Source organism: Tauraco erythrolophus, chromosome 28, assembly GCF_009769465.1.
Source record: "Tauraco erythrolophus isolate bTauEry1 chromosome 28, bTauEry1.pri, whole genome shotgun sequence".
Classification (NCBI taxonomy): domain Eukaryota; kingdom Metazoa; phylum Chordata; class Aves; order Musophagiformes; family Musophagidae; genus Tauraco; species Tauraco erythrolophus.
In genome coordinates this window covers 1,891,296-1,997,970 of record NC_141492.1, presented here as the reverse complement: position 1 = coordinate 1,997,970, position 106,675 = coordinate 1,891,296, and the positions used below count along the sequence as shown (strand labels likewise).

The 106,675-nt window shown below is 57.4% G+C and overlaps 5 protein-coding genes across 5 annotated transcripts in view; 1 reads left to right on the top strand and 4 right to left on the bottom strand.

The window, feature by feature from the left end:
* NFIC (nuclear factor I C) overlaps nt 1-567 on the bottom strand; it is a 59,058-nt gene extending 58,491 nt beyond the window's left edge. The window contains exon 1 of the mRNA XM_086627501.1: nt 483-567. Coding sequence (XP_086483627.1) covers nt 483-567 — 85 coding nt within the window. The remainder of the gene's footprint in view (nt 1-482) is intronic.
* A 3,516-nt stretch (nt 568-4,083) lies between these two features.
* Nucleotides 4,084-38,711, top strand: UNC13A (unc-13 homolog A). The gene is made up of 46 exons (XM_086627499.1): nt 4,084-4,105; nt 9,439-9,468; nt 9,859-9,958; nt 10,164-10,281; nt 10,490-10,613; nt 10,789-10,862; nt 10,952-11,006; nt 11,824-11,859; nt 12,318-12,528; nt 14,567-14,951; nt 15,108-15,175; nt 16,761-16,854; nt 17,832-17,881; nt 18,741-18,819; nt 20,250-20,255; nt 20,554-20,625; nt 20,908-21,127; nt 21,362-21,589; nt 21,858-21,999; nt 22,366-22,535; nt 23,000-23,115; nt 23,221-23,384; nt 23,603-23,753; nt 25,560-25,628; nt 25,766-25,855; nt 26,007-26,141; nt 26,418-26,551; nt 26,755-26,840; nt 27,074-27,200; nt 27,289-27,385; nt 27,523-27,666; nt 28,193-28,276; nt 28,576-28,653; nt 28,841-28,929; nt 29,054-29,206; nt 29,313-29,436; nt 30,965-30,970; nt 32,530-32,568; nt 33,530-33,559; nt 34,801-34,857; nt 35,040-35,120; nt 35,232-35,379; nt 36,367-36,423; nt 37,842-37,934; nt 38,005-38,164; nt 38,423-38,711. Exons 1-46 carry the CDS (start codon nt 4,084-4,086, stop codon nt 38,709-38,711), a joined length of 5,085 nt encoding a protein of 1,694 aa, XP_086483625.1.
* Nucleotides 38,712-45,855: 7,144 nt separating this feature from the next.
* On the bottom strand, nt 45,856-61,289 carry LOC104375386 (unconventional myosin-Vb). The gene is made up of 37 exons (XM_086627498.1): nt 61,263-61,289; nt 58,613-58,723; nt 58,012-58,174; nt 57,788-57,932; nt 57,510-57,666; nt 57,167-57,307; nt 56,852-56,933; nt 56,527-56,634; nt 56,175-56,287; nt 55,796-56,061; nt 55,517-55,598; nt 55,109-55,249; nt 54,905-55,027; nt 54,617-54,700; nt 53,931-54,080; nt 53,682-53,779; nt 53,447-53,533; nt 53,253-53,364; nt 52,289-52,500; nt 51,960-52,116; nt 51,629-51,868; nt 50,698-50,907; nt 50,454-50,547; nt 50,196-50,341; nt 49,872-49,985; nt 49,467-49,694; nt 49,289-49,386; nt 48,929-49,115; nt 48,638-48,719; nt 48,269-48,424; nt 47,970-48,121; nt 47,589-47,678; nt 47,240-47,390; nt 46,531-46,801; nt 46,275-46,449; nt 46,112-46,192; nt 45,856-46,014 (listed from the first exon to the last, which is right to left on the bottom strand). Exons 1-37 carry the CDS (start codon nt 61,287-61,289, stop codon nt 45,856-45,858), a joined length of 5,193 nt encoding a protein of 1,730 aa, XP_086483624.1.
* Nucleotides 61,290-65,597: 4,308 nt separating this feature from the next.
* On the bottom strand, nt 65,598-76,432 carry MEX3D (mex-3 RNA binding family member D). Its single transcript, XM_086627809.1, has 2 exons — nt 75,907-76,432; nt 65,598-66,865 (listed from the first exon to the last, which is right to left on the bottom strand). The coding sequence occupies exons 1-2, from the start codon at nt 76,430-76,432 to the stop codon at nt 65,598-65,600; spliced, it is 1,794 nt and encodes a 597-aa protein (XP_086483935.1).
* Nucleotides 76,433-85,107: 8,675 nt separating this feature from the next.
* MBD3 (methyl-CpG binding domain protein 3) lies at nt 85,108-103,299 on the bottom strand. The gene is made up of 8 exons (XM_086627641.1): nt 103,274-103,299; nt 98,958-99,014; nt 96,603-96,762; nt 94,760-94,897; nt 91,223-91,313; nt 90,249-90,426; nt 88,497-88,691; nt 85,108-86,751 (listed from the first exon to the last, which is right to left on the bottom strand). The coding sequence occupies exons 1-7, from the start codon at nt 103,285-103,287 to the stop codon at nt 88,502-88,504; spliced, it is 828 nt and encodes a 275-aa protein (XP_086483767.1). The 5' UTR covers nt 103,288-103,299; the 3' UTR covers nt 85,108-86,751; nt 88,497-88,501.
* Between the last annotated feature and the right edge of the window lie 3,376 nt (nt 103,300-106,675).

Sequence of the window (106,675 nt, the reverse complement as noted above, 5' to 3'; positions counted from 1 at the left end):
CAGCCCCTGCCACCAACCGGGGCGGGTGCTGGGTGATGGAGAGACAGCCAGGTCCTCTGCCGAGCACCGAACCAAGGACAGGGGCTGGCAGAGGTTGGGTGCGGCTCACCCACCAGCAGGGACCTTCATGGACAAGTAGGGAGATGCTGCTCCTGCCGGCAGCGAGGTTTTCTCCAAAAAACATTCCCGGGAGCGAAGCATCCGGGGTGAGCCGAGGTGAGGCCAACCCTGGCTGGGACCAAGAGTGGCAGGAAGAACTGGGAGCCAAACCCTCGATGCAGGGAAACCACCCAAACAAAGAAGCCTCAGCCAGCAGGTTGCTCCCCAACCCTCCTCTAACCCTCCTCCTCCTCGGTCCCAGCCAGGGCTGTGCCAGAACCCCCCCCGGCCTTGGCCCAAAGTCCACTTTTGCCCCGTGATTGGCCTCCCTGCCCCGAAACCACGCGGCTGAGACCCGACCCCCCCGACCCGGCCGTCCCCACTCACCATCCACCACGTGTTCGCCCTCACGTCGTAGCACAGCTGCCACTTCACCGAGCCCTCGGCCGCCGGCGCCGCCGCCTCCATCACCGCTCGGCTACTCCAGGAGGTACCCGGTGCGATGCCCGCCTCGCCGTGCCATCGCACACCCTTTTTTCCCCGCAAAAAAACCCACTCAGAGCAGCCCCCAAGGCTGGAAGGCACTTGGGGAAGAGCGGCTGGATGGAGGCGAGGAGGGATCCGTGTCCGGAAGTTTTCTCGGCTGCCCCCGGGAGAGGCGGGTCGGCTGCTCTCAGTTGGGCTCGTGGGTGGGCACTGCACAGCAGAGGCTGTGCCAGCAGCCGGGCGCATCTGCAGGACATCGGCGGGATGGAAGGACCCCAGGGGTGGGAAGGGGTGTCCGAGGCTCCGGGGGTTGCTTTGGCTTTGTCCTTCCCAGGGAAGGAGCTGCTGTAGGTATCACCTCCAACCCCCAAGCTCCTGGGTGGGGCACCCCAAAATGCGTCAGGTGCACAGACATGTCCCCGCGTGGCTGATGGGCTCCCATGCCACCGCTTCCACTGCTGCCCGTCTGTGTCCTCACAGCACGTGTGCCCAGTACCCATCAGCCCCCAGTAACTGCAATTTGACTCGGGGTTTGGGGGGTAGGGGGCTGACTGCTGGTTACGGCTTCGTTATCCTCAGTCACAGCCTTCCTGGCACTGCCCACCGGGACAAAGCCCAGCTCCTGCCGGGTGCCCTGCCTTCCCCCTTGCCCCCTGCCTGCCCTCCTGCCTGCAGCCTGATGGTTTGCCAACCCCACCAGAGTGCCCAGCCAATGCTCTGGCCAAGCCCAGCTCCTCCAGGCTCCTCTCCACAGCTCAACCAGGAGAGGCACCAGCTTCCCGGGGCACCCCTGGAGCCTGGTGACCCGTTGGTGATGCTGGCAGCAGGCGGGTGAGACCCAGGGGTTTACTGGGAGGATCAAGGAGATTTGGGTTTTTTGGCTTTGAAGGTCCAAGAGTCACAGGAGAAGGAGGTTTTATGCTGAGCTGAGGATTTGATGACTTTTTAGACTAGAGGGGTTTTGGGGATGGGGTCTGCCAGTGCCGGGCACAGTCCGGGCACCGCTGTGGGCACAGCGCCAAATGGTTTGGGGATGGGGGAAATGGCTGTGTGGGGAGGGAAATGGTGTGAGAGGCAGGTTGCAGGAATTCAGCTCCTGGAAATAACTAATTTCAAGGCCTGGAGATTACTTTCTGATTTTTTTTTTTTTTTTCTGAATACAATTTTTTATCCTTATTTTCAATCAAAAGCCAGGCTTTTTCTGGGAAACAACTCAGGAGCTTTTCATTAATGTTTCCCCTTCCGATGAGACCCGTTTTCATCCAAACGAGGGCTTGGGGCAGAAAATAAACCCAAAGATGAGCCATGGGAGCAGCTCAGCTTTGGGTGCCAGGGCTGGGAGGGAGATGCTTTGGGACGAGGGTGCTGGAGGGTGGCACCGGGCAGCAGCGGGTGGAGGTCGAGGCAGATGAACTGCACCAAATGAGGAGAATCTTGCTGTTTAATTGCTGTTTTGCTTGAAAAGGATGGTTTTGAAGCGGTGTGTGCCTGGGACAGCCCCTGCACGCCTGTAAGCGTGTGCTGGCACAAGCGTGCACGTGTGTTTACTCACATTTGTGCAGCGTGGCACGCGTGTGTGTTGGTACGTGCAGGCGTTGCGCTGGCTGTGAGTGGAGGAGAGGGTTCTCTTGCCCCAGGGCTGCAGCGCTGGCAGAAGCAGGGAGGTGATGCCACAAGACAGCACCCGAAAATACATCAGGGGCTGGAGAAGTCTTGCTGGAGTAGGGAAGGTCCTGGCATGGCCCTGGCTATGGGGAAGGGCCCTGGCAGGGGCTCTGGGAGGGACCCTGCACCTCGTGCTGGGCACTGCAGCCCTGCCAGGGTGGTGGTCATGGGGGTGGGCACCGTGGGAAATGGAATGCTGCCATGGCTGAGAGGGTACGGTGCAGCCAGCCCGGTTCAGCAGAGCTGGTCCATCCATGGGCATCGCCCTGACTTTGTGGGCCTTCGGAAGGGCTTTTCAGGTGCCAAGAGGAGGCAGAAGGGGGATGAGCCCCCCCCAGAGGGGGCAGGGGGAAGTAGCTGCACAGCTGGCTGCCATGCCAGGTGTTAGCACCCACCTGGCATGGGCCACCTCTGCCGTCCCTAGGGCAGAGCTGCCGGGAAGCAGGGAGCCAGGGGAGCTGATGGGGAAGGGGATGGGGCTGAGGCTGAGCCAGCTGCTCCAGCTGGGGGTGCTGGGGCAGGACCGCCTCGCCATCCCCGCACTGCCCACGGCGATTCTGTCTCCTCTGCCTTATCATGGATCCGTTGGTGTGAAGCCTGGCTCTCCGTGCCTCAGTTTCCCTGGCAGGCAGGGTTCTGCCTGTCTCTGCAGCTCCCTGCATGACCCCCTGGGGCATTACCCCATAGCCCCTGCCCGTGCCTGGGGCCTCATACAAGATCAGACCAGGCCACTAAGGTCCCATAAGGCCCTGCACATATTCCCTTGCTGCCCTGTGCCTCAGTTTCCCTTGATGTGTTTTTGCCCCACAGTATCCCTGACCCCACCTTCTGTTGGTCCCTGCAAGACCTGATGATGCTACAGGAAAGCTGGAGAGGGGCTTTGGACAAGGGCATGTAGTGACAGGACATGGGGCAATGGCTTTAAACTGAAAGAGGGGAGATTTCGATGGGATCTAAGGAAGAAATTCTTCCCTCTGAGGGTGCTGAGGCACTGGAGCAGGTTGCCCAGAGAAGTTGTGGCTGCCCCATGCCTGGCAGTGTTCAAGGCCAGGTTGGATGAGGCTTTGGGCAACCTGGTGTGGTGGAAGGTGTCCCTGCCCGTGGCAGGGGGTTGGACCTAGATGACCTTTGAGGTCCCTTCCAACCCAAACTGGCACATCGCCATCTCCTGCCCCCTGGGGTTTGAGCCCCCTCCATGCCTGCCCCGGCATGGGGTAACCACTACACCCCGAAATTATCCCCCCGTTCTAGGGGTGCACAGACAGCACAACCTCCACCCCTCGAGCTGTACAAGCCACACAACGCCCCCTCCCCGGGGGCAAAAAGGCCACGACAGACCCCCGCAAGGGCTGCACAAGCCAGACAGACGCCCCAGGACAGATTCCCCCCACCTCGGAGCGATGTAGGTGGGGGGAATCCCCATATTGAGGCAGAACCGCCCCCTCCCCTTACCCCGGGCAATGCGAATGTGACAGACCCCCCCGGGACACTACGGACACCATCCCCTCGGGGGGTCCCTACGTCCAGGACCACCCCCCCCCCCCCTTTAGAGCTGCACAGAGCGGGGGTTTCACAGAACAGCGGTTGCACAGAACCTCCCCCCATCCCACCCCCCCCCAAACCGACCCTGGGTGCGGTGGAGATGGGGGGGGGGGCGCGGCTCCTTTAAGGCGGGGGCGGCGGGGCTGACGTCAGGAGCTGTCCCCGGTGCTGAAACAAGATGGCCGCCCTCTAGTCAACCGGGGCGGCGGCCGGTAGCGGCGGCGGCGGCGGCGAGAACCGCCCCCCCCCCCTTCCCCCGCCGTACCCCCCCCCCCCTCCGCCACCGGGATCATGTCGCTGCTCTGCGTCGGAGGTACCGGGAAAGGGGGGGGGGGGGCGGGGGGGTCAACCCCGAGTTTCCCGTTGCACGTCGGGGGAGGGGCTCGCTGCCCCCGGTACCGGGGGCAGCGAGCCCCTCCCCCGCCGTGCAACGGGAAGCCCCGGGGGGGGGGGGGGGGGGGGTCGTGGGAACGGTTCCATTCACAAAAAAAAAAAAAAAGCGGCGCCTGGATTTATGAATGAACCGGCGGGGGCGCGCGCGCGGCGCCGGAGACGGGAATGATATGGGGGGGGGCGGGGGGGGGATGTGGGCGCACCCCGCCCGGCCCAGAGTGTGTGTCGTCCCCCCCCCCCCCCCAAGTACCCCCCTCCCCGCGCCCACCCCTGGCGTCTCTCCCCACGCACCCCCACCCTGCAGACACGGCCCCCCCGCCTTCCCAAACACCCCCCACCCTAAACATCCTCCATACGACCCCCCCAACGCCCCTCGATCCCCACCCCAACCCCCCCTCAAGCACCTCCACATTCCCATCCCCCCCCCACCAAACCCCATCGCCCCCAAATCCCCCTGTCTTCCCCCACCCCCCCCGCAAACCCCTAAATACCCCCCCAAATTACACCCCCAGCCCCAAACACCCCCCTCCCCTCAGCCCCCTATGCCCCTGCAGGCACTGCCCCACCTCGGGCATGGTGATGCGGGGGAGAGGGGTCAGGGCAGGAGCGTGGGGATCTGTTGCTGAGGGGGGTGGGCTCGGTTATGGATGCTGGTCACCCCATACTGGGATGAACTGGGGGGAGCACGCAGGTGGGGGCTCCCTGCACCCCAACACGCTGAGACCTGCCCAACTTGGTGAGAAATCTTGGGGGGGGGGTATCCCTTTCCCCCCCCTTCCCAGGCTCTGCAGCACCCTGATGGGGAGGGGGTGGCACCTGGGGGTCCTGGAGGTGGCAGCTGGGGGCGAGGTGGGGCACAGGGTAGGTGGGATTTCCCCACTGGTGTCCCCTCCCTGGGGGAAAGCGGTAGGAAAATGGGGGCTCCCCTAGTAGGGGGGGCTCTGTCCCCTCCGGCTCCCCCGCTGTGTCCTTGTCCCGTGGGGGCTGTCACAGCCCCCCCTCCCCTGGCGGGGCCACAACACGGGGACCCGGAGCCACCCCAAAGCCAGCGCCTCTGTGTGGCCCCCGGCCAGCCCCGCATTTGGGGTCCCCCCCTCTGGCAGGGGGAGGGCTGTGTCTTTGGTCCCATTTAAGGGACTGTCACACATCGTGACACCCCCAGTGACACCCCCAGAGACACTCACAGTGACACCCCCAGGGACACCCCCAGAGATACCCCCAGTGACACCTGCGGTGACACCCCCGGTGACACCCCCAGGGACACCCACAGTGACATCCGTGGTGACACCCCCAGAGACATCCCCAGTGACACCCACAGGGACACCCGCAGGGACACTCCCAGTGACACCCACGGTGACACCCCCAGAGACACCCCCAGAGACACCTGCGGTGACACCCCCAGTGACACCCCCAGGGACACCCACAGTGACATCCGTGGTGACACCCCCAGAGACATCCCCAGTGACACCCACAGGGACACCTGCAGGGACACTCCCAGTGACACCCACGGTGACACCCCCAGAGACACCCCCAGAGACACCTGCGGTGACACCCCCAGTGACACCCCCAGGGACACCCACAGTGACATCCGTGGTGACACCCCCAGAGACATCCCCAGTGACACCCACAGGGACACCCGCAGGGACACTCCCAGTGACACCCACGGTGACACCCCCAGAGACACCTGCGGTGACACCCCCAGTGACACCCCCAGGTACACCCACAGTGACATCCGTGGTGACACTCCCGGAGACACCCCCAGAGACATCCCCAGTGACACCCACAGGGACACCTGCAGGGACATTCCCAGTGACACCCACGGTGACACCCCCAGAGACACCCCCAGTGACACCCCAGTGGCACCGCGGTGAAGCTGGGGGTGGATGGTGAGGAGCAGCTCCCCGTCACCGCTCACTGGGGGCAGCTATTTTTGTCACCATATTTTTAGAGTCCCAGGGGTGCGGGTGCCACCCCAGAGCCCCCCCCCAACCCCTCCCAGGGGGCCGGGGCCACACGCAGCCACCAAGGGCATCGTGCCAGGGGGTTGTGCCTGGGCGACGGGCACTGAAGTGGCCCCGGAGGTGTGGGGCGAGCGAGGACAGGGGGGTGTGGGTGGGGGGGCGTGTCTGAAGTGGTGCGAGGCAGACGGACAGATGGACGGGCGGGTGGACGGGCATCCGGAGAGACAGATGGAGAGACGGACGGACAGATGGGTGGAGGGGTGGGGAGGGGTGAGCAGGTAGACAGAGGGGTGGGGGGATGGACAGACAGATGGGTGGGTGAACAGAGAGAGAGGATGGATGGACGGATGTGTGGTCAGATGGATGGATGGACGGATGTGTGGTCAGATGGATGGAAGGACGGATGGATGGAAGGATGGATGGACAGATGGAGGGAGGGGCGGATAGAGAGACGGTTGAGTGGATGGATGATCAAAGGACGGACGGAGAGATGGGTGGATGGACAGACAGGTGAACGGATGGATGGACAGAGGGATGAGTGGGTGGAGAAACAGGTAAATGGATGGACAGACAGAGGGACGGACGGAAGGATGGGTGGATGGACAGAGCGATGGACAGATGGGTGGAGGGGTGGGGAGGGGTGAGCAGGTAGACAGAGGGGTGGGGAGATGGACAGACAAACGGGTGGGTGGACAGAGGGAGAGGATGGATGGACGGATGGGTGGTCAGATGGGTGGAAGGACAGATGGATGGATGGAAGGACAGATGGACAGATGGAGGAAGGGGACAGATGGAGAGACAGGTGAGTGCATGGACGGACAGAGAGATGGGTGGGTGGACAGATGGGTGAATGAATGGACAGAGAGAGGGATGCACGGATGGAAGGATGGCTGGATGGACAGAGGGATGGACAGACACACAGACGTGTCGCGGGATGCCTACGGCCCAGCGTGGTTTGTACGCTATTGCCAGCCCGATCCCCGCCAGCTGCCTCCTGCCTCAGTTTCCTCAACTGACCAACACCCCCCACCCAAGAGGGGGCTGAGTCCCCCAGCCTGGGAAGCACCTTGGGTCTTGGGGTACCCCACTTCCACGCGGGTTCCGCTGTCCCCAGCTCCTTGTCAGGGGGCTCAGGCTGAATTTAGCCCGAGGGTGGCACCCTGGGACCCACCACCCCTGTGCCAATCCAGGGTGGCACAGCCTGCCAGAGGCCGTCAGCCACAGATGGTGGCAGCAGGACTTCTCCCTGGCAGTAGATGACAGCCAGGAGAGCCACGTGTTCCCCAGATAATTATTTGTTCCTGTCAGCTCGGGTATTTTTGGAGCTTTTCCTTCCTCTGCTCTCCCGTTTCGGAGGCAGCGGCTGGTGGAGAGCGGTCGGCCTCGGCAGGTGTGGCTGGGTCCAGGGCACGCTCCTGTGCCAGGGGTCCCTGTGCAGCTCCGAGCGGGCGACGTGGGCAGGTCTGGGTACCTAATACTGTACTATAATATAATAATAAATATTAAATAACGCATTATAGAAAATAATAGAATCCTAGGATGGTTGGGGTTGGAAGGGACCTTCAAGACCATCTCGTTCCAACCCCCCTGCCATGGGCAGGGGCACCTCCCACTACACCAGGTTGCTCCAAGCCTCATCCAACCTGGCCTTGAACACTGCCAGGGACGGGGCAGCCGGTATATCAAAAATCTGGAATATGATACAATAACGCACAGTGATCCCGGCCGGCCCCGCGCTCCCAGCCCGGCGACGTTAGGGGGGTCTTTGGGATCGCAGAGCCTCATCCCTGGCCTTAAACCAACCCCCCCACTCATGAAACCCGCCCCTCCCATCCCTAAGTGAAGCTGCAGCTTCCGGAGTCCTGTGATTCCCCAGGAACACGGCCGCCAGTGACGTGGCTGGCGACCTTCCTCCGGGCAAAGTTGCTGCCAAGAGCTGCCCGCCGCATGACCCTCTTGGTGGGTCGAGCCGAAGGATCCCCGGTTATTTTCTGAGCGGTTCCCCGAGGCTAAGCCGGCGATCCTGCCCTGCCTCAGTTTCCCCAGTGGTACCCCGGGGCCAGGCAAGGGCTGCTCGTGTGCTGTGTTGCCTCCTCGGGGCACGTGGAGCCGGTGGCAGCCCCCGCGGCCCCTCCGGTGCTGGCGGCGGGCGATAAGAGGGCGGGCGAGTGGCACGTCTCTGAAATCAAATCACCTTCTCTATCACCAGGGCTATTTTCATCCCTCCTCGGTCACGTTGGTTCCTCCACCCGCTGGCACCCGCGTCATTTAACTGTTCTCCGGGTGCTGTGTCATTCCCTCCCCGCCTGCTCCCCCCCATCCTCCTGTGAGCCCCGAGGACCCCTCTTGCCCCCACCACCCCCTGGCATTGGCAGCATTGATACCCGCCTCTCTGCCCACCTGCCCGTTTGTGGGCAAAACATGGGGATCAAATCCCCCTGTACCTCCCGCTCGTGACACCAGTGTAAAGCTGGAGTGGGGGAGGGAGGATCAGCCAGAATTGGGGATGTTCTGAGCAGGATTTGGCCCAGACGCACCCCACCCTGCAAGCGCCCACCCAGTTGCAAGGGGTCCCCAATGGGCAGGATGGAAACCAGCCCCTTGGTGCCCCCCTGGCACGGGGACAGGGCTGGGGTGCAGTGGGGGGGAGTTTGGGAGTTGGGGGAGCGTCTCCACCAGCGCTGGGGCTGCCGTGGAGTACGGGAGGGTTACAGCACCCCCCCCGCCCCCATCCCAGGTTTCCTGTAGGAAATGGGGGTCAGCGGTTTGGGGGGGGAGGCAAGAGCCTTAATCCTGGCGCTGCTGGGCTGGTGCCTCGGGGCAAGGGCTGGTGCCAGGGGAAGGTGCCCCCAAATCCCCCCTTTTCCCCCCGGGATGTGGATGGTAACGTCATGTGTTTCCCCGAATGGACCCGAATTCAGATGCGGGGGGGTGGGGAGGGTTAAATCCCCCCTCGGCTGATGAAGGCTCCTCATTCAGGGCTGCAATGAGATGTTTCAAATTATCACAAAGTGGTAGGTTTTTTCTGGGAGGGGGTTTGCTCCCTCCAGTGCCCACCTCCAGCTCATGCCCGAACTCCCTCCCTCATGCCTGGCATTGGCGACTCCTGATTTACACCAGCCAGAGGGATCCCACCACCTTCCCCCACCTTGCAGCCGCCGGAGGGGGGGTGTGGGGTGGTGGTGGCCAGGCCTGGGGTCCTCCCACCCCCTTGGCACCCTGCTGGGGGTCCCCAGCCCCCCCGCACGGGGCTCTCAGGCTCAATCTCTTCCCTCCCTCTCTGTCCCCACAGTTAAAAAGGCCAAGTTCGACGGGCCCCAAGGTAAGTGCCTCCCCTTCTAGTTGCTCGCCCACCTGGGGAGGGGCTCAATGAGGGGCTTAGCTCTTGGGCTGGTTGGAGGTGGCAGGATCTGAGGAAGAGCTAGAGGGTGGCAAGGGGACCCCAGATCAGCCTCAGCTCTGGAGGCATCGTTTGGCAGGTGCGGGGGAAGCACCCACTGAGAGTGGGGTGCCCTGGGCAGGGTGGTGGGCTCGTAGCCCAGCCACCCCTGGCAGCTGTAGGGTCCGTCCTGCCTGGCCAGCTGGGGTGCTGAGGGGGACCCCATGGGAGGGTGGCCTTGTGGGGTGTCCAGGGGGTAGGGGTATGGCTGGGGGTGGGGGTGGGGGGACACAGGCCACTGGAGGCCACTTCACCCTCCGCTTGCTCCCCCAGAGAAGTTTAACACCTACGTGACACTGAAGGTGCAGAATGTCAAGAGCACGACCATCGCTGTGCGGGGCAACCTGCCCTCCTGGGAGCAGGACTTCATGTTGTGAGTGTCCCCAAAGTCCCCCACCCCTGGTACTGCCCCCCCTAGCCCCCATGGGGGGGGGTCCCCCCACTGCCAGTGCTCCCCCTGACCCCAGCCCTGGGGGGTTCACCTGAGCCCTGGGGACGCGGGCACGGGGGGAAGCTGGGGTGGTCCCAGGGGGGCTGCTGGGGAGGGGATTGACCTAATGCCTCTGCCCCCTCCCCAGTGAGATCAACCGGCTTGACCTGGGCCTGACCGTGGAGGTGTGGAACAAGGGGCTCATCTGGGACACCATGGTGGGGACGGTGTGGATCCCCCTCCGGACCATCCGTCAGTCCAATGAGGTAGGGAGCCAGGCACGGACACATCCCCCCAGGACCCTAAGGGATGTGTAGCCACCTCCCCGGCTGTCCTTCAAGCGGTGCAGAGCCTTCCCCATCCCTGCTTGGAGAGGACCCTGCTTGAGGCCGGACCCTGCGTGCGTGGGGTTGTGGGGCTGAGGAAGAGGGGGGGTCCCTGGCAGCCATCCTCACCCCCATTTCCACCTCACAGGAGGGGCCGGGGGAATGGCTCACGCTTGACTCCCAGGTCATCATGACTGACAACGAGATTTCGGGCACCAAGGACCCCACTTTCCACCGTATCCTCCTTGACACCCGCTTCGAGCTGCCGCTGGGTGGGTACTGTCCCTGGGCACCACAGGTCCGGGGTGCATCATCCTTCCTTGCCCCCAGCCCCAGGGATGGGGCTTGGGGCTGGGGGTCTGATCCTATAGCCCCAAAAGCTGGGGGGATGTTTTGGGGTGGGGTGGGGGAGTGTCTGTGCATTAATCAGGATCTTTGGCCTTGCAGATATCCCCGAGGAGGAGGCCAGGTATTGGGCCAAGAAGCTGGAGCAGCTCAATGCCATGCGGGACCAGGATGATGTAAGCGCAGAGGCAGGGCTGGGGCGAGGGCTGGGCAGGGAGCAGCGGTGCTGCCAGTGGGCAGCCCTCACCCCCCTGCCTCTCCCCAGTTTGCCTTCCAGGAGGAGCAGGAAAAGCCTCTGCCAGTCCACAGCTCCCAGTGCTGTAAGTGCTGCCCTGTCCCTGCCCCACTCTGGGACCCCCGCACTGCCCTGGCCCCGCAGCTCTCCGCAGCGGGGATGTGTGGGTGCAGGGTCCGTGTCTGCCTTGGGGCGCTGAACCCCGACCTGAGTGGGGCTCAGCCTCATCCCACACCCTGTCCCCATCCTCCCTCCTGTGTCTGCTGGTGTTTCTTTGCTGTCTCCCTGCCCCACAGCGTGGGGGCCCTCCCATGGGGCTGAGCCACAGGGGAGAGGGGCTTGGGGGGCACGGCAATGGGGCTGGTGAGGATGGTCCCCCCAGGAAGCCTGGGTGGGGGAAGTGAGGCTGGTGAGAGGGCTGCTCAGTGGGGGCACTGGCAGAGGGATCTGGGGGGTTTGGAGTGGCAGGTCGGTTTGTCTCAACCTATGCCTCAGTTTCCCCTTCTGTAATGACGCCAGGGCCATGCACACAGTCCTGAGCACAGCTCAGTGCCTCTCTGCCCTGTTGCCTGTGCCGTTTGGTGCCACTGTGCCTAGCCGTAACTGTCCCCAGCCGGGGTCGGTGCCACCGTGCCCAGCCCCAGGCACTGTCCCCACTACACTTCAGTGCCACCGTGCCCATCCCGCCTCGGTACTGCATGGCCCTGCCTGGGTCCCTGTCCCCAGCATGGCTCAGTGCCAATGTGCCCCATCCTGGGTGCTGTCCTCAACCCATTCTGGGGCACTGTCCCCAGCCCAGCTCAGGGCCACCGTGCCTGGGAGATGCTGGTTCCTCCTGCTGCTGCCCTGGAGCTGCCTCTATCCTTATTGTTTCTGCCTCTTTTTTTTTTTTTTTTTTGTAGGCAACTGGAATTATTTTGGCTGGGGAGAACAGCAGAGTAAGTATACTGTCCCCTCCTCCCATCCCAGCGATCTCCAGCGCGTTCCCCTTTGCCGTGCCAGAGCCCAGCCTGGGGCTCAGGGGACCTGGAGCTGGGGTCCAGGCTGTGGCTCTGTGCTGGGTGAGGACAGAGGCACCGAGCGCCCTGTCCTGGGCAGGGCTGTCCCCACGGGCCGGTGGGGTGGGACGTCAGTGGGGCAGAAGGAGGGTCCGCGCACCCTGTCCCTTCTGTATGTCCCATTTCCCCACTCTGCCCTCCTCTCATCCCCCAAAACTTCCCTCCGCAGAGGGGAACGCGTGCAGCACGCCCTCACCCCTCCCCGGCTCCATCCCCCCAGCACAGTCCCACAGTGGTGGGGACACGCTGGTGGCAGTAGCGGGGCAGATTTGGGGCATCCCTGGCCTCACAACAGCCACGGGGCCATGCCCCGTCCCACTCACCGTGGCCCCTTGCAGATGATGACCCTGACAGCACGGTGGATGACCGGGACAGCGATTACCGCAGCGAGACCAGCAACAGCATCCCTCCGCCGTACTACACCACCTCCCAGCCCAACGCCTCCGTCCACCAGTACCCCATGCGGCACCAGCAGCAGAGCTCCCGCGACTCCTACACCGACTCCATGCAGAGCTACGAGATGGATTACTCAGACCAGCGGCCCCTCAGGTAGCGTCAGCGCTGCCAGTTCCCCCCTGCCGGGACCTGCTCTCTCAATCCCCCCCACAAAGGTGGCAGAAGCCAGTAGGTCCCTGGGGTGATGCCAGGGATGCTGCTGCCAGGGTGGTGGGTGATGGAGGGAAGGATGCTGAGTCGAGGAAGAGGGGATGGTGCCGGCCCCAAGCCTTTCCTTCTTACTGGAAAGTTTTCCAGCTTTTTTGGGTCACTGCCCTCCTCTGTCCTCCCTGGGGGCTTCAGGACCCCCAAGCCCCAGCTGTCCTCACTGGGAGCCGAGCTAGTGGGGTGTCGCCTGGCTGGGGACGCAGACATGGCCGTAGGCAGAGCCGCAGGTGGGGCCGCCTGCCCGGCGCTTCAGCCCCACGCTCACAGCACGGCTCGGTTCCTTGCCAGCATCCGGCCCGAGGTGCCAGCCCCGTCCCCCCAGGACACGGAGGTGTCCCTGCCGGCATCCCCGCGGTGGCAGGGGATGCCGGGGCATGGCGGGTGGCGGCGGGCGCGGCACCCCCGAAACCTCGCTGACCATCTTCCTCTCCTCCCCGGCAGACGCTATGGTAGCGTCGACTCTGCCGCAAACGGACGCGGCGACGCCGAGTCCGCTTCCGAGTCGAGCAGGCGGACCAGCCGCCAGCCTTCCCTTGAGAGCAGGCGGTCCCTAGACCTATCGGATAGGTGGGTCGCTACCTCCTCGCGTGCTGTGTGCGGTCGCAGAGTGCTGTGGTCGGTCCTTGCAGCCGCGGTGAGGCCAACACCAGTCTCGGCAAGGGCGGCCTCGTGCCGCTGCTGGGTGCCCCCCTTCTCCCCGTCCCGGACCGCCTCGCGGAGGAGCAGCGTTGGGGTGCTCCAGGGGGTCTCTTGGCCCTGTGATGTCCCTTCTTGCTGCCGCACTCCAGTTCCTGGGGGTGATGCACCAGCATCCTGGTCCCGCTCGCTGGCATGGCGACCCATCATGCCAGCAGGTGTGGGGAGCTGGGGTCCGGGCGACTCAAATGCCACCCTGCGTTTCTGGGCACCTCCCAGGGAGAACCTGGCCAGGCAAAAACCTGGCACGGTGATTCGGGACCCTCGCGATGTGCTGAGGGCGCTTCTCCCCCCACTCTGGGCAGAATGAGGCCGGGGGGTGAGGAGTTCCCAGGTGTGAGCAGCGTCTTCTGCACCCCTGTGCCCCGAGACCCCCTTCCCAAGGTACCTGGATGATGCCAGTACCCCCTCCCTGCTGGGTCCAGCCTGGGCACCCCCCAGCACCCTCCTCCCTGCGCTGTTCCCTGGCTCCCCCCAGCCCGGCCCAGCCCAGCCCGTCCCCTTGGCCCCTTTCCCCCCCTGCCCACCCCTGAGCCCTGGCTGCTGGTGCTGGAGACGTGGTGTCGGCCTCTTCCTAAGGCATGTCCCTGTCCTGTCTGCATGTTTGCTTCTGTGAGCCTCTTCCCACGGAGCCCCGCAGCCGCCCCGTCCCTGGCAGCCTCCTGGGATGCACGGAGTCCCTCTGCCCCGTGGGCAGCTGCCGGAGGGAGATGCTGGAAGGGCCAGGGGCCGGTGGGGCAGATGGAGCAGTGGGAAGGGGTCTGGCCTGGCAGGAGGAATCGGGTAGGAATGATGTGATTAAAGGGAGCGATGGGGTTGAAGGGGTGTCCTTGGAGAGGGGATGCCTGGGAGGTGCTCAGGGAGCGCTGGGATGCCAGGGTAGGGGTTGGGTGACAGATGTGTGGGTTGGGGGAAGGACAGGGCTGTGCTCTGCCCCCCACCCTGGCAGGGGTGAGCCGAGGGGACAGACACCATCCCCGTGTCCCCAGGCCCAGGCAGGAAGGTCAGACCCTTGAGATGACCCCAGCCTGGGAGGCCAGTCCCAGCCCGTGGAGTCTCCCGGGTCGGTGCCTTCGACTCCCGGGACGAGGAGCCCGGCGCTCGCCGGGGACTGTGCCACGGGGGAAGCCACACGTCCTCCTGCCCCCGGCGCGGGGACCCCGGGGCTCTGCGGGGCTGCGGCACGGCCCCACTGGAGCCCCGTCCTTGTCTCCCCCCGGCCCCGCAGCCCCACGGGGAGCAGCCGCTACGCCTCGTCGGCCGAGCTGAGCCAGGGCAGCTCCCAGCTGAGCGAGGACTTCGAGAACGAGAGCCTGCGGGACTCGGAGCTGGACGAACGGGACGGCGACTCCTACCACTCCTGCCACAGCTCCGTCAGCTACCGCAAAGACTCGCCCCGCTGGGAAGAGGAGGAGGACGATGACCTCTATCTGGAGGAGGAGGAGGAAGAAGAGGAGGAAGAATTCAATGAGGACTACAGCGAGAATGAGGAAGGCTATGCTAAGGAGGAGGAGGAGGGCGAGGAGGAGGAGCTGCGGGAGCAGGGCACCTACGAACCCCCCGAGCACGATGCCTACCCCCCCCACACAGAAGCCCCCTGGGCAGCAGCACCAGCAGGTCCCACAGCAGCAGCAACAACCCCAACTGGTCCCACCGCTGAAGCCACAGCAGCAGGAGAGGAAGGAGGAGAGGAAGGAGGAGAGGAAGGAGGAGAGGAAGGAGGAGGACGCCTCTGCCCCCAGGAAACCCCAGAGGCTCCCCAGGCCCAGCGGGGAGTGGAAGAAGCCCCCCTGCCCGAGGCAGCCCCTGAGCCCGAGCCCCCGAAACCGGCTGAGAGGTAGGAGGGAAATGTGGGGCTGTGGCATCCTTGGCATGGCACTGTGCCCAGTGACACCCAGGGTGCTCTGGAGGCAGCCCAGGGCTGGGACTGGTGCTGCTGGTGCCAAGGGGCAGCACCAGGGACGTTTTGCGGTGTCCGGAGCTTTTCCAGGTGCCTGAAGCATTGAGGTGGGGGAAGCCCATCTCGTGCCATCCCGGCGAGGGTCAGCATCCTTGGGCACGCTGCCCTGGCCCAGCCACCAGTGCCGTGCTGAGCAGGGGCACAGCTCAAGGTGTTTGAGATGCTGCCAGGGCTACCAAGGGTGCAGGTTTATAATGTGGGACAAAGCTGGGAGTGGGGGCAGTGGGGGCAGTGGGGGCTTGGGGCTGCAATTTGTCTCCTCTGGGTCAAGCTATTGGCTCCCTGGATGCAGAGGGTTCCTGGAGCTCAGCGTGGTCAGAGGAGGAAATTTCCTTCACAGGAGACAATCCTCTCCCTAGGCCCCTGGCAAAAGCTCGTCTGTGGCCTCCTGTGCTGCACAGATGAATTACATGGTGGCCAGGTCCCTGGTACAGCGTGTGAATAATGCCTTTAATTATCCAAAATGTCCCTTTGCCCATGGTTCGGTGAATGCCAACCGCTCCGTGCAGAGGGGAAGCACGATGGGCTTTTTTTGGTCTTTTGTTTAGTTCAAATGATAGAACAGAGCTGGGGAATCTCTGATTTAAAGAATATTTAATGAGCTTTTTACTAAAAAATACCTATTTAGGCCCAAGGGCTGTGGTGTCCTGGTGAAGGTGGCCTTAGTTCGTGTCTGCCCGCCGTGCCTGTTCTCCGGGCTGGGGGCTTGGCACGTCCTGTGCTGGGCACCGGGGCCCATGGATTAGTGCTGGGGACCCCCAGTTAATGCTGAGGGCCCTGAATTGGCACCGAGGACCGTAGATAAGCACAGACAAGGCTCCCCTGGGCACATCTGGGCAGATTTGTCTCCCAAGCTCCCCATGGCCTCATCCCAGCCTGGTTCTGGGCACCCACCTCCCATGTCATGTCCCACCACGCTCCCCAGGAGGCTGGGATGTTTGGAGGATTTATTTTCTTTTCCTCCATGTCTCAATTTTGCAAGAGAGGAGAAAAAAACCCCACACAACAACCAGCATGTCCAGGCTGGCAAGTCCCCCTGTGCTCAGAACTCTTCATCCCAGGAGACCCCAGTGTGGTGGGAAGCGGCCAGAGGACATCCTGCTGGGGAGATGAGGGCTGAAGGATGTTTAATCCACCTGTTTGTGTCACCAGCAGTCCCTGACCCTTTGCTCCTGCAGGGACCCCTCCGTGTTCCTTGGGTGCCCAGGGCAGAGTCTCCCAAGGGAGGGGAAACTCCTGGCTTCTCCCTGTTGCTCTGGCTGACCATGCTGCCCTTTGCAGCAGGACTTGCCACCTTTTTTAGTCCTTCCTGGTATAAGAGGGGGGGTTTGCCATGGCCATGCTGGCTCGAGGCCCATCAGGATCCCTAAATTGCAGCCTCAGTCCGGTCTGGGGTGTGGGCCTGGTTCCTCCCCCCCCAGCACCTTGCTGGGAGGTGAGCGAGGGGTGCGTGTGCTTGCAGGGAGCAGGCGGAGACGGAGGTGCAGGACCCCAAAGCACGAGCCAAAGCCAACTGGCTGAGAGCCTTCAACAAGGTCTGCATGCAGCTGCAGGAGGTGAGCAACCGGGCACCGGCCGCGGGCTGGGCTAGGGGCACAGCCCTTTCCTGAGCCCTGGCATCTTCCGAACACTTCCACTCCACGATCCCATGGGCATCCCACACCCTGGGGACCCGGGGAGCCTCAACAGCAGTGGCCCCACAACCCCATTCGTGCCCAGTGGGACGCCCCTGCGGGGCAGGGAGTGCTGAGGACCTTCCCCCAGCGTGTGCTGCATGCGGTGTGCTGGTGTGAGCCCCCCCCTCCTCTCCCCTGTATTGAGTTGTCAATTTTTTGTTCTGTTTTTAGACTCCATCCTCCATCTTTTCTTTTTGTTTTGGCTCTGGATTCGCCCCCGGGGGCTTCGATCCCCCTCCCCACCGCTTCTCTTTTCAGTTGTCCACCACCATGGCCCTTGTGCCCGCGTCTCCCCTTCCTGCAGGGAAGGGGTGTAGCCTGTTTGCAGGTAAGCATGTCCGAGAGGAATGCCCCAGCCATGTGTGTGCCTTCCGTGTGTGCAGGGATTGCCCCACCAGGGAGGTGTCATTGGCTCTTTCCTCCCTTCTCTCCCAAATAACCCCCTCCCTGCGAGGGAGGTGGCACGGCGGGACGGTCCCTGCACACACCCCATCCCCAGTGTGCTCCACCTTTTCCCCACACTCCTCTCCTACCCGCTGCGGCTCCCTGTGGAGCCTTTCCAAAGATGCTTCTCCAGTCCCCCAAAACCCTGTGCCCCCACTGCTTTGCCAACCCGAGCCCCTCTGCCAACGCTGCCCACCCCTCGCCCGCCTCAGCCTCTTGATATTTTATTCCCAGTGCAAAGCTCTTTGCTGGAAAGAGCCCCGTCGGTTTAGGAACACGCTTTTCTCTGCCCGCCCCGTAACCTCCTGACATCCTTCCCCAGTGCTGCGGGCGCTGGAGGGGCACCGGGCTGGGGAGGGGTGCCACGTGTGCCAGGGGCTCAGCGCCGTGACGGCTGCCCCGTGTCTTTGCAGGCCCGCGGGGAAGGCGATGGAGAAGCTAAATCCCTGTGGTTCAAAGGCGGGTGAGTACGTGGGGCCGCTGGTGCTTTCCACCCCCCCGGGGTCACGTTTCTCGTTAGGACGCGATTAATGAGCTCGTTTTGGGGGGGCTGGCGCGGGGAGGCGTTGGGCCACATTTTGGAGCTGAATGCTGCTCGCTCGGGGCTTTCGGAGGAGCCAGCAGAGATGCCACCGCTCCGCGTGCCCGCCAGCCGCTGCCAAGGGGAGAGCGAGGAGGTGAGTGGGGCTGGGATGGGGCCGAGCTGGCACGGCGGCTCCCTGGCAACGCCCCTTCTCTCCTGGTATCCGGGGCTTGAGTGGTGCCCTGGGGAATTGGGAACCTCTTCCCTGGCTGGACTGTGGGTCTCGCAGGCGGCTCTGCCACTGCCCCGGGCAGAACCCAGCAGGTTTCCTTGAGAACCTACTGGATCTCACTGGGGCTTTCTTGCGGACAGAGGTGGCGGCTGCAAAGCGGCATTTCTGCCTGCGCTGCGCTGCCTCAGTTTCCCTTGCAGCAGAACAGCTCGGGGCTCACCTTTGGTGTCCCAGAGGGAACCCCCAGCTCTCCCACTCCATGCTGCAAAGCCAAAGCTGAGCCAAACTGGTTATTTTTTTTTTTTCCCTGCGTTTCACTGAAGCAAAACACCTTCACGTAGGGAAAAATGCCAGTTTGCTGCTCAGATCCCCTTCCCCTCCAGTTTGCAGGCTGGTGATCCCTGCCCTGGCGGGCGCAGAGATGGAGATGGGTTCCCACGGGTGGGTCCCAGGGGTCTCTCTGCAGTCCTGTCCACCAAGTCCCAAGTGAACACGGAGCAATAGCTGGGGAAGGGCCCTTTCGTGCCTCAGTTTCCCTTTCCCCGCTGACTCTCCTCTCTCTTGCAGGCCTGGTGGTGGGCTGATCATTATAGACAGCATGCCGGACATACGCAAGCGAAAACCCATCCCCCTAGTTAGCGATTTGGTGAGGTTCCTCTTAACCACCTTGCTCCACGCAGCTGCCGGCTTCGCTCCCGCTGTGCCCCGCTGGACTCCGCCGCCTGCCCGCCCCGGCCAGTGCTTGCCGGGCACCTGTGCCCTGCTCCCCAGCTGCCTCTAACATAGCTTGTGTTTTCTGTTTTTCTTTTCTCTGGCCTGGCTTGGCCGTCCCTGGCACCAGGGGGGCGGCTGTAAGGTTTCTGCGCTGCATTAACAGCATGCCCGACATTAAGCCCGGACGCAAATCTCTCCCTCTAGTCAGCGATCTGGTGAGCGTGGTCCGAGGGGTTAAAGATAAGAGCACCCTTGGTTGCTGCCCACCAACTCTCCAGCCCTCCAGGGGGGCAGGAGTGTCCCAGGCTGGTTGGGGGGGGGGTCTCCCAGCCCTGGCCCCCGCAGTGGGGAGTGTAAGGATGGCACAGCTGGGCTCTCCCCACCCGAGGCTGCTTCTCTTTAACGGAGCTCCAGGGTCCTGTCCCTACACCAAGCATCAGCCCAAGGCTGCCACTGGTTCCTGGCTGTTTTCCCAGTGCTGCAGCCCCGGTGCCATCCTGCCCCACCTGCCCCTGGCTCACCACAGCTCAGGCGCTGGGCAGACGGACCCCTGGACCAAAAGAGGGCTAGCGGTGGCTTTTCTGCGCCGCGCGGACCCCGTGCTCCTGTCCCCACCGTTGTCATGCTGCGCTGCCGCAGCCCAACCCCATCCTGGTGTCCCATCCTGGCGTCCCATCTTGCGTGCCATCCTGTGGTCTCATCCTGAGGTCTCATCCTGGGGTCCCATCCTGAGGTCCCAGCCTGGGATCCCATCCTGTGGTGTCATCCTGAGGTCCCATCCTGGGGTCCCAGCCTGAGGTCCCAGCCTGAGGTCCCATCCTGGGTCCCATCTGGCCAGATCACTCTGCCATCACCCACCTGGTGATAAGAGACAGCAATTTTGGAAAGCAGACACCCTTCGTGCCCAGAATACGTGCCCTTCACCTCCTCCCCCCTTGCTGCCTCCACTTGGTGCCCTCCCCAGGGTGCCTCCATCCTGGCCCCCACCTCCCTGCCCTCTCCCACCCCAGTGCCCCCCAGCCCCCGCCCGCTCGGGGCAGCCGCTGATGCTTCTGCACTGTGCTGTGTCGGTGTCAGGGGTTTGGGGTGGTGGGTTGTGGGTTGTGATGGGGTGGGCAGAGTGCAGGGGTCGAGGTTGGTGGGGGTCTGCTGCCTTTCCCTGCTGTCATTTGGCAGGCTGCAGCCAGTGCTGTGGCATGGAGTGGGAAACCACCTGGGGACTGGCCTGGCGATGGGTGCGGGGTTGGTGTTGCCCCGATTCCTGCTCGTTCTGGCAGGGAAGGGGCCAGGACTTGCTCTGCTGTGGGGTGGTTTGCACTAACAGCCTTTTATTCCCTCCTCACCGGCCCTGGCTGCCTGCAGGCGATGGTAAGTGCCCCCCACCCCGCTCTCCCCAGGGTCTCAGACCCGCCTCAAGACGCTCTGCCCCGTTGGGGCTGAACTGGTAATGCTGTGAGTTGCTGAACTGGTTCCAGTCCCGCTGCTCTTTGGGGTGCTGGATTCATGGGGAGCTGATGTCCCCGCTGCCAGCCCGCGCAGCTGGCACCCACCCCTCTCTGGGGTAGGGGCCTGTCCTGGGTGTTTTACGGCCACTGGGACCCCAAAGGTGTGCGGGAGGGCCACCCAGTGCCCTGCTGGATCTGCCAACTGCGTTTCTTCCCCACAGTCACTGGTCCAGTCCAGGAAAGCGGGAATCACATCGGCGCTGGCCTCAAGCACCTTGAACAACGAGGAGCTGGTAGGTGCTGGGGCGCGGGGTGGTCACGGGGGGATGACTGAGCCCCGGCAGGCCGGGCCAGCAACGCAGATACGGGATCTACATCCCACCAGTATCCCCCTCCGGCAACGCCAAAGCTGCTGAGATGCTCACGGCTGCACCCAGGGACAGTGGTGGTTGTCCTCTGCCCTGCTCGGCTGCCCCCAGCAGTGACGTTGCACATGGCCTGGCACCAGCGGACGGGGACACGCTGCCACGCGGTGCCTGAGCTTCTCTCCCCCTCTCTCTTCTGCCCCTGCACAGAAAAACCATGTTTACAAGAAGACCCTGCAAGCCTTAGTTTATCCCATCTCCTGCACGACGCCCCACAACTTCGAGGTGTGGACGGCCACCACCCCCACCTACTGCTACGAGTGCGAGGGGCTGCTGTGGGGCATCGCCCGGCAGGGCATGCGCTGCGCCGAGTGCGGCGTCAAGTGCCACGAGAAGTGCCAGGACTTGCTCAATGCCGACTGCCTGCAGAGTAAGGAGCTGCTGCCCGCAGCCGTGTCCCTTCTCGCTTTGGAAAGGGAAGAGGGAGCAGCCCGGACTCTTGTCTTGGGCACGGGGAAAGTGGTGAGCTGGGCAGATCTGTCCTGGGCAGGGTGTGGGCTCCTCCAGGGTTTGATTTGCTCGTGCCCGCTGGGCTTGGGGTGCTCTTGGCAACCTTTGGGTGCTGCCTGCTTGCTCCATCTCACCCCTGGCTGTCCTCTCCCAGGGGCGGCGGAGAAGAGCTCCAAGCACGGAGCGGAGGACCGGACCCAGAACATCATCATGGTGCTCAAGGACCGCATGAAGATCCGGGAGCGCAACAAGCCGGAGATATTCGAGCTGATCCAGGAGGTGTTTGGGGTCACCAAGACCACGCACACGCAGCAGATGAAGGCAGTGAAGCAGAGCGTCCTGGATGGCACTTCCAAGTGGTCAGCCAAGATCAGCATAACGGGTAGGCACTGGTTGGGACTGGCACCACGTGCCATGGGGGACCACCTGCCTGTCCCCACGCACAAGGATGCTGAGGGCTCCAGCCTGTCTCCTGCCCCTCATCCTGCAAAGCAGCTTCAGCTGCTGGGGGACACCGGTGCCCGTTTCGGGGCTCTCGGTGTGGCCGTGGCACTAACTCCTCTCTCCATCTGTTTTCTCTGCTGCATGTGCCATGCGTGTGCCTTGTGTGGACGGGTGTGCGTGCTGTCCCGTGCCGTGCCGTGCCGCAGTCGTTTGTGCCCAGGGCCTGCAAGCGAAGGACAAGACGGGTTCCAGTGACCCGTACGTCACCGTCCAGGTTGGAAAGACAAAAAAAAGGACTAAAACCATCTACGGCAATCTCAATCCGGTCTGGGAGGAGAATTTCCATTTGTAAGTTCACGTGGCCCCTCCATCCCTATTCCTGACTGCTTGTGGTCATGCTGGGCTGTGCTGGTTCCCAGGCAGCTGGCCTCATCCTGCCCCAGTTGAGGGTGGAAGGGGACTGCTGGGGTCACTGGGTGTGCTGGTTTTGTGCCACGGAAGGTTTGGCTTCTGGCAGTGAGGGCTGATCCGGGCTGTTGGGGCTGCCTGGGCACCGCGCGGAGCCCTGCCAAGCCCGCTGCAGAGGGTTGGTGCCCCCACATCTGCCGGCTGCCCCAGTTCCTGCCTGGTGCTTGTTTAGGGAAATGGAGGCTGGGGGGAGGCTGGAAAGATTTCCCTGCTCATCCTGGGGCTTGTCCCCTCTCGCCTCCCCAGTGAGTGCCATAACTCCTCCGACCGCATCAAAGTCCGTGTCTGGGACGAAGACGATGACATCAAGTCTCGCGTCAAGCAGCGCTTCAAGAGGGAGTCTGATGACTTCCTGGGCCAGACGATCATCGAGGTCCGGACCCTGAGCGGAGAGATGGACGTCTGGTACAACCTCGGTAACTGGCTGCCCTGGCACAGCCTGCTCGGGCCGGGACCCCCGGCCCCGCTCTTCCGGGTGGACGTGCTGCCAGCCCTGGTGTGAAGGCTGTTTCAGTGTTTTAGTACAGGGTCTGCTGTTAGAAACAATATTGAAAGCCGTTGGCATCAACTGTTTTTCCAGGGTCATTCACAAAACCCTCTGCTTAGGAGGTCTGGAGCACTCTCTGCAGAGGGGAAACTGAGGCACGAAGAGGCCACATCTCTGTAGTGCATGGAGATACGGCCACGTCCCTCTCTGCAATGCCCTGGCTGCATTGTACCCTGGCCTGGCTGCACTTGGCACCAGGCGCCCCCCCTGTCCCCAGCCCCGAGAGCCCCCCCCTACCCGTGCCAAAGCCATCTGCCCCTCTTTGGGGCCAGGAGCGAGCAGAGTTGCTCTGGGGAAGCCTCGTACCTCATCCCCTTCCCTGTCCCCCCGCAGACAAGAGGACAGACAAGTCAGCCGTGTCGGGAGCCATCCGGCTGCACATCAGCGTGGAAATCAAGGGCGAGGAGAAGGTGGCTCCGTACCACGTGCAGTACACCTGCCTGCACGAGGTGAGCAGCCCGGGCAGGCGTGGGCAGCACGGCCCCCACCCCACCGCTGGCCGCCGTGCCACCCTCAGCCCCGGGAACCTGACGGGACTCCTTTGTACCCCCCAGAACCTCTTCCACTTCGTGACGGATTTGCAAAACAACGGGGTGGTGAAGATCCCCGACGCCAAGGGGGACGACGCCTGGAAGGTCTACTTTGACGAGACGGCGCAGGAGATCGTGGACGAGTTCGCCATGCGCTATGGCGTGGAGTCCATCTACCAGGCCATGACGTGAGTCCCTCACCCTCCGGCTGGCTCCGAAGGGCTGCGCTGGGTGGGGTCACCGTTGGCATCTTCCTCCCTTCTTGCTGGTGGCACCTGCCTCCCCGCCAAGGGTGCAGAGCTGCTCACCCCGCACCCGGGCATCCTCCCTCCCCATCTCTGGGTGCACCCCGAACCCCATGCCCCTTCCTATGGGCAGCACCCTCACTTTCCACCTCCCTCCACAGGCATTTTGCCTGCCTTTCCTCCAAATACATGTGCCCGGGGGTGCCAGCAGTGATGAGCACCCTGCTCGCCAACATCAACGCCTACTACGCCCACACCACCGCGTCCACCAACGTCTCAGCCTCCGACCGCTTTGCCGCTTCCAATTTCGGGGTAAGTCCGATGGTGCGTAAACACTCCTTCCTTCTTCTCTCTCTTCTCGTGGGAGGGGGCGGGGGGCTCGGGGGACAAAAAGGGCCGTGCAAAAAAGCCCCGTCCAAACTGCAGCCGGGCAGCGGGGGGGTCAGCCCCTGCTTGCCCCCAAAATTCATCCCGCTCCCGTTTTTCAGGAAGGAAAAGAGCCACCGCCTTCCTGGGAGAAGGTCTAAATTTGCTCCCCAAATTATTATGGTAAAACTGCAACCGGCGTCCGAGCGGACGGGAAGGGGGGGAACCCTCGGTGGCCAAAATCACGAGCAGGTGGCACGGAGCCATCCCTGCAGCTCACCGGGAGTTTTGCACGGCCCTGCGTGCTTTGGGTGCACCCCGGCACCGCTGCAGGCTCGCCCGGCTGTTCCAGCACCGTGGGTGCCCGCTGGGCACCTCGTTCGCGGGGAATGGGATGAGTTTGTGCCGGGGCCGGGTGCACCCTCGGGGGGCTGAGCTCTCACCCTGGCTCCCCCCTTGCCATCCCAGAGGCAGCGAGGTGTTTGCTCTGGATGTGCCCAGGGCTGAGCCAGGATCAGTGCCCAGCCCTGGGGTGGGTAAAGTGCTGGGTAGCCAGGGATGCAGCCGGGGCTGCCTCACCCACCGCTTCCTGTTGCAGGGGGTAGCTAGAGCCAAGCGAGCTGTGCCCCTGGCTCGCGCAGGAGGAGGAAACCGTATGGAAAAATAGAAAAAAAGAAGAAAAAGTGCCTTTTCTCTAACGTGGAGGGTTTTAAAAACTTGTTTCTTTCTCTTTTTTTAGAGAGCCTAAGGTTGGGTCCTAAAAGTGCCCGGCCGTGCCGCTTTAACCCCGAGTACCCGTCGTGGGCAGTTTTACCGCGCTGCAGCCGGTTCGGTGGCGGGGACACGCGGGCACGGCGCGGGGGTCTGGCTTCGCCAGCTCCAGCGGGCGAAGGTTTGCGGGTGCCAGTGCAGGCTGTGGGCTTGGCTGAGCCGCGGCCAGGCGGGCGCGAGACTCGCTGCCTTGTCCCGTCCCCCCTCCTCTTCCTCTCCCAGGACTCGGGGCGCTGCTCCGGGCTCTCCGGAGCCCTGCGGTGAAGCCCACTGGGTTGCCCAAAGCCCCGCTGCCACAGGGGTGCAAAGCCCCACGCCTCCCGAGAAGGTTTTGGGGCAAGTTGGGTGCTTTGCCCTCAGCTCCGACACCCGAACCACAGCCCAACGTGGGATTTGTGTCCTCCTGCCCCGCTCTCCCTGGCCAGTTAAAGCCGCTCAGCCCCACTGGAGACTGTTGACCCCGAGCAGTCGCCTGCCCACATCCCTCCGTGCAGCCCGAGCGAGGAGCCCGTCGAGGTGCCCGGCTCCCTGGGACCACCCTGACCTCATCTCCAAGTAGCTCAGCCCCAAAGACAGGCAGCTGCTGCAGGAGCCCAGCTGCTCTTTCCTTGCCCTTTTTTTTTCTGGAGCTCTTGGAAAGCTTCAGTCCAGGGGCTGCGTGGCCCAGGGCCATGATCCTGCCCACCCTTACCCTGCTCCTGCCCCCAGCCCGGGCTCAGGGGTGTTCATGGCTGCCAGGGTGTCCCGGCCGCCAGCGAGGACACACTCTTCTCCGTTGGGCATTCTGTGCCTGCCTGCAGGGCTCTGGTGAAGGAAGGATGGAAGAAAGGACAGCAGGACAGCAGGAAGGAGAGGGATGAGCCAGGGGTGGCGTGGGCCGGGCTGGGAGCAGAGAGAGCCAGGAGCAGTGGCGAGGGTGGGGGAGGATGGTCCCTGCCTCAGTTTCCCCCGTTTACCTGCCTCTGGGGCATTTCTCCACAGAAGGAGCGGTTCGTCAAACTCCTCGATCAGCTGCACAACTCGCTGCGGATCGACCTCTCCATGTACCGGGTAAGGTGCCTGCCGTGCCTCAGTTTCCCCACCTGTCCATTACGGTCTGAAACAACAGGCGGCTGTTTTCTCCCCTACTCTCCACTCGGCCCGTGAGAGTTTGGTGGGAACTCCGCTCTTTTCTCCCACTTTGGCAGAACAACTTCCCTGCCAGCAGTCCCGAACGGCTGCAGGATCTCAAGTCCACAGTGGACCTGCTGACCAGCATCACCTTCTTCCGGATGAAGGTATTCCTGACGCCTCTCCTGCCATATGCTGCTGACCCCGCCTCCCTCACTGGCCCCGATTCTTTGCACGTTTGAGGCGGTGTTGCCCCTGCGGTAGCTCGGGGGGGGCTGTGGGGCTGCCCCCACCGCTGCTCCCTCCTCGTCCCCCCAGGTCCAGGAGCTGCAGAGCCCACCCCGCGCCAGCCAGGTGGTGAAGGACTGCGTGAAGGCGTGCCTCAACTCCACCTACGAGTACATCTTCAACAACTGTCACGAGCTGTACAGTCGCGAGTACCAGACAGACCCGGTGCGCGGGGGGAACTGGGATGCACTGGGGTGCTGGGGGGGACCTCGCTGCCCGCTCTGACCTTTCCCATCCCTTGCCCTTCTCCTGGCTCCCTCTCCGGAGAGCGTGGAATGAGCCCCGAGCCTTGGCCAGGGATTGAGCCCTATTGAGTCCGGGGCCAGACAACGCAGGGGGGTGTGTGGGGGGTCTCCAGGGTGTTCCCAGAACCCTACTCCGTGCAGTTGAGCCCTGCAGGTGGAGTGACCGGAGCCTCCGCTGTGTTCCCCGTCACTCCAGACTAAGAAAGGTGAGGTGCCCCCCGAGGAGCAGGGCCCCAGCATCAAAAACCTGGACTTCTGGTCCAAGCTCATCACCCTGATAGTCTCCATTATCGAGGAGGACAAGAACTCCTACACGCCCTGCCTGAACCAGTGAGTAGGTGCTGGGAAAGGGGACCCTGTGGGGACTGTCCATGCGGCAGCAAGGGTGGCTTTAGTCCTTTGGATAGTTGGTTGTAACGTCTGTTTTACAGATGGGGAAACTGAGGCAGGTGGGAGGTGTCGGAGGGACGCATCTCAAAGTGGAGGGCTGGTGCACCTCGTGTCCGCGCTTTTCCCCCCTCTCCCCACCCCAGGTTCCCCCAGGAGCTGAACGTGGGGAAGATCAGCGCCGAGGTGATGTGGAACCTCTTTGCTCAGGACATGAAGTACGCGATGGAGGGTGAGTCCCCCCGCGCTGCCCTCAGCCAGGGGGGTAAGGTGCCCTCTGCTCCCACCTCACCTCTTCTCTGGACAAAACCCCATTTCACCCCCTGCTCAGCGCGGTGCCTACCTTAAATCCCACCCAAGAAGTGCTTCCATCCTCACCCCGTTACCCTGGCATTACTCGGGGCAGCTGCCCCCTAAGTGTGGGGCACGAAGCAACCCCCCCGTGCACTCGCCTTCCCCGTGCAGAGCACGACAAGCACCGCCTGTGCAAAAGCGCCGACTACATGAACCTGCACTTCAAGGTGAAGTGGTTGTACAACGAGTACGTCACCGAGCTGCCCTCCTTCAAGAGCCGCGTGCCCGAGTACCCGGCGTGAGTGCGGCCCTCGGGGGCGCTGGGGATGGCGCTGCTGGGGTGCCAGGGGCTGCCTGGCCTCACTGGGGATGGGCTTCTCTTCCAGCTGGTTCGAGCCCTTCGTTATCCAGTGGCTGGATGAGAACGAAGAGGTGTCGCGGGATTTCCTGCACGGGGCGCTGGAGCGGGATAAGAAGGATGGGGTATGAACGGCACCGTGGGCACAGGAGCCGCAGGCGGGGGTGGGCGAGGGGCTTGTCCCTCCACGCCCAGTGTGTGCCCACTGGGGCCAAAATCTCCCCCCGCCGCCTCCTGCCGACGCTGCCTCTCGCTCCCCCAGTTCCAGCAGACGTCGGAGCACGCGCTCTTCTCCTGCTCCGTGGTGGACGTCTTCTCCCAGCTCAACCAGAGCTTTGAGATCATCAAGAAGCTCGAGTGCCCCGACCCCCAGATCGTCGGGCACTACATGCGAAGGTTTGCCAAGGTGGGCAGCTGCGGGGGCCGCTGGGCCAGCGGCACCCCTGGGACCCGGTCCCAGCCCTGGGCTGGGGCTCCAGGGCTCTCTGCCACCTCCCAGCCAGCTGCGGGCAGCGGCGTAGGGCACGGACTGTGCCACCTCTAGCAGCGATGCTGGAGCAAACATGCCACCGACGGACCCGGTGGCTGTCCCAACTTTGCTAGCACAGGAGATTTGCTATTTAATGAGTTAATTTGTTAATTAATCTAGAATGAGTAAATGCCACTGGCGCCCTGTTGTGAGAGGGAGTTGCATGGGGGTTTGATGGCTGATGCCTCCACAGCTGTGCTGGTGATGGAGTCCAGATGTGCTGTGGCTGTGCCCCTGGCACGTACGTGGGGCTGGAGTGTCCAGGGGTCCCAGGGAGTGTCCAGGGTCCCAGAGAGTGTCCAGGCATTGGGTTGTTTTACTGCTGTGGGACTCATGGTTTCCTTCTCTCCCTCTCTCCTCTTCGCTGCTGTCTGGGTGGGTCCCATCCCTTGTTTGGCTGCAGACCATCAGCAACGTGTTACTCCAGTATGCTGAGATCATCTCCAAGGATTTTGCCTCGTACTGTTCCAAGGAGAAAGAGAAAGTGGTGACGTATCTCCCTTCTGCTTGTCACCTTCCCGGTGGTGCCCGGCAGGACTGTCCTTACATGGGGACCCCGGCCATCACCAGCTCCAGAGCTGGTCCCTGTGACTCAGGTCCTGTCTGATGGCAGTCCCTGAGATGCTGCCAGGTGGGCCTCTGTGCCACCCCTGCTCCAGTGACCACCAGTCTGCCAGTGTGGAGTGGGCCCCTGTGGGGAACCAAAAACCACGGACGTGCCGTGGGTGATGGGCTCCAGTCATGTTTGTTGGTGCTGACCTCTCTCTCTCCATCCCACCCCTCCAGCCCTGCATCCTGATGAACAACATCCAGCAGCTCCGTGTCCAGCTCGAGAAGATGTTTGAAGCCATGGGTGGGAAGGAGGTGCGTATCGGAGGTCTCCAGGAGGGAGAATGGGATCACGTTGTCCCACCCTCTGGCACCCTTCTCTCCCACCACGTCAGACCATGGATGGGCTTCACCCTGCCCAGGGCTGTGTTTGGGGTGCAGAGACCCTCCCAGGGCTGGGCCCAGGGACCCTGACAGCTTCTCCAACCTGTCCCTCCTCCAGCTGGACACAGAAGCCAGTGACATCCTCAAGGAACTGCAGGTGAAACTCAACAACGTCCTGGATGAGCTGAGCCGGGTCTTTGCCACCAGGTACACCTGGGCGAGAAGGTGCAGGCAGTGGGCCAAGGAGAGGTCTGGGGGCTCTGCTCGGCCAAGTGGGTCCTGGGCATGGCCGGGAGGGGATGCTGAGCCGCCTGGGTGTCACGGTCCCCAGTTTCCAGCCACACATTGAGGAGTGTGTGAAGCAGATGGGCGACATCCTGAGCCAGGTGAAGGGCACCGGCAACGTCCCTGCCAGCACCTGCAGCAGCGTTGCGCAGGATGCTGACAATGTCCTGCAGCCCATCATGGACCTCCTGGACAGCAAGTGAGTGTGGGGAGCAACAGGGACCTCCAGCCTCCCCAGTGCCCCTGGCAAGGGGTGGCATGAGGGGTGCCATGCCAGGACCTTCAGCCCCGTCCCCTCTCTGCAGCCTGACACTCTTTGCCAAGATCTGCGAGAAGACGGTGCTGAAGCGGGTGCTGAAGGAGCTCTGGAAGCTGGTGATGAACACGATGGAAAAGACCATCGTCCTGCCCCCGCTCACTGACCAGACGGTGAGTGACGGGGAGGAGGAGGAGGAGGACCAGGGACGAGGGACCCTGGAGCTGAGACACAGGTGGCTGATGTGGGCCGGTGTGGGACATGCTGGCCAGGTGCCCTCGCTGGCTGCTGAGGACTTTGGTGACCTCCCCAAAATTGCCCTTAGCTAGTGGCCAGGGAAGGTACAGAGGAGAGAAAGCCTTGAGCCACGTGCCCGGTGCAGCCCGGCTTTGCCAAAGGACCTTCCTGCCATCTCCATCATAGCACCAGGAGGGGACACTGGTCCTTTCCTCTCCATCCTTCCCTCCGAGCTGGGGCAGCGTCCCATGCCAGGCTCATCAGCACCGGCTGTGGGCACAGTCCCCGTGCTGGGGAGTGAACTGGGAGGCTCTGGGAGCCACCACGTGTTGGCCGTGCAGTGGAGCTGGGGTTGCCCAGGGGGAGCAGGGACCGGCTGCGTGGGGGTGGCAGTGATACGGGGATGGGGGGCACTGAACAACTCCTTGCCCAGGCTGAGCGGGCTCCAGGGGAGCCGAGCAAAGTGCAGGGAACGGTCCCTCCTCGGAGAGAGGTCAGCTACTGGCTTCCAGGCTCCATCGCATCGCTGCGTGTCTGCCCACCCTGTCCGAAGCATCCCAGGACAGCTGTTCCCTGGGAGTCAGGCAGGGAAGGGTGGCACCGAGGGCTCTGAGCTGGCCACGCATCTGTCCCTGTCATTGGCACTGCCACAAAGCTGGGCTCTGGCTCTTACTTAGGATGCCCGGAGCTGCCGGGCGCTGCAGCGCCTTTCGGGGGCTGCGTGGCTTCTCCTGCTGCGTCTTGTAAGGGACAGACAGCGCGTTGGTGGCCCGTCAGCCCTCGACGGTGCCACCTCACAGCCCAGCGCCTGGCTCAGGTCAGCCCCGCATCACTCCTGGCCGGGCTCGCACACCAAGGTGCCAAATGTAGTGGGAACGCCGGTGCCACTGGGTCCCAGCCACCATCCCAGTCCCCATCCCTGTCCCTTCCCGGCCACGTGTGGCTATGCCATGTTCTGGTGGCAGCGAGCCCTGTGCTGAGGGCAGAGGAGGTGGCGTGGACATGTGGGTCTGGTGGGGGATTTTCCGCAGGGGCAGCAGCCCTTGGAGGGGGCTGTGCTGGGATGGGTCCCTACACCAGGGGACAGCCCACCCCGGGTGCCTCTGGGCAGGTTGGCAGCACGGGGCGATGTGTCAGAGCTGAATGTCGAGTGGGCTCTGCCAGGTCCCTGGGGCTGCGCCCCCCTGGGCAGAGCCCCCTCCCACAGTGACGAAGGGCTGGGCAGGTTGGGATGGGACCACTTCGGGGCCGTGGAGACCTGCAGTGGTGGTGGCAGGGCATGGGTGCCCATCAGATGGGTGGACACCCTCGGCTGTGCCGTCCCTCCAGGCTGGTGGGACTGGGAGGGCAGCCAGGACTGGTACCCCGTGGTGGGGCAGCTGGGGCTGGGGAGGATGGAGGAGGGGGCTGACACTCACGTCACGGTTGTTCTCTCCAACTGCTCCGCTCGCCTCTCAATGGCAGATGATTGTAAGTACGGCAGCTCCCTGTCTGTCTGTCTGTCCGCTGTGTGTCGGTCCTGGCCTCGCCGGGTCCTGTCTCGTGTGGCTGCCCGCGCCCTGCCCACACCCTCCTCTGGTTCCCGACTCAGTCCACCTCTGTGGTCCCCATCCCCGTGCTGCCCGCTTGGCACTGGCTCCTGGTGGACACTTGCCTGTGGCCCCAGCTGGGTTCAGGGGGTTGGAAAGGTCCCGGACGGATTCGTGGTGCTTGGATGCGGGTCGGGGGGGCGAGGGTCAGCGCTGAGGTGGGAGGGGGCTGGTGATGGGGCAGTGCCACGGAATCGGGGACGGCCAAACCCGGGCTGGTCCGTGTTCTTGCTCCATGCTGGAGACACGAGCAGGGGGAGCGGTGTGTGATGGGCACTCAGGGCTGCTCTTCCCGACCCCTCGTGCCTCAGTTTCCTCTTGAGGCTCTGGCTGGGGTGTGACGGGGTGGTGGGTGGGGTGGAGGGGGGCTGAGGGCCGAGACTTTTCCTGCCTGCGGAGAGATCTTGCTGGGACACGACGGTGCCTGGCCCGGCTGCTCAGCAGTGAGGCAGGTCACTGGCACGAGTTGGGAGAACTTATCCTGGGTTGGGATACGGCCCCAGGAGCCCGGACTCCTGGGTTCCCTCCTGGGCATCGCTGCTGGGTCCTGGCACGGCTTTGACTGAGTAGTTTTCCTTTCTTCTGCTCAGTCTGTGGCCATGGGCTCATGCCCTGTGGGGCAGGGGAAGGGCCACGACCACCCCCAAGCCTGTCCCCACCCTGCTTCGACCATGGGCACCTTTGCCAGGAGGAGCGGTGGTGCGGGCGCCAGCAGTTGGGTGCCGGGTGCCAATCCCTGCTGGGGGGCAGACGACTGCCCATCCCATGGCCCTCAACACCTTTTGTTTCCAACAGCAGCATTTAGAGAGACCGTGGGGCTGAGCCTCTGCTCTTGGGGACCCCCATGTCCCAGCCTTGCTGGGGGACTGGGGTGGGGTCACCTCTGTGGGGTACAGGGTCCTCTTGTTCACCTGTCACCCCTTGCCTCAGTTTCCCTCCGGGGCAGCCCCACTTGGCCCTAACTGTGCTGCTTGACCCTCCCACAGGCTTCCCTGCAGCTGACCCCCCCCCGCTACCCCCTCCTCATTCAGCCGTGCCCCGGCTGCCCCCGGGAGGCTGTTGGGGACCCCCCCATGGCGCTGCTGCCCCGTTTTATGCCGTTTCTCTTTCCGCTGCCATGCCTGGCTCGGGGCAGGGTTGTCCCTGGGTCCGGGACTCTGCGTGCCAACCCCAAGTACGGCTGCCCCCTCCCCTTTCCCTCCCCAGCCACTGCCGGAGCAGGAATGTGGGGGCACCTCCTGGTATCCCAGTGGGGACCAGTCCCCGTGGACTCAGTGCTCCAGCAGGGGCCAGTCTCCCACCGGCCCCGGCTGTGCCGTAGCAGCTCAGCGATGTCTTTGCTGCCAGCTTGCAGCCACCCCTGTGCCCAGCCTTGCCCTGCACCCCCCGCCCCGTGTCCCTCCCCACCTCTCCACTCAACCTCTGACGTTACTTCTACAGGGCACGCTCTTGAGAAAACATGGCAAGGGGACAGAGAAGGTAACTAGCCGTGGGCTCCATGTGTGTCATCGCCCCGTGGCCACCTTCGTGGCCCCACACCCGCGCGTTTGCGGGGGTCCAGGCTTGTCCGTGCTTCCCCTGTCGTGCTGTCTGGATGTGCCGTTGCCTGTGTTGGCGTGTTGTCGTGTCGAGGTGTGCTGTGTTGTCCGGGCCGTGCCGCAGGATGGGGACAGGGACCTGTTTCTGTGTGGTGCCTGGGGTAGGGAGCGGGTGTCGTGTTGTGTTTACCCCCTGTGGGTGGGTATACGGGGTGTTACGGCCATGGGGGACGCTGCCCTATGGCACTCAGCACCCCTCCAGGTGCCCAGCTGGGACAGCGTGGGGACAGGGTGCCCCAGCGTGGGAGATCCTGAGCACAAAGCCGTCCCATCCCCCAGGGTGCTGAGCCATGCTGGGGATGCGCTGGGCACGCGGGGGGCCACGGGGCTGCTGAGATCCCCTGGAACTCTGAGCCCGCTTCCCCCAATGCTTGGGGGGCACTCAGCAAAGCACCCTGAGCCCCAAAACGTGCCCAAAGGGCTTTGTGTGGGCACACGGGCTCTGCCCCTGCCTGGGTGCTCCAGGCTGCCGCCTCCCGAAACCCACCATGCTGGCATCCAGCTGGGCAATGCCCGCGGCTGCCCCTGGCTCTCCCTCCTCTTACCAGGGACGCCGGGTCCTGCCCCGGCTTGCCAAGCACTGGGCAAACCCCAAGGCGGTGGGCAGCACCCGCCCTCCCTCCAGATGAGACCTGGCGCGCTCGTCACAGGTCCACCAGCAAGTGCACGGGGCTGAGCCTTGGGAGGCATGAACTGGTGCCAGTGGCACCAGTGGAGAACTGGGCGCAGCCAGAGGAGAGTACAGGGCCAGAGCCTGCAGCGCTGGGGGATGCGGGGGGCCCGGACCGGCGGCCGGCTGCTGCTGGGGCCACCAGTAACTGTCCCTTGCTGTTCTCTTCCAGAGCAGGGTGAAGCTGCCCAGTCACACTGAAGTAAGGACATGGCTCTTCTGCTCCCCACTTGGCTCTGGTCCCTCCTCTCGCCTCCTCCCTGGCTCTTGTCCCATGTGCTGCGGGGCTGGGGGCGGGGGGGGGTCCCATCTCAGTGCAGCATCCTGTTGGTCTCAGTTTGGGTGACAGCGGTGTCCCCAGCTCCCAGCCCGCTCACCGGCTGGGGAAGACGGGGACAGCAAAGGGAGGGTTAATGGGACAGAACTCTGGGGGGTGGGGGGTGGGTGGGGGACAAAAAAGGGTTAATGGGGGGGGGGGGTTACAAAATGAGGGCATGGTGGGGGTAAGTCCATGCAGGAGGTAATGGTTAGCGTGGTAGATGCTGGGGTTTCTCCTTGTTGGGAAGGACTGGAGCTACTGGTGCTGGGAGGAGGGAAAGCTGTGGGAATTGGTGGCTCTGCCTCGCTGTGCCTCAGTTTACCCAGTTGCACACTGGAGAGCTTGAGAAGGGGAGCTTGGGCTCAGCCTGGGGAGCACGTGGCAGAGCAGGGAGGCGAGTGGGATCTGCCTGTGCCATGGGGCTGCAGCCCTGGAGCCGTGGCAGTGGGCCCCATGGAATGGCTCCACAGCCCCCGCCCACGGGGGTGGCACGGCACGGGGCAGAAGGCGGCCGGGGGCTCCCAGCTGCGGCGTTCCCTGTGGTGCAGTGGCTGGGAACCTCCCTGGGGCTGGCACCTCCAAGGATTCGGATGGTAGGGGGCTGTTTGCTCAGCTACCAGCGTCACAGGGTACAGGGGGGCCGTGCCACATCCTCCCCATGCCCACTGTCCCCTGCACTTGCTCTCGCTCCCCCTGCCCCGACGTCGTGCGATTGTCCGTGCGGTGCCAGCGGCATGCCGTACCGGGCTCGGCTGGATGCAGAAACGGGTGCTTGGGCACCATGGGGAATAGGAGGGGACCCTTGGGCCAAGATGTTTGTGCCAATCAGGGTGTGAGGTCCCTGATGCCAGGATGACATCCTGCCCTGGGGTCCCCAAGCCTCCAGCTATGCAGCTGTGCTGAGAACTCCAGGGCTGGGACCAGGGCTGCTCCAGCTCCTAGCACCCCCAGCACCACGCAGGGCATGGCCAGTGACCCCTGGGGCTCTGGTGCCCTGGAGCCTGGGGGGACCAGGGAAACCCCAGGAGCTGCAGCAAGCTCCTGGCACCGCGTGCCCAGCCTGGCCATGGCACTCCCAGCACAGCTGCTCACCGGGGCTGTTCCTGTCTCTTTGCTCTCCGCAGGGCACGCAGATGATTTTCAACGCGGCCAAGGAGCTGGGGCAGCTCTCCAAGCTGAAGGTGAGGGCTGGGGTGAGCTGGGATGGGTGATCTGAGCTCTTCTCTGTGCCAGGGCAGGTGGCACTTTGCAGGCTGTCTCTGGCACTGTCGCAAGGACCCCACTGGTGCTCGTTTGCTGGCACAGCTGGGGCGAGGGGAGCGGGGCCCTGGTGCCACGCTGAGAGCGGGTTTGTGCCCCGCAGGACCACATGGTGCGGGAGGAAGCCAAGAGCCTGACCCCAAAGCAATGCGCCGTGGTGGAGCTGGCACTGGACACCATCAAGGTGAGGGCACTCGGAGGGGTGAAGGGGTGATCCTGAGGCACAGACCCTGGAAGGCACCGGGGGGGCTCCAGCAGAGTCGCTGAGGACTCGAGGACCATCTCCCCCCTCCAGCAATACTTCCACGCTGGTGGTGTGGGGCTGAAGAAGACGTTCCTGGAGAAGAGCCCCGACCTGCAGTCGCTGCGCTACGCCCTGTCCCTCTACACCCAGGCCACCGACCTCCTCATCAAAACCTTCGTGCAGACCCAGGCTTCACAGGGTAGGAGGCACTGCCCTGGCCCCCCCTACCTGGGCACCCTGTCCCCATGGCCAGGGACCCACCCTACCTCTGCTCCGGTGGGACTGGGGATCCCAGCCAGGCTCATGGAGGGGTGGGAGTAATGGGTGGGGTGGGAAGGGCTTTTTTCTCCCACAGTTTGTAGGTGAAGAGGAGCTGTAGGTGCCCAGAGGTAGCCTGGCACCCCCAAGTCTGCCACCAGCAAGAAGAGTGTGTCCCCAGTACCAGGGCATGGCTGGACTGGCACAGAAATGGGGCCCGTGGGTGGGGGAGGTCACCCTCTGGCCACGTGTCCCAGTGTGTGTCCCCTCTGGATGGCTCCTGTCACCCAGCGCAAACAGAGGTGCCTCAGGTGCCAGCCTGGCTAGGGCTCGGACCTCTTGCAGGATTAGCTAGATCCGGACACTGTGCCAGGGCCAGTCCTGGGCACGCTAGGTGCCCTATGTACCCCATGATTTGGGATCCATCCAGGGTGCTGGGTGCCTCTCAGGCTGCAGGGTGCAGGGCACCCTCTGGGTGCCCTTTATTTTGTCCCTTGGCTGCTCGAGGAGGGGAGGGAGCTGCTCAGTGCCAGCCACGGGCCAACGCAGTGTGCCCCAGCCAGGCTTGTCCACGTCCTTGGGAGCTGTCTGTGTGTCTCCAGCAAGGGACGTCTGTCCTGTCTGAGCCTCCTGTGCCAGCCGTGTCGGGGGGGTGGGCTTGGGTGTGGTGGGTGCCAGCACCCCTGGGTGCCATCTGGCCCCAGCACTCCTTGGGCTGAGAGCCAGGGGGTGCCCGGCACTCCCGTGTCGCCGCAGTGTTGTCCGGCTGCTCGGCCGTCCGTCTGTCTGCCAGATCTGATCTCTCTTTCTCTCTCTCTGTTTTCTCCCCTCTTTCACCATTCCCGTCCCCCACGCACGTCGTCTCCTTCCTCCTCTCTCCGTCCACTCTGTGCCATGTCTCTGTCTCTCTCTCCCCCCTTCCCACCAGTTCATGGTGGGAAAGGCATTAGGTTTACCCTTAGTGAAGAAATTTATCCTGAGAAGGGTACGTGTGCCGCTTGCCCCCCCTGCACCTGCCTGCTGCTGCCAGCCTGGGCTAGTAACAGTCCCGGCGCTGGGAGCCGGGGTGGCCGGGAGCCCCGGGAGCCCCGTCCCAGCCTCCGGCCGTGGGGATCCCCAGCACGGGCACAGCTGGAACCCTCCAGCAACAGCCTCCTGCTCCCAGGGCTGCTTTGGGCTGAATTTGGAGGAAACGTGCTCAGCCACCCCAGACTGGGGAGGGGGGCTGTGTCGCATGGGGGGGGGGGTTGCAAGCTCTGGGCACCCCGCGTTGTGCCTGGGGGTGGGCATCTGCCGTGACCTCCCCGCAAGCCATGGAGCTGGCCCCGTGGTGGGACGTGTTGCCCACTGCCACCCACCCCGCTGCCAGGAGGACCATTCCTAGCCTTGCTCCGTGGGGCGTGAGGAATGAGCCCAGCTCCGTAAGCCCCGCTTGGCCACCACCGCACCCTGCCAGGGGGGGCCCGGGCTGCGCCCTGCGCTTGGCCACCCATACCTGGGCACCCTCCTCGCCCACCATCGCCTCCATTCCAGCTCAGCATGTGGCACTGGGTGGCGGGTGCCTGGGGGAGACGGGGTGCTGGGGGTTGAGGGGGAGGATGAAGGTGGATAGAGGGGAGGCTGTGCCATCACCAGCCTCCCCCTGGCCTGGCACCCTCACACCGGGGGCCACGCAGTGACACATGGGGATGTGTCTTCCTTTGCGCTCTTGTTTCCACCCCGGGAGCTTTCCACTGAGCTGGGTTTGATCTCCTCGGGTCTGTCTGACCCGTGGAGCCCGTCCCGCCGCCTTGCACCCTCTCCTTCACCCATGGGTGCATGCACAGCTCTTGGTGGGGAGGGGGTGGGCTGGACTGTTGGTCGCAGGTCGCCCGGATTCCCCAGGCTCTGACCCCAGGGCTCGGGGTGGTCCCTGGGACGGAGGGGATACAAGAGAGGGACAGGTCAGTCCCAATCCCCTGGCAGGGCTGTGGCTGCCCCGTGGCACAAGGGCCAGATCGGGGCCGTCCTGCCCAGTGCTGTGCCCATGCCCATCGCCACGCACTGAGCACTGATGTCCATCCTGTGCCCATAGTAGGGGGAGCAGGGCCACTGTCCTGTGCCCATCCCACCTGGCACCGCAGCCCCTGCCTGGGCAAGGGGGGCTCGCTGGGCCCTGCCGATGTGGGGTGGGATAGCCCAGTCCTGGGGATGTCCTGCCATGCCCCAGCCCAGCCTGGTGCCAGCCACAGCCATCCCTGACAGTTGCTGCCCAGAACTCTGGCAGGGCCAAGCCCTCCTGCCCACCCCGTCATGCCCCGTGGCCGGTGACCTGCCTCCTGCAGTGGGGTTGGTGGTGGGCAGGGGATGTCAGGGACGCAGCAGGGGGAACGGGCACCCATGTCTCCTCCCTTTGCCACGCAGGCTCTGGTGTGGATGACCCAGTCGGGGAGGTGTCCATCCATGTGGAGCTCTTCACCCACCCTGGCACCGGCGAACACAAAGTCACCGTCAAAGGTGGGTTCTGCCAGCTGGGGTGCCAGGGGCTGGCAGAGCCCCACGAGCCTGACGTGCCCCCTCCTTGCAGTGGTGGCTGCGAACGACCTCAAGTGGCAGACATCGGGCATCTTCCGGCCCTTCATTGAGGTCAACATCATCGGGCCCCACCTCAGCGACAAGAAGAGGAAATTCGCCACCAAATCCAAGAACAACAGCTGGGCCCCCAAGTACAACGAGAGCTTCCAGTTGTGAGTGGCATCATGGGACGGGGGGACATGGGGCCGGGCTGGGAGATGTGGGGACACCCTCCTCTTGGGGTCTGCCGGTGGGTTTGCTCATCCCACAAGGGGTGTTTGAGATGTTTTCTCATTGGGAAAAGCAGAGTTTGGGGAAAAGGGAAAAACCAAAAGGGTTTTTCAGGGATGGTGGGGAGGCAGCAGCATATAGGGTGGGCCTGGGAGCGTGCCCCTCCCATGCCAACACTGCCCGTCCCTTGCCCCCCGCAGCACGCTGGGCACGGAGACGGGCCCCGAGTGCTACGAGCTGCAGGTGTGCGTGAAGGATTACTGCTTCGCCCGCGAGGACCGGACCGTGGGCATCGCCGTCCTGCAGCTCCGCGACATCCTGCAGCGCCCCGGCTGCACCTGCTGGCTGCCCCTGGGCCGCCGCATCCACATGGACGACACCGGCCTCACCGTCCTCCGCATCCTCTCCCAACGCAACAACGACGAGGTGGCCAAGGAGTTCGTCAAGCTCAAGTCGGACACGCGCTCGGCCGAGGAGGGCAGCAGTTAAACCCCTTCCACCCCCCCGCCAGCCCTCTCCCCCCACTCCTGACCCCTTTACTACCGCGTCCTCCAGCCATGTATAAGCCATAAGAGCGGCCACCAGTGGGGTCTCCTTCCCAGCCCAGGTGTGGGTGATGGGGGGCTGCAGTGACAGACCCTCCCCATCCCTCCCTGGGTCAGATAGTGGTGCAGAGGGCAGCTGTGCCCCCGTCCCACCCCAACAGGAAGGTGCTGGGGCTGGTGGGGCTGCAGGGAAGGGCTGGACCCCAGACTGGGTGATGGGACAGATCTGCCCCTTCCCAGCCTGTCTGAGATGGAGGAACCCCAATGACCCATCCCGGACCCTTCCCTGTCCTAGCCAGCCCCAAACCTCATCCAGCAACACAAAGAAAGGGTTCGGGGAGGTGTGGGGGTGGCATCTCATCCTGCCTGGGGATGCTTGAGTGGCTGGCACAGCACAGTGGCCCCTTGTCCTCATCCTCCGAGCATCGCTGGGCACCCCGAGGGACAGGGAGGCTCCCACCCACCGAGCACCCTGTACATATGTAAGTAGCTGTACATACCTGGGGCAGCCGGACGCCGCCTGTGTCCTGCACCTGGAAGGGCTATTGGGGCTGGCACAGCCCCCCGCATGCCCCGCACAGGGTCCTTCCCTGGCTGGCAGTGGCATCCCCAGGGCCGGGAGTGGCAGGGAGCAGCCCCTGGCCCGTTATCCTGTCTTCCAGCCCCCATGAGCTGCCCTGCTGCCACCCTCGGGGTGCCAGGGCTTGGGGGCAAGGACTGGGAGCACCAGAGCAGAGGAGCCTCGTCTCCCTTTGCTCTGCCCGGCGGGTACCAGCCATCCCTGTGCAGTGCAGCAGTGCCCGCGGCACCTCCTTGGCGCAAACAAGACTCTTCCCACCCCCAATCCAGAGGAAACCCCCACCCCGTTTCCCACTAACCACCATTTCTGCGTGTCTCATGCCAGTGCCCAGGTGCGCGGTGTCGGGGACGGCCACCCTCGCCGGCCGGTGTGCCGGGGAAGACAGAGGCTGATGACCCCATGACAAGTCAATATACCTCTCTAAGCCCCCTCCCCATCCCAAAACAGGGTACCCTGCCTGGCCCCCACGGTCCTTTTTCCAGAGGGTTTGCCTGGGACCAAGGGGTTGAGCTTCCCTCTCTCATTTCTGTTCAATGTTTACACCCCCTTTTCTACCGGCTGCTCCCGCACGGCCAGGCTGGGGCTCAGCCCTGCACCCCCTGCCCGTGGTGCCCCTGGCCCTGTGCCCCCTCCCCAAACCGTCCTGTTTGGCATGTGATTGAACTGACCAATTCTGCTCCTGTAGCACATGTGTCACTGATGCCCGTGTGTGTCTGTACCACCCCGCGCGGCACCGGCCGGCGGCGGCTCCCATGGATGCATGACAGTGAGATGTTTTGCACTATTTTGACCTTTTTTGGGCTCTGTAAAAATATTTTATTATAACTGACATTAAAAAAGCACACCCTTCGCTGCGGCTGCTGGGAGGGAGTGGGAGAGGGGGGGCACCCAGGGGCTCGTGGGCTCCGCTCCCATCCCAACTTGCACCGTTGGCACCGTGGAGAAGTAGCCCACGGATGCTGCAGCAGCTCTGGCCACGCTGAGAGCTGCTCTTCGGTGCATCCCCCTCCTTTGCAAAGCCAAGAGCTTCAGGACAGGGGTTAAACAGAAGTGGGACAGCCCCGTCTTGAGAAGTGACCCTCTGTTTTCAACCACCACGCTGAGAACTCACAGCCTCCCCGAGGGCAAACCCACCCCTCGCTCATCTCGTGGCCTTCCACCATGGAGTGGCTGCGTCCAGTGGCCGAGAGAAGAGCTGTGGTCATCATCGAGCTGGACGACTTTTGGCGCAGTCACCTGAAACGTTCTTGCCACTACGTAGGAGTGATACGGATTTGAGGAACGCGGGGCCCTGATGCCCTCCGGAGAGTCCCAGGACTGTTGCTGGGCTTTGCTAGAAGCATCGAATCGTGGGATGGTTTGGGTTGGAAGGGACCTTTAGAGATCATCGAGTCCAACTCGACTCTGCCTACTTGGAGCTCTTGTCTTTTCCCGGTGATCCCTGCTGGATCCACCCTTTCGTGAGGTTTTTCTGGATAAATGCAGTGCCATCTCTAGCTTTAACCATCAATACTGGGGCTCCTGTGCCCATGGGAAAAGAGGGAGAATGTCTACCATTTACCACTGATGGTATACAAAGTCTATTAGTAATATTTATTCCAAAGTTTGGCCACTTGGGATGGGTTATAGGAACCCATTGGCATGGGAGTTGGGAATTTGTCCATTGGTTTCCTGCTAGTGGAGCTGGAGGAGCAGGCAGGACAATTTTCTCTCTCACCTTCCAACTTGCAGGCCATCACTGTGACCTGTTTCATGATTATCCCATGGTTCCTGTAAGGTGGGTGTGGGGAGCCTGTTGAGCCTGTTGTAAATCCCATTTTTCCCAGGAGGCCCCATAAACATCTCCATTCTGGGTCTCACTCCTGTTGGTCAGATCAATTGGTTTTAAATGGGGAGTTTTTGAATATTTTGTCCCTTACTTTTATGCGTGGTCAGGTCCCCACTGTCTTCCAGAGAGCCCCAAGGACTTCATCTGGCTTTGCTGAGACCCACAAGGACCTCTTCTTCTCTCCAGAGTGCCCTGGGGCTTTTGCTGGTGTATTGGGTTGATGTGGCAAGGTTTTGGCATCTCGGGGTGGGGGTGGCTTCAGGGAGATGGCAGAAGCTGCCCCTCCATATCAGACAGAGTCAGTTCCGGCTGCTGCAGTTCCCACTGCTGGGCAAAGCTGAGCCCGTCTGCGATGGTGGCAGCACCTCTGTGATAAAACATTTAAGAAAGGGTTAAAAGCTGCATCACAGCAGCCAGGAAAGAGTAGTGAGAATACGTGAGGAAAACATCAGACACCAATGTCAGTGCAGAAGGAGCAGGAAGAGGTGCTCCACGTGCCAAAGCAGAGATTCCCCTGCAGCCCGTGGTGAACACCACGGAGAAGCAGGTGAAGGAGGTCCACAGTGGAGCAGATAACCATCTGCAGTCCATGGAGGACCCCACACCAGAGCAGGTGGACATGCCCTGAGGAAGCTGTGACCCTGTGGAAAGCCCATGCTGGAGCCTCCTGGCAGGACCTGTGGCCCCACTGAGAGGAGCCCATGCTGGAGTAGGTTTTCTGGCAGGAGCTGTGGCCCTGTGGGTGAGGGACTGTCTTCCATGGGAGGAACTCCATCCTGGAGCAAGGAAAGAGTGTGAGGAGGAAGGAGCAGCAGAGACAACTTGTGATGACCTGACCACAACCCCTGTTCCCCATCCCCTGCACCGCTTGGGGGAGAAGGTAGAGAAGTCAGGAGTGAAGTTGAGCCTGGGAAGCAGGAATGGATGGGGGAAGGTGTTTGAAGATTTGGGTTTAGTTCTCATTATCCTACTCTGATTTAACTGGCAATAAATGAAACTGATTTCTCCAAGTTGACTCTGTTTTGCCTGTGACAACAACTGCTGAGCGATCTCCAGCCATCCTGCCATCGCCCTGCTGAACCAGCTTCTGGTCCTTTTCTTGTCATTCATGTTTCCCCTCTTTGCTTTTTGCCTGTAACCTCTTCTTTCACCTCTACTACTCTCCTAAAACTCTTTACAACAAACCTGCTAATTTCATGCCTGAGCACCTGCTCCATCACCTGTGTTAAAATACAATTTTAAATACCTATATGAACCCATACAGCTACAATTATATTCCAAAAACCCAAACATGATGCATCAAGCAGGACATATAGCAGCCTATATTGAGTGGATGACGCTGGAACCCATTTCTGCAGTTCCACACTTCATCTTTTGTCACCAATGAATGTGTTTAGTTTAACCCAGAGTTTTCTTTGCAAGTGAAGAAAAAAAAAAGGGGGGAAAAATAAGGTCCCTCAGCAAATTACAGCTGCTTTTTATATGGCAAAACAGTGGTTAAAATACATATTATTTCAGTCAAAACAAGGAGAAAGAGCGAATACTGTGGACCACAGCTTTGGAATCACTGCAGTGCAGCTGTGTAGATTTTAAGGCCAAGAAAAATAAAATAATCCTGAAGATGATCTATTCTGTCCTCCTGTGCTATATAAGCCAAAAAAAAAATAAATCCCACCCCATCATTCTTGCTTTTAAGTCTTGGGAGCAGAGCTCGTGTGTACTATTGTTGTTTGCAGCGTGCCATAACGCATTCTTGGAGCACCTCAACCTGTTCTCTCATCTTACTAAAATATCATCCATCAGCTCGTTATTTCCAGCCTTTTCTCAAGCTGTAGGCAGCACGGTTGTGATGAACACGGTTATAAACGCAGAAATTTTAACAATTTAAAAACAAATACAGTGACTGGCAGAGTTTTCTCACTTACACCTGCTCTGTTCCAATCGAGCAACCAACAATCAAGCTTGTAGCAGACTGATGGCTTGAAGACAGTTTCTGCTCCAGTATCCAGGTTGCCACCAACAGATTCATATCTGGGCAAAGGTGTGGGTGAATGTGCTTGCACGAGGCAGTAGGGCATCTCTGACCATATCATAGCCCCTTGGAGGGATCCCTCTGCTCCTATGTGCGGGTAGTGGTCCTGTAGCTCATCGTGTAGCATCACTGACACCAACTCAAACCAGTGCTTGACCTGCAGTGTCTGTATTTAGAAACTCCCACTGACTTGCAAAGGATGGGGCTGGGCCATCCTTTCCAACCCAAACCATTCTGTGATTCTATAATCCCATGGATATACTATGTCCTGGTCTTGAATTACAATGGCTTTGGGATCCTCAGGCTTGAGAAGTGCATGAAGAAGATGATAGGATGAAGTGTGAGAGTTATGACTCAGTGACTCGAACTTAAATGTAAGAATCCAACTGTTTTCCATACTCCAAGTGAGGTAGGATTGGGTGAGGTACTGATCAGCTCATTTCGGCGTATGCAGGCGGGAAGCAAAACCATCCAAGACCACTGGAGCAAAGGAAAGGGCTGTGTTCAGGGTGTTATTTGACTTTTTTTGGGGGGGTTAGCTGTGACTCTCTGTTACAGAGGTATAACATGAGTGGGAGTGCTGAACACTGCCCCTCAGCCCCACTGCAGGGAGAGCAGAGTCACCAGTCTTTCAGGGTTATGTACCTTGAGACATCCAAAGGGGGCTGAGACACAGAGATGGACACAGTCTCTAACTATCAGGCTTCAAGTTGTTTTGTGAAATGATTAGGACCTGAGGTACTTAATCACTTATTATTTTAGAACATGGGCTGCTGAAGTCCTGATGGGTTAGTGTTCATATTACAATGTATTTATGAGGAAGAAAACCAGAATTTTTTTAATATAATCACTTATCCACCACTGTGAGCAAGACAAGATTGCATTCAGATGTCAAACAAGTCTTCCAGTTATCGTCTAGCGAAGAGTCACCCTCTGAAATCCTGTTCACCACGTCCAAAGAAAGCTCTGACGGGGCCCGACGGTCAGTCGGGCTGTGGTCCCGCTGGTGTGATGTTGGGTTATGACGTGGTCCACTGGAAAACCTCCAGTGTGGCCTTTGCCAATGTGGACAGCACCCTCGTGTGGGAAACCAAAGTCCCTGCTCACCCAGCCCGTCTTGGAATGATCAAACTCTAAACACAAACAAATTAACAGCCATGGATGCACTAGGGATGAGCTGATCAGTACCTCACCCAATCCTACCTCACTTGGAGTATGGAAAACAGTTGGATTCTTACATTTAAGTTCGAGTCACTGAGTCGTAACTCTCACACTTCATCCTGTCATCTTCTTCACGCGCTTCTCAATCCTAAGGATCCCAAAGCCCTTGTAATTCAAGACCAGGACATAGTATATCCATGGGATTATAGAATCACAGAATGGTTTGGGTTGGAAAGGACCTTAAAGGTCATCCAGTTCCAACCCCCTGCCATGGGCAGGGACACCTTCCACTAGATCAGGTCTGTAGTTTCCCCAGGTCTGCCCTCACGTCCTTATAAATTAGAGTAACCTTGGAGAGTTTCTAGTCAGCAGGGACCTCCCCAGGCTCCTCAGACTTTTGGTAGATGATCCAGAGCGTCCTGCTGTAACATTTATCTCCTTCATGGATGAATGCCATGAGGCCCCAGGGACTTAGATTCATAGAACCATTTAGGTTGAAAGAGACCCATAAAGATAGAGTCCAACCATAAACCTAACACTGCCAAGTTCACCACTGAACCATGTCCTTCAGTGCCACATCTACACCTCTTTTAAATACCTCCAGGGATAGTGCCTCAACCCCTTCTCCGGACAGCCTGTTCCAGTGTTTGACAACCCTTTTGGTAAAGGAATTGTTCCTTATATCCAACCTAAACCTCCCCTGGTGCAACTTGAGACCATTTCCTCTCATCCTGTCACTTGGGAAAAAGAGACCAACACTCACCTCACTACAACCTCCTTCCAGGTAGTTGTAGAGAGCGAGAAGGATCCCTGAGCCTCCTTTTCTTCAGATTAGGCAACCCCAGTTCCCTCAGTCATTCCTCACAAGACTCATGCTCCAGACCCTTCACCAACTTTGTTGCTCTTCTTTGGACACACTCCAGCACCGCCATGTCTTTCTTGTTCAAAACCAAACACCATAATCAAGGTGCCAAGGACAGGGGGACGATCGCTTCCCTAGTCCTGCTGGCCACTGTTGGAACCTTAACAGTGGAAGTTCAAAGTTGGTTGGATGGGGATTTGAACAATGTTATCAAGCGAAAGATGTCCCTTCCTATTGCAGAGGGTTGGAACTAGATTATCTTTAAGGTCTTCTCCAACCCAAATGATTCCAATATTTCATGAAAAGCTCCAGGAATGCCCCAGTGATGGTCCTCAAGCTCCCTCACACCGCCCTGCAAACAGCACACCCCCCCCAGACAACCTCAGACGCTGAAGTTATCTGCAAAGACTTTTATTAAACTTCAAAGGATTAAAAAGTGGCCAAACCTCCCAGCGCAGGACTGCTACCGGCCCTGGCTGTGCCAGTCGAGGCACTTGAGTTCCAATAAACAACTTCCCAGAAGAACAGCACACAAAGGGCTGCACCCCCATGGCCTTCCCACACCTCGGGGGGGTCAGGCAGCCCTCAATGGGGCACCAGCAGTGGCCCAGGGCCAGACTTGGTCTCAGAGACGGACAAGGAAGGCCAGGTTGAGGGCATCAGGGATGCAGAGCTCATCCAGGTGCAGTGGGGAAGCAGAGAAGGGCAGGTGCACAGGGAAGAGGTGGCTGGTGTCCACCAGGAGCTGGCTGGGTCCCTCTCCATACTGGTCCTGAAGCTGCTTCTGTGGACACAGGGCTCACGCATCCAGGGCTGCCCCAGTGAGGGGGCCCAGGCAGAAACCCCCTACCCCCAAGCACTAGACCCTTGGTCCCACTTACCTCAACGCTGCTGATGAAGCTGGGGCTGATGCGCTCCTCCAGCCCAACAGCCGGAGTGTAAGCCCGGAGGATCTTCACAACCTGGAGGAGATGGTGGAAACCATGAACAAGGAAGGGCTGGATGAGCACCTGGCACACAGCGAGCCCCCAATCCCCGCCGTACCTGCTGGGGTGACAGAACGGTGCACAGGCTGCAGAGAGCTCCAGCATCCTCCTCCGTCACCTTCTTCACCTGCAGCAGCTGGGCAGCCTGGACCAGGGGCTCCAGCACCTCCCGGGCCCCGATCTGCTGCAGCCCCTCTGACCGCAGCCACTGCTCCAGCTGGCTGATGTTGTACCTGCCAGGGGCACCAGGTCAGAAGGTGGCACAGGCCATGTCCCAGCTCCTCCAGATGCACCCATGCTGCACGGGGACTGACCGGAGCTGGATGCCACGGCTCCAGGAGCACGTGTCCTTTCTCAGCAGCAGGTAGTTGAGGGTGGTACCACTGACGAGGAAGAGGAGCTGGCGCATGGCCTGGTGCCCCACGCTGGGGGCCAGCCCGTGGTGGTCCAGCACCGCACGGAAGGAGCTCAGCTGCTGCAGCAGCTCCGGCAAGGTGTAGGCAGGGGCTGTAGAAGACCGGCGGTGGCCAGGAGGGCAGGAAGAGGACAAGCCCTGTATGGGCTCACTCTCCAGCATTGCAGCAACTAAAGGGTAAAAAAGGCTCATCATAACAAGGCAGAGACCCCACGACACACCTCAAGCAGCCAGGACTCTGTTCCTTGGCTCTGTGTCCCAGCTGGGGATGCAGTGGCCAAGGACACCCCCAGGATAGCCAGCCCAGGGTAGCCCAGGGGCTGGCCCTGCAACAGGAGGCTCCAAAGCAGGACATGGGCGAAACAAAGCTCCCCATGGATGCAGCCCGAGGGCCCCAGGGTGCCGAGCTCACTTTAGCTCCCCAGCCACCCCCTCCATGCCAGGATGCTCAAGGAGCAGATGGTCCCTCATAGAAGAGGACCACCCCCCACCCCACCCCATTCAGAGCCGACTGTCCCCCTCTGGGCGCAGCCCCTGTAACAGAGCTGAGCACAGCACTCCCACCCTGCCCCAGTGTGCCAGGGGGCCCCGCGAGCCCAAGGCCGTACCAATCATGGGTTTGAGGCACTTCTCGGCGGTACGGATGAGCTGCTGGTAGAGCTGGACAGCCAGGGCCCCCAGGCTGCAGCAGGAGCTCTGTGGGTCCACGTTCCGCAGGCGATGCTCGTTCTGCCGCGCCGTGTTCCCCCGCCAGTAGCTCTGCGGGCACAGGCTGGGTCAGTGCCAGCAGTGCCAGGGGATGCCAGCACGGAGCAGTGCCAACCCCAGCACATCCCTGCCTATCTGAGTGGGGGTCAAAGAGGACGCAGCCCCAGGCTGGGGACAAACTCTGTCCCCCGCTATGTTCCCACCCTTCCCAGGGAGGTGGTGGACCCCCCGCCCCCAGCACAGCCCCACCTCGTCCTGGCTGTACTGGCGCAGGCAGTTGAGGAGCCGGCAGGTGTTGGCGAGCCAGAGTGCCACCACGTCAAAGTCATCGCTGTGCTTCTGCGGGAGATAACGGAGCACGGGGTCACCAGGGACACGGCGGTGACAGCAGCGAGCTTTCCTGTCCCACCATCGCTCCCTGAGCCACTGCTGAGGGCTGCAGAGTCATGGGATTCTCTCGCAGGAGCCCCGCGGCACCCAGGGGCACCCCTCACCCGAGATGCTCAGGATACACACTGCAGTCAGGCACACGCTGTGCCCTGGGGACCCAGCTGCCACCCCAGTGTCACCCCCACCTCAGCCAGTGAAGCTTCTGCTCCTCAGCCCGACTCACAGCCCCGAGCCCCGCACCTTCATCACCCTTTTGATGGCACTGATGGCTGCATCCAGGAGCGAGCGGGCCCGTGGCTCGTCGAAGCAGTGGTCCGCGTGCCGGAAGCACAGGAAGAGGATGTAGGCTGGCAGGTCTGGGAGAGCTCCCGGGCTGCCCTGTGGTTTGTAGTCTGCAGCAGAAAGGAGAGTTGGGATCCAGGGAGCTGTGGAGCTGGTCCTGAGCCAGGCAGGATGCTGCCCCAGCAACGCTGAAAGGATTAGCTCACCCTAACAGGGACCGAGCTGGGGTAAGGAGTCCCCATCTCTCCAAACGCTACCTGTGATGATGGCCTTGATAATGCGCCCTTCATCCTCCTTCCTCCACCCTAACATGGCCTGGGATGGCCCAGCCAGGGATGGGACCGTGGTGGACTGGGACAGGACCACCGCAGATGTTGCCAACTCCTGCGCTGGCCCAGCAGCCTCTCTCTTCACTGGGGAAGAGGAGCACAGGTCACATCCTGCTGTGTCCTGGGCTGTGGGACCCAGATCAGGTCCCCTCAGTTCAGTCCAAGCAGATGTTCCCCAGCATCTCTGTTTGGGGGAAGACTTGGCTCCCCATATTGAAGCTGGACAATGCTTCAGCCTCAAACCAGGCTGGTGACCCTCCAGCCAGCCCCCTGCCTCCCTCCCATACAGGCACTTGCCTGTGAGCTCCTGGATCTGCTTCATGTAGGCTCTCAGCTGCTTCTGGAGCTTCAGTGTGGTCCTCTCCTGCTTTTCCAGCTTCTGGGCCAGCTCCTGGGCAGGGACAGCCCCAGTAGGGCTCAGCCAACCTGCCTCTGCTGGATACCCTCCAACCAGCACCCAGTGAGTGCAGCAGGGCTGGGAGGACGCAGGAGGGTCCCCCACGTCGCTCCCTAAGGAGCTGCTGCAGGTTACCCCAGGGCAAGGTGGTGGAAGCCAGCCCCAAGCCCAGTTCTTCCATCCCACCTTACCCAGTTCTCCTCCTTGAGCCGCAGGACATGGTGCTGCAGCCCCTCCTGCCCCTGGTGCTGCTGCAAGTCCTGGATCAGAGCTGCCTGCTGCTGGCTCAGCTGCTTGAGCGAAGAGATGTTGAGTTGCAGCCCCTCTACCTCCTCCTCGTGCTGCTGCTTCTCCTCCTGCAGCTGACTCACCAGCAGCCTGCGCAGACGTACGTGGGGAAACTGAGGCACCCGCCTCCTTCAGCTGCCACAGCCCATCCCTTGAGGGGGCATTTCTCCCCTGAAACCTCAGAGCTGGGAACTAACCCCCTAGCAGCCCATTGTGGGGAAACCAGCCTCAGCTGAAGACCATGTCCCCGGGACTGCACTCACCTATTGGCAACCTGCACCGCATCGTACGCGTGCTTCAAGTCATCGTCCACTGCCGCCTTCTCCAGGCTCCTGCCCAGCCCCAGCATCTCAGCTATGTTCTGCAGGAAGACGAGAGCCAGGTGAGGCCACCCCATCAGTCTGGATCTGACCCTCTCTTGGGAGCGGGGCAGGGCCTCACTCTGCGCTTGAGAAAGTCCAACGGTTTCCTCTCCTCCAGCTCCGCGGGGACCTTGGACCTCCGCAGCTCCTCCCGGGTCCGGGCCAGCTCCTCATTGACAGCGTTGAGCTGTCCCAGGAGGAGAAGGTACGCCTTCTCGAAAGGATCCTGGCCCACAGCACCGTTCAGCAGCACCTCAGCACCAGGCTGTGGTCCCTCTGGCACCGGCTGCCAGCGCTCCTCCAGCCCCTGGGTGCAGAGACAGTGTTGGCAGAGCAGCCAGTGCTGGGCACTGGTGCCAGAACACCCCCAGACCCTCTCCCTGATGGAACCAGCTCCCAGCCAGGAGCTCTGGGACACAGCTGTAACCACAGACAGGGGAAGGGACAGTCTATTTGTCACCCCTCACCTGCTGTCCCCACTAGCCTCAGCCTGCTGATCGGAGCCGTCTCGTGAAGGCACTGTGGACATGGAGGACAAGTAGCTGTTCTCGGAGCCCAGGAAGCTCTCTGATGAAGGTGACCGTCTCAAGGTGCTTTGCTGAGCAGGGAGAGAAAGACAAGCTGTTTGCCCACACCCCAAGTGCCCACTGGCACATCAGCAGTAGCCTCAGGAGGACACCTTGGCTTGGAGAACCCCAGCACATGAGCTGGGAAGCCCATTTCTCCCACAGAGGGGACACTAGGCCAGCCAGGGAGCCAAGGGAGGGGTTCCTCTGAGCCTCCCCCGCATCCCCGGCCAGCCCCTCACCCTGTGGAAGGCCACCTCGTCCCGCAGGTTCTCATAGCCCTGCTCCAGGCGGGCATACTCCTGCACCAGGCTCTGGTAGCGTGCCCGCTCCTCCTCCAGCTCCTGCAGCAGCCCCCGGCTCTCCCGTGCCGCGCGCTGGTGCTGCTCTGTGGGGAGAGACACGGTCCGGAGCGGGGGGACAGGCAGGAACACACCAAGCCTGCAGGACCAGTCCCTATCCAGAGGGACGGGATGAGGGGATCGGAGGAGCTCTTTTACCTTCCAGATCCCGTGACTGCTCCGACATGCGCTGGATCAGGGCATCCCTCTCCTCCCCCAGCTGCAGCTTCATGGTCTCCACCTCCGCTAAACGCTGCAGGAAAGAGGGGCAGCTACAACCAGAGCCCTGCCCAGGGCTATCCAGAGGTCTTCTCCAGGGACCACCCCATGGCAGGAAGCACAGCATGCTGCCAGGTCCCCGGAGAGCCCCAGCAGAGCAAGAGCATCCCCTGGACAGACGGACCTGCCTGAGCTCCTCGACCTCCTGTCCCAGGCAGCTCTTCACACTGTTCCTCTCCAGCTCAGCCAGCCGCTCCTGCAGCTGCTGGACCCAGGCATCCCGCGCTGCATCCTCCCGCAGCCGCTGCATCTCGGCCCGCAGGTGCTGCACCTCCTCAGCGTGGGCAGCCTTCAGCCCCGAGAGCTGCTCCGCCAGCCGCTGCTTCTCCTGGGCCTTGGGCCAACGGGCAGAGAACATCAGAGGTGGGTGACCAGGAACAAGTGTGTACCCCCACGTCTCCCATCAATGACAGCCCGTGCACGCTCTGGCCAATGAACCCAGACACCCCATCTCCTGCCCATCTGTTTGGAGCCCTGAGCCTCCAGCATCACCCCAAACGGAGCTCAGGTCTGGAAGAGCAGCTCTCTGTGACACGCCATCCCACGTGGAGCCACACAGGACACTACCCACCCTGGTCAGGGGGCTTCTCTAGCCCTGCTTCCCCCAACCCCCTGAGACAGGATCCCACCAGAGGAGCCCGCCCACTCCACTGCCACCCCCAGAAACAGCACGGTGACAGCCAAAGCAGAGACACTCATTCAGACAGCGACGGCAGATGCTGTCAGCAGGACATGGTGGGATAACGCACCATGCTGGAGCCATCCCTGGCACGTGACACTGTACTGCCAGGCTGCACCCAAGAAAGCAGCCAGGAGGGTGCCCAGCCCATCCCCAGGGCCACTAGTCCCACATCCATAAGGAGCATCCAAAACCCAGGAATGAGACCCAGATGCACGACACATCAGGCAGGGTCAGCTCCCACCCCAGGCCCAGGACGGACTGATGGCACGGGCAGGAGTCCTTCTGGCTACACAGGGAAGGGTAAGAAGTGGTCAGCAAAAAGTAGCGGCCCCCACCACCCTGGGACCCACAAAGAGCTGAAGGTGGCACCCACCTGCTCATCCAGCCTGCACTGCAGCTGGATCACCTTGATCTCCATCCCCTTATGCAGCTGCTTGTAGTGCTCAACTGAGCGTGCCTCCGCGCGCAGCCGCCGCAGCTCCCGGCGTGCCCGTGCCCGCCGGTAGCAGCACTGCAGGTAGATGACGGCCCCGCGCAGGCGGGCATAGCGGGTCCGGGCCAGCCAGCCCCTCACAGCAGCTTGGATCATCACGGCTTTGTGGTGCCACACCATCTGTGGCAGGAGAGATGGGGCTGTGGCACTGCCAGGGGCACAGCCCACTCCAGGTGAGATCAGGGCACCTGCTGCTCTGCCAGGCTCCTACCTGCCGGTGAAGCCGCCGGGCAAACATCCCCCGGGCAAAGGCTTGGATGGTGATGGCAGCCCGACGCATGTGTAGGTAGGAGCGTCGGGCCAGAACCATCCTCAGGGTCTTCTGCAGCATCACGGCAGCCTTGGTCCTTCGCAGCATCCCGGCAAAACTGCAGGGAGGATAGTGCTGGGCACAGGGTGGCAAAACCCACAGCCCAGCCCATACCATGAGGACACTCAGGTCAAAGCCCAGCTCAAAGTCAACACAGCTGCCAGCTCACACCAAGGCTGAGCTCGGACTCAGCTTGTTGCAGCTCCCTCCAAGCCCCATCCCTGGCTCACCTCCGGGCCAACATGCCCCGGGCATGGCACTGCAGGCAGATGGCTGCAGCACGTGCCCGTCTAAAGCGTCTCCGTGCCAGCCAGCCCCGCAGGTGCCTCTGCAGCAGGATGCAGGCTGCCCTCAGCCGCTGGTACCGCAGCTCCTCCAGGTAAGCCACTTGGCCAGCCCGGAAAAACACCTTGGTCTTGCCACACTGGTACTTGCTGGGGTCCTGCGTGCAATGGTGGAGTCAGTTTGAGGCACAAAGCACACCCCAGCCAGTGATGCTCCTCATGTCACTGATCTCCTCAGCCACCCTCCCAGGAGGCTGAATTCATAGAATGGTTTGAGTTGGAAAGGACCTCAGATCATCTAGTTCCAACCCCCTGCCATGGGCAGGGACACCTTCCACTACACCAGATTGCTCAAAGCCTCATCCAACCTGGCCTTGAACACTGCCAGGGATGGGGCAGCCACAGCTTCTCTGGGCAACCTGCTCCAGTGCCTCACCACCCTCAGAGGGAAGAATTTCTTCCTTAGATCCCATCGAAATCTCCTCTCTTTCAGTTTAAAGCCATTGCCCCTTGTCCTGTCACTCCACACCCTTGTCCAAAGCCCCTCTCCAGCTTTCCTGTAGCCCCTTTAGGTACTGGAAGGTCTCCCCAGAGCCTTCTCTTCTCCAGGCTAAACAGCCCCAACTCTCCCAGCCTGTCTCCAGAGCAGAGGTGCTCCAGCCCTCACATCATCTCCGTGGCCTCCTCTGGCCCCGCTCCAACAGCTCCATGTCCTTCTGATGTTGGGGGCCCCAGAGCTGAACGCACCACTGCGGGGGGCGGGGGGGGTGTGTCTCACAAGAGCAGAGTAAGTTCCTCTCCATTTCCTAACTCATCCATTTCTGTACCCCCTGGGCACGCAGACATGGTGAGAAGCATCTGCAAGGGATGCTCTGGTACCACAGGTACAGCTGCCAAACAAGACCCTTACTTGGAGCAGTCTCTCAAGGGCAAGGCTGCAGATCTGCTTCTCATCGGTGCCCATCAGCTCCTCTCTGCTCACCAGAGGTCTGTACCTCTCCAAGAACTCCTGGTACACCCACCTGTGGGGGACAGAGGTGGGGTCAGAGGTGCTGTGGCTGGAGGAAGGGAAGCACCCAGTGTGCTGCTGAAGCAGGGGAGTACCTGGAGGGGTAGCCTGAGGCACTGATCCGGATGGTCTCCAGGACCCCACAGGCTCGTAGCTGCTCCACTGCTCGCCTGGAGTCAAACCTGGGCAAAGAGGGGCTGACCTAGAATGGGTCCCAGCCAGCTTGGCATGCTCCAAGCTACGCAGGACCAAGGCAGGAGGGACATAGACTGGAGGGACAGCAGTGCCCCAAGGTGTCCCCAGCCCCTCCAGCCTCTCTGAGGCACTCACACAAAGGGCTGCTTGCCATCGTTGGGTTTGATGCAGCGGATGTAGTGTGGTGTGGTGCTGCCCAGCATCTCCATCAGCCTGTTCAGGGAGGCTTTGAACTGCAGAGGACAAGGCAAGCGTGGTCAGGGCCAGCAGGAGCATCCTGAGGCTTGTGGGGTTCCCCATGCCAGGACACACAGAGGTCCCCCTGGGGCTACCCCAGCCCCAGGTATCCAGGGCCAGCACACATTTTCCCCCCACACCCCATACCTGGCTGGAGATGGACTTCGTACTCTTTTGGCTACTAGGCAGCGATCTGCGGCTGGGGCGACCGGCCAGCCTGGGCCCGCTGGACCTGCGGGACTGCAGGGACCTGGGGCCATCCCCTTCCTCCAGGAAGAGCTCAGTGAGCAGGGCAGACTGAGCAGAGCAGAGCTGTGAGCACCACGCAGAGCTTACAGCCAGCATCACCCAATACCCAGAGCGCCATCACCACCAGGAGACAGCCCCAGAGGACCACAGGCTCCAGAGAGGCCAACCCAGTGCACAGTCCTCTGCCCTGCTACAGCCCAGATGTGCCAGATCCAGCTGTGTCCCTGCCCGCTGCTTCCCTCCGGAAAAACCAAGTGCAAGCCACGGGCACCTTCCCAGGTGTGCTTGAGAACCCTCCAAGATGTGTCTTACCTTCTGCCAGGGCCATGCAGGGTGGAAGGGAGAAGTGACAGCGTTACAGACCTGGAAGCAGCAGGACCCCTCCAGCCCTCTCAGCAGGGACATAGCCAAGGGGTCCCCCCACATCTCAGGGCACCTTGCCCATGGCCAGCACTGCATGTACATGGCATGTACCCTGCACAGCTTACACCTCATACACCGTCAGTCCTTCTCAGCCCCAGGCTCCCAGAGCCACCACCAGCCTGGCTCTGCCCAACACGGCCCCTGCTCAGGGGGCCTCTCACCTTGCTGGCTCGCAGCAGCCCCACGAGCTCCTCGGGGACAGTGTCCCTGTTCTTCTCCACAAACCCATCGCACTGGTACTCCACCTGGCAGGAGACAAGGCACACGTCACCGTTAGCCTGCAGCTTCCCAGACTGGGTCAGTGCAGGGCTCTTAGAAGTCCAAGCTGGAGTCAGAGCTCATGGAGCTGCCACCAGTAGCTCTAGGCAAGGCAGGCTGGGTACCCACTGGGGCAGGGCCACCGGGGAGCCCTACCCAACCAGTGCTGTACCCACCACAGCTTTCCCTACCTTGCCAGCAAAGTGGCAGACAACAAAAGCATCCGTTGGCCTCTTGGGCTTCTGGAAGTGGGAGCTGCTGAGACAGTTCTGGTAGAGCTTCTGGGCCCAGCTCCCATCACTTCCTTGGGGCATCTGAAAGGCAAATGGGTCAGAAGGGGCAGTGGGGCAGCTCTGGGCACTCCCCACCACCAGCTCCCAGCACCCCTTGCCCACCTTGCACTCCTCATTCAGCAGGTCCAGGATGCCAAGCCGGCCCTCGATGAGCTCAATGCATGGCTGGTTGTCACAGAAGTCAACAAAGACCCAGGGGATCTCTTCGGTCACATATTCCTCCTGCTCCAGCTTGAAGACGTGCTGGGGGGCAGGGAGAGCAGAGAAGGACTGAGCCAGGAGGGGACAGTCAGCAGGCAGAGTGACCTGGTTTCCATAAGACACCTGAGCAGCCCTTCTTCTGGACCAGGAGCACTTTGGGAGAAAGGAGGGGACCATGCCCAGTTCCAGCAGCCTCCCAGAACCCCACATTTGCATGGGCAGAAGCACCAAAAGCCGCAGCGCAGCAGGGATGTGCAGGGCCCACCCTCACCAGCTCCTGGCAAGGAGACACATCTGGGTGACACCCACCAGGTTGAAGAGCTGCTGCAGCTTCTCGTTGGCATAGTTGATGCAGAACTGCTCAAAGCTGTTGAGCTCAAACATCTCGAACCTGTGGGCACCAGAGACCTGCCTGAGGCAGCTGCCATGCAGATCCACCCCAGCCACGAGCACCAGGCAGCAGCACCCAACCAGCCCCATGCAGGGATGGGGACTGCCCCATGGTCCAGCTGGAGCAATTGGTGGCTGCAGACCCATAGACACAGCTGACGCAGGAGAAGACAGCCCAGGAGAGGGGAATACTCTTACCCATAGATGTCCAGGATGCCAATGGAGGTACAGTGGCCCTCCAGTGACCGCAGGGCACAGTTGACCCTGCTCACCATCCACCTGAAGACCTCCCCGTACATATGCTTGGCCAGGGCATCCCGGGAGTCGAGCGCCTGCTGCCTGGAGAGGGGCTTCAGGTAGGTCTCACCAGCAGTGACCAGCTTGCGGTGGCAGAGCCAGCGCGTCACCTGCGATGCCTCGACGCCCAGCAGCGCGCAGAACAGCCCTAGGGCCTCGTCAGCAGGCTGCAAAGGGACAGACCCTCTCACTGCCATGCTGCTGAGATGTGGCTCCTGCCGACAGCACCGCTCAGGGGCCGGTTTGGGACGCAGGGTGTGGGCATCAAGCCCTCACCCACCTCCACGAAGCAGCCGTCGCCGCGGCGGTCCCTCCCTCTGACCATGATGTTGCCCAGGTGCAGGATGGCAGCCAGGATGGTGAACAGCTCCAGCTGGTCGGCCTCGGAGACACCTGCAGTCACCAGCCAGACATGAGGGACACCCCAGGCTCCCCCCATCCCGTGCCAGTCCGACCCCCTGCGTCACACAAACCAGAGGGACCGGAATGGCTGGTAGTGAGACAGACTTGCCAGTGCCAGGATGTCAGGCACCAGCACTCCTACATCCGCATCAAGGTGAGGGTGGTGGGACAACCAGCCCTGGGGACCACCCTGCCCACCCATCCCCACTCGTGCCCAGCCAGAAGGGTACCCAGCAGCAGGAAGGCGTGTCGCGTGCTGTCCAAGTCAGTCTCGTCGCTGGTGCCCTGGGCAGCGGCACACTGGCCCTGGCAGGTGTAGTGGAAGAACTCTGCCCCACCTGTGGGCGAGATGCCTCAGGATGGGAACCAGCACAACCTGCCCCACGGGGCTCCCGACCACCCTTGGCCCACCCCAGGGTGCCCAGCAGCAGCAGAACCTCCTGCAGTGCCACGTCAGCAGCGGGGAGGGCAGGAAGGCCTGGCAGTGCCCAGCATGGGACAGGCTGGCAGCGAGCTGTGCCATGGGGCTTGTGGAGAGGACATGGGGGTACTCACGGAGACCCAGGCCCTGGAGCTCAGGCAGGGTGGCCGAGGCACAGAGCTGGTAGAAGATGTGGTAGTTCCTCTCCGCTTTTGCCTATGGATGAGCAAGGAAAAAAACCAACCATGGAGAAGCCAAGTCACCTTGGGCCACCACGCTCCTCTGCAGTAGTGCTGCACCTGAGATGTGGTGACAAAGGACACCTTCTCTTCTTCCAGCTTGGCTCAGCAGTGCTGGGGTTGCTCCCCCAGGGGATGCCTAGGAGGGGCACCCTCCCACTCCAAGGACTGGGGCTCCCAGTCTGTCCCCACACCACCCCAGAGACCCACCTGGAAGGTGACACGGGACTTCTCCAGCAGGTAGGTTTTGATGGTGGCCCCTGTGACACATGTTTGGTTGAAGCCGATCTCGATGTACTTCCCAAAGCGGCTACTGTTGTCGTTCCTGGTTGTCCTTGCGTTCCCAAAGGCCTGGCAGGGAAGGAGTGCAGGAGGTTTTAGCCAGCCCCAGCTCTCCAGATGCTCTGGAGAAGTTCCGTCCTTGCCACCCATTTTACAGGGAGGGACAGACATGGCATCACATCAGCAACAGAGGCCATGAGGAGCACAGGGAGAGCCTGCAGAGACATCCCAAACATTCCCACGTGGAGCCCGGGGACCCAGCAGGACCCACCTCCATGATGGGGCTGGAGGCCAGCACCTTCTCCTCCATGCTGGAGTTGCCCAGGCAGCCCCCGACGGTGGTGAAGTATCTCATGGCGTACTTGGCCGACGCAGTCTTCCCCGCGCCCGACTCACCACTGATGATGAGGGACTGGTTCTTCCCAAACCTGCCGGAGAGGGACATGAGCTGGGGACAGCCCGTGACCCAGCAGGACCTCTCTCCACAGCCATGCCATGGTCCAAAGAACCTTCAGCCCTTCCCCACCGCAAGCCCAGGGACGTTCTTACCTCACCATCTGCTTGTACGCCTCCTCCGCCAACGCGAAGATGTGGGGATCCATGTCTGTTATTTCACGGCCGCTGTAGGCGTAGATCACCTCCTCCTCATAGATGGGCAACGGCGCGTACGGGTTGATGGCCACAAGGATGATACCTAGAAGATGACAGCTGTGCAAAGGGCAGGGGCAGGAGGGGCACGGGATAGGGAGCAGGACAGGGTGCCCGGGGCTCACCGCAGTAGGTGTAGACCGCTTTGGCCTCCAAGAAGCGCTGGCGGAGGGAGTGCAGCACAGCTGGCTCGTGCAGGTAGCTCAGGGCCACCAGGTCATTGGCGCCCGAGAGGCAGTCGGGGTTGCAGAGAGGTGGCAGCTGGAACTCAACGGGGTAGGCCAGTGCCTGCAGGGATGGAGATGGAGCAGGACAAGCATGGAATGGGGTCAGCTGGCCCTGCGATGGAGGACGGGGCTGCGGGGAGCAGCAGGGCAGGAGGGACGCTGTCTGCGGGCCATGCTTGGACTTAGTCACTGGGAATCGCAGCCCAGGCGGCACAGCGGGCTGAGCTGGAGGCCTTTGGGAAGCCGGCAGGAGCGGGCAGCGAGGACCAGCTCACCAGGCACCCAGGGGACACAGGGCACAGTGAGCCAGACGCGGGCACAATTGTCCGGGCTCCTGCTCAGACACCGGACAGGATGCACCCAGGAAAGGTTTGAGCATCTCTGCTGAGCAGCCCAGGCTGGTTCGGGGGTGTGGAGGTGAACCATCTCCCATCTGAGGGCACCCAACCGTATGGCAAGCGCAGGAGGGACCCACTGAGCAGTGCAGCTCCAGCCTTACCGAGCCATCCTCCAGGCGGAGCTGGAGAACGGGGTCTCCTTCCTTGTAGCCTCGGGTTATTTCTGCCACCCTCCAGACTTCGACACGGTCAGGGATCCACACCCGGGCACCCTGTGGGGACACGGGAGGGAGGGGACCCCAGCAAAGTCACGGCCAAGAGACAGGGAACACATCTGGCCACCAGCTTCCAAACAAAGTGTCCAAGCCCTCCCGACAGTTGTCACTTAGCACATCAGCCCAGTGCTCAGCATCGCTGTGACAGGGTGCCCCACAGGACTCAGCGCCCTGCTGGGTGCCCCATGGGACCTTGGCTCAGGTCCTACCCAGCTGCTCTCCAGATGTGCACAAAGACACCTTTGCTGGAGACCCACCACCCCCCCAGCTCTACTGCCCACCCCAGGAAGGTCAGCACCTCATCTGTGCCCGCACCAGAGGCTGGCACTGCCCCGTGCCCGCTGCAGCAGGGAGGGTTTCTGGAAACACAGGAGGCACCGAGCACGGGCGTTCCTGAACATCTGCTCATTACTGAGCTGCTCAGACATGTCGCCAGCTCTGCGGACCCCGCCACCGGCCAGAGCACAGGGACAGCAGTAAGAAAAAAAAATCACCCTGTGGCCTTTTTGTCCCCCCCCTCCCCAAATTTGCAGCTCCCTGGGGCCAAGCGCAGGAGGTGGCCTTGTGCCAGGGGCCAGCGTGACCCATGGCAGGTCACAGTTTCCCCTCTGCAGACTTCAGGTGCTGATGAAGCGGGAGCGCTGGGGCACCATGAGCCCTGGCTTCCCTCTGCACCCACACCTGAGCGTCAACACCCCCCAAGCACCCACAAAAAGCCTCTTTAGAGCCACCTCGCAGGGAGTGGGACCCCACACTCAGCAGGAGCAAAGCAGCACAACACCAGGGGGGAAAGAGGTAAAAACTGGGAAAAAAAAAAACAAACAGCCTTAAAAGCCTGTTGCGGGCACCCTGTCAGCTGGCAAGAGAGTGAACACCCAGCCCCAAGCTGGCACAGGGTGACCAGTGCTCTGGGCTGGGGAACCACAGCTCCCACCGCCCCAGCTCCTGGCACGGGTGCCCGCTGCCCTCCTCTGTGCCAAGCTGTCAGACACCATCTCAGCAGCTTCTGCCAGGCTGTGGGGAACGGAGGCTTCTCCCAGGTATCTCCCGCTGCTCCGAGCGGGCAGAGCTGAGGCCCACGTTTGCAAACTTGAAAGGAAGGGCAGAAATCCAAGGGTTGCAGCTTCGCTCCCAGCTGAGATGGGAGCGCGTATCCGCTTCCACAAGCTCTGGGCGCTATTGCAGAGCAGCAACGGGGCTCTAGCACACCACGCTGCCACCCCAGCGGGCAGGGACCAGCCTCTGGCTGGAAAGCAGGGTGTGAAAAACCATCCTGGTTTCACCCATTTTGCAAATCCACGCACTTGCACGCCGCAGACTCGGAAACGTTTGCTGTAAGCCAAAGCGCGCGTCAACGCGTCATTAAAGGTGATCAAACAAGCACTGAGCAGGCTGGGGAGGAAGAGGAGGAGGAAGGAAGGGGCTGAACTTTGGGTTCGCATCCAAGGAGCTGTCAGAAGACCAAGCGTCTGACTTCGCAGTCAAAATAAAGACAGTGGGAGGGGGATCAGGCTGCCGGGGCCGCTGGGCAGAGGTGAAGCAACAGGAGGTCATTATCTTTTATGACCAGTAGCCACTGGAAGAAGCTAAAATTGCACCATGTAGAGCTTCCCAGCAAGGCTGCCACTGATTTTTAAGTCTGAAATCACAACTGGCCAAAAAGAGCATCCTTATGCTAGCCCATCCTGCTTGCCCCTCGGCTCCGACGGAGCACCATGGAAGCTGGACGGTACCATCAGGGCTCCACGGGGCACTCAGCTCAAGTCAGTCGTGCAGCTGCTTTGGTGCCAGCCGGATCAGCTGTTTGGGATGTGGCAGCCCACAAGGCCTCCGGCACAGAAAGCCACCGTGCTTCGCCCAGGCTGGCACCTCAATGGCACCACGGTGGTGAACGCTGCACCTCCGACCTCCACAGCACCCTCCAGCTTCGCAGCGTAATGTACCTCCAGGGAAAGGACCACGTTTAGGGTCTGCTCTACGGCTGGAGCAATCGTTTTTGCTACACAGCAGCAAAACCCAGGAGCAGGAGCCTTGTCCTGCTGCCGAGATGTCCTCGACTGGCAGAACCGGACCGAGGCAGAGAGAGGAGGACATGGGACAGGATGCAGGACATGAAAGCAGCCAGGCCAGCTGGGCAAGAAGCAGGACAGATGGGTGCCCAGGCAGCACCAAACCCTTCTCACCTGTGAGCAGCACCCCAGCGAGGTGCCACACTCACCAGGCCGTGGTTCTCTGCGTGCCAGGGAGCCCTGCGAGCAGCATAGCTGGGGTGCAGCACCCATGGCAGCACCCATAGCTGGTGCACCACCAGGCACCACCAAACCAGGCACCAGTGGGGAGGTGACCCAAGGGGACACCCCAGGCCGCAGCAGCTGCAGCCACGCAGGGTGCTGAGCCCCCGGGGGAGGCACAAGACCCCCCCCAAAGTCTGCAACAAGCACCCCAGGCTTGGGGCTCCCCCTCCTCAGCTGCAGAAGGGGGGGCCCTTACAGCTCCCTCTGCACTCCCCGTGGTGGGACCCCCCGGACCCCCTCACCTGAGCATACAGGTCCCCCGCAGCCATGACGAGTCGCGTGACCCCCCCTCGCTGCCCGCAGCCCCTTTATGGCCGCTAATTGCCGCTAATTGGAGCGGGAGGAGGAGGTTACCGGTCCCCGCCCCACTCCGCCTCCCGTTCTGCCCCACAGCCCCTCCCCGGGACGGAGGAGCTCCTGGGGGGTCCTGGGACTGGTTCCCCTCCGCTGCGGCACCCCAAGATCCCTCCCAGCCCAGGCACCCCAAGGACCCCTGTGCAGAGCACCTTGAGACACCCCCCCCCCCGCCCATTCGGGACACCCCATAAAGGGGCACCCTGAGATGCCACTTGGGGCATCCTGAGAAGCCTTATCTGGGACCCTCTGCCAGGGCACCCCAAACTCTCTCCCTACCTGGGACACCCCAAGAGCCCATCAAGGGCACCCAAAGAGCCCTCCTATCTAAGACACTCCAAAACTACCCTCATCCAGGGCACCCTTGGCCACCCCGGGCACTGATCACATACACCCTAGGTCCCCTATCCAGGGCACCCCCAAGCACCCACATGCCACCACAGCACAGTCCCCCTCCCCACTCCCCTCGTTACAGAGAAACTCCAGTAACGATGCAAACCTGTGGCTGTAGCACCAGTGGTGTATTGACAGCTGTCTGTGGGTCCCCATGGCCCATGGGTGCCACCGTCCATGGGTACCACTGTCCATGGGTGCCACCGTCCATGGGTGACACCATCCATGGGTGCCACCGCCCATGTGTGCCATTGTCCATGGTTGCCACTGTCTCTGGATCCTCACCGCCCATGAGTGCTGCTGCCTGTGGGTCCCTACAGTCTGTAGGTACCACTTTACTGTCTGTAGATCCCTATTGCCCATGGCTACCAGCTGTCCCTGGGTCCCCACTGCCCATGGGTGCTGCTGCCATGGGTCCCTGCTGTCCCTGCTTGCCCGCAGTGGCCTGGCCAGCCCGCAGAGCTGGGACAGAGCCTGGGCGACTGGCTGGTGCGTGCAGCCGTGGATTGGGTGACAAGGGGATGCCCGAGCAGAGCGAGAGGTGGGGACAGCGAGCAGGAGTGCCCGTGGGGACAAGGAGGTGGCCAGACCCACAGCAGGGTCACCCAGCCTGGAAGGGACAAATCCACCTGCTGGGATGAGGCAGATGTCCCCATCGTTTTCTGCTCCTGCCCTGAGCACCCCAGCTGGCACCTGCTTTTTGCCCAGCTGGCTTCACTGAGCCCTGGCAGTCCTGCCATGCTGCCCTGGCTCTGGCACAGTCCGGGAACACCGAAGCCATCCCAGAAGGTGCCAGCTCCAGTAATCCAGCGGATCACAGTGAGTGGGATGAGGAAAACGCTGCCTTTCCTCCCTGCTTCCCCCCCAAAAAAGCGAGTGCGTTCTGCAACCAGGAACGCACGAAGCCATTTTCTGATGAAAAAATAACGAATGTCTAATTGCCCGAAGGGCTGTCAGCAGCGTGTGGCTCATTACCAAACCACGTAGGTGGGTTCATGCCACGTGCAGCCCGTAGACACGGACTGGAGCTCCATTAACAGCCGAGCGTTCAGCCGGTGGAGAAAACAGGCGCCCGGGCGGCCTTTGGGCAGGTCCCGCTCCCCAGCGGGGTCAATGGCGCTTCCCGACAGCCGCCTCGGAAGCCCCGGCACAGCTGGCGAGAGCTGCCGGCAGCGCGGGGTGCAGCAGCTCCAGAGCAGCGAGACGTGGTGGCGAATCACACCGTGGCCGGATGCCACCAGATGATCATAGAATCACGGAATGGTTTGGGTTGGAAGGGACCTCAAAGACCATCTGGTTCCAACCCCCCTGCCACGGGCAGGGACACCTTCCACTACACCACGTTGCTCAAAGCCTCATCCAACCTGGCCTTGAACACTGCCAGGGATGCAGCAGCCACAGCTTCTCTGGGCAACCTGCTCCAGTGCCTCACCACCCTCACAGTGAAAAATTTCTTCCTTAGATCCCATCGAAATCTCCCCTCTTCCAGTTTAAAGCCATTGCCCCGTGTCCTGTCACTACACACCCTTGTCCAAAGCCCCTCTCCAGCTTTTCTGTAGCCCCTTTAGGTACTGGAAGGTGCTGGAAGGTCTCCCTGGAGCCTTCTCTTCTCCAGGCTAAACAGCCCCAACTCTCTCAGCCTGTCTCCACAGCAGAGGTGCTCCAGCCCTCGGATCATCTTCGTGGCCTCCTCTGGCCCCGCTCCAACAGCTCCGTGTCCTTCTGATGTTGGGGCCCCCAGAGCTGAAGGCAGCACTGCAGGGGGGTCTCAGGAGAGCAGAGCAGAGGGGCAGAATCCCCTCCCTCGCCCTGCTGCCCACGCTGCTCTGGATGCAGCCCAGGACATGATTGACTATCTGGGCTGCCAGCGCACGGTGCCAGCTCATGGTGAGCTTCTCATTGACTGACATCCCAAGTCCTCCTCAGGGCTGCTCTCAACCCATTCTCTGCCCAGTCTGTACTTGTGCTTGGGATTGCCCTGACCCACGTGCAGGACCTTGCACTTAGAATCATAGAATCATAGAATGGTTAGGGCTGGAAGGGACCTTCAAAGGTCATCTAGTCCAACCCCCCTGCAAGGAACAGGGATATCTCCAACTAGATCAGGTTGCTCAGGGCCTCGTCCAACCTGGCCTTGAATGTCTCCAGGGATGGAGCATCCACCACCTCTCTGGGCAACCTGTTCCAGTGTTCTACAACTCTCATGGTAAAAAATTTTTCTCTAATATCCAATCTGAATCTACCTCCCTCTATTTTAAAACCATTACCCCTTGTCCTATCACAACAGGCCCTCCTCAACAGCCTCTCCCCATCTTTCCTTGGCCTTGTTGAACTTCATGAGGTTCTCACAGGCCCACCTCTCCAGCCTGTCCAGGTCCCTCTGGATGGCATCCCTTCCCTCCAGCGTGTTGACCACACCACACAGTTGGTGTCCTCATCAAATGTGCTGAGGGTGCCCTCGATCCCACTGTCCCTGTCACCCACAAAGGTGTTGAACAGCATCAGTGCCAGTATTGACCCCTGAGGAACACCACTCGTCACTGGTCTCCACCCATGGAATGGCTGAGGCCCCGGGGTGCGTTCTCCCCATCGCCCCATCCCGCTTTGAGCTCTGGCTGCCCCGCGGAGCCCCGGCTTGGCCGTGGGGTTGGCAGGAGGGTCCGTGCCCCCCGACACGCAAGCAGAGGGTGAACGTTGCCGAAGCACCAGCAGACGTAGGGACCGGGAGGCTGCCGGCAGTGAGACACCGTAGGTACCACATGAGTTCATATATAGTAAAAAGTCTTTATTAAGAAGGCTTTGAAGTCAAAAAATAAAACTCTTGATACAATTTTCATAACCGTCAAGTCAGCTCAGCAAATATATAATCAGTACTTTAGCCATGTAAGGTTAAAGGTCCGTTATTTTCTTTTTAAAATAAAATATATTTTAGTTTTTAAAATTTATTCAATAAAGTACATATTTTCCTATAAATTCCCTACATATACATAAGAGGTAAAAAATAAAAAAATAGAAATAAAATTAAAAAAAAAAAAAAACAACAAACCAACAAAATACCAACCACAAACCAAAAGGAGATAGAAATCTGTCTGGTTTTTGTGACGTGGCGTCTTAAATGTGCCCCATCCGTCCCGTGAGCTCTCCCACCCGGCCCGGCCCCCTCCAGCCACGACCCCTGACCTCTCATCACACATTTTTGGGGCAGTTTTCACATTGGCAAAATAGACCTGCGTTACAAAAAAAAACCCCAAAAATAATAATATATATATATATTTATAGAACCGTCGAGAATTATCCAAAAAAATAACTACATACAAAAAGAACGACGACGGGAAACAAAAAATTATAATAATAATAATAGAATGATTTTAAAAAAATAAAGACAACCCTTGCGTGTCCTGAAATAAAAAGTGCAACCGGACCTTTTCTTTCTGTTTATTTAAACTTTGCAAACTGAATACTGTTATTTGGGAAGGACTGCTGGAGAACAGCTGGGCTTCCTCCTCCCAGCCGCCGCAGCCGGGTGAAGACTTAAAGCTATTCTGTAAACATCAGAGTTTCCTCCTCTCCGCAGTGTCACGCTCCTCTTCCTCTTTTTGTCTTCGGTGGCCCCTTCTTCCCCCCCCCCACTCCCGACCCCTGGATTTCGGCCGCCGTCCCGCTCCGGCGTTGCGGTCAGCAAAGCAGCAGCCTCTCCTTCCCCCCCCCACCCCACGCACCCATCCGATCCGTTATTAAATAAAAAGGTTGATTTAAACAATTTAAAGTCCTTTAAAAAGCTGGGGTGGGGTGGGAGGGGAGGGCTGGCCGCCCCGGCGAGCCGCACCCGGCTAGGAGAAGATGTGGATGGCTTGCGTGGCAGGAGTGTGGCAAGCGGGACACTCGGGCTCGGCTTTGCCGCAGATGCGCATGGCACACTCCATGCAGAAGAGGTTGTGGCCGCAGGGCACCAAGGCGGCGATCACCTCGCTCTCGAAGCACACCATGCACTCCCGCGAGCTCTTGCGCTGCCCGTCGGAGCTGCTGGAGTCGGTGGGCGAGCCCGAGGCGGCGGAGATGCTGCCGGGCAGGGAGGAGGAGGAGGAGTAGCCAGTACTGTTGGAGAAGGAGGACAGCGAGCCTTGGGTGGGCAACCAGCTCAAGGTGTTGACCGGGTCGCTCTGGATGCGGCGCGCCAAGGGGTGGTCCAGGGCCCCGCCGGTGCTCTCGGGGAGGGTGGGCGAGTGGCGCGGCGTGGCGGCGCCGCTGTTGCGTCTCTGCGAGCCGTTGACGGAGGAGCAGCTGCTGAAGGCCTGCAAGGGGTTGCCCGTGCGCTCGAAGGGCGACCAGATGGTGGTGGTGGGCGTCGTCAGGTCGAGGGCCAAGAAGTCGAAGCCGAAGTCGCACTCCTCCGAGCCCAGCGGGGCCGGGGGCTCGCCGAAGGTGAAGCCGCTGCTGGTGCTGTAGGGGCTGGTGGGGCTGGCGTCCGCCACGCGCCCGCTGTAGTAGGACTCGGTGGAGGTGCTGCCCAGCGAGCTGAGGCTGTCGTTGCGGAGGGCGGCGGAGGGGCGGCGGGCAGGGTGGGGGGCTTTGGCCCACAGGCTGGCCGTGCCGCCCTGCAGGTCGAGGCAGACGTCGGTGCCGTTGGAGTGGAAGTCGTTGTCGGCGTTGACGTCGACGAAGGAGCCTGTCCGCATGGTGATGTGCGCCTCGATCTCCTCCCGGGCCCGGTCCACGTTCTCGGGCATGCCCGTCACCTCGAAGACGGGCTCCTTGTCCCGGCTGGGCGTCACGATGTAGGTGTGCGTCTGCTGCTGGATCCGCTTGATGGTGGCTCCCTTGGGTCCCACCACCAGGCCCACCACGCGGTACGGGACCCTCACCTGGATGGTGGTCTGGCCCGGCAGGTTGGGGGGCCCCTGCATCGCTCCCGTCAGCCCGTTCACTTTGTTGCGCGTCGCCCGGATCATGGAGAAGTGCTCCGCGGCCGAGAGGATCTCCCTTTTCGCCATCTCCACGTCCTCCTTCCTCCCGGTCACGATGAAAACGGGCTCTTCGCCCCTCACCGGCGTCTTGATGTAGGTGTTGGTCTTGGCGCGGAGCGCTTTGATTTTGCAGCCTGCAGAGCAAGGAGAAGGGGGGGAAAAAGGACACATCAAAGCTGAGACCCGACAGGGACCCCCTGCTCACCCAGGACGGGGAGATGCAAGACCAGCAGGAAACAGCAGGTTCTCCACCTGCAGCAGAAGCACCCTTGGAGAGAGGGGTCCCTCCTGCCTCGGAGGCAGCCGGGGGCTCGCGGCTCGGTGCTGGGGGGCTGCATCAGCTCGTCCGGGACACACCAGGCTCCCGGCACTGGCCAGACCCTCTGCACCACCGTGAGGGTCAAGGACCTGCGGGACACAGCCTGCAGTCCGGCTCCCAGGGGCTGGGACAACATGTGGGCAGAGAGCGGTGGGGGCAGGAGCCACGGGGACACGTTCTGGGCCGTTGAAGGGATGAGAAGCCGGGTTTGCTTGAATGGTGTTTAAGGAGGTGCAAGGAAAAAAAAATACACTGAAGATGGAAGGGAAGGAAAAGGCTGGTTTGGATCCTGCAGATTTACAGAATTCATAGAATCAGAACGGTTTGGGCTGGAAAGGGACCTTCAAACCATCTCGTACCAACCCCCCCTGCCACGGGCAGGGACACCTTCCACTACACCAGGTTGCTCAAAGCCTCATCCAACCTGGCCTTGAACACTGCCAGGGATGGGGCAGCCACAGCTTCTCTGGGCAACCTGTTCCAGTGCCTCAGCACCCTCAGAGGGAAGAATTTTCTTCCTTAGATCCCATCAAAATCTCCCCTCTCTCAGTTTAAAGCCATTGCCCCGTGTCCTGTCACTACATGCCCTTGTCCAAAGCCCCTCTCCAGCTTTCCTGTAGCCCCTTTAGGCACTGAAAGGTGCTGGAAGGTCTCCCCGGAGCCTTCTCTTCTCCAGGCTGAACAGCCCCAACTCTCTCAGCCTGTCTCCACAGCAGAGGTGCTCCAGCCCTCGGAGCATCTCCGTGGCGTCCTCTGGCCCCGCTCCAACAGCTCCATGTCCTTCTTGTGCTGGAGACCCCAGAGCTGAAGGCAGCACTGCAGGGGGTCTCAGGAGAGCAGAGCAGAGGGGCAGAATCCCCTCCCTTGCCCTGCTGCCCACGCTGCTCTGGATGCAGCCCAGGACACGGTTGGCTTTCTGGGCTGCCAGCACACAGTGCCGGCTCATGCTGAGTTTCTGATCAACCAGCACCCCAAGTCCTTCTCCTCAGGGCTGCTCTCCATCCATTCTCTGCCCAGTCAGTACTTGTGCTTGGGATTGCCCTGACCCACGTGCAGGACCTTGCACTTGGCCTTGTTGAATTTCATGAGCTTCACAGGAGCCCACCTCTCCAGCCTGTCCGGGTCCCTCTGGATGGCATCCCTTCCCTCTAGTGTGCCCACCACACCACACAGTTGGTGTCCTCTGCAGGTACCAGCCTCTCAGCTGGCGGCTGAACTCAAGAAACAGCCCCAGCAGCACCTCAACAGCAGCAGCCCTGGAGGGAAGGAGAAGCTGGGGCTCCCCGTGGCCGGGTGGCATGGGCATCCTCCACCTCCCTGCCCCTGCCCCAGGGCAGAGGCTTTGCCCTTGTTCGCCGGGGCAGGAGGCCTCCCAGGGCACCGGCTCCCTCCATTCCAGCAAGACCAGAACGTAATTCAGCAGGCAGAGCCCAGGCTGGGACGCAGGAGACGGGGTCTTTGGTGCCAACTGTGCCTCTGGCCGCGAGCGCAGCACCGCTCTCTGCGACCCCAGCCCCGCCACCTGCCCCCCGCTCCGGGTGCAGCAGGGCCAGTGACACCCTGTCTTCTCCCACCTCCCGCGCACCCCCTGAGCTTTGCAGGACGCCCGAAGCAAAGCCAGGAGCCCGCAGGGATGGAGGTTGCCCAGTCAGAGTCCCAGGACCATCCCTGACCACTGCAAACGCTGCGGATCCTCATCGGTAAAGAGCTGCGTGCCGGAGGGCAGAGCTCAACTCCTCGCACACGCTGCCAAGGCTGCAAGTGCCCGGCTGGCTCCTCCGCTTGCTTGGGGCACTCCTCCTCCTCCTCTTTCTCCTCCTCTTCCCAGCTGCTCATGAGGAAGGGCAGGGCTGCTCTTCCAGCTGCAAGGCTGGAGAAGGGAGAGCCTCAGGAGGCTGAAGGAACTCGGAAGAACCAGCAAGATGTTCAGGCAGCTCTGTCCCGACCAGGCGGGCAGTCTGGTGCTCTCTGGCAGATGGAGCAGAGCCCTGGCAGGGGCCACGCTACTCCCGGAGACCCGAGAGCAACACGTTGACCAGGGCATTAAGCACCGCCAGAAGTAAAAAACTGTCAAAATAAGCGAGCGGCAGCTGTCCCGGGTGTCCCAGCCCAGCTTTTCGGCAGCGCTAACCCCTCCAACAGCCCCATCCAGTGAGCCGACGGGTGAAGGCATCAGCCTCTCCAGACCCTTCCTCCAAAAAACCTCAGAAGCAGCTCGCACCAGCCAGCACGGCCCCTGCCCAGCTCCAGCCTGGGGTGCCAGCGGCTCTGTTTGTGCCCTGCCTGCTGCCTGCAAAGGTCCCAGGATGGCAACAGGCAGGTTGGAGGGGAATCCGGGAGGGGAGCAGGCAGGTAAGTGGCTGGATAGAGCCAGAGAGGCAGGAAACTTGCTGAGATCTCTCTCTTAAGGCGGAAAATCCTCTGGATTTCATACAAGTCAGGCTGAAAGCATTTGAAGGCCACCTCCAAGCACTGGCTGCAATCAAACCAATGTCCCTCTCGCCTTGTCCTGCTGCTGCCCCCGTCCCAAACCCCACCTGAGCCACCGCTCGGCCATGGGGTGTCCCGGGCAGCAGATCCCAACAGCCCTGACCGGGAAGGATGGGCAGCCTGCCCGGGCTGGGATTCAGGAAAACATTTAAACACACAAGGCACAGCGAGCTACGGGTCTGCGACACTGGGAACTGGTGAAGAGACAAAACCCCCCAGCAGTGTGATCCCTGTCCTCCATCACATCTGCACCCAGAGGGGTGGCTGAGCCACATCTGCCCCTGCCCATGCCTGAGGAGATGCCAACACCCTACGGTCAAGTCCCCCAAAGCCCCCTGAGAGCCAGATGTAATCAAACCCCACGACACATGTGGTTTAACCATCAATCTGCAACCAGGGCATCGATCCACAACAGTATGAGATATTTCAGATGAGTCTCCACAAGCCCCCACCTAAGCATGCTGTGAAAATGCCATCCTGGATGGCTCCATCCCTGCCAGAACAGGGCCGTGCCAGATGGGGGCTGTGGAGAGGAGCAGGGGGTGCCCAGCGTTGCCAGGAAGCCCCTCCACGGGCACGTCCTCACCCCAACATTGCCACCATCAAACGTCTTACCTCAACCAAGTGGCAGCAGTCACCGTTCCCATGGTTTACCTCGCCACGGGCCAGCGGGCAGCATTGCTGATAAGGAGGAAAATAAGGTGCCAGACTTTGCTGCAAGTCTATAAACGAGGTGGCTTTAAAAGCACTTTTCAGATCCAAAAGAAAACACACCCAAAAATGAGGGGGAAGGGGAGGGATGGAGCAGCCCTGGAGATGCTGCAGCCCCAACAGATCCTTTCTCGACGCCAGAGCCTGGGTTTCAGCAGAGCCTGGGAGCGGCTCAGGTGCTCCTCGGCACAGCTCCAAGCCCCCGTGGGCCCAAACTCATCATGACGACCCGTGGCCACGCTCAGCTGCAGGCAAACACCCTCGTTCCGCGGGTCTCAACACACGCAACCCCACCAAGTCACAGCCCCTGGTGCCACCACCCAGTTCTGCCGGCGGAGGTGGCACTGATGGAGGGGCGCAAGCTGGATGCTCCTCTCAAACCCTCCTGTCTCCAGACTCCACACCCTTCTCTTCCTCCCACTCCCGGCACGCTCCGTGCTGCAAAGCTGCCCCGTGGGGCCGCAGCGCCCTGGCTGGACCTGTCCCACCTGCCCTCAGGCTGAGAAATCACTAGTTATGGATAAGAAACAGAATTCCAGAGGATTCTCCCTGGGATTATGTGGTGATGGAGGAGGCACTCCATGAAAGGCAGATGCTCTCCCTGAATCTCCTCTCTTGGCATCGCCAAAAAGGACTTCACCCTCTGCCAGGGGCCCCAGGCAGAGCAGGGCTGCAGCTATAGCAGAAGCCCATGAAAACCAGCAGAGCGCAGGCCGGGGCAGCGGGCTGGGATGTGCTTCTCCATCCTCTGCTCTCCTGCTGTCACCCAGGCAAGACATGAGAGACCCGAGGCAGCTCATCCACTCGCTGATCCCCGGACACCACCTGCTTCGACATAAGGTGCCCTCCTCCACGCCAGGGGTACAAAGCCAACCAGCCCACTTGGCCAGGGCACGTCTCCGTTTGCTCAAGGAGCTTTGCGCTTGCAGTGCCCGGCTCCAAGCCACGAAAACCCAAGAAAGAGCAAACAGAGCTTTTCCAGAGGAGCCTTTGATGGCATCAACCAGGAGGACAGTGTTCATCCCAGCCTCCACAGCCCAGGAGCTGGCTCACGCCTTGCACCCAGCCCTCCGGAGCGTGCTACCCACTGCAGAATAACGTTGCCCTTCCTCTTCCTCAGCAACGCAGCATCTTCCAGACTCTGATGCAGAGTTACAGCGCTGCCGGTCGCCTTCATTCATTAAGATGGGGAGAGGCTGTTCAGGAGGGCCAGTTATGATAGGACAAGGGGTAATGGTTTTAAAATAGAGGGAGGTAGGTTCAGGTTGGATATTAGGAAAAAATTTTTTACTATGAGAGTGGTAGAACACTGGAACAGGTTGCCCAGAGAGGTGGTGGATGCTCCATCCCTGGAGACGTTCAAGGCCAGGTTGGACAAGGCCCTGAGCAACCTGATCTAGTTGGAGATATCCCTGTTCCTTGCAGGGGGGTTGGACTAGATGACCTTTGAAGGTCCCTTCCAGCCCTAACCATTCTATGATTCTATGATTCATTCCAGGCGAATGGCACAGGATGCACCAGGAGCGGGGCCAGGCGTGGAGGAGAACACGTTGCACCTCCGTTGCATCTCATCTCTCTTCTCGCCGAACGCTCCTTCCCACTTCTCTGCAAACAGCAATTAATTCACCCTCGCCGCCGCGCTGCGGGAGGGAGGCACATCACACCTTGGTTTCTTCTCCAGACACGGGGAAAGCGAGGCAGGGAGGTTGGGCTCCTCGCCGCGGGCCAGAGAGGAGGAAGCCAGTGCCAGCGCCAAGAGGCACGGGCAGATGCTTCAGCGATCGGATCAATCCGTGCGACCGACTTGAGGAGTTTCTGGCTCTGTACGAACTGGAGCGCTGGGAGAAGCCTCAAAGGACGTGGCGTGATGGGCAGAGGACAGCAGAGAGCAGCAGCCCAGGGCTTGGACCACGCGAGGATCCACCGCAGCCCCAGAAATCCGCCATTTACAGATTTTCAAGTTTACAGATGCTCAGGCTGGCCCACAAACTGAGACCTGTCGTCTCTCCATGTGTCCTTCGAGTGCCGAAACACCGGCCGTGCTCCGGCAGGGAGGAGAGCTGCCGTATTTCATCCTTCCCTGGGTCTCCCCTTCCAGCATCCCAGCGTCTTCTACAAATGGCAACTTTCCCAAATCCCTCGCAAAGCTGCGAACTGTCCCTCCGTGTCACGGATGGAGAAGCGGAGCCCCAGGAGAGGAGTCGGGGCTGGCGCCATCCCTCGAGAGGCACGCGGCGGAGCAGGGGAGAGCAGCACCCGCAGTGCCCGCGGCTCTCGGCTGCACTGGCCACCCAGCACCCTCTTGGCCTCGTCGGGGCAAAAGCTGCTGGAAAAGCACCTCCAAAGCCAGGACACCAGGAAGCGACACCAGCACAGTGCAAGAGCCATGGGCAACTCTAACACCCAGCCCGCCCCGTGCTTCCCAGCTCCCTGCTCCGCCGTGATTTCCATGATTTCCGTTATCACCGCTCGTTTTGCTGGGTAGGGAGATCAGCCCACGCCACTGCAATCGATGCCCACAGCACTTTTTGGAGATGGTCCCTCCCACAGCAGGAGTCGTGAACGGGCTTGCACACAAAGGCACGGCCACATAATCCTGCCGGGCCACGCTGCCTTTTGGTGGGTATGTGGGCAGGGAGGAGAAAAGCCACAGATCCCAGCTGGCACACGCCGCTCCGCACCATCGCCATCGCTGACCCGGACAAGGGATTTCGGCAACCGCCTCTCCAGCTCAGTCAAGAAAACAAAGATTTGCTTTACGCAACAAAGATTTACCTGCTGAGCTGCTGCTGCTCCCTTCTGGAAAGGGTTAAATTAGTGGATCTGGAGGAGAGAAATTGAAGAAAAAAGCAAACAGAAGTAGGAGAAATGGCGTTTGACAGCCTCTGCCCCTCCTCAGCCCACGTGGGACAGCAGCGCCAGGGTCGGATGGGCAAAGCGCTGCCCCAGCTGCCAGGACCTCCCGGCCTTATTCCTGCTCAGCCTGATGGCAGCGAGGAGCTGCCGGGCTCTGGGAACAGCAGAACCGGTCCCAGGATGCAGGACAGAATCCCACCCTGGCCCCAACTCAAGACCCTTCCAGGGCTCCTGATATCCAAGTCTTCGCCCCTTCTATGTTCCAAGCGCGGCGGCACCACGAGCGCCCGCTCCCTGGCTCACGGCTGGGCTGGGTAGGGCAGGAAAGACGAGAGCAACAGGGACACGGTCCGACGGTGTCCGACCCGGCCCCATGGCATCGCCGGCAGCACCTCTCACCGCCGGACCAACGCTGGCTTTGACGAAGCACCTCGAGGCTTGGCACCATGCTGCTTCGCAGCCACAGCCGTGCTGCCACGGCGCTACCGAAGACCGAGGGAGACTCGCACGGAGGAACCTGGGGAGCACAAGGACCCAGAAGCCAGCACGGGTGCAGGAGGGTGAGGTGGGCGAGAAGGGCTCCGTTCTTCTGAGCTCGGCGCGAGACCTGGCGAGGCGGGCGGCTGCCAACGACCTCGGCATCAGCCCTGCTCGGGCTGCAGCAGCCTCGCACGTCCCTGATCTGAACCACTTGCCGGCAGCACCGGGGAGCAGCCAGAACACAAAGACACTCTGCTGATACCCCCGTCCCCTCGGGTGCTGCCCACCTGCACCCCCCGCCAGTGAGAACTGAGGCTGCCATGCGCTGAGCCCCCCCTCTTCCCACCAAAAACCCAGCACAACGGGACCACGGTGTCTGAACGGGCTGGGAGCTGTGGAAAAGCGGAGACCAGGAGAGGGGGAGGAAACAGCCGGGGGGAAAACTCCCGGGAAGAGCCGGTCCTGCCTGCGGGCTGGGGCAGCAGCAGGGAGCTCCTGCCCAACCCTGGCCCCAGGTCCCCTCCGAGCGCCCCAGCAGAACACGGTGCCCCCATCCAGTATTCCCCCTTAAACTATAATAAGCTATATAGCTTGTTATAAGGTATAATAATATAATAGGTATCTAAGGTATAATAATTTCTTTGGCAGCTCTTTTCCAGGAGCCCCCCCGAGCCTGTGGAGCTCACCGAGCACCCAAACTCTGCACGCGGTGTTTGGGGCAGCTACCTGGGTGCACGTTTAACTCATCGGGTGCCGGAGGCGTGGCACTGGGGCCTCACCGCAGCGAAACACCCACCCCCAGCTGCTGCAAGAAAAGGTGCCAACCCAACAGCTCACCAGCCCAAAAGCAGCCGTTCCTCCAACCCCCGTGAACTTGCCGAGCCAACATGTTTCCCAGCAGGAGCCGTATCCCGTTACAGGTTTGCTTTCAAGTTCCTGGACCCCGGGGGTTCTGCAGAGCCCATCAACGAGGCCACCAAATCCAGGTCCCCATCCAGCACAGGGAGAAGACGGATGGATCCTTCGGAGCAGGGTGTGGCACCGTGCCCTCTCGCCTCTGGCGGGGCAGCATCCTTCACCACGGCACCCAGCTGCCCCAGCGGAGCTCGGCAGCCTGGTGGGACCCCAGTGCCGGGGCGGTGGGACCAGCCAGGGGTGCGTGGAAAGTTGGGAGGCTCGGAAGCGGGGCCGGCTGGGAGGCAGCGCAGGCCAATGGGAAGCGCAGAGCATGATGTCACCGCGCTCATCACAGCATGGCTCTGGCTAACAAAGAGAACAATGAGGCTGCCCAGCTCCCCGCTTCCCCCCAGGAAAAAACCACCCCCCGAGGCCCCCTGCCCCGCAGCCCCATGGCCAGGGAGGGGTGGGAGCCGCTGGAGCAGGGGCAAAGCTGGGAGGGCCGGAGCTCTGCGTGGGGAAAACGTTCCGGAGGTCAAAGCTCCCCATGAGCCGAACTGCCCATCACTGCTGGGATTCCTGTGGGCAGCGCCTCGCTTCCTTTTTATTTTATTTTATTTTTTTCTCTTAAATCCCCCTCCTTGGGGTCCGTTGGTTGGTTGGGCTTTTTTTTTAAAAAAGGTGAAACTTTGGTGAAAGGCTATTTGGGATTCCGAGACAAAGCCTACCCCAGGCACACCCACCCTGGGCTGGGGCTGAGGCGTGTCCGGCCGCTCTTTTGTGACAGCTGGGGGCGAGCGGGGGCTTCGTGCCTAGTAATTAGCTTCACCTAATCAACGAGTCAATTAATTACCGTTTATATACAAAGCCTGAGCTATCCAGTATGCATCATTTACAGACCAAGTCTGAGATACCGTGCTGGAAGGGGCGGGGGGGGCGGCGGAGAGGCACCGAACTCCAAGAAAACCAAAAGCTTTCTCCCGCACTTCGGGTCTCGACCGCTCCCACGGACCCGCGTGGCCCCCGGGAACTTCCCGTGTGCACGCGGTGTCCATCCCACCGGCCTACAGAGTTTAATTAATCGTTACGGCCGGCGCGCCGGGGACAGGCACAAAGAGCCGCGGCTCGGTCCCGAACCCCCGGCGAAGGCGCGGCCGCGGGAGGAGTTTCGGGGCCGCGGGATTTGTCGCCGTTAAGTTTCCGCCTCCGCGCTGCCGGGCACGGAGACAAAGCCCCAAAACTGACCCAAATAAAGCGGGGCCGGGCCGGGCCGGCGCATCCCGCGGGAGGCGGCGCCGCAGCCACCGGGAAGGAACGGGGCGTTCGCGGGCGGACAAAGGGGGGGTGGGGTGGGGGTAGGGGATCCCCGCGTGTGTCGTGTGTGTGTGTGTCCCCCCCCCCCCAACGCGGGGCGGGGGTTACCTTGCCGGCCCACGATCTCGGCGACGTGCTCGGAGCTGGGCACGGGCACGCACTCGGTCATGTTCACGCTCTTCTTCCTGCTCCCCAGCGCGCCCAAGGGCTCGGCCAGCAGCGCGGCGGGCGGTGCCAGGTGCGGGGCGAAGTTACCGAAGGCGGCCGGGGGAGAGGCGGTGCCGGTGGCTGGGGGGGAGCCGCCGCCGCGCTCCCGCGCCTGCAGGCCGCCCGGCCTCGCTGCTCCCGCCGCCGCCTCCGGCTCCTCCGGCCCCGCGCCGCCCGTCTCCGCCGCCCGCAGCCCGCGCTCGCCCGCCTCCTCCAGCCCCAGCAGCGAGAGCTGGTCCAGGGCGAACCTCAGGGCGGGGGCTTCGTCCTGCGCCGCCGCCGCCGCCGGCGGCCCCTCCCGCTCCCGTCCGGGCTCGAGCTCCGGCGGCTCCTGCCCGGCGGGCGGCGGCGGGCTGAGCAGCGCCAGGCAGCGCGGCGGGCCGCGGGCGGGCTGCCCGCCCTCGGGCTGGTAGATCGAGCCGGGCATGGCGGCGGAGCGGCGGCTGACCGGCAGCGGAGCGGGCCGGGGCGGTGGCGGTGCCCGCCGCACGCCGCCTCTCTGCGCGCCCCCCGCCGCGCCGCCCCCGCCCCGCCCCGACGTCACCCCGCCCCGACAATGGGCCGCGCCCCGCCCGCGCGCATGCGCCCGCCGCGCCCCGCCCCCCCCGCAGGAAGCGGCGGGCACCGGCCCCGTCCCGCCCGCCGGGCCGGGCTCTGCTCCAGCCGCGCCCGCTGCCAGCCCTCTCGCACGGCACAGCCACGGCTCGGACACCGAGCGTTTGCCCCCGGGAGGACCCAGCCGGGCCCTCGCTTGCGGAGATGCCGCAGAACCGGGAACCGGGAGAGGCGGCGGGTCGGTGCCGCCCGTTACTCCCCCGGTCACTCCAGCTCTCACGCCCCAGCGGGCCCATCTCCACGAAGCAGGAGCAGATCAGAGGAGTCGGGCACCGCTTTGCCCACCCCTTTCGCTGGCACGAGCCGCCGTGCCCGGGAAAGCGGCTGCTGAGGCTGCACCCGCTCCCCGCGGCACCGGGACACGCCATTCCCCTCCGCCCGCGGCACCGGGACACGCCATTCCCCTCCACCCGCTCCCCGGGACCACGCACCGTTCGTTACACGCTCGAGGGCACGGAGCTACAGCCCAGCCACGCTGGGCTGTTTCCTTCTTATTCCCAAGTTAGAAAAGTTAAGAAAACCCAAAATCTTTTTGTCCTTTGGTTCTTTCGTTCCTGTTTTCCGAGGGCTGTTTGCTGTTTCCCAGTCACCTGTTCCTGCTTCACACGGAGCCACAACTTCAGCAGCTCGGATGGCCCAAGACCACGGGGATCTCACCCACCTTCCCAAGCCTCCTTCCCCCAAAACCCACCGCAGTAGGTCCCTGCCGCGGCGGCCTCTGCCCCCGCGACGGCAGCCGGCTCACTGCAGAACTGCTGCTTCCAAACCATTCCTTCCATCCAGGCCACGGCTTTCCAGGGACCTTCCACGGGCAGAGCTTTGAGGAGCCCTCGCTGGCAGCGCTGGCACAGCCCGCTCACTATGGAATGATGTATCGAGCCCAATTAGCAGCTCACCCCAACACCCAGATGCTCAAATTCCACAGGTCCTAGTCTCAAGCTTAGTTCTCTCCATTTTCACATAATCCAAATCACTGTCTTTGGGACTAATTCAACCATTGGCTTGGGATCATTTTTAATTGCAAGAACCCGTGTCTTGGTCTGGACACCCCCACTTCACTGGAGTTCCACAGATCCTGGGAAACATTAACTCCTCCTGGTCAGTGACCCAAACACACAAGCCAGACGCTCTGTCCTTGTGCTTCCAAGTTCTGCCCTTCAGCTGGTGACTCTCCCGTGGAGAAGGAATTTCACCTTTTGATACTCTGAACAAGTCACCTTAAACATCTGTGAGATCTTTCCAACAAAACAACAGCCACCAGGAACTGCCTCCTTACTTTTTTCCATTTCTCCTACCTGCCAACTAAACCTAACACCTTCCAGCCACTGAAAAGTTTCATGGAACAGGTAACGAGCTGCTTCTCCTCCTGTTTTACCTTCAGAGGTCTTGGCAGCGAGCTCCCACCACCTCGCTCTTTCTGGATGGTTGCTGTTGAGGAAGATCGTAGCAACTTCAGTTTTCCCCAAAAGTGTTCACGGCCGAATTTCACGGAGATCTGTCCCTATCCATCCAGATTCCTCGGTGCTCACACGGATGCATCCGTATGAGCACAGCTCTGGGAATCCTCCCACTTCAGATTCATGTTGCCACGCTGTGAGCTGCTCAGAGAGCTGGCAGGCTCCAGGTGTGTTATGGAGAGCTTGCACCTACTGAGGATGGAAGCTTCTCCTCCAGGGACAGATGTGGCAAAAGCTGCAGATTTGAGCCACGCAAGCTGGCTCTGAGACATCTCCTCCTCTCACTTCCCAAAATAGTTAACCTAGGAACTTGAAACACCCCACTATACTACAAAGGAGAGTGGGTTTTCCTTACTTGAGACAGAAAAGTACAACCTCTCCCTCCTGAGCTTCTCCCATTTCCAGAAAATGTAGAAGACTCTCAAAAATGACTTCTCTGGGCAGCCTGCATCAACGCAGAAGACAACACCTGTGTCTGAACGGCTCCTACGTCCATGCTGCAACTCCAGCACTGACCAACACGCTCCCTCCCACCACAGGCCACCACGTCACCCTCTCTCAAACCCACCTCAGGAACTGCACCGCCGTCTCCAAACGCTGCCGTTTTTACCTACTCTCTACTCGAGGGACTGAGTCCTTTTGGGAAACCACTACATCAAGTCCAACAACACTTGGAGAAATTGTCAGTTACTTTTAAGTGCTTTCGGCAAACCTGGTTTGTAGATGTTATGCCTATGATTTATGCCATTTTCAGCAGAACTAGCTCATGCTTTCTTCTTAGATTCTTAATTTCACTCATTTCACAGAGCTGTCTTTGTGTTTTTTAACCCGAGGAATCAGCAGGTCTTTAAGAGACTTGTGTCTCCCATTAAGAGAGAAAATTTATTATACAAATTAGAGAAGCTGCTTAGCAGAACTCTTGTTTCTTTACCAAAACACAACCATACAGAAGATCCAACTTCCCAGAAGAGAAAAGGCACTTCCGTGCTGCTTCCAAGCCCATCCCTCCCAGGTGGTTTCCCCATTTCCTATTACGGCTCATTCACAATTGCTTCTGCTGCCTCTTTGTGTTCCCTGCAATCATTTGGTCTCTGATCATCCACAGAACAAAGATGTGTCCCACACTGCCCCATACAATCCCCTATATATGTACAGGGAATTAAAAGAACACTGTACTAAAGCAAAGCAGAGGTGTAACAGCCCATTAAGCTGTTTTCTGCATGGGGAAACAAAGCAATTTAACTACAGCAGAATAATTAGTACCACCCCAGCTATGCAAGCCCAACTCCCCCAAGTACAATTCTGCAACAGCCACTCTTATTCCAAATTAAGTGTGCAAAGGCAGAAGTTACAACACCCTAACTAGAGCATCTATTCTGCTACAAAGACCACCCTTTTGTAGACCAACCCCCGAAGAGGCAATTACTGAACATATAGGGGGAAACTCCTCCCCAGCAAATAAAAAAACCCCACCAGTTATCCATTTGCCTAAATCACAGCACGTTAGCCAAATGCTATAAACGGGATTCAAAGTGTAGGGGCAAAAAAGTACTTCTAGAGAACTCTTGTAGTTGCTCCGCTCACTCTTTAGGAGATCAAACTCTGCTTTCTGCACCGTTCTTCAAGCACATGCCAAAAATACAGGCTTTGAGCACAGTGCAAAGAGGTGGTGCAGCTTGGAGAAGAATTATAAAAAAGTCCTTCCTTGTGTGTGGGAAGGCTTAAGGGAAAATTTCAGCACATCAGGAGCTGAATCACTGCATGTAGGTGGAGCCAGACAGATTGACAGTATCTGTAACTTGAAAAATGACCTAAGTCTGAGATCAATCATCTCCCGATGTAGCTGACTGAGGCAACAGCACATGGAGACGGCTCAAGGTGATGAGGCTCAGTGTCAACATGACATGCAAAAACCGTATTACAGCTGACCAACTATTCTGTAACTCAAAACATGGACAATTCTTGGCACCAACAGGCCGAGCAGCCTTTTTTTCTGTTACCTCTTAGTATCACCAGCACCACGTTATCTTATCAGATTTCCCTACTACAGCAGGACATAAAAAAGGCAGTCTGGGGGAAGCCATTAGCAAACATCTCTTTTTTTAATGCATTCGATTAATGAAGAATCTAGCTTTCAGGTAACGACTTCTGAGAAGTTGTGGAGATGGAAAACTAAGAATTAATTGCAGATCAGAAAAAAGCATGAAAAATAAAAGACGGTACACCAAGCTTTCAAGTTTTACAGCTCTTCAGATCACTCAGCACCATAAAATGTGCTTGAGAGGCTAATCCAGGACATAGAACTGGACTCAAATTACAAATAAACTCAAGTAAAAACTTAATAGTATTCATCTCCTTCTGAAAGCCTAAACTTGGGGGTTTATATCAGAAGACCCATCTTTTGTACATGCAAATGAAACCAGACCCTTACAGCGACCAGTTAAGAGGTCGCTCACTGCCCTACTGTTCCGATTCTGCATGGTCCCAAACTATCTCCATTTGTGATTCTGCAAGGTAAGAAAAATCCACTTAAGAGATTTCTTTAATGAATTGAGTAAATATTAATTTACCATTCTTGTTAAGTATTATTTATTACTAGCAGTTAGTGTTATATCAGTGCTCATCAATACTAAATTAGATTGCTAACCAGTAACTGAGAATTTCAAGGGCATTTGATGGGTCATTCTGAAGTTCAAAATGTTTTTTTTCTCCTCGTTCTCATAAAAGCTTTGTAAACACCATTTAGCAAACACTGTTCTGTGATGTTCTCTTATACTCCAGCTAGTCTTGGGCTCAAACTGAAGGGTAATGGGTTTCCCTCGTTAGTTCAAGGGAACAGAGTTGATCCCTGCTAATCTGAGAACAAATCCAAGTTTTTAGCTCACTACATCCCATACAGGACATTACTTTCTGTGCTGCAGAACAAGTACATCACCTTCTCATGGCTACCTGTACACTTATTTGAAGCAGGGAGCTAAAACATGCAACACTGGGAACCTCGACCAGCCTCAAAGGGAAAGATCTGTTATGTTCCAGTGTACGCAGAAATTTCTGTTCAGAGTGACAACAGCTAAGAACATACATTTTACTTGACAGAGAATCCAAATATTTGCACGGGCATCTGGACTCTTGGAGATTGTTCTTATGCACATAATACCAAATAGAACTGTCTGACTGGAGAGTTAGTCCTGAAAAACTTACTTTTCCGTCATTAAACATTCTCCTGCTCCCTCCCCCTTTAAACATGTTACCCTACCACCTTTTCAAAGACTGGGAGAAACAGTCTAGAGAAAACGGGCTCTCTTTAAAGGAAGACAAAAGGACATGACTCAGACGTACTGGAAGACTAGTTATCCTTTCAGATGTTCTGCTTTATCTACCTCCGGCAAAGTAGTAAAGAGTAGGAGCGGAAAAAAAAACACCACCACCAAAACCAAGCAACCAGGTATAGATTCAGAAGGAAGAGCTGAGCGTGCAGGTAGGTTATCAGAGCCCAGGAACAGATCCCAACAGAAGGTAGTGAGGAATCTGGGTGCAGATGACATGGCCACGCTTCTTTTAAGTGCAAAACTTAGCACTTGAGGTACCAGGGCCTCTTGCAATTTGCAACAGCTGCTCTGAACCCGTAAGTGCTGCTGGGGAGCCTGGAGGGAGCAGTCAGGCTGAGCACGCTGTTCTCCTTCACTGGAAAGAGCTACCAAGGGGGTAAGCTGCTAAAATACATTCCCACAAGCTGAAGCGTTCCAGTTTGCCACAGAAGCAACGTTCAATGGCAAACAGGAGGGAAGAAAGGCAAGAATATACTTCATAATGATCTTAAAAGAACAATTAGAAGTTGATAAGCACGAGTCAAGACAAAGTTAGACAGGGATGAATAAGTATTAGGCCAGAAAATTTAAGGCTAGAAGTAATATCCAACAACAGAAATAAGCCTGGAAAAAGGCTTCAGATGAGCAGCTTGTACGTACCGAAGGATAAAGTCTTAAACCTGGGAGACTGCTGCTCTACGGCTGCACAACACGTACTACAGAGACAGAACGACCCTGTAGAAGGTACAGCAGCATCAGGGGATTTGAAGTCTTTTACAAATATGTGGATGCAGCCTTGAGCTGTGCAACTGGGTGCCTTTCACAGGACTGGCACAAATACTAATGAGAACTTTTAACTAACAGGACAGCTTGCTGCCCCTTCCCTCTGTTTCTCAAATTACCACAGCCAGCTTGTAAAAAAACCTAGTTTTCAGCACAACAGCTGCAAAATACATGTTTTGGAGGGTTTTTTTGGTGGTGGTGGTGGTTTGTTGGTGGTTTGTTTTTTGGTTTTGTTTTTTTGTTTTTTTTTTTTTTTTTAAACCTTCACTCATACTTGCATTCAACATTTTTCTCACTTTACAGCAAAGAGCAATAGGACAGTCCCTTAGAGCTATAAAGAAGCAAAATTACCTCGACCAGTAGCTGATCAACTAGCACTGATGAAAAGCTTTCATTCAGCAGAGTCTGCCTTCTACACAGTGCGTGCTTTCAGCTTCCACAGTAACGAAAATGTGTTTTACTGATGAAAACACGTTTCAGGTTTGGAAAGTTCATTTCAGCTAGCCTCCTCTCCTATGGGAAGCAGAACAAGAGTGTACACTTACCCACGAGTTCTAACTTCAAAAATATTTTTGATGTAATATTATCAGTAGAAAACAACTCGCAGCCATGACACCAAAGCCTCCACACGCAGGGATTAACGTGTCTACATTCCCAGAGTCCAGCCATGTCATTCACCACTGTTTTCCCTTCCTGATGTGCTCAGTTTACAAGTAAGAAAACTCCTCCCTTTTCTTGCTCAACAGCCAGTTCAGCAAGTTCGATTGCAGATGCGAATCGAGCTAACTTTTCCTGGGCAGAACCACCTACAAAATCTCTGCAGGCCAAATCCAGACTGTACCAATATCCATGCAAATTCGTTGTTTTTATTGATTGCACAAAATTTCATCCAATTAGAATTCAGTAAAAATAACACTGGTGATACAAACCAGGAAGATAACTACATTCCCTTTAACTTTGTTAGTTTTGCAAAACAAAGGAGAGAGAAAAAAATAAAATTTGAGCCATCTTAATGGAACAGCTCCAACACACTTTGCACAAGATAAAAATCAGAAGTTTTAAATCACAGGGAGTCTCTGTAAAAAGTTACCTTTGCAGAGTAAAATGGCATTTTGAGGGTTTTCATCCCTATCTACCAACATTAACCAAACCAGTCCATCCCCCTCATCTCCTCCAACCAGTGCCCTCTAGAATTAGGCAAGCTGCTGTTTCCAGATAAAACAAGAAAAACCTGACTGAGCATGACACAGCATAAGAAACGTAGCTTTTGTGAACTCAGGTGGTACATATCCAAAATTACACTGTCTACAGAAAAAGATGCAAAACCTTAGCTGTACTGGACACGATCCCAGCCCTTAGTGAAGCTGCATAAGGACCATTAAGATATGCTTATATATTACCTCCAAAGAGGATTAAATTATATCAATATAACTATCCATCCACGGAGCTTGGTACTATTGTTTTAGTAGAAAATAATCAAAATGTTTTACCAGTGCAAACAGTGTGCAGGACAAGCCCACAGCTATTTCACATTGCAGCTCCCTATCACGTACATTTCTAATATCTGATCGCAACAGGAAGGGGTCATTCCCATTAACAGAAAGAATTACCAGTTTGAAAAGCAATCCCTCACCAGTCCTCCTCCAAGCAGATGAACTTGACCTCAGATGGAACAACGGACGACGCCACTGTTAACACGTTCTCATGTAACAACTGCTGTATGTTAATAAAAAGTAAGTTTTGCCCCAATTCCACTCAATTACTTGTTCTAAGTATGTTATTTACTAATCATCTGCTTAACAACATATACCTCAAGTGACAACTGCTTTCTCCATCTTGGGGACACATTCAAGGATGGTAGCCACGACATGCCCATCAGTCATGTCCGTGGCAGTAGGCTCTGGTAAGACAAACTCACCCAGTTATTACTGCAGCAACATGACAAAGACATCGAGGTCGTTTAAAAGGAGTATTTTATTTACTTACCTGTCCTGATAAGCAGGTAAAGTTATTTAAGTTTCTCTGGATGTGACAGGAGTCCTGGGCCCCTTTTTGGTACTTTGAACAACCAACTCCTCCATACAAATGAAAACATTAACGAACTTTTTTAAGGACTGAAGGAAAGAAAGAGAGCTGGTCAGGGAAAGTAGAGTGGTGAAAACAAAAGAGGTGGCACACAAGTTGGCAGCAATTTAAGCTTGCTACTCAATGCATCAAAATATTAGTATCAACATCTTAATCATCTGAGTTCTAGTGCTACATATGCTTACAATATATTTAGATTGAAATAAAAGTAAAGACATCATTAGATATTAACCAAGTTTTTAAAAAAGAAATAGTGTCACAATAAGACTGCCATGGCCAAAAGAACACCTCTATTATGGGTTGTAAACTGCTGGAGTTAAATTCAAAGGACCACGTCAGCAACTTGCCCGTTAGACGGGACACCCTGGCAGCCTCTACGGTGAGGACACAGGAGGACTCTGCAGCAAGAACAAACTGGCTTTCCCCAAGTTTCACTCCGTATTCCCCTCCGCCAGGTCCCAAATATCAAGATCCAAATCTCAGAATGGAGCCCACAACAGAAAGGCAAGAGCGTCTCTGCTGAAATAACTGGAAGGGGCGTAGCACAAAAACTCCAGGTAGGGGCTTGACGCAGACTAGAAGAATCTCTACTTTGTGAGAAACATTTAATTCAACACAATGAATTACAAGAGGACAGATTTACAGAATAATAACCGTAACAGACTGTTCAAAAAGGAAAATAATTGTCACTGGCTGCAGTACGAGGTAAGGTTCCCCAAAGCAATACCTGGTAGAGCAGCAGCAAAGTACAATTCAGTCTTCTTGCAGTACTCCAAATGAGCAATATCAAAGATTTTTGTGTTTGCAAATCTTTAAGAAAAGAGTTAACATAGTATTGATCACTTTGGCACGGGATATTTTATAAAGAGCTTACACCTATTCAGATCACTAAGCTGAACTACCCCCAAAGGCTATTACTTTCCAGGCAATTCTCCCGGCCCCTTGCTGTCACTGCTCATCATTCTCACACGATAAAGGCTCTGGGAGCTACTTTCTTCCCCAAGTTTTGGGATACCAACAACTTGTACACCATAGCGTTAGTGGCACGATATTTAATCCACCACTTCATACTGTACTCTCAGCTGAGATGTCCATGCAGGAATTATGCAATGTATACCCTAAGACTAAAATAACTTTTGCAACCCAGTCCACGCATTCTCCAAGCTATAAAGTCTCGTCGTCTTCCCCTCTCCCTATCCTCCCTCCTCAGATAAATTCAGTTTTAGCCACAAGTTACCCCGATATGCTCACAGATGTACTAGAAGAGACTGAGGAATCAATCAAGGTACCCATGGTGAAGCCAAGTACTTATAAACACATTAAGGCAGGTTTCACGTTGTTTCATTTTTGGACACAAAATGCCAGTCACTTCACTGCACATGCAAATAAGAAAGATTTAATACTTAATAAAAAGCTTTAAATTCGTTTTTAGATATCAATTATAGAAAAATCAACCTTTTTTCCTTTCTTGTTTTAAAAGAGGTCAGAACATTACTGCACACGAAAGCAGATGTGTAGACACACCTACTGGAATGGATCCCCTTCCCTCCACACACACAGAAACAGAGGTCAGGGTTCTTGGCACCAGCAGAGAAAGGAGGAAGTTTTCCTCATTGTCAGTCAGAAATGAGTCATCCTTGCATTCTGAGTCGAGGAGGTCTCCCTGACCAGACTAAAACCAAAACAAAATATACCATAGAGTGGGTATATTTATCTTTGAAACTCTATTCGGCTACGCTTGGACATACACGCGACTCCGTATCAAAATCGTGCACAGTGGTGCATTCAGTGTAGTACTGGAACGAACTAAAAAGAACGATTGCCATTGATGTAAGACCAATTCCTCAAGTGTAACTTCCCCTACTAATCCAAACCTCAGGTGGAAGAGGCGCTGGCAGTTCATCTCTTGAGACTACACTTCCAAGACCAATGTGGTCTTGCGAGGAAAAGGAAATCCAGCGACCCGAATTGACACATGGAATGACAATCCACAACATAAAATGATCCCCCTACAGCCTGGTACAAACAGGTAGCCTAGAGCAGAGTAGCCAAGGAGTGAAACAGCATCTCTCTCACTCGCATTAGAGAGAAAATTGTTTCTATGGCTCACTGTTACAGGTAATTTGATAGAAAAGCCTAAAAATGTATCACCTATCACTGACCCACAATAAAAAAAAAAAAGGACAGGGAATTTGGTTCCTAGTATTTTCCCTCCCACCATTTTATATTCCTTTATTACCTCCCACTTTTGCATTCTGGATTACTCTACCCCTTTAGAAAAAGGAGGGGGAGTAGAGTTTAGTCGAGTTCCATCTTCAAAACTACCCAGCAATGAATGAACCATCAGCTTCTCAACGTTTCCTGAAGTGTACATCAAAACGCTCATCGGTACAGTTGGGTTCTTGGTGCAATTTCCTTGGCAGACACTCTTGGCTTTGTAAATAGTTGTGCTGACCTGGCTGATAGGGTTTATACTGGGAATTCTTAGATGGAACTCCCTAAAAGAAAGAGAGAAAGAGACCTTGTGAGTCAGTAAGAACTTTTTATATCTTTATAGCAAATGAGCCTTTAAACGAATAAAGCACCATTGCCATAACATATCCATTTCTTTATCTGCTGTTTTTCACCTTCAGACAGTTTCTTCTGGTTCTTTGCTGTTGCCAGACCTTTGCAGTAGAAGGAATGCACGATATTCACTGTCCAAATAAAGCCACTGTTAGTGACGTGGTGAAACAGGAAAGCATAGAGAGCCCAGATATAGAATCATAGAACCATGGAATGGTTTGGGTTGGAAGGAACCTCAAAGATCATCCAGTTCCAACCCCCCTGCCATGGGCAGGGACATCTTCCACTACACCAGGTTGTTCAAAGTCTCAGCCAACCTGGCAGATGAGGATACACACTGGGATAAGGTGGCGTCTCCCAACGGCCAAACAGATTCCACGTTATAATCAACCTTCCACAGCTTGAAGGATTGCTTAACATAAATCTCTTTTTCTTCTACCTGAAACACAGCTGCCACCCCCTCCAAAGGAACTTTGCTTTTTTCCTGGTATTTGTCCTAAAAAGTCTCTTTTTTCCCCTCCACGTTCCTGGTTCTTGCCTCACAGGCTCTGGAGTCGACGTAACGAAGCACCTGAGGTACTGGCTGTCTCAGTAACAGAACACTAACTGCTTTTCTTAGGCTAAAACTTAATTGACAATGAAAATCAGCCAGTTCTGTTTTCACCTCCCTGCATGAGCTCCACTGAGGATACATACAGCGCTCCTGGCGTGGGTTACATCAAAGGAAAACAGCAAGGAAACACTCTGCTTCGCAGCACGGAGCACTGTCCATGTCTAGTGCAACATCTAAGGGAACTCCTGTTGCTGTACCTTGGCTTTTTTCTGAATTACTACACAGTAACGACTCATCACTCAGAGCTCTTTTAGTTTACAAGACAATAAAAAAACCCTTCTAGTCGCACCTTTCAGAAGTTCCGCTGCACAAGTGAAAGTCAGACATTGCTTGAAAACAAGCAGCAAGTCCTTTGGGATGCTTTTAAGGGATGCACAATGTAAAGGCACATTTCTGTCACTCCTGCAGTTACTACTGTTACATTATCTTAAAACTTTTCAGATATTTCCAGATTTTGAATATAGATGTTCTTCTGTTACTTTCCGTTTATAAATTCCTGCCACATAGAAAGTTTTCTAGCAAATTCCTGCTTTTGATGGTCAGGTTGCTTTTTTCTAACTTTCTACAAATATTATTCAAAAAATTCCACAAATGTGCCCTCTAAAATACCCTGCAAGAAAACGTGTATTAAAAACACAAGCTAGAGAAAAAGGCGGGCAGGAGGAGAAACTGAGTCCACGAGATGGCAGCTGTGCTTTCTGCCCACAGTGTCCTCCAGCCTTTTGTAGGAAGTAACAAAAAAATAAATAGGGGGGAAAAATGACATCACAAGACAAATAGATTTTTAAGTAGTAATGCACTTTCAAGACAGAATCCTTCAAGCGCTGACATACACATTCTGGTTACACCTGACACAAGGTCCAGAACACTCCATGGCAACACAAGCACTCACCAGACACCATACCCATCAAAACATTTTATTTTTTCCTGAAAGCGTGGCTACTACACCCTGAAAAGTACACGCTAAAAAGCAAAAGTTTGTCAATATATACTAAGATCCTTCTAAAAACATTTCTGCCTTCAACGTAGTACAGTTTAAGACGAGAAAGGATGCTGCCACATTACCTGGACTATACATTCTCCATCTCCTGGTCGTGGTCCTGCTCTTCTTCCTCCTCTTCCTCCTCCTCTTCCTCACCTCCTTCTTTCTCTGAAGGAGCTTCCCCATCTCTTGCTATTTCTTCTACGTGGGCAAGCATGTCAGCCATCAGGGCTTCCTCCAGCCTCTTTCGCACCTGCTGCACCAGTTCCTCTTGCTTCCTGCCCCAAATCAATGAACACTGACATCAATCCTCAAAGCTGTAAATTTCGAGGGAAAGGAATCTTAAATCCCTCATACATGAGGCTGGGCAGACAAACATGGCTTTGGAAGAGCCCTCTAAGAACTGCATTGTAAAAAAATTGCATTGTAAAAAAATTGCCCGGCATTATACTGTAAGAAAAGCTGAAAGAAACACTTCAAAAGGTTGTCCAATATTTTCTTTTACAAGTCCTTAGCCTTGATTGTACCATTTTTAATTCTGGCTAAAATCTGCCTAATCTAGCAGCTGATTCAAGACTTTTTTTTTTTTAAATTCCTAATATTAATATTAATTTAAACAAGAAAAAGTCAGCTATCTTGCTCAGATTTCCGAAAATGACACTGGAGAAAATTAATTTTCTGACCATTTCAATCTTTTTGCTCACTCTCCTTTTGAGTCACAATTTTAAATTTTACAGCTCCTTTTCTGTCAAAGTCACAGTGAAGTAAAGAAGTGATCCACAACCTGTGGCTTACGTGACTCCTATTTCATCTCAGCCACAGGAAATCATAAAGTTACAAACAGGCCATTTTTCCTGCTTGTTCATGTATAAATCAAGCACAAAAAAAGGCATCCTGTAATTCAAAAAGATTTGCCAGTCAAACAGTCAAAACAATCACTACTTTAAACACTGTTAATGAATGCAAAGTAGTGTCCTTTCAGGTTGCTGCCTTTGGTATCTTCAGTTCTCTAGCAAGTGCTTAAAGCTGAATTCAACCAGTTTTGATTTAGCAAATAATTCGTTACTGAAAGCAGGCTGCATCTAAAGAAACTGCATCCTTGTTCGCTGCCACCACAGCAGTTGGTGCTTTTCTTTGCTCCTGTGCTGACACAGAGTAAGGGGAAGAGAATCAATCTGCACTGTTCTGGATTTCTCCAATCCCTTCTTTGCTCAGAGGTGCCTTAATCAAGGTTACTCAAATTCAGACATCTTTTTCAATAAAAGGATAGTATAAATACTATGGATTGGAAAACAAACAAACAAACAAAATCTAGAAAACCCAAAATGGGAATGGAAGTTGTTTCCATTCTGCTTCTGGAAAACAAACAATAAAAAGTCACAGAATCATGGAATGGTTTGGGTTGGACCCAAAGATCATCTAGTTCCAAACCCCCTGCCATGGGCAGGGACACCTTCCACTACACCAGGTTGCTCAAAGCCTCATCCAATACTAAAGAATACAATAAAATACTCTGACATGAATGAAAAAAAAATGAACCCAAAACCTCAGAGTAACTGAACATGGTCAAGACAAAAAGTAATGGGCTTTAAGTAGATGCCTCTAAGAGAGCAACTTCGTGCAACAATTTTTTTTCTATTCTACCGATGAAGAGATGTGCAAACTAATTCAGCAAGCCACAGTGCTGCATCAGGCATTTAAACTTGCCATTAAAAAAAAAAAAAAGGGTACTGTTTTACCACGAGAAACCAGTTGGACTTCATGATCTTCAAGATCTCTTCCAACCTAAACAATTCTATGACTCTAAGACTGTAAGTGATATTTCTAGTCAATACCGAATATCTTCGTCTGTCACCATGAACGCTTTGCAGAGTGGCTGTGAGGTGTTCAGCCACACTCCAGGATTCTTCTCGACGGCCGCAGACAGCTGCCCGGTGATGGGCATCGTGCTCGTGTGCAGAGCACTAGCTATGGCAGAGAGGAGGGTTTCATCAGTGCAGCCAGGTCCAACCCCTGCAGTTGGGAGGAAAAGTGATAATCGACATTGCACGAGACGAAAACAGCAAACCAGGACAACAGGCATCATTTAAATTTTAATGGCAAAGCACATACTATCGTGTAGAAAGCTAACACAACATAAATCTAGTCTTAAATAACTTCTAACAGCACCTGTACCTCCAAGGTTACTTAAACCTAGATCAATTCTTCATTCTGTTACACAAGAAAAAAACAAAATGGGAATGGAAGGTGTTTCCATTCTGCTTCTGGAAAACAAACAAACAAACAAATCATAGAATCATAGAATGGTTTGGGTTGGAAGAGACCTCAAAGATCATCTGGTTCCAAACCCCCTGCCATGGGCAGGGACACCTTCCACTACACCACATTGCTCAAAGCCCCATCCAACCTGACCTTGAACACTGCCAGGGATGGGGCAGCCACAGCTTCTCTGGGCAACCTGCTCCAGTGCCTCACCACCCTCAGTGTAAAAAATTTCTTCCTTCTATCTCATCGAAATCTCCCCTCTTTCAGTTTAAAGCCATTGCCCCTTGTCCTGTCACTACCCACCCTTGCAAAAAGCCCCTCTCCAGCTTTCCTGTAGCCCCTTTAGGTGCTGGAAGGCTGCTATAAGAGTCCAGAAGCTTTGCTTCCGTATCCCCTTAGGACAAAGGGCACTGAGGCTCCCAGCCAGGGTACTAACAGTTCCTGCTGGAGCCAGAATGGTCCACAGCACTGACGAACAAGGAGGTCAATCACAACACCTTCAGGTCACCACTGATTGGTACCAAAATGCCACCCCTCCGCTCACCTTGTAAACCTTTTGGGAGGTCCATTGTTTTCACCAGCTCCTCTGCAATGTCAAAGGCATTCAGTCCACTTAATTTCTTCTCCCAGAAGAGCTGACATCAAAGAAAGTGTTTATTGGCACAAAACAGTAACGGAATTGACAGCTACACAAAGCACCTGTTTACTATCAAAAGAGGGAAGAACACTGGTGCAGACAATTTTATACTGGATTTACTAGAGAAGGGGTCTGCCGTGTGTGACACAGGGAACAATCCTCGCTGCCAACCAGTCCCACAAAGACTCTGCCCTAATTTGCTGCCTTGAAAAAGGCCTTCTTTTTTTCCAGGAACTGGTACTTTCACTGCTTCTGAACTGGAACGGCAAGGCAAGGCTTACTGGCTTTTATCTAGGCACATAGCGTGTGGGGCAGCCTTTTTTACAGCACTATTCATAGAATGGTTTGGGTTGGAAGGGACCTCAGAGATCACCTAGTTCCAACCCCCTGCCATGGGCAGGGACACCCACCACTATACCAGGTTGCCCAAAGCCCCATCCAACCTGGCCTTGAACACTGCCAGGGATGGGGCAGCCACAACTCCTCTGGGCAACCTGGTCCACTACCTCACCACACTCTGAGTGAAAAATTTTTTTCTTATATCTAATCTAAATCTCCCCTCTTTCAGTTTAAAGCCATTGCCCCTTGTCCTGTCACTACATGCCCTTGTAAAAAGTCCCTTCCAGCTTTCCTGTAGCCTCTTTAACTACTGGCAGGCTGCTATAAGATCACCCCGGAGCCTTCTCTTCTCCAGGCTGAACAGCCCCAACTCTCCCAGCCTGTCTCCAGAGCAGAGGTGCTCCAGCCCTTGCATCATCTCCGTGGCCTCCTCTGGCCCCACTCCTACAGCTCCGTGTCCTTCTGATGTTGGGGACCCCAGAGCTGAAGGCAGCACTGCAGGGGGGTCTCAGGAGAGCAGAGCAGAGGGGCAGAATCCCCTCCCTCGCCCTGCTGCCCACGCTGCTCTGGATGCAGCCCAGGACACGGTTGGCTTTCTGGGCTGCCAGCACACGGTGCCGGTGCCGGCTCATGTTGAGCTTCTCATCACCCAACACCCCCAGGGCCTTCTCCTCAGGGCTGCTCTCAGTCCATTCTCCACCCAGCCTGTCCTTGTGCTTGCGATTGCCCGGACCCATGGGCAGGACCTTGCACTTGGCCTTGTTGAACTTCCTCTCTTGCTGTCTCATATATACCACATAAGTTAAGAAATGTGAAGAATTATATCCAAGCTCTTCCCAAAGTACAGCGTTATTTTATTCCTCTAGCAGTTTCTTGTGAGAACAACCACGTCCGGCCCTTTACCGTATTTTGAATCACAGGTTCTCCTCCAGCTTAACAACATGTGAGCACACGGTTTGGTGGGAAGTCAGATACTTTACCTGGATCCACCTTCGACTCTGAGTCCACATGTATAAGGCTGTTCAATGAATAGCTGGAGTACCATTTGTCTGGCAAGAAAGCAATTTCATCTAGGCTGAGAAACTAAGAATTTACCCCAAACAGTCCACACGTGTTCCCTTTTCACGACTGTCAAAATTTGAGTGCAACTGAACCCACATCACCTCTCCAACTACCAGCTCCCAACAAGGGGAATAAGGGCAGTTGCAGACCAAACAGACAGGCTGGATATTCTCCAGCTTATGACTTTTAAAGAGGTGAATTTTAAGCCAGCAGACGACAGCACTTAGCACTGCTTTTAAATTTTGAGAAGACATCTGAAGCCTGCTGACCGGAGGTTAAAATATACTGCAGCCTGATGAAATACTTTAAAGCTGTAATTTAACAGACTCTTGGATATATAATGCAGAGAAGGACAGCAGAAAGAGCAAGTCTGACCTATTTTGTGCTATGTAATAGAAAACAAAATATATGAACCTGCACGTGTACATATGTTATACGTACAGTATATATATACACACACATACAAACCTCCAAATGGCCTTCTCAGAAAACAGACTCCAACGTTGTCCCAAAAAGAAAAAGGATTACGTAAGGAAAGCACAAGCAGAGCCTACGAAGTAGTTACACCAAGTAGTAACGTGAGAGGCAAAACTACACAGGTCAGACGACAACATCTTTGTGCACAGGGGCTGATCTCTGCCGTCACACATCAGCTGCACTCACACATCAACCCCTTCCACGACAGGGACACAAATCTCCAACCAGCTCAGGGTTTGCATATCAATGTCATATCTTTAGTGTCCTCTTTTATTGTCTTAACTAGCCACAGGGTTTATAGGAATAGCAACAACACTATGAACACACGTGCCCTACTTCCTTAGGAAATCATGTTAAAACACCACCAACCTGTTTAAAAAAAAAAAAAAAAACAAAACACCAAAAAACCCCAACCAAAACCAAAACATCCAACTCCACTTCAAATAGAACCTAACTCACACTTCAGAAAGGTAGTTTTAAAGTTTGCAAAAAAGGTTTTCAATGAGAGGTGGGTATTTTTTTTAATGCTGTTGAAATCACTTTCCCTCTTGGAATGATACATTCGAATTCCACCAGACCTGCAAGAGTTTAAAAGGCACTGATAATTGATACTGCTGACAGCATCTGAACAGACGAGGGAAGCTGAACACCTAGTTTCCAAAAGATATAAAGATGGGCTCACTACAGGAAAGGATTCACAGAATCCCTGGTGTGAGCTCTGGGGAAGCAACAGGCTGTCAGCTCCAGGTGATATTAAGGAGAACATCTTCCAAAGGCTGCTTTGAACAGGTACATCTTATTTTACCAGTGCCCAGCTTCAAAGCCACACTTGTCCTAAGCACACTTTTTGCATCCTTTCACTAGATGAAATTAAGCTGAAAGATTTCCTTTAATTTTGGTGTATTCTTCTTGTTTGCAAATAAGGCAGTATGATAAGAAACACACTTTGATACTGTATTAATGACATTCCAAGTGAATTTATGACCTTATTCATACAGGCAGAGTTAACTACTGACGATACACACATCTGAAAATGAAAAAAAGGCTCACTCAGGGGGTGCAATCCCTTGCACTACATCACAAACACCACATTTTACGTGGCCTGTACACCAACAGGGATTTCTTGAAACACAGAATTCTTATCCAATTGGAACATTTGACAGCAATTCGAATTACAAGGCAAATGGCCCCTGAAGCGGTTACGACATCTGTCTAAATCTGTAGATAACACTTAATTTCAGCATTGAGGAAAGGAAGGCTTAACTACAACAGAACTGTAATCTAAACAAAGGTTGGAGTCTAGCAATAAAACAGTGCAGACTATATATATATTAACTATATATATAATATATAGTTAATAATATCTATATATTGGAAATGAGTTTTGCTCCGATTTTAAAAGCTGGGAGCACTGTAAGTCCTTGTTTCTGAAACATCAGAGACTTCAAATTAACACAGACTACTTGTTCAGCATCACAAAACTAAAGTGGTTTCTTCTGGGACCCTCCCAGCAGCAAAACCAGAAGTTTGTTAGTTCTAGAGAAGAAGCTACTGGAGAAGTCTCACCTGCCGGGGCTGGTCCACAGCTTTCTGAGGATCACTCTTCACCTTGTTGCTGGGATGGTTTGTGATCTTTGTCACAGGTTGTTTGAATATGGAAGCTGTCTGTCTGACGGGCAGTGCTGTGTTCAAATCAGGCTTGCCCTAAAAATTTCCAACGAAAAGGAGGGGGAAAAACCCACACAAATATTTTCAATTTACTAAAACGCTACTGCAGCCATGAAGATACACAGCAGGGAAAAGAAGAGTTCATGGAGTTGAAAACTTGTCTGATCTCAAGCTAGATGAGTTAGACTGCTAAAACTGTGTAACCACGTCAAAATCTTGCTTTAGACCTATCAAAATTAAATCCAGTTTTCCACACTTTCACATTCTACTTAACATACCAGCCTCCTCGCGTTCTAGTTTGTTACACGCACTGGTTTTATACCAATTTTGACAGAATTTAGGAGCCAGAACACTCAGTTTTCACTCTGACAAGCCACCTGCAGGTCACAAAACCAGAAGATTTTGACACAATGTTTGTAATAATTAGAAAATTAGGATGTGGGATTTAGAGACCAGTTTGTTAATCCAGAAACCATTCTAAACCATTCTGTCGACATCCAGCTGTAGACACAAATAAATCAATACAGCTGGAACCTCAATTGGCTTTTTTACCTTCAGCTCTTAACAAAACTCAAGTCTTTGAACAGAGCTCATAACAATCAAGTTTTCACTACATTTTGTGTCAGTGGAAACTTGGGAAGACCATTCCCGTTCCCGAGATCTAACATGCAAGTCTTGAAATGGCTGTAGGACATACTTTGTTCTCCAGAATGCAGACAGACATATTTATTCATGAGGTGTAGAAAAGATGTATTCAGGACAAATATCACTCTGAACCACGTGTATGCTAATCCATTTATAAGCCAATGATAACTATTCGTACATTTATGGAAAAGTTTGGGCAAAATGTGTAGCCTGTGAGATGTGCTAGCTGCTGGTCTCTGCAGCAACACGTTTCTTCTGAACTATCTCTACAGCACCTCGTGCCGTAAGTACATGTTCCAGTCACTCTGATGATGAGGATTCTTGACTGGTTGACGTATTTAGAAAATAAGCATTATGCTGTTTTCCACACTTAGTGTTTAGGTGTGTAGACACAAGCTTTTGGGTTCTGAAAGAGCTTTTAGCATCTGATGAAGATACTTGGGGATGACTTGAGCCAATCTATCCAGACAGACAGTACACCAACATCACTGTAACCTTGACTGAACCTTACCAATCAAAATTACCAGGTGCCAAACACAGACTCTTTTATTTTGTTCTACAAATAGGCCTTGTCATCCTCTTTTCTCTTCAGCTTTTTGCCCAAAATGCATCCTCTCCTTAGATCAATTCCAAAGCCAAGACACCAGCCTACCAACAGCTCCAGGGAGTTGCTGCATTACCTCCTCATCCCTGCTGTCCCACACCACTCTTCCCTCCTCCCCCAAACAAAGGCCAGAGCAGAGTGGAGCTGCTGCACAGTCACAGGCACCAGCTGGAGATTTGGGGCTCTGGAGGAGATCCTGCCAGAGAAGGGGATCTCGCACGGCAGGGAGGGGAGGAGAGGAGGATGCCAGCCCCCTCTCCAGCCCTTCTGCACAGATTCAGCAGTACCACAATATTCTTCCATGGTGTCAGTACCCTGGAAGAACCCGTGAATCGCAGTATTTGTCCAACATCCCCTAACAGAGATGCTACCTCACACATGAATTACACACTGCTTAATTTTCACGGGCTCACAGATATTGTTCCGAGAGGCAGCCTGGCCACTACAATAGCAGATGGCAAGGGGAAAGCTGCCACTGCATCCTAGTCTTACTTTGGCTTGGTTGGAACAGTCGTAGCGCATCCTCTGTCTGTTCTTGTTCATTTTATTCATCAGCATTTTTCCTGTGCGGAAGTCAAAAGAGCTCAGGTCCATGGAGCTCCCCAGGTAGCGCGCCAGCTGGGGCTTGCTTCGGAACTTTTTACCACTTGGGCTGAAAAAAAAAACACAGAAAAGAACCAAGGAGGGAAATTAAAACCCTCTGGACTTCAATACCAGCACTCGCTGCAACTCAGGAGAACAAGTTTTATTTCCTTCATGAAAAACGTGTGTTGAACTTCCAAGAATGAAGCTCACATTAAACTCCAAATGAATATTATTGCTTTCATGTCAACTCCTCCTCATGATTACTGTGGAAGAGACAAATTAAGTATAGACCATGTTAAAATGTTTTTATATGCACAGAGGAAGATTCAAACTAGGTATAAATGAACATAGTGTAATTCACACAATAACAGACATCGGGGATATCAGCACAGATGTACTTATCACTCAGTTGTCTCAAATAAAAAATGCCCATTTTCAAGCATGATCTCTCCTCCCAGGAGCACCACAAATGTCTCCTCAGACTCCTTCCCCCCTGTCTCGAATAGCACATTCAGGTTTGATTACAAGTCTTTGGTACCATTCTGAACACTTAACTTCAGGATTACACAGGAGCAAGGAGAAAGAACAGAAGTGAACTGCTGACAAGCTGCAAAGCAAGGAATCACCAAGCTTAGGTGATGCAAAGATAAAGGTCAAAACCCTGGAAAACTTTCCATCAGTGGCAAAACGGAAAGAGATTCTTTTAAAACACCTGGTTTCACGTGAAAGACTACAGCCTGGCAAGCAGGCACAAATTATTCCAACTCGTTGTTGTTGTTTGTTTTAAATAATATAACCATTTGTACTACTGAAAAAAAACCACTGCGAGGTGAAGTGCTTTTATTTTTTATGCATAAAGCAAAAATAAGCCAATGTGTTATGACTGCAGTGCAGAACTATAGTAGCACCTACTTATTAGGGTGTCTCTTTTTTCCCACTGAGGAGGGAAGTGGTATCAACGCAACTTCTACCTGCTGGAGACAAATCAATGCCAATGATGTTTAAATGCTTTCTGAGGACAGCTGGAGCTTTGTGATTAAGATTACCTTCTGTTACTCCTGAAGCCAGGCTGCTTGTTGCGAGGTTTCTACTTGAAGGCCAAGAATAACTTGAAATAAAGTTGTCACAGGATGAGAGGAAAGAAGTATTACTAACTGTTTCAGCAGCACAGACCCCACTTTACCACAGTGGTGGTGTTCATGCTGATAAGATACTAACAACCTCTCTAGGGCCTTCTCAAACAAAAAAAGCTCCAAGGAAAAAGCCTCTTTCGAACACATTATCTGCTTCCTTGAAGCCTTTATTAAGGGAAAGGTCTGAAAAAATAGCATAAGCATAGAATTTCTAGTATGGGATAGTGTATTCTAGTATAGTAACAGCAAAGCAGTTAGCTCAAGTTAGACTGTCTATGTAAAAAAAATAGATTAAAAAAACCAAAAACAAAACCAGAAAGAACCAAAGTATTAAAAAGTCTCCAAAAACTGAGACAAGGTTAATATGAATTACACTAAAACTGGAAAAGTGTCTCCAAGGACTTAGGACCGAAAGGTTGTGGTCATCCCCTACACAGCATCTGCTTAGGAAACTCCTGGCCCAAACTGCTCCCAAGCTGCTTGTCCTGCCCCCTACCTACTCCCCACCACCATCACTGCTCAAACATGAAAGCATTCATGCAAATGCACAGTTAACCAGGCGAGGAAAATAATCCACCTTTAGAGGGCAGGCAGAAGAGGAGGAAGCACTTTATCATTATTCCTCAGCTGGACCCGTTCGTTATGGGACTACATAAACACTTAGGCCAGAAGACGACAGAGAGAGCAGGAATAAGCAGACAGGAACAGAGACTGGGTCCAGACTCAAATTTGAAACCACTTTTTTAAAACATAGAGTTATATGCCTCAATCCAGAAAGAGGAATAACCAACTCCAGCAGCTTCTAAGCCAGAGCCACTGCTGCCGTCAGTGAAGCCAGGAGAAACTCCTACTATATGAAGAATACGACACTGCTTCCTCTTCCAAGATTTGCAGCTCCAAATTACGGCTTAGTGTCTTAGTAATTTTAAAAATAACACATTACAGTGAATTGTGACCTTAGAGGCACAGTGTAACTTCCAGCACAACAGAGACAGATATGCTCAGAGACAGTATTTTAAACGAACGCAGCCCTTCTGCTTTTTCTTTATTTAATATGTGTTCTAGTAATTTTGCAATGGATCCGAAAAGCTGCTCAAAGCCCACATACGTCTAAAAAAAAAAAACCCACCTGAAATGACTCAGAGTCCTGTCTCTTCCTGGGGAAGCTTGGCCCAAAGGAAAAGCACTGAAATGTTCAGAAGAAAAACTTTTATTGCAATTATGTCTTGACAAAGGCAATACCATCCCGAGTTTCTCCGGTGCAACGGCAGACCGAGGAACAAAGTTACAACTCAAAGTAAACACGGAGAGGAAGTGGCTGGTGTGCTCCGGAGCTCCTGGGTCCCTGTGCAGGAGCATGTTTGGTAGGACACAGCCATTGAGGGCACCTACAGACACCTGGGAGGGTCAAAGAGGAAAGGAAAGGGGGGGGGGGGGGGCGGAAGAGGCAGCCAAAAACCCCACAAAAGTCGAGCAGCAGGATTGCTTACAGCACGTCACAAGGCACAAAACCTGTAAACCAGCATTTACGAATTCCGGACGTCGTTAAAACGCTCACGTGCCCTTTAAATGTCACGAAATACGAAATTTCTCTCCTCCCACTCCAGGGCGAAAGCTTTGCTCTGCACTCCTGGTTGTGACACACAAAAGACTTTTTGGAGAGACCCAGAAGCGAGACGTCTCGCTACGAAGCCGCAAAAACCCGACGTCTCCCGAACACCACCGTGCCGCCACGAGCGCGCCGCGGAATCGAGCTCTTCCGCACGCCGCCGTGCCACGAGGAGCAAAGCAACTGCAAAGTTGCAAACCATTTTACGTGCCCGTCCATCAAAAGCTCCAACGCATTATCCGCCCGCGCTGCCTCGCCGCTAACAGAGCGAACCCCGAGGGGTGGTACGGCCAAACCCAGACCACCCCCATCTGTTATCCGCAGGCGTCGTGGGCGCGGATTAAGCGGAATATGTGGCAGCCTATGGAAGGGCCAGGCGCTGCCAGGTGCCCGCTGCTCTCCATGTGCAGCTCACCCTTTGTTTCCTGCCTTATATTCTTAAGGAGAGACGGCTTGAAGCCCAGGCCCTCTCTCTCCCCTCCTCCCTCATTACACAAGTCTCCTCCCCTCCGCTCTCCCCAGTTAGCCTCCGCAGATTCTGCACAACTTGGAAGCGAGGGACAAAAGACAAAAAAACGAACCCAAAAGAAATCCAACCGTCGCCTGCCTCTTAAAGAAACGGGGCCAGGAACAAGCTCCGTACAAAGGGTGACGGATGGCGTATGCCCAAAGCCTCGTTTCCTCGATGGGGGGGTGACTGGTACAACGTGAAATGTTTTACCCTTCCCCGTTTCAACCGCGCTCCCTCCTGCGCGGAGCTGGGGAGTCAGAGCCTACACCCCAGCTCCCTCTGCTGCACCCCCCTCCCCAGCTCTGCTCCAGGCAGGGGCCCCTCGGGTGCTGTACACCCCTTGGGTGCTGTACACCCCCAACACTGCTTCCCAGGGAGAGACGGGTACCCTGGGACACCTCACACGCTGCCACCGTTGGTCCCCCTCTCTCACAGCATCTTCACGTTATCCCTGGCTGCAGCATCTGCGCTGAGTCCTGCCTCGGTGGCCCCACACTCCAACAGCTCCGTTATCCTGGGATGGGCTGGCACAGACATCCTCCCAGCTTTCACCAGCGTGCAGAAGAGCAGGGGATCCCTCCAGCTGCCATAACCCACCCCACGTCTTCACGCATCCACGCAGCGGCATCTCCCCATCCCTCCACAAACAGGTGCCCCCAGCTCTGCACGGAGCAGCCTCAGGGGATTGAGCTGTCCCTTCCCACCTCAGCTGTCCCAAGCAATACTTCCACGCATGTGGAGGCCCCGCACCGCTGCCAGCAGCAAGGGTGCAAGGGATGCTCCCTGTCCCGCAGGGCAATGGGGTTATCTATTCCGTAACTTGGGCTCTGACCACAAAAAAAAACAAACAAACAGCAAAAAAAACATCAAAAAAACCCACCAAACCCCCCAAAACCAGCTTTGATACACACAATACAATCACTCAAATTTCCAGAAGCATCCCACCATTAAATCAAAACCCGAGTGGCAGTCCCGAAACACAGGACCGAGCCCAGCTATAACCAGTCATTTTTAGAAGGCTCATCTCAAGCATCACGCAGGTTCTGGGGGGAGCTGGGGGTAAAACAGAACAACCAACAAATAGCAAAGTACGGTCTCGGTAAAAGCATTCTCCTCCAAGATTGTTTTTGGGGAAAAAAGTATACAGACTAAAATATACTTGGGGGGAGCAGGGTGTTAAAAATGTTTTCTTCCAACTTTTTGCATAGGAGCTGCATAGGTAAGAAATTCACAAAGAAATAAGCTTCATCCAAGAGATACGTTAAATTTTCCTGAACAGTGACGTCAACAACTCCTTGAAGGAGAGATGAGCAGTGATCCCAAACTTCTCTGACACTTGGTCATCAAACCTTCAGCAGAAAAAACACAGTGAAGAAAAGCCACACAACGCAGCACTAAATTGTCCTTCCCCTCGGTGGGAACACTGAGTTCGAAGAAAACCTTTGTAGTCAAAACTCTCTCAAAGACAACCCGCCCCTTTGACAAAATCCCTTTTCCTGAAATCCTACACCCCTGCACCTCTCCTGCTCCCTCCGAATTTGGCCCACAAGCCCCACATCAGCCCAGACATCTTCTTGGGTTTCCCAACTCTTAAGCCACAGGCAGATGAGAAGACACACTCCAGTTCAAAAAAACTTCTGCACAATCAACAGCTGGTAAGCACAGGGTTCTAGGGCTGTTTTTAAAAACCCGCCCAGTCTTACGCCTCGAGGAAGGTTTAATTTCCAGCCAGCAACCAGCTCACGCACTCACATCTGAACATAACCCAGCACAACCCATTTGTCTCCTCGCCCAAAGCAGAGCTCAGATTCCACAGAAACCTTCCGGCAGAAAGCAGGTGCTGCCAGTGCGCGGGGTGACAAAGGCAAACACCCAACGGAAAACCAAGCAGCCCTGAAAAGCAGCAACTGCCACCCCGCTGCTCACCACCTCGGCTCCACGCTCATCGTTCCCAAACCGGGCACGCCGTTCTCCAAGTGCACTGACTGCGTCTGGACGTTCAGGGTAGCCAGACAAAAAAAAAAAAAAAAAAAAAAAATCGTCCAGGTAAAGGACAGGCAGAAAGAGCAGAGGAATTAATAAATTGCCACACACGTGTTTTCCACTCTGAGGCAATGCAAAATGCAGCAGTAACCAAAAATTAGCGCAGCAGGGCCCTATTACACCTCTGTTCCCTGTCCAAATCGATATAAAGGGAAAATCCATTAGGACTTGGGAATAAAAATACGCTACTTATACTCTCTCTCCCTAAGCTCAGCTCTGAGACCACAACTTTCCAAATAAAATAAAGTCCTGGAAAAACAGGGATCTTTTAAGCTTCCAGCTGCTGCCAGTGGTCTTTTCTTCTCCCCAGCAAGCCCAAGCGGCCAGCGGCGGAGCCGGCATTCCAGCTTCACGCTTTCGAGGACGATATCGGCTGGTTACTCACCGCCCAGCACGGGGCTTTTCTCCCAACCACCACCTGATTTAAAAAACCGGGAACCTAACACGTGTGGAAGCTGACGGCACGCGTTCCGCCAACTGGAAAGGCCGGATAAGGCCACCTGGATAACTTCTGCTACGCTCCTCCGGCTCCCGACGGACCCAAGTGTCGCACCTCAGCTCGCGGGTGCGCCGAGGCCGCCTCTTCTGGGTGCCAGAAGGATCCATATGTCCCACCTACAGCCATATGAGACATACGTTGATATTAATAGCAATCCTTCAGGCAGAGCGAGCGGCTCCCCAGCCATACGCTTCCCCAACAGCAATATTCCCAGGATAACGCACCGGGACTCTGCCCTACAGCAACAGCCATCGCTGCAGGGAGGTGAACACTTCTTCCTTCGCCCTATCCCTACTTCTCCCTTCGCCCTACCCCAAATTCCTTCAAATGCACAAAAAGCAGCAGACGGAGCCCCAACAAGCCGGGCAGCCACTCTCGCCCGTACCCTGGCGACTTCACACCTTATTTATTTGACATTTCAAGATAAAACCAGGCTGGATTTGCTCGGAATAAGCCATCCTGAAGGGACGGAGCTCCCGAAAGGCCGCTGCCCCCTTCCACAGAGCCCATCGCCTCCCGGCGGGCCGGGTGAGCACCCCCCGACCCCGCCGCGCTACAGAGCACCTATAGCGGCTCGTGCCACTCGGTACCTATAGCCGTGCCGGCCCCCGCGGCACGTCACCTGTAGCGACAGACAGACAGACAGACACGGGTCGGCGCCTTCCGCACAGCCCCGGCCCGGCCTCCCGCCTCCTCCTGACCCCCCGCCGCGGAGAAGCGCGGCCCGGGCCCCCCCCCCCGCGCCCGAGGCGGAGGCGCCGCGGCCCGGCTGAGCGCTCCCACCTCTTCCGCTCCATCGCGGCTCGGCCCGCGGCCTCTCCCTCCTGCCGCCTCCCGCCGGCTCTTCCCGGCGCGCCGCGCTCTCCTCCCGCCGGCGGCTGTTCCACGCTCCGGCCGCTCCCGCCGCCCCCCCCTCCCCTCCCCTCCGGGAGGCGGCGCTACGGCCGCGGCTCGTCCCGGTCCCGCTCCCGCCCGCCGCCCTCCCCGAGCGCGGCCTCCGGGCCCCGGCGCCGCTCCGCGGCCCTCCCGCCTCCTCCACGCCGAAGGCGGCCGCTCGCTCCCGCCCGCCCGCCGCGGTTCCGCTCCCGCCGCCCCCACCCCCCCCCCGCCACCGCGCCGCGCCTGGATCCCTCCGCCCGCGCGCGCCGCCAGGATATAGTTCCTCCTCGCCGCCTCGCTCGGCGGGATGCCGGCCCCGCCGCCCTCCCCCGGCGCGCACCCCGCTCCCCTAGAAGCCCCCCCCCGGCCTTACCCCAGCGCCGGGCGCCGCAGCCCCCCGCGGTGTGCCGGCCCCGCCGCTTTGGGCATCTTCCCCCGCGCCCGCCCCGGCCGGACTGGCGGCTCGGCCCCGCGCCCCCCGCCCGCCCCGCCCCCTGCAGCCCCGGGCCCGCGCCGGAGCCCCGAGCGCCGCCCCGAGCACCCCCCGCCCCTGCCCGCACACCGCGGGCACCGCGGGCACGGCCTCCCCCCGGCCGGACACAGGGGGCACGGACGGGGCACCGGGCACGCAGCCCCGCGGGCGGGCCACTGGCAGAGGCAGTCGGCGTCCTGGGGTGTCGTCCCACGGCGCCCGGGATCCTGCTGGGGAGAACTGGGCTGTTGTGCAACGCAGCCCCCCTCGGAGGGGCTTTTTCTGGGTTCGTTTTGCACGTTTAGTGGCGCTGCTCCGCGTAGCACCCGCACCCCTTCTCCTGGGACAATGTCCAAAAAGACATCCACATCCAAAAAAACCCATAAAAACAAGAAAAAAAAAAAAATCTGCTCTGGAGGAGATGGTGTGAAGACAAAGCAATGAAAAGTTTTTCAGGAAAATGGGTAAAGCACAACCCAGTGCAGATGGCCGAACCACCTACTCCAGGAGAGAGGTGTCTGCCTGCCGCTGCCGGTTACACCTACCTGGAACCCCCCGGTTTGGTAATGCACAACCAAACATCTGGATTTTGGCAGCTGGATGCTCCTCACCAGTACAGTATCCACGTGCTGAGAAACCTTAAGCACCACAAGGCAGCCTGCCTTCCAAAGCAAGTCAGGGTAATTAATTTAACGAATGAATGACTAGGGTTTTGTTAAGAGTCCTGCCAGACCACAGTCCTGAAGGATCCCATCCATGGGAGCACACCCACATCCCGCACGGCCGGTCGGGCTCACCGCTCTCCCGGCCGCACACCAGCGCAGCTCCAGCCACCGCTCAGTTCTTCCGACACTTAACTTGGGTCTGTTTGAACTTCCAGAACTTCCTCCAGCTCACATCTGTGCAAGAAGCTGTCAGGAGTCTTACTTATTATTTGTTTTTAAAGCAGGGCTGCCTCATTTGTTTGGAACTCCCTCATTCAGGAAGCAGCGGGGAGCGCGAGGAAGGATGCGAGATGCGCGTTGCAGGCGAGAGGAAACCCCGAGTCCCCCACGCACGGGGTGCAAGTTGTCCAGACTTGGGGTTAGAAACTTAAAACAACTTCCAAGATCCAGGTGCACCTGTAGGTGCTGGGTAACATTTGCTTTGTACAGGAAGAGTTTTGTATTTAAGAGACATGACGGTGGGGGTTTTGTCTTTAATTTGATCAATACGGAGCTTTCTGTGGCCCCGAAGGCATTCCGTCTTTCTAGGGATTGGTTTTGGTTTTGTTGGTTTGTGTTCAACAGTGTCTCCTTCTGGGCTCACGCTTACGAAATATCTTGCTCTGCTATCGCTGTTATTTCCTGCCATCTTGAACACACAGATCAGAAAAGTTCTAACTGCCAGTATTGATCAAAAACCACATTATTTTTCATAAATGCACTTTCCTCTTTTTTCTTTTTTTTTGTAAAAAATACCCAAAACCAACTCACAATGCAGCCAAACTCATGCTGTTCTAACCAAAATCTTGTACTGAAATACAGCTTCTTGATTAAAAACGAAGTAAGTGTATAAAGGGAAACTGAGGCAGAGAGTGATGCAGTTTGCTTTCATTTAGCACAGCAAATGGGGAAACTGGGAGCAGAACTCGTAAGGGTGAGACTGCTGGCGACTGCACCTGGGAGCAAGAGCAGCCGTAGAGTCCTGCTCGTATCTCATCCCTCTGCTTCAGAAGCCCAGGGATCCTCAGCACCTCTCCTTCCCGCTTGATTGTCTCCTGATTAAAATCGAAGCCACGAGAAGGAGTGACGCTTTCCCTAAGCAACGAGATCGTGCAAGACACACCACTCACATTCGGACACTGCGTTTTGACAAGCTGGAGAGGGACTTTTTACAAGGGTATATAGTGACAGGACACGGGGCAATGGCTTTGAACTGAAAGAGGGGAGATTTCGATGGGATCTAAGGAAGAAATTCTTCCCTCTGAGGGTGCTGAGGCACTGGAGCAGGTTGCCCAGAGAAGCTGTGGCTGCCCCATCCCTGGCAGTGTTCAAGGCCAGGTTGGATGAGGCTTTGGGCAACTGGTGTAGTGGAAGGTGTCCCTGCCCATGGCAGGGGGGTTGGAACTGGATGATCTCTGAGGTCCCTTCCAACCCAAACTGTTCTACGATACTATGACAAAGACACGGAGTGGCTGGAAGCAAACCAAAAGAAGAGCAATGAAAATCATTAGCTGTCTACAAAATGACCTGTGAGGGAAGGAGAACCAGGGTTGTTTAGTCTCAAGAAAACAGCTCGTAATGGCCTTTGAATATGTTAAAAGGGAAAGAATTACTGGGCTTGTATTGCAGGAGAAGAGAGAATTTCTTTTTTCCAAATATGTAAACTGAGAAGCACAGAAACAGACCATGGAGAGGGACTGTGAAATCTCCCTCAATGGCATTTTCAAAGAATAAACTGGAAAAACTGGGGAGCGGATTCTGCTGTGGGGTGGGGATGGAGAAGGTGACCTCTTAGATGTCTCCTGAACCTCCAGCTCAGGGTAACAATAGTTGGAAAATCAGTTTCCACTGACCGCTCGCGCAGCAACACCTTGCAGAAGGGAAGATGTTTACTCTCCTAGGACTGCATGAAGTGTTTGGGTAGAATCTCTTGAGCCCAAGGGACAATATTCCAGTGTTCCTTTGGGAAGACTTCCAAGGTACAGAGGATAAGGTATTTGCAGATATTGCCACCAGCTGGAAGGGTACTCAGCTGCCTGAGAGTCTGTGTTGTTCCAGGACTAGCAGATAACGCAAAAAAAATCAGCTGAATGAGTTGGTGCCAGCCATGGAAGCAAAGAAGAGGATATC

Bases quoted from the DNA above. Each gene is read 5' to 3' on its own strand.
- MEX3D (XM_086627809.1), bottom strand. From the start codon at position 76,432: ATGCCCGGCTCGATCTACCAGCCCGAGGGCGGGCAGCCCGCCCGCGGC. The intron at 66,866-75,906 runs GTAACCCCCGCC...CTTGCTCTGCAG, and splicing joins CGAGATCGTGGGCCGGCAAG to GCTGCAAAATCAAAGCGCTC.
- LOC104375386 (XM_086627498.1), bottom strand. From the start codon at position 61,289: ATGGCTGCGGGGGACCTGTATGCTCAG. The intron at 55,599-55,795 runs GTAAGAGTATTC...TGGTGCCCACAG, and splicing joins GGCATCCTGGACATCTATGG to GTTCGAGATGTTTGAGCTCA. The intron at 46,450-46,530 runs GTCAGTCCCCGT...TGCCCCTGGCAG, and splicing joins AGCCGTGGCATCCAGCTCCG to GTACAACATCAGCCAGCTGG.
- UNC13A (XM_086627499.1), top strand. From the start codon at position 4,084: ATGTCGCTGCTCTGCGTCGGAG. The intron at 28,277-28,575 runs GTGACGTATCTC...CCACCCCTCCAG, and splicing joins CCAAGGAGAAAGAGAAAGTG to CCCTGCATCCTGATGAACAA. The intron at 28,654-28,840 runs GTGCGTATCGGA...TCCCTCCTCCAG, and splicing joins AAGCCATGGGTGGGAAGGAG to CTGGACACAGAAGCCAGTGA.
- MBD3 (XM_086627641.1), bottom strand. The intron at 96,763-98,957 runs GTGGGTTTTTTT...TTTTTTTTTCAG, and splicing joins AGGACTCTGAGTCATTTCAG to CCCAAGTGGTAAAAAGTTCC. The intron at 94,898-96,602 runs GTAAGACTAGGA...GGAAATTTTTAG, and splicing joins ACTGTTCCAACCAAGCCAAA to GGCAAGCCTGATTTGAACAC.